Source organism: Perna viridis, chromosome 3, assembly GCF_037379345.1.
Source record: "Perna viridis isolate PV_CMFRI_1.1 ecotype Kerala chromosome 3, ASM3737934v1, whole genome shotgun sequence".
NCBI lineage: Eukaryota > Metazoa > Mollusca > Bivalvia > Mytilida > Mytilidae > Perna > Perna viridis.
In genome coordinates, this window is record NC_142447.1 from 53,185,197 (window position 1) to 53,327,544 (window position 142,348).

At 32.2% G+C, this 142,348-nt stretch overlaps 2 protein-coding genes across 2 annotated transcripts; both read right to left on the reverse strand.

Annotated features, from left to right (window-relative positions):
• Window positions 1-27,337: 27,337 nt before the first annotated feature.
• Window positions 27,338-114,712, reverse strand: LOC148622888 (hephaestin-like). Its single transcript, XM_088574148.1, has 13 exons — window positions 114,702-114,712; window positions 113,301-113,608; window positions 112,279-112,491; window positions 111,636-111,823; window positions 110,003-110,142; window positions 109,708-109,814; window positions 109,171-109,342; window positions 107,416-107,684; window positions 106,085-106,296; window positions 39,978-40,128; window positions 39,157-39,369; window positions 38,563-38,788; window positions 27,338-33,028 (listed from the first exon to the last, which is right to left on the reverse strand). The coding sequence occupies exons 1-13, from the start codon at window positions 114,710-114,712 to the stop codon at window positions 32,014-32,016; spliced, it is 3,225 nt and encodes a 1,074-aa protein (XP_088430274.1). The 3' UTR covers window positions 27,338-32,013.
• A 9,432-nt stretch (window positions 114,713-124,144) lies between these two features.
• LOC148622889 (uncharacterized) lies at window positions 124,145-124,997 on the reverse strand. Its single transcript, XM_088574065.1, has one exon. The coding sequence runs from the start codon at window positions 124,959-124,961 to the stop codon at window positions 124,257-124,259; it is 705 nt and encodes a 234-aa protein (XP_088430191.1). The 5' UTR covers window positions 124,962-124,997; the 3' UTR covers window positions 124,145-124,256.
• Window positions 124,998-142,348: the final 17,351 nt, after the last annotated feature.

Below are 142,348 nucleotides of genomic sequence, written 5' to 3' on the forward strand. Positions count from 1 at the left end.
TGATATTTTTAATATGACTTTTTGGCTGTTCTTCATTTAAAATACAACTGAGTCGGTATACTTTGTATAGTGTCAGCATGAGATGACAGAAACAGGCATAGAAAAGTACTGATGTAAAAATACTAACAATGAACAACATGGCTATAATAATTCATGTATGATTAAGGAATGTGAATTAAATACCATATGTTACTGACAAATCTATCCACAAGTATCAAAACTTCCGTTGGTTTTTTTTTTTATTTTAATATATGAACGAAAGCAACCTCAACATATTACAAGAAAACGCAATAAGTAGAAACTACTGCCTGACTGAAACAATAGTTTACCAAGTTTCACTAAGTTTTTTCCCAAAAAAAAATTTTTTAAGATATGTTGACTGCATGCTCATTCAAATTGATTTTATATAAACCGATAAAATGTACTGTTCATTGACATGATACACAAATTATATCAAATTCATATTTACATGAGTTTTGATGTTACTATTTTGTACTATTTTAATGCTTCTAGAAAATTCTTATACATTTCATTTGTACATGCATGAAGTAGAAATGAGTTCATGTGGTAAAAGGTTCTCATGAATAAGGATTTCACCTAATCAGAAATGAGACAATTATTGATACGTGTTGGCATTCCTCAATTGCCATGTACATGCGCAAAACAGTATATTAGCCAATAAATTAATACACTATTGAAAAAAATTGTCATCGGATAGAAAGTCTAATTTAGGAAGCAAATACTTGTATACCAATAAAGGTTTCGTTTCGTAAATTAACTAACATATCTTCACAACGTCAATCTATTTTAATTATAGGCAAAGGAGGCTACTTTATATTTTATACAAAGTGTCATTTAAAAAGCGGGAAAAGAAAACATTAGTAGGAGATATCATTTATTCTATTCATTTAGTATAGCTTTTCGTGTGAGAACCGAAATAGTTTTTACTTTATTTTACTTAGTTCTATTGACGTTTGAAAAAGAATCTAATTCTCTAGATACGTTCTGTCAGATCTATTTTATATCGTGTTTTGTTACACAAAGAATGTTTAAGACACGCTATTCCCTGAAGGATATATTTCTATATCGGAAATTCTCCCTTTCTTAACAGTATAAACTTGTTAGTTTTAAAAAGACATATTCGGTCCTAACTATATCACAAAATATACATAAGTACAAGTTGAAGTTACATAATACAAATAAAAAATCTGCCTTTTTTTATTTAAACGGTATAAATGCCATGTTATTGGTACATATCAAATCTCATTTACAAATGATGCAAACTTTCTTAATTAAGCCATGTGAACTGTTGTGAACCATTTTAATACTTCATTTTAATACTATTGTATTCCATAGTTTACTTTATAGATTCATATTTAAGGCACCCAGGAACATGCGACCACATGATCAAGTCTGCAAACTGAAAAGTAAAACCGAATCATAGGCACACAGAACCTTTTAAATGTTTCTCCTCTCTGACTATTAAAGTTTATACCTGAAGCTCTTGCTTATTTAAAACGGATCTGAGAACGTTAAAACAAAACCGCCCCTAAAAAATCGAACATACTATACTGCCTTTGGTTTATACTATGTGAAATCGCAGTACAACAACGTAGGCTTCAATGGCAAGAAAATTCCATGACCAATAGTTAAGTTTAAATTGTTCGCTGATGAAATTTTTAAATAAAAAGGTAAAAAATACAAAGGGGAATTAGCCTGATAATAACACTCAGTATAATTAACCTTCTTCTCTGTGATCAGTGTCTGATCAACCTTAACATATTTCTAATTAACACATTTTTAATTATTAAATTAAATGGCACTTCTTTGTCCCATTTTAGCAGAATTAATTTTTCCAATAACAGACCTAACAATAAAGCAATTGTGGCTTTCATTTATTTAACATACGTAGGATAATGTCTAAATAAATCTATCAACAATAAATCAATTGACAGCGTATTGATAAAATAACACTATCACAATATAGTTGAAAATGATAGTACTTTCCGTATCCCACTTACGCTCTTCATTTTGCTCATTTGTTTAGGAAGCGTGCATAGCTGAGGCAGAATTGCTTCCAGCAGAAAATTTGACTGTATTGAAAAACACACTATTAACAATGGACGACTCTGTACTAAACCGCGCTTTAAACACTGAAATAAAACTTGGGAGTCTCAAAGATATCTATGCTGTCATTGTAAGAATAAAATGACAATGATAAGACATTACCTCTCATGCTAGACAACCCCGTGACAATTCAAACTGCTAACAATTTCAAAGCATTGAAAGTGAAGGGGCACCAGAACAATATTATGGTTCGAATTAAATAACACTACAGCAATAAAGTTGAAAAAGATAGCAGTTTCCGTATATCCGTTACACCCTTCATGACGTTCATTATAAAGTATAACAATGTAGCTTCGAGGATATAATGTGACTGTCTTTGTGAATACAAACCACAAATCATCTTTCACAACTCAATGTTAACAAATCAAACACACGATAAGTGACGCTGACGAAAAGCTGATTGTTCCCTGTTCTCTCTCTCTCTCTCTCTCTCTCTCTCTCTCTCTCTCTCTCTCTCTCTCTCTCTCAGTCGTAAAACAGTTTTCGGAGGAGAGGTTATTTAAATGGCGAAGATTTGTTGTTTCACTGCCTTATGCGAGTGTTTCATGTCTGTACTTTTAAAAGTAAATGAAAGCTTATATAATGATCACAGCAAGAATTTCAAGTACGGATAAAATGTATGTACCCCTGCAGGACACTTACTCTATGTTGTAAAGCAATATTCGGAAGAGAGCGTATGCAAGTAAAAGGGGTATAAAAAGGTAACTGCTATATATTTTTTTTAAATGCGTGACAATACCTTAGATGAACATATTTCAATGCGAATAATTTACCTTTAAGAGCAATTGACAAATTTTCAGTGTTATACATCTGTACTATTGACATCATGTTAGTCTATTTTTTCTATTGAACGAAAAGTCGGGACCCCGCGGTTCCCATGTCCATCTCAACTGGAAGCGGTTAAAACAATTCTGCGGATGGGTTATTTAAGTTTACCCTCTGTGTGGATATCTTATAAGAAAGTTTTTTTATATTCAATTTAGTATTATATCTTCTAATATTGCGTGTGATGCAAGACATTGAAGACCTGATTCGGGTCACAAACTCGAACGACCCTTTCATCACCGTTTTGTCATGTAAATTAATGGTTTATATCAATAAAAACGATTATAATGCATTCTATTAATTGTGTATAAATCAATCTTAGGCTAGGAATGTTTCTTACACTGTGGGGTTCTATAATTTCTCAAGTTTTTGTGTGAACAAAATGTAAACATGTCACTGTTCCTAAATGTGAGGGGAGTTATCGGGCTGGGGAAAGAAACGCTAAATAATGTACTGGGATACCACAAATAGTCCTTTTTCATATTCCCGACTCTGGCTTCGTTTTTTCCTTACAATTTTAAACAAAGTGGAGTAACTTTCTACAATATTGTCATCCGACCGACTGGTTTACTGTCCATTTGGAGCAATGACAGCAGTAGATTTTAAATTCAAATATTAAAGTTATTAGAGCCCCGGTAAGTACTTTAATACTTTTAAATAACTTATTTCCAACCATCCAGGTACTTACCCAAGTGAAAATAGTTTAAGCTTTCAAGAAAAATGTTTACTATTTTCCATTCACCAATGTTGTCGGGTGTTGGTGGATTACGTCCCTTTGAAAAAAAACTTGCGAAAATGGCTTTCATTTCGTAAATATGAAAAATTACTATTTTATAAACAGGCATTCATAAAATGCATAATTTCTCCACATATTGGTGCTACATGTGTACAATTTATCATAAGCAATAGAATGACCCAGATTTGCAAGTCTTGATTAATACCAGCATTTGAAGAGTACATGTATTATTTTCCGTTATGTATATGTTTCTATAAAAAAGAGCTCTGAACAGCATACACTGGTAGACTAAAAAATCAGGTTACTATTTCATTCGTTCCAGTAGAATATATGTTTAATTTACAGTGGCCTATCCTAATACACTGGACATTTTTGTAATATCCATTATCTATATTGCCCTATCACACGATGTTCTTTTTTTCGGACCAAACATGCGGCATTATCAATCGTCCTAATTTTATCTTGAACTTTATATCACAAAGCAATAAATCATGCGATTAAAATTAACATAGGACCGACAATTTTTTTAAAAAATTTTTTACCGAAAATGAAATGTCAATTTCTGCAGGCATTTTACAAATCAATCTTGGGACCGTCATCCCGTGTTCCTCATTCCACGAAAAAAAGAGTTTAAAAAGTCATTTTAAAGATAAAAGTAAGATGCCACAGGAATATTTAGTCAATATTTCTTATTAACGTCTATAGTTGTAATTGTATTGGTGATAAAAGTGAAATTTTTTTTCGATGTTTCGATGGACGTTATAATGCTCTTTTACCGTATTGTATTTAGCTATTACAAGTATTTGAAATATAAAATAAAAAGAAGAACGCAGTCGTGTACAACTGTTATAAATGATATATGATACAGATAAAATATATATATTCTTTTAACCAAATATCAGTCCCAAACATTTCAGTTATAGTCAGGACACGAATATCTTTTTTAAAGCTTCAGTCAAAGGACGACAGTGTATATCCCGTTTCATTACTCATCCACAATGCTAATGTTCAATATCCGAGTGACTCACAGGAATACTGTAAAAATAAGTTCTTTTTTCAAAATGAGACTGACAAATCATAAACATAAAAAGTCGACTACAATTTCATTGACATCAGATAACTCCCAGCTAAAATATGAAGACCTTGCTTGTACTGATTCAGCATTTCATGAATTATATAACAATTATGTATATTAAATATTTTACGTTATATTGGGTTTAAAAAAACTTTTTGTACTCATTAAGAGAGAAACACCAAGTTAAGTCTTAGATAGTTATGTTACATTCAAATAATTCTTGGACAGCCTTATTTGAATTTTATTTCATTGTTCTAACGTTGGAACGAAATACAACTATTTATTTTTTATTCTAAAAGAATATTTTTACCATGCGTTTAAGATGACGTACCGAACAAATTAAATTTATCTCAAAACCTCATTAACTTCTAGAAAGAGTTATGCATATCTAATGTATCCAATTCTCGTAAATATCTCGTCAGGCTTTATTACAGTATAGTGTCAATAGAAAGTCACAGCATCTAATCCATTATTAATTAGAATGTGTTAGAAAACGCGCGTCTAAATCTCTTGATTTGCATTTGCTAATCAAGCAGGTTTTTTAAAGGTGTATAAAGGTACAATGAGTGTGTTTTCTCGCATTGATCTGCCAATTATACTGTTGATATTTGATTTTTATGAAGATTCCTGTGAGACAACGACTCTCGACTGAAACCTTGAATATAAAGCAGATTACACAATATTGTAGTAAGAAACATAATACACAAAACTTATTTGTCAGTGGATTTAGTTTTAAATATCAATAAGATAGGAAAATCCGAAGATAATTTTATCATAATCAGAATTAACGGTAGTCATAGTTCAGGACCTTTTCAGCTTAAAGATTGTATAAATACAACATGTTGATATCAAACCCCTGAAGATTCTCTGAAGTTTTGAAAGATGATCCAGTTATGTAACGTTGTTTGTATGGATTCTTGTGGAGTTTTTGAATCAGTACATAGACGGTAAATCATAATCATCATCTTTGGTAGAGGGACAAAAAAGGATAGCACAGATTTATGGTTATCAGTATCTCTTATTTTGAGAGTGTAGTGGCAGTATAAGCCCAATCACTGCTATTATTTTCTACGTCTACCTCAGATAATAAACATTGGATGAAATACGTTTTGCAGACAAAAACAATATTGTTTTGAGCTTTATCTGCAGGTACAACAACATATTTGTCATGTTTAGTAGACATGGTTTTTGTTACATCGGGAGCTTTGAAAACTGATGTAACATTGACACTCATTGATCTACTTAAAACTTTCGTTCGTTTCAAAAATAAACACCCCAAGTCTTTATCCACTCTGACAAAGAATCAATGTCTTCTTGTTCTCGTTTTATCCATTTTCTTTCGTAGTCCTCCACGGCATCCATAAGAACTCTAAAGTTATAATTCCAATTTATGGAGCGTGGTTCTCGATACTTGGGACCTTTAGATAGGACCTTACGCAGAGATTCGTTTTCGATTATGCTTAAATCTACTGTAACGACGTAACCGAGAGGACCATATTTGAATGGAGAGGTTTTACAAGAACAGTCAGGTGGATTAGCCTTGAAGTCCTTAATCGCGAGATTCTGCAATAACCTTTTATAATAGAAAGTTGTGGATGCAATAGGTGAAATATAGGAATATGAAATAATCGGTATTGGTGTGTCCTTGAAATATGGGAAAATTTTGTTGGACACGTTTTTGTGATGGAGGATGTTAGCCAAATTATTTGCATCTATACCTTTGTTGACAAACGGTAGTGGATGAAATGGTCGTTTTTCTTCATCTTCACTTTTTACACAAACTGGTTTAAAGAGTCTGTGGAAACCAATATCCAAAATGATGGCAACAAGTCTGTATAATGATGAGGTAGGTTCAGAAACAGGAGTGTCAAGATTTGTTTTGTAAAGGTTTTAGTGAAAAACTTTTTTTCAGTTTCGGGATGGAGTTCAAAATAAGAGACAGACTTAATTTTTTTAGTGTACTTAATTGCACCCGTGGATAAATTAGATGACGGAGAGTCCCTAAGTAGAATTAATCTAATTAATGAAAACTGAAAGACTTTGCCAAGGTGTTTAATTTGTTTTCATGACGTCTGCCACCCAATAGGATTGTGTACCGGTACAGCCTTTCACAAGACCTACGTTTCCTGTATTTTGCTAAAAAGCAGCATTGAATTAAAATTGTCAATCGTTAGTTGATTGGGATAGCAGTATAAAGGCATAGAGAAAGGTTTGATCTAGGATTATCTGCATGTTTTTTTTAGAACTTTTAAAAAATGACCCAACCGATAGAATACGATGCAGTTTATCATTAAATTAATGGTTTGACACCTCTACTCTATTACTACGTTAGTAATTGAGGGGAGTAGCAGTTATGTTGGGTTTTGATTCGAGACATTTCAAGAAGATAAACTTTAAATACAAAATACAGTTAACATATAAAGAGAGGATATTTTATAAAGGAATTATGACAGTTAATGTTAGTTATATAACATCTCAAATATAGCTCATATGTTTTTTCATTTGTGAAGTATATGCTTCACCACTCGTGAACTTACTTTTAATTAGATTTGTGAAGATCAAGAAAGCATATTAAAGCAGTTAATTATAAAACATCATGGTAATTCGATGATGAATCGGTTAATTAGAGGGTTAAATATTTTGTCAATATTCCACACACTTTTAGTAGCATTGTTGCATTATCTACAATATATTGATAAATATTTTAGAGCTTCAATGTATGTTTCTAAAAAAACAATTTCAAGAAGTTTTTTTTTATTTCAACTCAAATCATATCGAAATGAGGGAAGTTCATTCTATGACTAAAGGTACAAGGGTTGATGGACACACCATGATACCGATGGTGATTTGATTTTATGTTTAAGATATTCAAACCTTTTTGAGAAACTAAAGTGGTTAGCTGTTGAATAAACGAATTAAAATGTGAAATATTTATGAGAGGCATTTGATAAGATATATCAATTATAACAGGAAAATTATTAATAGAAAATATATGCAAATTCATTTCCTTGATTCGAACGTTTCCCTTATTGCCGTCAATATCGAAGAAAATAATCTACGCACAGTATCCTTAAATTTTGTTAAGTGGAGAAGATGCAATTACCATATTCACCAAATCAGTAGCTCTTCAAAGGCAATACTCGCGGGTCACTTCATATAGTTTCAGATAAGGGTGAGAGCATCTGCCAAATCTAGAACCCCACACTTATCATGTATATTGCTATACAAAAAGACCACCTACACCATACAAAACTTGTTTAAGCTAGTTGAAATGACCTTATCACATATTTCTACTTGAACACTTCCGAGCTTTATCACATATACCTACCAAGAAACTTCAGCCATATATTAACAGTCTGGTATTCCTATCGGTATCATATAATTTTAACCTATTCCAGCGGCTAGCCTTATCACATTGTGTACTGAAAGTGACCTCCTCCCCCACCCTTCTGTCCCACCCAACCTGTGCTAGATAAAATCCATTGTCGGGTTTAAATAAAATATACAAGAATTTGATAATGTACCCATAAGAAAACGTATCGCTTAACCAGAATCCTAAAATATGACATATTGAAGGTGAAACTGATAAAAAAAAATAACTGTGAAAATTGGAATTGTAAGAATAAAACTACACTTTAAGCGAAATATGTAGACTATAAATAATTTCTTGTACTATTTAGAAACAGGACGCTAGAACTACTGGTGTCTATCACTATGAATTAATCATGAACACCAGTGGTTTTTAATATTTCTCTCAGTGGTGTATTCTTCATCACAAGAGTGTAATTTTCGACATTGTATCAAGGGACAAGAATTCTGATAAAAATAGCGTAGTATGATTGAAACTACAAGAGATAATTATTGATGAATATAACTGAGTTTGTTTTTGTTTATTTTGTTTATTTTTCCGACGCAGTCAGTACAGTTTCGCTTTTTACCATTTGACCTTAAAGACGCTCTTCCATGGAAACGCAAGTCACCTGATCAAAATTCAGTTTCCAGATCGGCCAAATACTGATAACTTAGTGGGGTTCGAAAAAGGAAATTGAAATTGCGTGCATTGCGTTATTTCCTGATGAAGATTATAAGTAAAAAGAACAAATTTTACTGCGTCGACTATCTTTTTTTAAAGACAGTACTTGTTTCTAATAAAGACTTAATTCTATTATAAATCATGTCAGTAAGTTGAATTTTGATAGGTTTAATACGAAGGTAATATTCTGCTCTATCACATGTCTATGAGGGTAATAGTTTTTTTTTGTCTATTACCCTGTCGTGAAAAGCTACACTGGGTCCGGTAAATATGAGCTCGAATCAATATATCAACTTCCATATCAATGATTGATATATCGATAACATCGATCAATTAATGCAATTCAGCAGACTATATATTTTTTGTATCCCACTTCGAATCTGTACCCTAATTGTATTTTAAAATTAAACAAGTGCTATCTTAAAAAAAAGGATAGCCGACACTTTTGTAATGAAAATGATTAACTACTAAAGCATACTCATATTTTATTCGGTGAACTAAGTGCTATGTTTCGTTTTTCAATAAATTATTTAATTGTTTCAACAAGTAAACTATATATGAAAGTGATATTCTTGACAGAACATTCCCAATGGAGCCTCGAAATTCACGGTTGCCATCACTTTTGTCCAATGGAATGCTAAGTTGTAAGTTCAACAATTACGTTGCCATAGTTGAGCATCATTGGTGTCACGTGATGTCAAAGCGAGTTCAGTACCGACTGCGTTGGTAGATAAGCCCCTGATGGAGCGTCGAAATTTTGTGTCGCCATCACTTTTTGTCCATTTAGAGATTAGAGAAATTAGAGCTTATAAGTTCAATGATTACGTTGCCATATTAAGCATTATGTGTGTCACATGATGTCAAAGTGAACTCAATACTGACTGCGTCTGAATGATGACAGAGGTTGGAACTAAAAAATTGTTCTTATGAAAAGTTATGTCATGGTTGTTTAATTTCCATAAACTGAATTGTTGACCTCTTTTTGTTTTTTGTTAATTCTGCCTCGTAAATACAGTCAGTATCATAGCAACAGTTGGACTAAATAACTATATACAAGAAAACTTAAAACAAAACAAACAACAAAAACACCCATTGTGAGCAGGGAAAATGTCCTTCCCGAAAAGAGGTGTGATCTACAGTTGATATTTACAGTTTCAAATGAATACACAGTTGAAAGAAAATAAAACAATGATAAAGAAATTGACGAACGAAGAACATATAAAAATGATTGTTAGGGCTTACATGTAATTTGGAAAAAGTGACAATAAAACATTAATATTGCGACTTAGATATGCCGTAGTCGTGCTTCAGTGAGTAACCTCTCATCAGCAGCATTATAATCAAATATATGCGAAGATCAAAATCTAACTATCAATTGTATACAAGCAATTAATGATCAAAATCAAAAGTGTCGAAATAGGCAAATTCATCACCGAGAGGTTCTTCCATGTGGTTTTCGGGATTTAGCAATTTGTAATACTGATTTTAACATGTCATGTTCATTATATCATATATTTTAACCATATTTCAAGTATGGTCTGTGAAGGGGTGCGATATAGGGTATTTGATATAGGTGTAGGGGTGTGATATAGGGTATGCGAGAGAGTGATCAAGGGAACCAAGGTTATAGCGGTAATAAAAAAAAATGTAATCCAGGGACAAAGACCAGTCATGGAAAACAGACATACATAACAAAGAACATAAAGTAACTAAAATCATACATACAAAGTAGCAAAGGCAAATGAGCTACTCGGACTCCACTAAAAACTGGGAGCATGAACCAGGTCCACCAGTAGGGTAAGCGTCCTCTGCTTTTCTAGAAACACCCGCCGAGTTGCTCATAAAAAGTAAAGTCCGGGGTAGTCGGAAGAGGGAAGGAAAACTATGACACGTTGAACAAATCAATTTTCATACCGCAGATGGATACAATATAAGGTATATCGGATCGATATAGGGTAGATGATATAGGATATAAACAAACACTTACACTCATTGAGACGTTCATGTTTCACGTTTTAGCGTTCGTGCATCGAATATCGTGCGTTTACACATCGTTTTGCGTTCGTTTAAACGCACGATAAACGCACGATAGGAGCATTCGTTTATTTTTGTACTTTGATTATTACCTTGATTTAACTGTTATTTTTATATTTTTTTCATTTGTATAATTTCATTAATTTTATTTTCTATTTTTTTCTGTCTTCACTATATGTCAATATAGTTTTCGTCATTCATCTATCGTGTGTCCAAACGCACGATATGAGCGTTCGTCTATCGTGCGTTTTAACGCACGCTAGAAGCGTTCGTTTATCGTGCGTTTGGGTATCGTGCGTGCGGGAAACCTAAACGTCTCAAGGAGTGCACTCCTTCAAACGTTCACGTTTCCCATTTTAGCGTTCGCGTATCTTTTACCGTGCGTTTTCACATCGTTTTGCGTTCGTTTCAATTCATGATAAACTCATGATAGAAGCGTTCGTTTAATTGCAAGGTGGTAGCATTCGTTTAAACGCACGATAGAAGCGTTCTTTTATTTTTCTACTTCGATCATTTCCTTGATTCAACTGTTATTTAAAATTTTTTTGCTATAATTAATTTATATATTTTCCTTAATTCTATTTTCTTTTTCTTTCTTCATTATTTGTAAATATTATTATTTTTCACCGTTCGCCTATCGTGTGTTTAAAACGCACGATAGGAGCGTTGGTCTATCGTGCGTTTAAACTAACGCTGGGAGCGTTCGTTTATCGTGCGTTCATATGCACGATGGGAGCGTTCGTTAATTGTGCGTTTAAGGTAGTAGACCTAGGGTATCCCCAAAATTTTCCCATAATTCAATTGCCTTTAAATTTGTACATGATACTACTCTGTGGTGTATCACCTGTCAGTTGTTTAAGAAAATTCACCGTGCAGATTTTAAACAATAAAGACTAAAATATTGCTATTTTTAGAAATCTGAATATTTGGCAAAACTGAACAATATCTAGTATTTTAAGGTCATTTTGGAAATATAAATAATTGAATAGTAAGTATAATTCACTTTTGTAGAGAAGGTACTAGGCTTTTAATTTACCAAAATAACAAAAAGGGGGGTAATTTTCAGCTATTTTCTTCTATAAAAACATCTATTTTTCAAAAAATTCAAACTTCAATTTTCATACAAAATTGATATTATATGGACTATTCATATGCAAATCAATAAACACATTTTCAGTAAAGTTCACCATGTAGTTTTTTAAAAGCTTTAATGATTGTAGGGTAAGGTATTGAAATATTTTTTTAATAATTAATCATTATGGCTAAAATCATCTTAATATTCAGTAAGTACCAAATATCAAATTATGATGACTTATACTGATGAAAGAGCATGCCGAGCACAGCTTGAGTCAGCTACTGTTGCAAATTTTAATGAAACACAAATATTCATACTTCTGCATGAAGAGACAAACTTATATGCTAAATATAGTTCAATGCTGCATAGAATTATACAATTTATGCTAAACAAAGCAACAAAATGAAAACAGAAATCTTGAAGTCTTATTAGGAATTATGATAAAGAATATATTTTTAACTCTAAAAAGTTAAGGGGTTATAAACCTGGCAAGGTTATTAGTTAGCCGTACTGTCTCATGTCATGACAAGAGATTATTTTCATATTTCAATTTGAGTATTTTATCTAAAGGAATCTTGGTTTGCAATAGAAGGTATAATTTCAAACATTCTCCCGCCTTATAAAAATAAAATCCTAAATTTACCTATTTGAAACATTCAATCAATAGTTAATAGAGTAGAGTTCCTTGGGGTAGGCATCTTTGATTTTGTTCTAGGATTTGAACCCTTTCTTGGGAGTTATTTCCCCTTAACATCAGTATCACTTTGAAGCTTGCATATCAGGATTCATTCAAACGCTCTAGTGACTAAAATCCTTTTAATTTGGATTACCTCCCTTACCCCAGGTCTACTACCTTAAACGCACGATAGGAGCGTTCGTTTAAAAGCACGATAGAAGCGTTCGTTTAGCGTTCGTTTAGCGTGCGTTTGGGTATCGTGCGTGCGGGAAACCGAAACATCTCAAGGAGTGCAAAGAATCAATCCTCAAATTATAGTTAGCAGATATGATCGACCCGACGGTTACAGAGTACACTTTGCACCTCTACATATCGCAGTTATCCTTTGTTTAATACACCTTTACGTATTACAGTAAACCATTGTTTAAGGTCAATATAAAGACCATCAAAGTTTTCAGGACCTAAAACTATTTTTCATAAGCAACCTCTCGGGAACAAGGAAAAATGCAAAACATAGCAGCAAAATATATGATGCAGAAAGTTTTCGGCTAAGCCCAGAACGTCACTAAATTTGGGTAACTTCATAAAACTGCACATATGGATAGAGCACATTAACGTCTTGTACCATAACGCTTTGTCTGTTCCATACACCTATGGCATTGGTTATACGTTTGTACCTGTTTGTAACTCTTGACTTATTATCAATCTTTTGCTATGCCATTATCTTAAATGCTATGATAACTATAATTTTTTTATTTTAAATTATTTTTGTGACAAACGCCAACATTCAACATATCCATCAAATTCAACTAAGCGTAGATTCTGTATTTTTTAGGACTTCGGCAGAAAACTGAACGGATTGGGATGTCTCTAATTGATTATCAATCTCCTTTGTTTGTTTAGCATGTTTGTCAAACTAATCAATATATCTTGTATAATTAGATATACAGATGTTAGAACTGTCAAAACAATTTTCACCACAAGATTTGTTTCGTAACCATGTTATATGTCCTGATAAAAATTTTACGTTATTTTAGGCATTGGTGATAACATAACATTTTAGTTACACATCAGGAATATACTGACATCGTACATGAGATAAAATAACCATCACAACAGAATAGTGAAATATTCGGTAGAGAATGTGAATGAGTAGAAAATATGCTATACTGTTTTTAAGAGCTTAGTCCATCTTTAATGAATTTGTCTTAGATAGAAAGCTGTTTTGTAAGTTTATTTTCTATGCTGTCGTTTTTAATTCATTGTTTTGTTTATCCATACTCCATATTTGGATTTGAGTGCGATTTGAGACAGTCAAATTAAATAATAGCGATAAGTCATATTACACACTATACAACCAACGTTTCTGACTTAAAACATTAGTTAATCCATGGTCAATACGTTCCTTCATTGCCATAACAAAATTTATTTTACAGTATATATCATCTTAATATTGAATTTTTGAGCAATTACTAAAGATGGCAGAACTAAAACAATGCACAATTATAACAACGAACACTCAACATAATCGATACAGATGAACTAATGAGTAGATGTAAAACTATTTTATATCGAATTTATTGAGACGTACAGTATGTTTGTAGCAATGTTACATACACTACCACAAAATAATGAACATTATAACTAATTAGCTAAAAAAATATGATTTATTACATAGATTGTAGCATATCAACAAGGTACTTCCATTTCCAGCCCGAGAGCTCTGCTCGATTACTGATATGTGTCGAGTGTTGATGCAAGGGACGATATGGACATTGCAATGTCAAAATCTTTTTATTACATACATGTATATGTTTGTATAATTACATAATAACTCTAGACAATGTTACTTATACAATGTTACCTTCCATCATATCACTTGACAATGTTACTTATACAATGTCCTTCCGTCACATCAGATGAAGTTTTCTTTCGATTTCAAAGCGCTTTACCGTATATATGCAAATGTGTGTAGGTCACAAGCGTGATTAGAATTTTATGGACAAGAGAAGTTATACAATCCTATTATTATTGGTGGATGTCATGCTGTGCTGAATGGCTTCCTTAAATTAGCTAATGAAAATAGTTTTGATACCATACAGCATGACATAGACGAGAAACAATGGAATGGCAGAAATAATAAGAAGAACTGCATTCACTCATCAACCCTCATACACACATTAATCATCAAACTGGTCCACAAGGAATATTTTCGAGAACATAGCTTTCGTTCTGAATTATCCAACAGATCATCGTGTAAATTAAGCTATACCTTTGAGATTCTGATTTATCTAATCAAGAAGCAAGATATTTAAGCATGGAACAATTACATTAGGACAATAATGGGTAAATATTCTGCATGCATATCGTTACCTCTGTTAATATAATTGTATAAAAAAAAACTTTTTTATAAGAACAATGTAAATTATGAATGCTCTGTGCAATTAATTGGAGATCGTGTTAATAGCGATATCTGGACTACTGGAATGTCTTCCAAAACAAGGCCTGTGATAATCACTTCTTTGTTGGTGAATGACAGAACTGTGTTAATATCTTCTATTGAAAGGCGCCGATTTTACAAACTCATTTTTACTAAGTTTTGAAAAAACAACAAATCAGAGTTTAGTTCAAGCACAAGTCAAACTTAATATGAAAGGTCACTGACACAATATTGACCGGTCATTCAACTACATTCGAACTAAAAATATGATGGTCACATTTTCTGAAACTAAGGAATATATTGTTTTATTGCGAAAACTGTACATTGCGGTGAATATGATGATTTTAGAATGAGTATTTGGTACTGTAAATCTTAAACAAAATTTTATATTAAAAGACCCAATACATACATGTACAGAGTTACAACTGTAAAATCACATCTTTAATTTGTTTGTTCGAGATATTTAGTGTTAATGTTCTTGGTACTTTAGGAACATATATGTTGTAAATGTCGAACGATTAATAAAAAAAAACTTTCAAATCACTCTTAAAGTGTTTCATGGTTATTGTTTTTCAACTGTAAGTGGAACAAGGTGTCTCAAATCTGATGTTAATAGTTTATTTTTCTCCGATGAAAGGATGTCCCGTAGCAATCATAGAAGAAGGAGTAATATATATAAATTGTATTCTTGACCATTTAAAATAATAAGTTCAATCAAACATTACTAATTCAAATACTAAATGTTTCTTCATAACTACTATTTGGTAGGTTTTTCATTAAGGAAAATGGACAAAATATCGCGTGCTGGAGATAATTCAAGAATAATAGGCAAATTATTTAGTCTGGACATCACATCACTCAAGTCCGGAACTTTAACCTCAGAGTAGACTCATAAACTAACTGATTCTCAAAGGACGAGAAATTTTCCTGGAAACAATGAGGTTTGTCAACTCCATTCACAGGCTGATTAGTTAGCAGTATATTTAACTCTAACATACAAACTTTATCACCCGGCGATAACCATTTTAACAGCTGAATAACAGAATTATCGCGGGAGTGGAACACTTTATGTGACAAATATTGAAAAAACAATGGTAAATAATCTCTATGTATTTTAAAGCTCTGACATTTGCTAGACACAGAATTTAGAGATAGCATGGCCAGTGATTAACAATGTGACAGATAAACTCCAATCCAATATTTTTCATTTTAAAAAAGATTTAATGCTTGTCAATACTTAGGCCACAGAAATAGAATATTCTGTGGTTCCTATCACCAAACAAGTTTGTTAAAATATAAACGACCTCTGTATTTCACGATTGTCTCTCGATATTAAAAATCAGGAAGAGAGATACGCCATGATGACTGTGCGTTTGTCTTTCCTTCTATTTTCCTTGATATTTCATCGTAACCCTCTGGGGAAACGCTAAAGGGATGTAATGTCATAGAATATTTGTTGAAATAATTTAGAACACGGCAAAGCTTCCACATGAATTCAACGGAAGTGTGTTCGACAACTTGTTTCAACGATTTATGTTATAGAGTTATACTTGATTCATTCCACCATAGTAAGCTATTTAGCTGTCTAATTAACATTAATCTACTATAACGGTTTTGTAAATTGCAATGAAATTGTATTAATAAAGGAAACCAGATTTGTTCACCATAATTATTCTACATGCTTCATAGAACTAAAGAACGAAGTATTTCCTTACCAGTGAAATCTTGATTAAATGCTTACATTAACAGCACTTGATTGGTTAGTATAACATCTAAATCAGCATACTTCACAATAATTTATTGAACTTTATTAAGTATGTCTGGTTTTCTTAAATGACTATAAGTATCAGCTTTGTTGCATTCTCGGTAATTAAGGCGTAAACTGTATATCATATCAGTGTCATGTTCATTCACTTAGTGGTTGTTTGTCTGTACGAGTTAACGAACATGGATTTTTTATCGGTTACTTACAACGGCGCATGTTAAGATGCTTCTGTGATGTATTTTTAAAGCTCTACTAAATTAAAGTGAACTATTTAGGTTAAATAAATACAAACTACAAAAAATATTACCGCTTGTATTTGAACAGATTAACTGCTTCGCCTCTTCTTGAAATTTTGTGATATATTTGTCAACTTCATGATACATGTGTTGTGAAATACGTTTTCACATATATTAATTATCCTGAAGTATTTTGGGAATTATAACAGTTTTGGGAAGACAAAAATATACTTAGGTATAATGGTTTAGCATTGTCTTACCATTTAAGTTATTAATTATTATCATTTTAACAGAAGTCTGTCGCTGTTTTGACGTCTACATTTTCCGCCAAAGTAGAGTTATCGTTCTTTTGGCGTACATTAATTTTTATACCAGGACTGGTTAGATGCGGATTCAAATTCCGTGTTTTGAGTAAATTAGTCTTGTTATAGAATATTGTTGTATATAGTTATGTTTTATTCGTTCTGCATATTTGTCAGTCGCGTCAGGGTTGTGAACGTCTTTTATTCCGCGAAATTAATGTATTGCGGGAAATTTCATGCGTTGTCGTCAACAATCTGACGTTGGTGTTTCTACTGAAAACAAAGTTGGAAGTTCGAAATTCGATTGTCCCAGGGATCGGCTGTGTCGTTCCCTTGACCTTTTTATTTGCCACGTTTGGAATTGTAGATATTTATATAGTCAACGATAAGCTTTATAGCTCTTTTTTTTTACACATCTTCCTGTATTTCAAGTGTTTTTAGACGGTGAATTCCGTAACGCTTTTACTTGAAGGTGCTGTTTTTGTTAGCCCAACCTCGGCCTAGATTTGATATTTTATTATTATCACTGATAATTATTTACTGTTATATTTATACTTTTGTCTAAATTACTGACATTATGCAGGTTCTTTGACTTGGGTAACGGAATTTGTATTTTGTTTTTGGATTGTCAAAATTATATTCCTGCATAATAAACTATTCATTTTTATACGTATTACATGCAGCTTCTACGCCCATCAGTTTCTGATTATTTCGTAGATTTCCGCTCGGTTTCCTAGTTTTACAATACATGTTTTTAGTTTTAGACTGATTTTTATTTAAACTTGACCCATTTTCTATACTTTTCAGATAATATTTACTGTCATTAGTTCATGCATTTTACGGTAAGGAGTTAGATGAAATGTTTGAGATTTTACTAGTTATTTATTTGATTTTAATTCAGTGTAAATCTCCCAATCCCTTCTATAGAACAGACATGTATGCGATATTGTTTAAAAAGATCCTTCCTGGATTATATAGGAATACACTTTAAGTTCCCATAAGACCGCCTTCGTAGTCTTGACGTGGTAGCGTGCTTTCTTTGAATATATGCTGTATAGCATTTGATATAATAAAGAATACGGAAGACTGCGAGAGAACGTTGGTTCTTCGAATCCCCGGCTGAGTCGCACCAAAGACTGAAGTCCACACACGCTAAGCACGCGGCAGATAAAGTAACAACTGGTTGGTTTGGAGTCAGAATAATGTGTGTTAGTGAAATGATAAACCTATCTGGACTTATGTTTCTGTGGTTTCTGTTTTCTTTTTTTCTTTTTTTGAATTTATTGAACCTCCTTTTAGCGACAGGCCCTTGGGACCAAGATTTTTTTATCTTAAAATATCATTAAATCATTTTGTTTCCATATTTGAGTTATTATGTGTGTTTTCGGACATGTCCGCTTGTTATTTAATGCTGTTTATACTATGCCCAGTGTTCATCTATATACTTCTCTAGAATGTCGGAAAACACACATAATAACTCAAATATGGAAACAAAATGATTTAATGATATTTTTCGATCAAAAAAAAATAATAATAAATAAATAAAAATCCTGGTCCCAAGGGCCTGTGCTTTCAGCACTTTGAACAATACCAATAAACAAGAAGTGGTTTCCACAAAGAACAAAAGCAAACAAACAACTAGTATTGGTGACAACCATTTAGATTTGCAATCATGATAAAAAAAGAATTGAAAAATAATCTTAGTTAAACAGCGTTGCCCCACCTGTGAGCTCGAAAGGTCGTTAGAGGCTGTAAAAACTTATCTGCAATCCTATCTTCTTTAAAGCATCTTAAATTCTCAACTAGACATAACTGTAACTGTTTGCATTTATTCTTTGTGTTTGTCAACGTTTTATAGTAATTTTAGAAGTTTTAATTATTTTTACGTTTGAATTGCCGCTAAGATATTTTTTGTAAAACCCTCTGTAATACGCACATGCGCATTAATATAATAACAAACGTAAATTTTCAGCGATTCATGGATTAGTTGTTTATGTTTAGAGAAGTCAGGCGCGGATCCAGGACTAGCGTACCGGGCGTACGCCCCCCTTAAATCGGTAAGAAAAAAGATTCCACCTCAAGTTTCACCCCATAATATGTTTTGCCTTGCTTTGCATGGCATTTAATTCAATTAATGCCCCCTAAACTCAAATCCTGGATCCGCCCCTGGAAGTTAAGGTAAATAGATTTACTTCCTATTTTATGATATCATTCTTAAGGTTAAATAACGTGAACGTAAAGATATTTTTAAGCTTTTTACGTTTTACTTTCGTTTTTGCAACGTAAACACACCCTTTTTGTTGGTTTGACTGATAAGCAAACGTCAGTTACACATATTTGGAAAGTGTAATGATTATCGTAATAATTTAATAATATGATTGCATTATTTGTTTACTTAAATGCAATGGGTGCATTGCTTATTTTATAATTTTTTTTCACACATCCTTTCATTCTGGAAAAAGTTGCAAATGTTAATAGCACAATTTGTATATAGATTGTCAGAGCATGAGCATTTGAGAGAGAAAAAAGACAAAAAAGACAATCAGCGTGAGAGTCAAAAGTGTTTAAGAACCGATGGAAAGAGAAAGTTTTATTCCAGGACTAGGTCTTTGAATTTATGCCATCTTTTGTCAAAAGAAGTAATATTACCTTTTATCAAATATGAGTAACGCTCTTGCTTATAACAATTATAGATTTCAGCCTCGAGATTAGGTAGAAAAAGATGTTCATCTCGACATATATATATATATATATATTTTCAAAGTAAAAAATAAAAGGTTTTTTATATAAGTGTTATTACTATTACCAATTTTTCCGCATAAACATTCAATTTTGGAAAAGTTGAGCAAAACAGCAGTTTTGTTATATATCCACCTCTCAAAGCTGTGTACAAAATCAGAAACAACATCACATTCATAAAATAAATGAACAGTAGTTTCCTCGGCAGACTAACCGTTATTAAAACATTGCTTATACCTATCCTCACCCATTTATTTATTGCAATTCCAACACCGACAAAGCTTTTTAAAGAAATTGGAATGCATTATGTTTAACTATGCATGGCGAGGTAGGGACAGAGTTTCAAGAAATCAGATGGTTCAGAATACTTCTTCATGGGGGTGTAGTATGATTTATCTATCTACTTTTCTAAAATCACTGAAACTAACATGGATAAGAAGAATTATTAAAGAAGAGTCCACTTGGAAAACACTCTTACTTAGCCTAATTGACCTTGACTGTCAGAAATTGTCTATTCTTGGAGATGTTTACTCCACTAATTTGAATAACACGACAAAAAACATTTTCTGGAAACAAGTCTTCACAGCACTTGCCGAATAGAAACAAATTCAAGATTCATTTACTTTAAATAATATTCTAAGATGTTCTATATGGAGGAACTCGAAAATTAAAATCGATCAAAAGACCGTCTTTTTCAAACAATGGTATGAAGCAGGAATATTTTATATTAGTGACCTGTTTAATGAAAATGGGAATTTTTTACAGTACCAAACATTTTGCAATATGTATGGTATCTACCCTGCCATTACTGTTTACTATGGTTTAAGAGATTCAATACTTGGAAAATGGGAAATATTAAGAACACTTTCAAAATCGGACATCCCAAAATATACTTTAATTCCAATTGAAATGGAACAATTTATTGTGCATCCAAAAGGTGCCAACATGTTTTATCAAAGATTTATAAAAAAAAAATTTAAAGTTTCCTCAAAAATACAGAGAGAAGTGGGTTGCAAAACTGAAGATTCCAGGAGAAATAAATTGGAAATTGGTGCATAAATATAATTTTAACACAACCAAGGACACCAAATTAAGGTGATTCCAATTCAGACTTGTCCACAGAATTTTAGCAATAAATAAACTTTTACACAAAATTGGAAAACGACCGGACCCCATATGCTCCTTTTGTAAGGTTGAGGAGGAAATCGAAATGTTGTTGGTATGAATGATATATGTCCCATTTTTTAAAAGTATACTCATCATCCATAATGCAGCAACACCATTGAAAGTTTCTACATGTATATTAGATACATTAAAAACTCACCACATAAAAAACGAATTGTATACTCATGGACAATGGTAACACATCACACAGTACTAATTTGAATAAACAATATGTATACTCAAGAGCTATAAAACGCAACATAAATGACTATATTTGGTAAATAATACATATTAATTGTTACGATATGTATATGTTTACATGCTTGATTTGCTTATAATATGCAATATTTATTGAAATTTACTTATATTTTTATTGTATTTCAGTTCTTACGGTTCGAATTGGTTTGATTTGTTTGGTTATTATTGATCAACAAACGTCAACGGTATATGAATACTGTGATTAATAAAGACTTACTAAAATTGAATATTTATTCAACCCGTCTTTGAACTTTAACGCCATTTAAAACATAGACAGCTACAATAACGCACATACAACGCACTTGGTACTTATCAATTAAATCGGTTTTGGTCATAATTTATGGAAAGATCGTGACCTCTTAAACCAAAAGTATTGCAGGGTTTTGACACTGTCAAATTCTGTCATAATATTTTAATTCAACAAGAGAATATTTTATTTAAATAGATGAACAGACGACTTTTATGTTTATACTACCGATAAGTTTAAAGTATCAAATAAATCTTTTAATGGATGGTCGCAGTAATTGTATTACCTTTCTAAGTCGCTAATATTGTTAGCGACTTCTTGCACTCGTAACTTCAGTAGTACTTAATATTCGCATATGATTTGCATAAATATTTAGTTATAAGTCACTAAATGCTGGCAGATCCTCGCAGTGTTTACCGTCATAACGTCATAGTTTTAGCTTCATACAAGATAAAAATGTACCTCTTAAGTATCATACACGTGTGTTCTACGTGTCTTTCTTGCTTAAAAAAGAACGGGAAGTTTACATAAAATGATCAGTTAGATTTGAACATCACTCACTTTCCGATTCAGGCACCGGCGCTCGTTACAAGACTATATATACATTAGCACGCCCCGATATTTATGAATATTCATTGCAAGCTGCTTAATCTGGTTCCTAAATTGGTTCCTTGGTTAATATCAGAAACGACCCAAAGATCGCTACAACGTACCTCTTTTAAAACATATACACATATCACATTTTTTTAATTGTTGTATTAAAAGATAAAATGATCGGTTAGAATTGAATTTATGTAATATTACCCAGTTTCGGATACAAACAGGAATTCGTTACAATTCACTATATAAAGGTCATATATATTACCACGGTTACGAAAGAGTACAAAATCATATCTGTGGAACCAAGATTTTAGCGGAAGTCACCCGATTATAGAGCATATCGCAATTGTACCATTTCGGATGTTGAAAGTAAGTCAAAATCAGTGACAGTGACGATTAGCGTCATTGAAGACTTCAGTCTTTGATTTCTTATCATAATTGTAGACGAGAGGTTGGGCTAACATATCAATTTCTTGTGTCTTGTCTTGCCTATCAATACTATCGATGCAAATGGTTTCATTTCAATGCGATAGCACAGACATACAATTATCTTACACTTAGGGCATCAATTTACCGATAAATGCAAACAAAACTAATGAGTTAAAGAAAAGCAAAAACAAGAAACCTATAAAATATTAAAAAAAAATGTATGTGATATAGGGGCAAATATACACTAAACGACAAAGTATTTTTTATCCACCAGACGCAAGAAAATTATCCAGCGGCCACCGTGAAGCTTTCATATGCACTGAATAAGTATACACCATCGACATAACGCCCAAACTCACTTCTGCGTACCTAATTTAATTTGATTCAAGTCATTTTCTCTGTGTCTTTAATAAAAGATTCAATAAAATGTGAAATGTTATGTTGGCAAAACGGCTGCAGAAAGACGAGATCTGGCAAGACGGTACAAACCACCGAGAGGCAAATTGGCTAAGGTAGGCGTTTCGCTGGAAACGGCAATAACGGAAGTTCCTCCGTGCATTACTTTGTGAACATGGAGCCCGATCCTCACATACGTCAGGCCACATGTTAATAAGTCACCTTGGTAACAGAGGACGAGAAGTTCCGACTGGTACCAGTCGTGAATCGACCGCTCTGGTAACAGATAAAGCCTTATTTAAACCCACCTTCCCGTGGTACCATACAAAACATAACACAATATTGTCCAACGCAGAATTATAGAATCATGACCCCTCTCACCCAGATTCCGTCAAAATGGGCACGTCCAAACGTGTCCAGCCCCAAAAGCGCGGGAATAGAGAGCGATCGTTTTAATATTCATTAGCAAATGCGTTTCCTCACCTTTCGAGTTTTTTCTACTGCTAAAAATATATTTTTTGCACAGCATTAAAATCTAGGCTGCTTGTTGGAAACATACTTCTTAGCTTGTTTCTATATTTCATACTTTTTAAACTGCTTTAATGTGTAATATTCATAAACAACTAAGTTTTCTCGTTTTTACGAGTCTTCTCTACTAAATGTTTTGTGCATTGGCAGTATTACCATTTCTTCTGGATAGTGTCTCGCTGTTCGAAAACTGAAAAAAAAAGTTAAATAAAAGATATTTTATAATAGTAATTAAATGAATACCTAACCAAGAATACCATTGGTCTGTTTTAATCTGCAGATGCTAAACCAGGGATAAACTTTTTTGCAGGAGCCAGCTGGGCTACTTACTTTTTATTTCTTGGGGTTCAACAAAACAAATATACATCAAACAGTTCTTTAGTTATTGTAAATGCCTATATAACAAAACATTACAATTGTGTATCTGTAATATGAAGGAAATAACAGTTAATTTAATCTAAACGTTTAGAATAAACAGTGGATTCATTAAGCCCATCAGACTCATACTCTTCGTCATCAACATTCTTCTCTTACCCTTTCCATTATATTAAGAATGGCATTTACATGAATCTCTCTCTGTCTACTGACATCATGATCACTACCTTCCATAATATCAGCTTCACTACCTTTCACAACATCAACATGTGGTTCTACAACACCTTCACCTACACTTTCATTCTCAAAATTATTATCCTTCTCAACTACAAGCCTGAGTATGTGATCTGAATTTCCTCTATTATCCTCTAATGTTGGCCTCCTAGACCTCACACAAAAACCATACCAAAGATTTATGCTATCAACAGGATCATATAAGTCATTTCTGGAGAAAGGAGTTTAATTGCAAGACAATTGTTCAGAGCATCTTGTCCCAACTTTTTACGAAGATCCCTGAAAAAAGCAATATTTAATTAAAAGGTAAGGTTAGATTTTTTTTTTTTTTTTTTTTTTTTGTAAATCATTTAAATAAGTTAGTATCATTACATTGTTTGATTTAAACATGGAAAATTAGATGACTGCAGTACTTCTTTTCACATATTATTTAATTCAATCACCAACACTCCTGAACAAAATATCATTATTTTTATTCAAGGCATCTATTTATAAACATGATGAATTACATTATGTACTAGTTTACTCACATATCATGCACATCTCTTTTCAGTAGAGTCCACTCAAGTTCTGCCTCTTCTGCAATGACACCAGCATGGCTTAGTGTCAACAAATAATTATTCAAAATGATCCACAATGGTCTGGAGATCCTCATCACCATACAACGTAATAACATATTTTGATAATATACAATCCATGTAAAGATTATTAAAGAATCTTAGAAAGAAGAAAACCTTGTTTCTTATTCCTGCTAAACGAAGTTGACATTTGTAATAGAACAACTTAGTAAACATTTTTACCCAAAAAAATCAATTCATTTTTAATTAAATACAGTTTGACTATACAAATGATATACTGGCATCTACCTGGTAAAATTTATTGTAGACGCAATATTATAGAATAATAACTTGGCCTTATTTAATGTAAGTTCTGTGTTAAACTATTTCTGTGGAATAATTCAAATTCGCATAAATGTAAAAATTGAAGCATAGTAAACATAAAATAAAACAAGCAACAATAATTAATTAAATTGGAAACACCTGAAGAAAGAACATCAGTAAGTGTTTGTAATGGTATATTATTTTGTGTTTAGTTTACTCATCGTTTATTTAAATTTTGATTAAAATCAATGGACCTATAGTATTGATTTGTTTGGTTTAGATACATTGTCAATGTAGCAAATAAACTAGAGCAGTGACACCTAAATAGAATATACACAATTACTATGCACCGAAACAAAATATAAGAATAAAACAACAGCAAATTAACAGTCTGTTTAAAACCTTTCCATACTTCCCAGGTTTTGGACCAAATCTGCAAATCTGCAATTGGTGTTGCTTGAACAATACTTGTGGAGATTCTATTAGTACGTCTAGCAGCAGTGAACTCAACATTATTATAGAAAGTTAGTTTTACTCTTTGAAATTCTTTCTTGTCTATTATTTCACGAAGATGAGGGCCATCGCTAAAGAAAAATGCTTACCGGTAACTAAAATTTGTTCCTTTAAAAATGATCTATCATTATGGCATAATGTAACATAAAATAATCAAAGTATTCATGTACTGAATCAATTTATATCAATTGTCAACAAATTGTCAAATTGCAAAATATTGGAATAAGATAGAAGGAAAGAATAGGAATCGACTTCAAACCATCTAAACACATGCTTGTTGTTGTAAATTGTTAACAATTAACTCTGGTAACGAATGGCATTCAATATATCATTAAAATATCACACAAAAAATCACGTGGCATTGTAACATTGCGCCAGGTTGTTGGTAAACATGGAACACCAAGATGAATGAATTACAAATTAATAATTGGCCTTTACGAGTTCTGGTTTTTTTAAAAGCCGAACTGTCTGTCAAATCATTCAAACATGAGCAATCAATCCTACCCTTAGATACACGTATCTCTTAAATAGTTACAATTCTCAGTTGATAAGCCTTAGCTCAAGTACTGCAGATTGTCACATAGACACCTATGTGTCATGTAAAAGCGCTTAGTTTCTGGGCATCTAGTCAGAGACACATATATTTCATAAACGCGCAAGTCTTACAATATGATTTCAAAATAGAATTATTACAAAATTAATAGCAATAACCCCAGAATGCATACTAACATCCCTTGGAAAATTGCTATGCCACCTTCTAAACAAAGTTCTATTTTTAATGGTCATCTCCTTTCAATGTAACGAGGCAACTGTTAAGATTAAGGTCAGTACACACTTTGCTTTCAACCTAGCTGTCAGTTTTCAGTGTGCTTGATTCAGCGATTTTCTCTTTTTTTTTTTTTTTTTTTTGTCTTTTGTTTTTTGTTTTTTTTTTGTTTGGTTTTTTTTTTTGGTTCAGAGGGATATCGGATAAGAATGACTTCCGTGTCCAATAATAATGGAACGTATGCTATCGGCATAACGGTCTAATGCAAAGGAATGCTCCTTTTTTCAAAACAAATGCCGTTGTTCTAAAATGCACAAAACATTGACGAATACATCAGGATGATTTCGGTGGTTAGGTCACCCTTTTGTTTATAAGTTAGAGTAGAAATTTGCCAAAAATAATCAAGTATATATAATAGCCTGAAACCCATTCTTTAATGGAATGACCGACTCCCTTTTTGTAAATATTTGCATCCGCGCCACATGATGTGCAGACAACTCTTTCGATTGGTACATCACGTCTTTTATATTTTCTTTCCTTTCCATGATTGAAGAGTATTTATAATCTCATAGGGTTTTCCTTCATAGCTTAACATCAAATGGCTTATTATGCGTCGTCTATTCATGAATATTGAAAGTGAACGATTGGTTTATTCAGATAATTTTTTGATTTTTATGATTTTTATGATAATCATAAGACACATTTACAATAATGTACACAATCATTGATGTTATTTTTCTAGTAAAACAATACCTTTGTTGTTCATGGTTATATTAGTTAAATACCTGAAAATATTTATTGTGACAGGATTGTGTATTTGTAACTTTTAAAAATGTGTACCAAAATAAGACATTATTTTTAATAAATGATATGTTGGACCCAACGTTACTTTATTTTATATTTTGTTAGTATCTCCATAGTAGAGGAAAGAGCTGAATACTGGTATGACATTTTCGGTCCTGTGAGAGATAGATGTCTAAGAGTCTTCAATACAGCAACCAAGAATAGTAGGAAATTAACAATATTATTTGACTTCAAAACAGTTTTAGAAATGTTACTGTTCTAGCCTTCCAGTCCGCAGAAACTCTCTCAATAGGCTCTGTCAACTGAAATATAATACATCACAACTACATATCAATTGTTAAAGAATCTGATTTTAACTAGATTATTGATGCACTAGATTATTGAATCAGTGTGGTCAAATATGCCAAGACAAGTATTTTTTTGAACCGGCAATGCAATTCACTTAATGTTTTCATCCCCTGACCTACCAAATTCAATATGGTACAGTATTTTAACTGATAAATAATACAAATATACAAAGTTGAAACTATTCTTCAACTCATTCCTTATTATTATTTTTTAACATCAATTCAAGCAAATGTATGCATGCTTCTTAATAATACTCAATCATTTAAAATGTTTAAAAAAAAATACCTGACCAAGATGAGCTGCGATAAGAAATTATTAGATCGGTTACTGCCAGAAAGAGATGCCCAAGCCATCTTGTTCCATCAACTCTTGTTGGCGTCAGCAGGTTGTCTTCATCAAACTTGTCAGCCGCATCAAAGCTTAAGTAATATCGATTTTATTCCGTGGTGGAATGGGGTAACCCTGGCATGTTCCATGCTGGGGTCGTCAGGCCACAATATGGAAAACCTGACCGCACACGATAGTGGTGCAACGTGTTGGGAAAGATGCCACGTTCCTCGATATTCTCCCGGACCCGGGAGTAGAAACCATAAGGCTCCGCCACAGGAGGCTGAACTGCTCGACACTATCCACCTCTCATTATTTCCAGTGGCAATTCAAATTTGTCGATCCCATTATCCTTGTGTCCCATCCCATTTTTCATTTCATCATCTTTTCATGTTTATTTTATCATCCATTTCATGTTCATCGCTTGGATATAGCTGAGATATTGCTGCTCGGGCCTTAAACACCAACAATCAATCAATCATTTTATTAAAAGGAGTAACTCACTGACTAAGCACGTGCAAATAAAATACAACAGAAATTTAGGTATCAAGTGATAAATTCGTGCTACATACTAACGCCATCACCTACTAGTACAACATGGCCTTCTACTGTTCCGTACGCATAACTGATCCCTCTGAAAATTTGTGGGCGTAACGCTTAAAGTAGTTGATTAAATACTTAGCCTGACGTGATGCATCTGATAGTAAACAATTGTAATTCAAGGTATTCGGAATATTTCTGTCCCCTTTCGTAAAGTTATCTCTCCTAAATATAAACTGATTAAAACTGACCCAATACATAGCGCCTACTGGAAGGGAAACTGATGCGGACCCATAAGTCACATTTTAGCAGTGCAATATAGCCGTAAATGCCACATACATGTATGCACGATAAAAGAAATCCCAATTGTTAATTCCCGATATTTTATCAACATAATAATCAACAGGATCATTCAATCCTCTCTATGAAAGTTCATATTCTTGAAAACATATACCATCCAACGAACAGTTCTATCCTAAGTAAAAGCTACCGTATGGACAGAGAGGAATACTGGATACGCAAAATATGTAATAAAATACCTTACGGGTTCAATGACAACATCAAAAGTATAGGAAACCTTTTAAGTAAATATAACAAAAACAAAAATGTGATGAACTTATTTGACAAAAATCTAAGATGGAAAAGGAGTCATGGTCATCGCCACTATATATCACCTAAGATGCATGATGTCTCCATAAATGGTCTTTTTCCTTTCATAGAAAAACCTCTTGGACTTCATCACATTGAAACGTAACTCTAAAGTCTCCAGACTATACCTCTTAATCTACTACACTCCCTTTACAAAACGAGTCTTAACACTCCTGTTTCTGAACCACCTACATGTACATCACCATTATACAGACTTGTGGCCATCATTTTTGATATTTTGGTTTCCATATCGAATCTTTAAACCAGTTTGTGTAAACGGTCGAGATGAAAACAAACGTTCATTTCTTTCACTACCGTTTGGCAACAAAGGTATAGATGCAATTGATTTGGCTAACATCTTCCATCAGTAAAACGTCACGAACATAATTCCCCCATATTTCAAAGACAAATTAATTCCAATTATTTCATATTCCTATACTTCATCTATTGCATCCAAAATTTTCAATTATAAAAGGATATTATAGGATCTGAAGATTGAGGACTTCAAGGCTTAACCACCTGACTGTTCTTGCGAAAACTATCCATTCAAATATGGTCCTTCCAGTTACGTCATTACATCATTACAGGAGATTTAAAAATCAGTGAAAACGGATTTCTCAGTTAGGTCCTGTCTAAAGGTCCCAAGTACCGTGAGCCACGCTCCATAATTTGGAATTATAACTTTAAAGTTCCTACGGATGCCGTGGATGACTACGGGTGAAAACGGATAAAACGAGAACAAAAAGACATTCATTCTCTGTCAGAGTGGGTAAAGGCTGTGAGGTCTCTAATTTTGGAACGTATAAAGGTTTTAAGTACGTCGATGAGTGTCAATGCTACATCAGTTTCCAATGTAAGAAAAAAAAATATCTACTATACATGACAAATATGTTGTCGTACCAGCAGACAAAGCCCAAAACACATTGTTTTTGTCTGCAAAACGTTTTACATCCAATGTTTATTATCAAAGGTGGACGTAGAAATTAATACAACACTCGCCAAAACAGAATAGTGGAAAACCATAAATCTGTGCTATCCTCTTTTGGTCTCTCTACCAAAGACGATGATTTTGATCTGCAATTTATGTACTGGATTGCTCAACTGCACAAGAATCCATGTGGGTACTGAAAAAGGCTACTATCAGAATACAATAGCATTAAATCCTATGATTTTTTAACTCTTTATATTTCTATTCCCCATACTCAGTTAAAATCCCTACTCAAAAAACATACATCGTTGTTACGTGTTACTCCAAAATAGACGGTACACCTAGATACACATATGTAGTTCTTGGTAGAGACTTCTCATACTTTGTTAAAAATTTTATCTTCCAAATATACCGAAGATGTTTTTTTAAATGCTGGAATTTTTAATCGACAACATATTTGTCCAGTGTGGTGGAGGCGTTTTTAAACAAACGATCGACATTCTAATGGGAACAAATTGTGCTCCTCTACTTGCTGACCTATTACTTCACACTTATGCGGCAGGCTTTATAGCTGATCTGATCCAAAAGAAGTAACATCATGTAACTAGATCCTTTAATCTCAGTTTCCGCTGTAAAGATGACGCATAATCGTTAAACAATCCTTGTTTCGGGGATCTGATACATTGATCTACCCAAAAGAAATTGGGATAAATGATACTACAGACACTGTTAAGTCAACCTCATATCTTCACTTACACTTAGAGATCGTTGATAAAGGGAAACTATTGACCAAACTATAAGACAAATGCGATGGCTTTTCATTCCGTATTATCAACTTTCTTTTCATTCGTAGCAACATCCTTTCAGCACAGAACCTGCGGGTGGAGTTTTAATATCATAATTCATACGTTATGACAGAGCTTGCCGTAACTACGCAGACTTTGTATCGCGCCAAAATTCTTTGAATCAGGCTTCTGGAACAGAGTTATGTGCTACAAGACTGAAGTCATCACTTCAGAAGTTTTATGGTCGTCATCATGAACTTGTGAATCGTTACGGTGTATCCATTTGCACCATGAAAATTGATTTGTTTAACGTGTCATAGTTTTACCATCCTCTTTCGTCTACCCTGGACTCGCCTTTTTATAAGCAAATAGGCGAACGTCTCTAGAAAAGCAGAAGACAATCACCCTACAGGTGCATTTAGTCCATGCTTCCAGTGAGGGTCCGAGTTGCTCATTTACTTTTGTTTCTTTGTATGTACTTTTGTTATTTTGTTCTATGTTTCTATGTTGTGTGTGTCTGTTTTCCATATCTGGTCTTTGTCCCTGGCCTGGATTACATTCTTTTGATTTTTGCTAGAATCTTGGTTACTTTGATTACTCTACAACGCATTACAGTGTCTTAAAAATGATTAAAGTTTAGTGCTTATGTTGCCATTAAGTACAGCCTACGGGCTGATATTGGAGTAATTATATCATTTCCCGAAGAAAAACACTAAGTTGTATGCGTTGTCGTGATAAGAATACCCCCATTTGTATTACAATTCCACGAAACTAGAAGTTTAAAAACCTAAATCGTTTACAACGAATGTCACATCTAAATAAAATCCATACCAAAATAAATAAAACATTCATTGGGAGTCGAAATAATTGAAACGGAATACGACCGGACGGGTATTTAACCACCGCTGAGTGGGGTTGTGGCAAGTATGGCATGAATTATTGAAAAATTCCTAGTGCATTTTATGTGTCATATTTATCAATTTATTACTATTAATATTTTACTACATGCAAAGAGGAATAATTCAGTTTAGACACCAAAACAATATGAAAATCTGTTATTACTACCGGTGGTTTACTGTAATCACCTATCACGTCTTGAATATATTCTGTCAAGTTATCGGAATGAATGGCTAACTTAAATTTTTTTTTTTGCATTTTGATTTGTAAACCCCTGGTTTTTCAATAAGTTGTTCGTATTTGTTTTATCTTGTTATAGCGCATATCAAAACGATTATACACAACCTCATAAACTCTACGACGAATTGTTTGGTTAGGGTCTCCCCTGTTTCTTGATAAAACCTTGTAAACACCGTTCATTCCAGCAGACATATGAAGTCCTACGTGACAATGTAAAAGCCAAGTGCCCGGATTATCAGCGAACATCTCAACTGTTTCGAATGATCCAGGAACAACTCCAACAACATCATCCCTTATGACCATGTTTGTTTTTCGGACAAAGGTAAGGCCATGGAAATGGCCGGTATGCTCTCCTAATATTGACCCAAACGAAAAGATGTACCAGGCAATAGTTTCACCTTCCGTCATAACTAAACCTTGAATGTTTTGAAATAAATATCCGTTCATCGTGTATTTCAAGTTTGATTCCCTGAAGATTGAGTCCATTCTATTAATTCTAGCAGGTGCCCGTTCTCTTACATTTTCATCAAAGTAATGACTGTTTGCTTCATTGAATATGATAAATCCTAAAGCAAATTCTCTGTCAACATTATCGCGTCTGTTTCCTCGGTGATCTAAAATTCCTTTCCGACATATAATCAACGGACCAACTAGCCCTGATGCAACGTCCCTCCTAGGATAAATTGGTGAATTATAATTTGAACCGATACAATTGGGCTCTTGTGAGCCTGGTCCCGACCTCGCTGGAACTTGCCAACGATATACCTTTATGCCTCCTGGTGGAATACCTATTTTCGTTTCGGCGTATTGCATATTGTCTATAAACAAGCCTTTGAATGTAATAGAGTTGTTAAATGATGCCATATTTCTATAAACTACTTCTAATATGTCCCCGACTTCCAATCTGACGAAAGGCCCTAAAATACCTAAATGAATATCTCGTTGACCTCTTGGTTTCATTCGAGTGAATGAAGCATCAATAAACTCGCGGTATACAGCTTTTTTGTATCGTGGTCCAATGAACATATCATCGTCTCTTATATACAGGTTGCCAGGCCTACAAAAAAAGCATCAGACAAGGTATCGTTTTGGGATTTTTTCATTTGTGCATTCGAAATAACAGCAAAGAGACCATAATAAGAACAGAAAACAGGATATATATATATCCAGGGATAAACACTAGACCACGAAAACAGAAAAATAGCATTATAAATGCACTCCTTGAAACGTTCACGTTTCCAATTTTAGCGTTCGTGCATCGTTTATCGTGCGTTTACACATCGTTATGCGTTCATTTAAACGCACGATAAACCCACAATAGAAGCATTCGTTTAAGGTAGCAGACCTGGGTACCCCAAAATTTTGCAAAGTTTCTTTAAATTTGTACATGATATTACACAGAGGCTCATCATTTGTGAATTTTTAAAGAAAATTCACCGTGCAGATTTTGAACAATGAAGACAAAAACTTTGCTATTTTTGGCATCTGAATCATTGGCCAAACTGAACCATATCTGGTATTTTAGGGTCACTTTGACAATATATTTAAATAAATAACTGAATATTATGTCAAATACACTTTAAAAGGATTAAGATACCAGATTTAATATCGAATTTCATTCTTTCCATTTTGTGGAAGAGATGCTAGGCTTTTAATTTACCAAAATAACGAAAAAGGGGGTAATTTTCAGCTATTGGCTTATTTTGCAAAAAGTTCATAATTCAATTTTTGTACAAAACTGACGTTAATATATGGACTATTCATATGCAAATCAATAAACAAATATTCAGAAAAGTTCAGCGTGCAGCTTTTTTTAATATTTTAATGATAGTAGGGTAAGGCATTGAAATTTATTTTTTGGATAATTAATCATTAAGGCTAAAATCATGATAATATTCAATAAGGTTACCAAGTATCAAATTATGATGACTTATATTGATAAAAGAGCATTGCCACGCACAGCTTGAGTCAACTAATGTTGCAAATTAATGTCATAAAAATATTTATACTTCTGCACGAAGGGACAAACTTATATGCTAAACGTAGTTCAATGCTGGATAGAGTCATATGCTGAACAAAGCAACAAAATGAAAACAGAAAGCTTAAAGTCTTATAAGGAATTATAGAAAAGGTATATTTTTTTAACTCTAAAAGGTTAAGGAGTAATAAAACTGGCAATGTTATTGGTTAGCCGTACTGTCTCATGACAGATCATTTCATATTTCAATTTTAATATCATATCTAAAGAAATCTTGGTTTGCCGTAAAAGGTATCATTTCAAACGTTTTCCCACTTTATAAAATATATTCCTAAATGTACCCATTTGAAAGAGTAATCAGGGAAACCAAGGTTATAGCGGTAATCAAAAGAATGTAATCCAGGGGCAAACACCAGACATGGAAAACAGACATACACAACAAAGAACATAAAGTAACTAAAATCATACATATAAAGTAACAAAAGAAAATGAGCAACTTGGACTCCACTAAAAACTGGGAGCATGGACCAAGTGCACCGGTAGGGTAAGCGTCCGCTGCTTTTTCTAGAAACACCCGCCGAGTTGCTCATAAAAAGTCAAGTCGGGGGTAGACGAAAGAGGAAAGGAAAACTAAATTAGCATACACTATTTGGCTTTAATATATAACTTTGGTTCTTTAAGTTGCATACACCTTTATATTCTCAAAATGCTAACGCTACATATTTCCAAGTTTACAGTTCACCTTTGGCAATACAACAAACCACACCCATTCGACTCCAAAATCCATACACCTTTTGGCAAATCAAAATTTCACGCTCTCTTTCCGGGTCAGGTCGTATGTCCAGCTGTGGTCTGCTTTGTCTTCTGCCATTTCAATTTTTGTTTTTCCTCAATAATTTTTAAACCTTAATTGTAATTCACAATTTTTTCTTTCTCAAATCACCTTTATTATTACATTATTTATTATTTTTTAATTAACGTACTTATTTCATGTTTCACTGTTACATATGGAGTTTAAAAATATGAATTAATTCGTTATTATCAAATTTATATGAAAATATTTAATTCATTCTTTTTTTTCTTATTCATTTTATTTTACTAAATTATTTAACTATTTCCTATTTATTGTTTTTCTTTTTTTTAAATATTGCAAAAAATTAAAATTACTTTATAATAAAGCCCTCATAATTGGGCCGTCCGTGCGAAACTCGTAAGAGTAGTCAAGAAAGTAAAAAAAACCTTAGTAGTCATTCGTTTATAGTGCGTTTACTTACTTACTTAGTCCTTGCTATGCCTATTGGCACAAAGGGCAAGGGCGAAGTTTTTTCCACTCTTCTCGGTCGTTTGCTTTTCTTTCAATAGTACCGCAGGTGAATCCTGTCTTTAATTTTATTTTCTATTGTTCGTCGTTATATTGGTTTTGGTCTACCTCTCTTTCTCTTTCCTTCAGGTGTCCATCTAAGGCCTACCTTGATCATGTTGTCTGATGTTCTGCAAAGAATATGACCTTGCTATCTCCATCTTTTTTGCACTAGTAAGGTCTCTATGTCTTTGGCGTTTGTTATTGTGAATAGGTCTTTGTTGGTGATTTTTTCTGGCCTGAAAATTTTCTCTATCTTCCTTAGGCAGTTGTTATGGGATACAGAAAGTTTGTTGATGTCTATTTCTGTCATTCTTCAGCACTCGGAGCCATACAGCAGCACAGACAGTACACAGCTATTGAATTATTCATGTTTTGTTGATAAAGAAAATGCTGTTGATTTACAGATGTTGCCTAATCTAATAAATGCTGACTTTGCTTTTGCTATTCTGATCTTAATGTCATTTTCAGCCCAAACTTCTATTGTTACCAGAATCCCTAGGTAGTTAAATGAGTCTATCTGTTCTAGTCGTTTTCCATCTGATATTACTGGTGGTCTTTCTGTGTTTAGGCACATTAACTTTGTCTTTTTGGCATTGATCTGAAGTCCAATCATTCTAGCATTTTTTTCTGATTTTTGCGTCTTTTTTGCACGTGATCTTCTGTATGCGATAGTATAATTCATATTTTCTAGTATGGTACATAATGTCCATCTCAAGCCAGTACTGTTGTTCTCTGAAAGGTTTGTTCTCATTACCCAATCAATGGCAATAATAAATAGAACGGATGACATAACACATCCTTGTCTTACCCCTGGCTTTACCTGGAATCTTGTGTAAGCTTCAGAGTTGGTGGTACATGAGAAGTTATTGTAGAACATCTTAATGAGTTGTACAATCTTATTGGGTACACCATAATTTCTGAGAATTTCCCATAAACTATTTCTATGCAAGCTATCAAAGGCTTTGTCGAAATCTACAAAATTGACCAGCAACTTTTTTTGCCATTCATGGCATTGTTCTATGATTTTTCTAACAACAAATATGTGGTCTATACACCCTCTGCCTTTTCTAAAAACAGCCTGTTCTTTTCGTAGTGTTTTATCCACTGCCTCTGTGATTATTGATATTAGGATTCTACGGGATATCTTACTTGAGATGGAAAGTAAGGTTATGCCTCTCCGCTTGTTGCAATTTGTCAGGTCTCCTGATTTTGAGATTTTTTATGATATTACCCTCAGACCAGCTATCAGGTATTTGTTCATTTTCCCATATGATGTAGATAACTGTATGTAAAATATCTGCAGCTAGAACTGGGTCTGTCTTAAAGAGTTCAGCATTTAATTTGTCAACACCAGAAGCCTTTCTGTTTTTCAAATTTTTTTACAGCTTTCTGAATTTCCTGCTTCGAAGGTGGATCAGGGTCTACTTCTAAGTCCACAATTGCTTCAGAGATATTGGCAAGTTCATTAGGATCTTTCCTGTTCAAAACCTCTTGAAAGTGTTCTTTCCATCTGAGCTGTTGTTCTTGTTCAGTGGTTAGTATATTGTTGTTTTTTGTCCTTAATTGGCATGTTTATTTGTGACCTTTTACCACTTTTTGTTACTTGATAAATTAGATCCATTCTATGATTTGTGGCTGCACTTAATGCTTCTATTGCTAGGTTCTCCATATAGTCTCTTTGTTCTTACGAGTTGCTGTCTTAATCTTATTATTACATTCTGAATATTTATCCCTGAACCTTTATTTTAGCTTTCAGAATGTGTTTGACATATCTTATTATTTAATTCTTTTCTTTCATCAATTAGTTTCCAAGTTTCAGGTGTTATCCATTTTTTGTGCACTTGTCTCTTGAATCCTAATACTTTTTGCTTACATCAGAGTGGATGGTATGGACTTGCTGCTATTTATCATTTACTGGTATTTCAGATGCTTCATCAATGGTTAAATTTCCTAACAGTTGGAACCTGTTCTTTTAACCTCCAATTTGAACTCATGATGGATTTTTGAGTCTTGTAATTTACCAACATCAAATTTCTGATTCAAACTAATATTTGTCGATAGTTTTTTATCGTGCGTTTGGTGAGCGTTTATTGTGCGTTTGGGTATCGTGCATGCGGGAAACCTAAAGGTCTTAAGAAGTGTAAAACAAATTACACAGAGAAACAGATGGAAAATACAAGATTTCGGACAAATCTTTATTCATGGTGAAAATTCCGTGTTCGTGGTTTAAATGGAAACATAGCTTTGTTGTTGAAGTTCAACACGATAAACAAATCATTGTAGCTCCGATAGCCTCTGTAATAATGTATGGGCCAAAATGTTTTCCTATTTCGTCGATATCTAATAGAAGGTCAGACATGGCTATACTCCAGCAATGCTAGAGGTTGTTTGGCAAGCTATTTCCTGACTTGGTGCCATCCTAACCTCTAGCATCCGACACGTTGAAAGCCACCGCAAATGTGAATTAGCTAAACTTGTGTTTTAAAATATTTTAAGTCTTTAATTTATATAAAAGAAGTTTAACTTACCAGAAATAGAAAGATAAAAATCCTAAATATTTTTTAAATATCTAGAAAACATTTGTAATGAAGACAGTAATCAAAATGGCCACCAATTTTGAATTAGGTCATTCATTTTACGGAATACAATATATTTTTGACAAAACGAACTTTAAGTTGGTAAAGGCAATTCGTTGGTTATTTTGATATGTTCGCTTCGCAAAATCAGTAAAATCAGTAATTTTATCAACCGGAATTACACACTCAAAAAGTTAAAAACCAAATACGATGTTCATATTATCTGCATTTACAAAGGATTTCCAGGATCGCTGGATTTTCCCATCAGATTTGTTTTTCCTCAGTTTAGTCACCTTCTTCCGTGTTATGGTAAAGAAACTGTATAAAACGTTATAAATGGTAAGTAGTTTACTATAATTCAGCCGATTTTAAAGAACGTCGGAACGAGCGTTATGCAATATGGCGCTCGGAAGTAAGAGGTTGAGGTTTGGAGGAACAGAATTCCAACCTCTTACGTTGTAGGGGTAACATGATCTATAGCTTCAATAGTGGGTAAATAACTGATATCTAAATATTTGAATGCTAAAAGAGTTTAACATACTGATAAATTTAAGGATGTTTTTTTTCTATGAAAATCAATCTTATGTCTGTCTGTCCTTCTGTTAATTTACCTCTGCTCTGCCTATTTTGTTTTAACCGCCATTGACGAGTTCTACATAGTAGTAACTACTTACGTATCTGTTTCCCTAATATCAGTGCGTGTCATAGGGTGTATTTTATTTCTTGGTAAATAATCCCAATCTATGTCTACGGCAGCGATAAAGTATGTCCTTACAGTTCTCCTTATTGGTATTATAGATGTTGGCAGAGTTAACATTGGTCGGCAATTCCGGACATTATAGGTGGTCACCATTCCATCAGTCTGAGCATCTAATTGACCGCTATGAAGTAGCCATGTACCTACATTTTTTGGCGAAGGATTATTAATTAATAACATAGAGTACTATCATAATTCATTATCTTTAATAGTTTTCAAATGTTTGTATTGCAATTTGAAGTCTTCTTTTTGGTTTAATGTATTACTTTTGTCATACTTCCGAATAGATTTCGTATGAGACCTAACTAATAAATAAATAATATACGTTCATCATTAAAAATGCGTTTCACTCCTGAACCAATGTATATGAATCTTGTAGAAAAGTCACAACTTATTTAACATAGCTATTCAGAATATATTACTTATTACTTTCTGTTGAACCGGTCCCAATCAACTATTTCCAATATGTATATAGATTTTATATATTTATTCCGGATCTTATCATTCAAACCTTTATTATCTGGAATCATTACTGCGGTTTCTGCCGTGCCAGCACGAACTACCAGATGATCAACTCTTCTGCCTTCATAAAACAGATTATTTCCTTCAAATATCGAGGCATGAAGTTCAAAACGTTCACCAAAGCTAAAGATATGCCATGAAACTCTGTCTCCAGTACACATGTCCAAACCCTTCAAGTTTCCAAATGAAAGGCCATTAAAAGCTAAAATGAAGTAAATTAGAAAAAAAATGTAGTTACATAGTTGTTTCCTCTATTCAAATTATTTGTGTCACTTACTTGACTTTCAAATTTAAACTAGCACAATGTTAACCAAAAAGAGACAATTATTTGTATGTCGCAAAAAGACAACCAGAGGACTCTATTCATGTTAGAAATTGATGACTATAAAGTTATATTCAAGTGTACTTACAATATTGTTTCTTAACGTTTGAAATTCATGTTGTTTCCAAAAACGTTTTCTTACTAACAATTCTTCACTGATTCTAATAACTTAAGCGAGCATTATTGATCAAGGTAGAAACGAAAAGGTTTGATTGACCAATAAACAAATGGCTGTTAAATAGTAATCAAGGAAACCAAGGTTAAATCAAATGAACAATATAGAAAAGTAAGAAATTACGTTCAAAGATCAGATGGGGTAGATCATTGCTCGATGCTTGGATTAGCAACCGGGAATGTAATAGGACGCCTGATCAATTTAAACATAGAAAAAGAAGTGATTTTTTAAATTTTATTTGCATTTGTGTGTGTTTGTGTTTAGTTAGAAAGCAGCAATAATCTGATTATAAAATTAAAAAATTATGCCGTACCTCTCATTGCGTTCACATCTCTGAACTCGGGAACTGTCCTATCCACGTCTTTCCCAGTTTGCATCGCCAATGCTATACTTTCATTCAGATACCAGCTATCTAATTCGTACCAAACCATTGGCATAATATAGAACTCCCTGTCAACACCAATCTGGAATAAACATACTACTGTGCAAAATATAGAACTATATTTCAACACTTATCTGGGAACAAGCCCTCATACTGAGACCTCTTTATCAATGTACGTAGCAGGCCGTTTCTATCTTCGATTTTTATTGTTTCAACTGTTTATTAGTTAAACTCACAGCCGCAATTACTGCGTAACAGGAGCTAAATACAGATATTTATAAATACAAGGATACAAAAATGTAGCATACAAATCGAGTGCGACATTAACAACATAAATACAGTAACAAAGTCGAGGTAATTTGAATACATTTATCATAATAATGAACACGTAGGTGTAAATAAATAAAGTGTAAATATGATGCTACCGACTTATTAACTTTTCAATTTTCTGAATGAATAGAGACAATCTGTTGAGTACATTAGTATTACAATATTTCAACACTGTATACAATTTAGTAATGTGCGGATAAATATAGTAACATTCGGGAACAATTTTTTTCCGTAAATTTACAATATCATGAGTGCAAAGACAAATATAATGGAATTCGTTCCCAAGACCAGTCATACATAAATTACAATTATATCATTTCTCGGAATATTCCGCCATCTGCCGGTATCGATCGGAAATTTTATGTTGCATCTACGTAACTTACAGATAGGGGCCCACCGTGCGCGATTTAGTCAAAGTAAGTATGACTCAAGTTAACTCAGTCTTGAAATTTGAACTTGCAGCACTATTATCTTTATACAAGACCAAAATAGCCCAATAGAATGATAATTATAAAAAGCAATATCACCAGACTACAGACTGACACCATTCCCATGAAATGCATTATCGAAATTCCTATGATATCGTCTAAGCAAAATTTTATTTTTACTTGTCATCTCCGGATTTCCGATGTCATGAGGCGGTATCCGTAATAAAAATACACGATACAGTGAGTGATACATCGGGTGGTTTCGGTGGGGAGGGGTAGTTATGTTACTCTTTTGTAAAACATTTGGCAAAAAAAAATGTGGCAAATGATAGCATGGCACCCCTTTCTTTATATAAGTTTCTTGATCGGATCTACTGCCCACTTTTTGTAAATATTGGATCCGTTAGGGCCTGTATAAAATATCAGAAGACAGCTTTAGCATTCCGACTATATATAACCTCGCAGGTTTTCATTTCTATCTATATTATGCGTCGAAAAATATATAGACAACTTGAATATATCGACAGTGACGACTGATTGCATAGAAATAAATAGGTACTAAATGATTAGAATCAACTATTTTTAATTGGATTGTTGTTAATACAATTGTACAATTCTAATTAATCAGCATATTGAGTTCGCAGTAAAAGTTGTTTATTGTGTTTGTTTATTGGCGTAAATAACATAGAAGTAAATTAAATATACTAGAAATACGTACAAAATAGATCTAATTAACTGCATTGGAACCTACATGTATATGGGGCATGCCAATGGGACTATTTTACTGCGGCAGTGTAACATAATTGCAGATGCTATCAGGCTTTACAAATCTAAAGGCTCTGGTGACTGCTATATCAATTCTGTCTGATCTTCGATCAAAATTGATAAAAAATGAATTAATAAAAGATAACCATTTTGATTTACAGTTTCCATTTTCATGTAGCTGTCAAGTTAATTGATACAATTTCCCAGATAGTTTCTTATCATTTTGTACAAATTTACACCAAATATTTAGCATCTTTAATTTAATACCAAGTTCGAGTAAATATCTACCTAATTCACCATACACTATGACGTTTGGCGTGGATGATCGTAAACCTAGAATACGTTTACAAAACTGTAAATGAACCTTTTCAAGAATAGCCTTGTTTTCGAAACCCCGAATTTCTGTAATGTAAGTGAGTATAAGAACCATTAGAGAATCAAATAGTTTTAGCTAAAGATCAACTGGAATTGTTATATTCTGAATTTTAATTACATAAAACGTATAAAGCTTTTTGGGCCTGTTCTACCAATCTCTTTCGAGCTTGGAAGAAATTCCCACTGAAGTGGAATAGAAGACCCAAATAAGTGTAGCAGTCCTGAATTTCAATCTCTTGATTGAATAATTTTACAGAGATTTCCCGCTTAAACGTTCTATTCGAAAAAATAACAAGCTTTGTCTTTGAAACATTAGCGCTAAGTTTTCACTCGTTACAATATTCTTCAAAATGTTTCAGTATCACGCATTTCATCAACAGACTCAGAAAATAAAACAGTGTCATCTGCGTACAGTTAAATAAACAATTTAATATAAACATGAAGATGATTCAAATATTTGTGACTTAAAAAAGTCAAATAATTTACTGACTTAGAGATCAGAAAGTCTTCAAGATCGTTTATGTACAAGGCAAAGAGAAAGGGCGATAACTTTTCTCCCTGCCTCACACCTAACTCACATGGAAAAAATATGTTCGCAAATTACCATCTTCCACGCAAGACTTAATATTTGTGTATAGGTTTATGATAGATTTAAATATTCTTCCAACAATTTCACTTTTCGCTAATTTTTGCCATAACCCAAGTCTCCACACTGTGTCGAACACCTTCCGAAAATCGATAAATGTGCAGATTAACTTTCTTCCGGAAGATAAATATATAGAAATAAGCGAATGTAAAATGAACATATTATCTTATATAGAGTAGCCCTTTCTGAACCCGCCTTGAGCGTCAATGATCAGTCCAAATTCATCCGACAATTTATTGAGCCTTGCGTTCAAAACAGAAGTATATACTTTTCCGAAATTTGATGTCAAACTGATGGCTCTATAATTATATATAAATTATTCGGGTCACCTTTGTTTTTGTGTATAGGCTTGATAACACCCGTAAGCCATGCTAAACGAATATTTCCAGAATCAAACACAAGATTAAACAGCTTAACATGTATAGGCCAAAATTGTGTAATAGTATTTTTAATATTTTCATTAACAGCTTCATCGTCACCAGATGCCTTATTGTTTTCAAGATTTTTCACTGCTGCAATAATTTCCTCTTCAGAGATATCGCTGTTTAAAATTCTCATAAATTTTTCGTCATTTTCTATATTGTCAAATACATCATTTATATCAAAATCATCTAATTCATCTTTTCAAATTCACCATTTTCATTGAGCTTTTTAAAGTAAGCATAAAGCAGTTCGATAGTAATATTCACGTTTTGTTTTGAGCTTTATCTAGACGCTTAAGAATTTTCCATAATTCTCTCGAATCTTTTTCCGACTTTTTACGCAGATAAGATTGGATATAACGATAATTTCAGTTCCATGTTTGCCAGCTCAATTTGTTTTTGCATGTGCAGACGTTAAATTCAATCTAATCAAGATCGTCGACGACATATGTTCAAATATATAATACTGTATCTCCATTGTAGTGCATCTGTCAAATATATCTGTGAATATTTTAGTTGTCATATTCACAGACATATTTGATAGATGCACTACAATGGAGATATATTTAAAGGAGAAGACTTTGTTATTGTGCAAGTCAAAAATATATTTCGTTGGAAATTCTATCTCTATTTTTTTTATTTTTTGGTTACTTTTTTCATATTTTTTTTCAATGATGACAATACCCAGACATGATCTGTAGTGAAATTTGTTTGTTTTACATATAATTGACATATAATTGTGACTTTTTTCCTGTGACTTTTTTTCTTGTGATTTTATTTCCTGTGACTTTTTTTCCTACCAAAATTGAGACTTTTTTACCTGTGACTTTTTTTTCCGTTTACCATTTAAACATATATCGACGATCGCAAATACAATTTTTTTTATCCCCTTGTTGGTTAATTCTAGAGGCATCACAGGTAAATTTCTGTTTTTCGTGCGAAAGAGGAATGTATTGAAGTTTTAATTTTATTTTGGTGTACACGTTCTTTAGCATTACTAACAAAGCGTGCACGTGCGTTCTAGAATGTTTTTATAACATTTGAAAGATAAATTATATAACATATTCTCCTACACTTGGTCAAATCTGCTTTTATATTATTAATGACCGACTATAAATCTGCTATTTTTTTAACATTTGACAGAACGACAATATTAAAGGAGAAGACCATTTTATTGTGCAAGTCATAAATATCGAAACTATCTTTTAAATGTTCATGAAAATTAAATTGAAACAAAATCATTTTCTTCTTTTTTTTAATTAATTTAATCGCGATTTAAAATTAGGCAATTTTAATTTCCCGCGTCTATGGGCGCCACCATGATAGGTTGAGTTGTGACGTCACGAAGTCGGTTTGTACAGTGAATGTAAATAGGTAATTGATTACGATTTCCGAAGAAATCTCAAATTTGGGACTTCTCCCCTATAATTTCAACCCAAAATAAACAGAAGAAGAGACTGCGGCACAACATGTAAGCAATGTCAGACAACATTGACGAAAAACGGAATTTGCTGTCGGAAGACTAGTATGTCATAGGAAAATCTACTTCCAAAGAATGTTTGTGTTGCCGATCAAAAACTTTTAGAATATTCTCTTTTATCATTCCAGCAATTGTAAGCTTGACAAGACAACATGTTTTGGTGATTAGATAAACAGGATCGTAGAAATATTTACGGAATATTCTTTGTTTACATATTATTTGCAGTACTTGTTTCAGTACCAAACCGACTTAGTGACGTCACGAGCCAATCGGAAGCTATCGGTTAAAATCAATAAAGCCTGCTTATGCTCTTCCTTCAGAAAGGAGAGCTCTGCAAGATGACTATTTACATATATTTCAAAGATTTCGAACTTTGCGTAGCCTTAAGCACATTATAAAAGCGTATTTTGCATAATTAAAGGTTATTTCTTTTGTTTACGTGGGTATGATTTATCATAAGAGCCGAAGTTAATACAAAGGTGGCCTCTCCCTTCAAGTATAATAGTCTGATTGTAATGATGTGTCGTCCCGTGCAGGTCCGGGTGTCAAAAGAATAGGCCTGCAGCAGCGCTAAGCTTGTCGTAAAAGGCGACTAAATAGTGCTCAGAAACCTAGCCGGAGGCTAGGCGCTCTGCCCACAGAGCAACTGGGATGTGTGCCCCAGGTGGTGGAATGGGGTACCCCTGGCGTGTTACATGCTTGAGTTGTCAGGCTTTAATACGGAAAACCTGGCCGCAAACCATAGTGGTGCACCGTGTTGGGAAAGATGTCACGTTCCTCGCACGTTAAAGAACCCTGCTGTGGTATTCGATAGGAGTAGGAATCTTTGCGCTCCGCCACAGGAGGCTATATTGCCCGACTTTACCCATCCCCCCTATTTCTAGTGGCAATCAAGGTTTGTCGACCCTCCTGTCCTTGTGTCCCATCCTTTTTTTTCATTTAATCATTTCATGTTCATTTTATCATCTATATCATGTTCATCGTCTGAATATAGCTGAAATATTGCGGCTCGGACGTTAAACCCCAGCAAATAAACAAACAAGTAATGATGTGTCATTTAAGTTGTCCCACCTTGACCTACTTCCACACTTTCCAGCCACAATATGCAGTGACAAATCTAGGGGGAGGGATCAACCACTTTTTGAAAATATTGTAATTTTGTGAAATCTTTAGGCAAACTGGAGCAAAATTTAAAATAGGCAGCGAAGTGAGGTCTGCGGTTACTACCGTAACGTGTATTTAAATTTCTCTAAATGCTTCCACAATAAACCAATGAAAAAATGTCATGTCAACGCACAAAAATAATAGCTTAGTCCGCTTGCCCTGAATCTGGTTCACCCTGCCATACTTACACCATATTACTTTTTAACCGCGAGTCTGTTAATATAATTAAAATTGATTACACAAGCTTCTATATCTACACGATATCAGTTCTTTGGGCTTAAAACATAGTTGTTGTTTTCTTCTTTTTTTTTCGTTTTTTTTATTTTTTTATATTCTTATTTTTGTTTTTGTTTTAGTATTTTTTGTTTTTTTTTGTTTTTTTTTTTTTGTTTTGGTTTATATATTTTTTTTAGATTAAACATTTAAATGACCTAACAAAGATCAAGGAATAATAATATGTTTTAATTCAACCAATGGAAACAAAAAAAAACACACTTTATTACACTATTTTAAAACAATATATAGAGATATGGCGGACTCTTAAGGCCGGATGGACCTATGGCGAAAGGCCCAATATTCCTCCGATTGTATTTATAATTTATCTTATTTTCAAAGATAGGAACGGTGACTTATTTATTTTTTATTCTGTCACTTTGATCGTCACGGGTTAATTTATCCCCGTCATTCGCCATTATACATCAATTTCCTGAACCTGTACAACTAATGAATCGTAGTGGTAAGCAGGCACGTTTCAGGTCGTATTTTTCGGGTGGTGCACCCCAACGTGCATGCACATGACGTCACATCCGGTGGTCGTGGACCGAAAGTGACAGGTAGAGGGAGGGGGCCGGAAGTGGACTTTGGGTATGACCGAAAGTGACCCTCATGTGTGACCGAAAGTGGCCGGAAGAGGGAGGGGGACTGGAAGTGGACCTTGGGTATGACCGAAAGTGGACTTAGATGGGGACCAATAAAGGGAACATGGGGGCCTTTTGATGTAGGAAGGGGGGGGTCTTAAAGTTTGGGAGGGGAAACGACCTCCATATGTATCCTCATTAAGTGTGCTAAATAGTGTCATTATATACTATAAACAGGTAAGGTACCAGTATCGTATTGCATATCCCTGAGCGGGTGTACGTCAAAACATGGATGCCATAAAAATATAGTGCATTTTCTTTTTGCCTCTCTACAAACTAATGTTTTGTCAAAAGACATGAACAATGACTTAAAAAATAGAGCAAACATCACACTGTAAGATGAAGAACTTTTTTAAAAGAAAATCTAACATAATATCATAAAAATGTTCCACTGAAAAGGTTGGTTTGGTGAGTGCAAAACGAAAGTGAAAGTAGGGAAAATGGCTATTTATAGTTCGAGACTACTTTTCTGTCCGATCTTCGTGGACTCACCCTATTTTCTTTGCGGGAAATTATTTTTTCACATGTCCTTAGAAATGCTACATAAGTGAAAGTTTTATTGAATCAATTTACATATTTTTTAAAAAATCCTAAAAATATGCACTTCACTATAGAAGTCTATGGAAAAATTAATACGATACTGAGACCTAGTAAGCCAGTTTTTCAAGTAAAGTTGGATATTCAGCAAGTGGTCTTTACCAGCTGAAAAAGTAGTACCCCAATGCAGGTAACACTTTTAAGATGAATTAGCCAACTTTTGAACCTGATTTTTTATGGTAGCTCTGGTTTTTTGCATTTATGGTTAATCTTTACCAAATTTGGAAATGCATTTTGTTTTCATGAATTTGTATAATATCAGTTCAATAAAATTATTATCTTGACTGTTTATGATGAGCATATCTATATTCATGTAACCTAAAGCAAGTAATACTCCTGCATAAAGGATAGTTTTCAAGTTACAACACATTTTAAGTATGTGGTTAGGACTTGAAAATAGTCATTTTCCATACATTGCCTCTTATATATGAAAAAATGAATATTTTTTTTATTTTTTGTTTTTCTTTCAAATAAATAGCTAAAATGAGTTGCCATATAACTGTGTGGTTGATTTAAACACAGAAATGTCACAAAAGTCAACAGCCAATTTTTTAGTGGACTTTTTTTAGTGGTTCAAATGGACAGATTCTAATGCGGCAAGAAAAATATAGGTGTTTTTTCATATAAAAACTGAATTTTTTAAAAAAATATCTAAAGCAGACAGTTGTTATTATAATATTTATACCAATAAACTATTTTTCTTGCATCATAGCTATCTGTTTTAAAGAAAAAGTCCTTTTCCTGTCATATTGAGGTCCTTTTGTATCTGCCTGGGGTACCAAAATGGCTTAAAATCTGTATTTTCTGCATATGAAAAGCTATATTTTTTTAAAACTATGATATTGGTATAATTTTTTTTGGATTTATTATTATTGAAATGACCATATCTATAGTTTAAAACAGTTGGTTGTACCAGTCATTATACTTTACTTTAAACAAGAGGCTCCCTTGAGTTAAAGACAAAAAAGGAGGTTCGGATATTAATATTTCCATATATGGAACTCACAAGTGGGGATTAAATAATGATTTGGAACTCATAGTACAGCTTATGTATCTACCATGTCAGAATAAACCACAAAGTTGCTTAGTTTGATTAATGCAGCAGCTTTTTATCAAAAGTAATATTTTCTGGCTAACATTGAGATATTAGTCTTATGCCTGGAATAGGGTACCTATATAAGAATTTTAATAGAAAACTCATGTTTGTAGCAGGGCAATGATATTCTGAATTTTCAGTATGGAAATGAATACTCTAGCAGAAAAACAACAACTTTTAGGATTATATTGAAATGTTTATTAGTAATAGGTACCAGTATTGTATTGCATATCCCTGAGCGGGTGTACGTCAAAACATGGATGCCATAAAAATATAGTGCATTTTCTTTTTGCCTCTCTACAAACTAATGTTTTGTCAAAAGACATGAACAATGACTTAAAAAATAGAGCAAACATCACACTGTAAGATGAAGAACTTTTTTAAAAGAAAATCTAACATAATATCATAAAAATGTTCCACTGAAAAGGTTGGTTTGGTGAGTGCAAAACGAAAGTGAAAGTAGGGAAAATGGCTATTTATAGTTCGAGACTACTTTTCTGTCCGATCTTCGTGGACTCACCCTATTTTCTTTGCGGGAAATTATTTTTTCACATGTCCTTAGAAATGCTACATAAGTGAAAGTTTTATTGAATCAATTTACATATTTTTTAAAAAATCCTAAAAATATGCACTTCACTATAGAAGTCTATGGAAAAATTAATACGATACTGAGACCTAGTAAGCCAGTTTTTCAAGTAAAGTTGGATATTCAGCAAGTGGTCTTTACCAGCTGAAAAAGTAGTACCCCAATGCAGGTAACACTTTTAAGATGAATTAGCCAACTTTTGAACCTGATTTTTTATGGTAGCTCTGGTTTTTTGCATTTATGGTTAATCTTTACCAAATTTGGAAATGCATTTTGTTTTCATGAATTTGTATAATATCAGTTCAATAAAATTATTATCTTGACTGTTTATGATGAGCATATCTATATTCATGTAACCTAAAGCAAGTAATACTCCTGCATAAAGGATAGTTTTCAAGTTACAACACATTTTAAGTATGTGGTTAGGACTTGAAAATAGTCATTTTCCATACATTGCCTCTTATATATGAAAAAATGAATATTTTTTTTATTTTTTGTTTTTCTTTCAAATAAATAGCTAAAATGAGTTGCCATATAACTGTGTGGTTGATTTAAACACAGAAATGTCACAAAAGTCAACAGCCAATTTTTTAGTGGACTTTTTTTAGTGGTTCAAATGGACAGATTCTAATGCGGCAAGAAAAATATAGGTGTTTTTTCATATAAAAACTGAATTTTTTAAAAAAATATCTAAAGCAGACAGTTGTTATTATAATATTTATACCAATAAACTATTTTTCTTGCATCATAGCTATCTGTTTTAAAGAAAAAGTCCTTTTCCTGTCATATTGAGGTCCTTTTGTATCTGCCTGGGGTACCAAAATGGCTTAAAATCTGTATTTTCTGCATATGAAAAGCTATATTTTTTTAAAACTATGATATTGGTATAATTTTTTTTGGATTTATTATTATTGAAATGACCATATCTATAGTTTAAAACAGTTGGTTGTACCAGTCATTATACTTTACTTTAAACAAGAGGCTCCCTTGAGTTAAAGACAAAAAAGGAGGTTCGGATATTAATATTTCCATATATGGAACTCACAAGTGGGGATTAAATAATGATTTGGAACTCATAGTACAGCTTATGTATCTACCATGTCAGAATAAACCACAAAGTTGCTTAGTTTGATTAATGCAGCAGCTTTTTATCAAAAGTAATATTTTCTGGCTAACATTGAGATATTAGTCTTATGCCTGGAATAGGGTACCTATATAAGAATTTTAATAGAAAACTCATGTTTGTAGCAGGGCAATGATATTCTGAATTTTCAGTATGGAAATGAATACTCTAGCAGAAAAACAACAACTTTTAGGATTATATTGAAATGTTTATTAGTAATAGGTACCAGTATCGTATTGCATATCCCTGAGCGGGTGTACGTCAAAACATGGATGCCATAAAAATATAGTGCATTTTCTTTTTGCCTCTCTACAAACTAATGTTTTGTCAAAAGACATGAACAATGACTTAAAAAATAGAGCAAACATCACACTGTAAGATGAAGAACTTTTTTAAAAGAAAATCTAACATAATATCATAAAAATGTTCCACTGAAAAGGTTGGTTTGGTGAGTGCAAAACGAAAGTGAAAGTAGGGAAAATGGCTATTTATAGTTCGAGACTACTTTTCTGTCCGATCTTCGTGGACTCACCCTATTTTCTTTGCGGGAAATTATTTTTTCACATGTCCTTAGAAATGCTACATAAGTGAAAGTTTTATTGAATCAATTTACATATTTTTTAAAAAATCCTAAAAATATGCACTTCACTATAGAAGTCTATGGAAAAATTAATACGATACTGAGACCTAGTAAGCCAGTTTTTCAAGTAAAGTTGGATATTCAGCAAGTGGTCTTTACCAGCTGAAAAAGTAGTACCCCAATGCAGGTAACACTTTTAAGATGAATTAGCCAACTTTTGAACCTGATTTTTTATGGTAGCTCTGGTTTTTTGCATTTATGGTTAATCTTTACCAAATTTGGAAATGCATTTTGTTTTCATGAATTTGTATAATATCAGTTCAATAAAATTATTATCTTGACTGTTTATGATGAGCATATCTATATTCATGTAACCTAAAGCAAGTAATACTCCTGCATAAAGGATAGTTTTCAAGTTACAACACATTTTAAGTATGTGGTTAGGACTTGAAAATAGTCATTTTCCATACATTGCCTCTTATATATGAAAAAATGAATATTTTTTTTATTTTTTGTTTTTCTTTCAAATAAATAGCTAAAATGAGTTGCCATATAACTGTGTGGTTGATTTAAACACAGAAATGTCACAAAAGTCAACAGCCAATTTTTTAGTGGACTTTTTTTAGTGGTTCAAATGGACAGATTCTAATGCGGCAAGAAAAATATAGGTGTTTTTTCATATAAAAACTGAATTTTTTAAAAAAATATCTAAAGCAGACAGTTGTTATTATAATATTTATACCAATAAACTATTTTTCTTGCATCATAGCTATCTGTTTTAAAGAAAAAGTCCTTTTCCTGTCATATTGAGGTCCTTTTGTATCTGCCTGGGGTACCAAAATGGCTTAAAATCTGTATTTTCTGCATATGAAAAGCTATATTTTTTTAAAACTATGATATTGGTATAATTTTTTTTGGATTTATTATTATTGAAATGACCATATCTATAGTTTAAAACAGTTGGTTGTACCAGTCATTATACTTTACTTTAAACAAGAGGCTCCCTTGAGTTAAAGACAAAAAAGGAGGTTCGGATATTAATATTTCCATATATGGAACTCACAAGTGGGGATTAAATAATGATTTGGAACTCATAGTACAGCTTATGTATCTACCATGTCAGAATAAACCACAAAGTTGCTTAGTTTGATTAATGCAGCAGCTTTTTATCAAAAGTAATATTTTCTGGCTAACATTGAGATATTAGTCTTATGCCTGGAATAGGGTACCTATATAAGAATTTTAATAGAAAACTCATGTTTGTAGCAGGGCAATGATATTCTGAATTTTCAGTATGGAAATGAATACTCTAGCAGAAAAACAACAACTTTTAGGATTATATTGAAATGTTTATTAGTAATAGGTACCAGTATCGTATTGCATATCCCTGAGCGGGTGTACGTCAAAACATGGATGCCATAAAAATATAGTGCATTTTCTTTTTGCCTCTCTACAAACTAATGTTTTGTCAAAAGACATGAACAATGACTTAAAAAATAGAGCAAACATCACACTGTAAGATGAAGAACTTTTTTAAAAGAAAATCTAACATAATATCATAAAAATGTTCCACTGAAAAGGTTGGTTTGGTGAGTGCAAAACGAAAGTGAAAGTAGGGAAAATGGCTATTTATAGTTCGAGACTACTTTTCTGTCCGATCTTCGTGGACTCACCCTATTTTCTTTGCGGGAAATTATTTTTTCACATGTCCTTAGAAATGCTACATAAGTGAAAGTTTTATTGAATCAATTTACATATTTTTTAAAAAATCCTAAAAATATGCACTTCACTATAGAAGTCTATGGAAAAATTAATACGATACTGAGACCTAGTAAGCCAGTTTTTCAAGTAAAGTTGGATATTCAGCAAGTGGTCTTTACCAGCTGAAAAAGTAGTACCCCAATGCAGGTAACACTTTTAAGATGAATTAGCCAACTTTTGAACCTGATTTTTTATGGTAGCTCTGGTTTTTTGCATTTATGGTTAATCTTTACCAAATTTGGAAATGCATTTTGTTTTCATGAATTTGTATAATATCAGTTCAATAAAATTATTATCTTGACTGTTTATGATGAGCATATCTATATTCATGTAACCTAAAGCAAGTAATACTCCTGCATAAAGGATAGTTTTCAAGTTACAACACATTTTAAGTATGTGGTTAGGACTTGAAAATAGTCATTTTCCATACATTGCCTCTTATATATGAAAAAATGAATATTTTTTTTATTTTTTGTTTTTCTTTCAAATAAATAGCTAAAATGAGTTGCCATATAACTGTGTGGTTGATTTAAACACAGAAATGTCACAAAAGTCAACAGCCAATTTTTTAGTGGACTTTTTTTAGTGGTTCAAATGGACAGATTCTAATGCGGCAAGAAAAATATAGGTGTTTTTTCATATAAAAACTGAATTTTTTAAAAAAATATCTAAAGCAGACAGTTGTTATTATAATATTTATACCAATAAACTATTTTTCTTGCATCATAGCTATCTGTTTTAAAGAAAAAGTCCTTTTCCTGTCATATTGAGGTCCTTTTGTATCTGCCTGGGGTACCAAAATGGCTTAAAATCTGTATTTTCTGCATATGAAAAGCTATATTTTTTTAAAACTATGATATTGGTATAATTTTTTTTGGATTTATTATTATTGAAATGACCATATCTATAGTTTAAAACAGTTGGTTGTACCAGTCATTATACTTTACTTTAAACAAGAGGCTCCCTTGAGTTAAAGACAAAAAAGGAGGTTCGGATATTAATATTTCCATATATGGAACTCACAAGTGGGGATTAAATAATGATTTGGAACTCATAGTACAGCTTATGTATCTACCATGTCAGAATAAACCACAAAGTTGCTTAGTTTGATTAATGCAGCAGCTTTTTATCAAAAGTAATATTTTCTGGCTAACATTGAGATATTAGTCTTATGCCTGGAATAGGGTACCTATATAAGAATTTTAATAGAAAACTCATGTTTGTAGCAGGGCAATGATATTCTGAATTTTCAGTATGGAAATGAATACTCTAGCAGAAAAACAACAACTTTTAGGATTATATTGAAATGTTTATTAGTAATAGGTACCAGTATCGTATTGCATATCCCTGAGCGGGTGTACGTCAAAACATGGATGCCATAAAAATATAGTGCATTTTCTTTTTGCCTCTCTACAAACTAATGTTTTGTCAAAAGACATGAACAATGACTTAAAAAATAGAGCAAACATCACACTGTAAGATGAAGAACTTTTTTAAAAGAAAATCTAACATAATATCATAAAAATGTTCCACTGAAAAGGTTGGTTTGGTGAGTGCAAAACGAAAGTGAAAGTAGGGAAAATGGCTATTTATAGTTCGAGACTACTTTTCTGTCCGATCTTCGTGGACTCACCCTATTTTCTTTGCGGGAAATTATTTTTTCACATGTCCTTAGAAATGCTACATAAGTGAAAGTTTTATTGAATCAATTTACATATTTTTTAAAAAATCCTAAAAATATGCACTTCACTATAGAAGTCTATGGAAAAATTAATACGATACTGAGACCTAGTAAGCCAGTTTTTCAAGTAAAGTTGGATATTCAGCAAGTGGTCTTTACCAGCTGAAAAAGTAGTACCCCAATGCAGGTAACACTTTTAAGATGAATTAGCCAACTTTTGAACCTGATTTTTTATGGTAGCTCTGGTTTTTTGCATTTATGGTTAATCTTTACCAAATTTGGAAATGCATTTTGTTTTCATGAATTTGTATAATATCAGTTCAATAAAATTATTATCTTGACTGTTTATGATGAGCATATCTATATTCATGTAACCTAAAGCAAGTAATACTCCTGCATAAAGGATAGTTTTCAAGTTACAACACATTTTAAGTATGTGGTTAGGACTTGAAAATAGTCATTTTCCATACATTGCCTCTTATATATGAAAAAATGAATATTTTTTTTATTTTTTGTTTTTCTTTCAAATAAATAGCTAAAATGAGTTGCCATATAACTGTGTGGTTGATTTAAACACAGAAATGTCACAAAAGTCAACAGCCAATTTTTTAGTGGACTTTTTTTAGTGGTTCAAATGGACAGATTCTAATGCGGCAAGAAAAATATAGGTGTTTTTTCATATAAAAACTGAATTTTTTAAAAAAATATCTAAAGCAGACAGTTGTTATTATAATATTTATACCAATAAACTATTTTTCTTGCATCATAGCTATCTGTTTTAAAGAAAAAGTCCTTTTCCTGTCATATTGAGGTCCTTTTGTATCTGCCTGGGGTACCAAAATGGCTTAAAATCTGTATTTTCTGCATATGAAAAGCTATATTTTTTTAAAACTATGATATTGGTATAATTTTTTTTGGATTTATTATTATTGAAATGACCATATCTATAGTTTAAAACAGTTGGTTGTACCAGTCATTATACTTTACTTTAAACAAGAGGCTCCCTTGAGTTAAAGACAAAAAAGGAGGTTCGGATATTAATATTTCCATATATGGAACTCACAAGTGGGGATTAAATAATGATTTGGAACTCATAGTACAGCTTATGTATCTACCATGTCAGAATAAACCACAAAGTTGCTTAGTTTGATTAATGCAGCAGCTTTTTATCAAAAGTAATATTTTCTGGCTAACATTGAGATATTAGTCTTATGCCTGGAATAGGGTACCTATATAAGAATTTTAATAGAAAACTCATGTTTGTAGCAGGGCAATGATATTCTGAATTTTCAGTATGGAAATGAATACTCTAGCAGAAAAACAACAACTTTTAGGATTATATTGAAATGTTTATTAGTAATAGGTACCAGTATCGTATTGCATATCCCTGAGCGGGTGTACGTCAAAACATGGATGCCATAAAAATATAGTGCATTTTCTTTTTGCCTCTCTACAAACTAATGTTTTGTCAAAAGACATGAACAATGACTTAAAAAATAGAGCAAACATCACACTGTAAGATGAAGAACTTTTTTAAAAGAAAATCTAACATAATATCATAAAAATGTTCCACTGAAAAGGTTGGTTTGGTGAGTGCAAAACGAAAGTGAAAGTAGGGAAAATGGCTATTTATAGTTCGAGACTACTTTTCTGTCCGATCTTCGTGGACTCACCCTATTTTCTTTGCGGGAAATTATTTTTTCACATGTCCTTAGAAATGCTACATAAGTGAAAGTTTTATTGAATCAATTTACATATTTTTTAAAAAATCCTAAAAATATGCACTTCACTATAGAAGTCTATGGAAAAATTAATACGATACTGAGACCTAGTAAGCCAGTTTTTCAAGTAAAGTTGGATATTCAGCAAGTGGTCTTTACCAGCTGAAAAAGTAGTACCCCAATGCAGGTAACACTTTTAAGATGAATTAGCCAACTTTTGAACCTGATTTTTTATGGTAGCTCTGGTTTTTTGCATTTATGGTTAATCTTTACCAAATTTGGAAATGCATTTTGTTTTCATGAATTTGTATAATATCAGTTCAATAAAATTATTATCTTGACTGTTTATGATGAGCATATCTATATTCATGTAACCTAAAGCAAGTAATACTCCTGCATAAAGGATAGTTTTCAAGTTACAACACATTTTAAGTATGTGGTTAGGACTTGAAAATAGTCATTTTCCATACATTGCCTCTTATATATGAAAAAATGAATATTTTTTTTATTTTTTGTTTTTCTTTCAAATAAATAGCTAAAATGAGTTGCCATATAACTGTGTGGTTGATTTAAACACAGAAATGTCACAAAAGTCAACAGCCAATTTTTTAGTGGACTTTTTTTAGTGGTTCAAATGGACAGATTCTAATGCGGCAAGAAAAATATAGGTGTTTTTTCATATAAAAACTGAATTTTTTAAAAAAATATCTAAAGCAGACAGTTGTTATTATAATATTTATACCAATAAACTATTTTTCTTGCATCATAGCTATCTGTTTTAAAGAAAAAGTCCTTTTCCTGTCATATTGAGGTCCTTTTGTATCTGCCTGGGGTACCAAAATGGCTTAAAATCTGTATTTTCTGCATATGAAAAGCTATATTTTTTTAAAACTATGATATTGGTATAATTTTTTTTGGATTTATTATTATTGAAATGACCATATCTATAGTTTAAAACAGTTGGTTGTACCAGTCATTATACTTTACTTTAAACAAGAGGCTCCCTTGAGTTAAAGACAAAAAAGGAGGTTCGGATATTAATATTTCCATATATGGAACTCACAAGTGGGGATTAAATAATGATTTGGAACTCATAGTACAGCTTATGTATCTACCATGTCAGAATAAACCACAAAGTTGCTTAGTTTGATTAATGCAGCAGCTTTTTATCAAAAGTAATATTTTCTGGCTAACATTGAGATATTAGTCTTATGCCTGGAATAGGGTACCTATATAAGAATTTTAATAGAAAACTCATGTTTGTAGCAGGGCAATGATATTCTGAATTTTCAGTATGGAAATGAATACTCTAGCAGAAAAACAACAACTTTTAGGATTATATTGAAATGTTTATTAGTAATAGGTACCAGTATCGTATTGCATATCCCTGAGCGGGTGTACGTCAAAACATGGATGCCATAAAAATATAGTGCATTTTCTTTTTGCCTCTCTACAAACTAATGTTTTGTCAAAAGACATGAACAATGACTTAAAAAATAGAGCAAACATCACACTGTAAGATGAAGAACTTTTTTAAAAGAAAATCTAACATAATATCATAAAAATGTTCCACTGAAAAGGTTGGTTTGGTGAGTGCAAAACGAAAGTGAAAGTAGGGAAAATGGCTATTTATAGTTCGAGACTACTTTTCTGTCCGATCTTCGTGGACTCACCCTATTTTCTTTGCGGGAAATTATTTTTTCACATGTCCTTAGAAATGCTACATAAGTGAAAGTTTTATTGAATCAATTTACATATTTTTTAAAAAATCCTAAAAATATGCACTTCACTATAGAAGTCTATGGAAAAATTAATACGATACTGAGACCTAGTAAGCCAGTTTTTCAAGTAAAGTTGGATATTCAGCAAGTGGTCTTTACCAGCTGAAAAAGTAGTACCCCAATGCAGGTAACACTTTTAAGATGAATTAGCCAACTTTTGAACCTGATTTTTTATGGTAGCTCTGGTTTTTTGCATTTATGGTTAATCTTTACCAAATTTGGAAATGCATTTTGTTTTCATGAATTTGTATAATATCAGTTCAATAAAATTATTATCTTGACTGTTTATGATGAGCATATCTATATTCATGTAACCTAAAGCAAGTAATACTCCTGCATAAAGGATAGTTTTCAAGTTACAACACATTTTAAGTATGTGGTTAGGACTTGAAAATAGTCATTTTCCATACATTGCCTCTTATATATGAAAAAATGAATATTTTTTTTATTTTTTGTTTTTCTTTCAAATAAATAGCTAAAATGAGTTGCCATATAACTGTGTGGTTGATTTAAACACAGAAATGTCACAAAAGTCAACAGCCAATTTTTTAGTGGACTTTTTTTAGTGGTTCAAATGGACAGATTCTAATGCGGCAAGAAAAATATAGGTGTTTTTTCATATAAAAACTGAATTTTTTAAAAAAATATCTAAAGCAGACAGTTGTTATTATAATATTTATACCAATAAACTATTTTTCTTGCATCATAGCTATCTGTTTTAAAGAAAAAGTCCTTTTCCTGTCATATTGAGGTCCTTTTGTATCTGCCTGGGGTACCAAAATGGCTTAAAATCTGTATTTTCTGCATATGAAAAGCTATATTTTTTTAAAACTATGATATTGGTATAATTTTTTTTGGATTTATTATTATTGAAATGACCATATCTATAGTTTAAAACAGTTGGTTGTACCAGTCATTATACTTTACTTTAAACAAGAGGCTCCCTTGAGTTAAAGACAAAAAAGGAGGTTCGGATATTAATATTTCCATATATGGAACTCACAAGTGGGGATTAAATAATGATTTGGAACTCATAGTACAGCTTATGTATCTACCATGTCAGAATAAACCACAAAGTTGCTTAGTTTGATTAATGCAGCAGCTTTTTATCAAAAGTAATATTTTCTGGCTAACATTGAGATATTAGTCTTATGCCTGGAATAGGGTACCTATATAAGAATTTTAATAGAAAACTCATGTTTGTAGCAGGGCAATGATATTCTGAATTTTCAGTATGGAAATGAATACTCTAGCAGAAAAACAACAACTTTTAGGATTATATTGAAATGTTTATTAGTAATAGGTACCAGTATCGTATTGCATATCCCTGAGCGGGTGTACGTCAAAACATGGATGCCATAAAAATATAGTGCATTTTCTTTTTGCCTCTCTACAAACTAATGTTTTGTCAAAAGACATGAACAATGACTTAAAAAATAGAGCAAACATCACACTGTAAGATGAAGAACTTTTTTAAAAGAAAATCTAACATAATATCATAAAAATGTTCCACTGAAAAGGTTGGTTTGGTGAGTGCAAAACGAAAGTGAAAGTAGGGAAAATGGCTATTTATAGTTCGAGACTACTTTTCTGTCCGATCTTCGTGGACTCACCCTATTTTCTTTGCGGGAAATTATTTTTTCACATGTCCTTAGAAATGCTACATAAGTGAAAGTTTTATTGAATCAATTTACATATTTTTTAAAAAATCCTAAAAATATGCACTTCACTATAGAAGTCTATGGAAAAATTAATACGATACTGAGACCTAGTAAGCCAGTTTTTCAAGTAAAGTTGGATATTCAGCAAGTGGTCTTTACCAGCTGAAAAAGTAGTACCCCAATGCAGGTAACACTTTTAAGATGAATTAGCCAACTTTTGAACCTGATTTTTTATGGTAGCTCTGGTTTTTTGCATTTATGGTTAATCTTTACCAAATTTGGAAATGCATTTTGTTTTCATGAATTTGTATAATATCAGTTCAATAAAATTATTATCTTGACTGTTTATGATGAGCATATCTATATTCATGTAACCTAAAGCAAGTAATACTCCTGCATAAAGGATAGTTTTCAAGTTACAACACATTTTAAGTATGTGGTTAGGACTTGAAAATAGTCATTTTCCATACATTGCCTCTTATATATGAAAAAATGAATATTTTTTTTATTTTTTGTTTTTCTTTCAAATAAATAGCTAAAATGAGTTGCCATATAACTGTGTGGTTGATTTAAACACAGAAATGTCACAAAAGTCAACAGCCAATTTTTTAGTGGACTTTTTTTAGTGGTTCAAATGGACAGATTCTAATGCGGCAAGAAAAATATAGGTGTTTTTTCATATAAAAACTGAATTTTTTAAAAAAATATCTAAAGCAGACAGTTGTTATTATAATATTTATACCAATAAACTATTTTTCTTGCATCATAGCTATCTGTTTTAAAGAAAAAGTCCTTTTCCTGTCATATTGAGGTCCTTTTGTATCTGCCTGGGGTACCAAAATGGCTTAAAATCTGTATTTTCTGCATATGAAAAGCTATATTTTTTTAAAACTATGATATTGGTATAATTTTTTTTGGATTTATTATTATTGAAATGACCATATCTATAGTTTAAAACAGTTGGTTGTACCAGTCATTATACTTTACTTTAAACAAGAGGCTCCCTTGAGTTAAAGACAAAAAAGGAGGTTCGGATATTAATATTTCCATATATGGAACTCACAAGTGGGGATTAAATAATGATTTGGAACTCATAGTACAGCTTATGTATCTACCATGTCAGAATAAACCACAAAGTTGCTTAGTTTGATTAATGCAGCAGCTTTTTATCAAAAGTAATATTTTCTGGCTAACATTGAGATATTAGTCTTATGCCTGGAATAGGGTACCTATATAAGAATTTTAATAGAAAACTCATGTTTGTAGCAGGGCAATGATATTCTGAATTTTCAGTATGGAAATGAATACTCTAGCAGAAAAACAACAACTTTTAGGATTATATTGAAATGTTTATTAGTAATAGGTACCAGTATCGTATTGCATATCCCTGAGCGGGTGTACGTCAAAACATGGATGCCATAAAAATATAGTGCATTTTCTTTTTGCCTCTCTACAAACTAATGTTTTGTCAAAAGACATGAACAATGACTTAAAAAATAGAGCAAACATCACACTGTAAGATGAAGAACTTTTTTAAAAGAAAATCTAACATAATATCATAAAAATGTTCCACTGAAAAGGTTGGTTTGGTGAGTGCAAAACGAAAGTGAAAGTAGGGAAAATGGCTATTTATAGTTCGAGACTACTTTTCTGTCCGATCTTCGTGGACTCACCCTATTTTCTTTGCGGGAAATTATTTTTTCACATGTCCTTAGAAATGCTACATAAGTGAAAGTTTTATTGAATCAATTTACATATTTTTTAAAAAATCCTAAAAATATGCACTTCACTATAGAAGTCTATGGAAAAATTAATACGATACTGAGACCTAGTAAGCCAGTTTTTCAAGTAAAGTTGGATATTCAGCAAGTGGTCTTTACCAGCTGAAAAAGTAGTACCCCAATGCAGGTAACACTTTTAAGATGAATTAGCCAACTTTTGAACCTGATTTTTTATGGTAGCTCTGGTTTTTTGCATTTATGGTTAATCTTTACCAAATTTGGAAATGCATTTTGTTTTCATGAATTTGTATAATATCAGTTCAATAAAATTATTATCTTGACTGTTTATGATGAGCATATCTATATTCATGTAACCTAAAGCAAGTAATACTCCTGCATAAAGGATAGTTTTCAAGTTACAACACATTTTAAGTATGTGGTTAGGACTTGAAAATAGTCATTTTCCATACATTGCCTCTTATATATGAAAAAATGAATATTTTTTTTATTTTTTGTTTTTCTTTCAAATAAATAGCTAAAATGAGTTGCCATATAACTGTGTGGTTGATTTAAACACAGAAATGTCACAAAAGTCAACAGCCAATTTTTTAGTGGACTTTTTTTAGTGGTTCAAATGGACAGATTCTAATGCGGCAAGAAAAATATAGGTGTTTTTTCATATAAAAACTGAATTTTTTAAAAAAATATCTAAAGCAGACAGTTGTTATTATAATATTTATACCAATAAACTATTTTTCTTGCATCATAGCTATCTGTTTTAAAGAAAAAGTCCTTTTCCTGTCATATTGAGGTCCTTTTGTATCTGCCTGGGGTACCAAAATGGCTTAAAATCTGTATTTTCTGCATATGAAAAGCTATATTTTTTTAAAACTATGATATTGGTATAATTTTTTTTGGATTTATTATTATTGAAATGACCATATCTATAGTTTAAAACAGTTGGTTGTACCAGTCATTATACTTTACTTTAAACAAGAGGCTCCCTTGAGTTAAAGACAAAAAAGGAGGTTCGGATATTAATATTTCCATATATGGAACTCACAAGTGGGGATTAAATAATGATTTGGAACTCATAGTACAGCTTATGTATCTACCATGTCAGAATAAACCACAAAGTTGCTTAGTTTGATTAATGCAGCAGCTTTTTATCAAAAGTAATATTTTCTGGCTAACATTGAGATATTAGTCTTATGCCTGGAATAGGGTACCTATATAAGAATTTTAATAGAAAACTCATGTTTGTAGCAGGGCAATGATATTCTGAATTTTCAGTATGGAAATGAATACTCTAGCAGAAAAACAACAACTTTTAGGATTATATTGAAATGTTTATTAGTAATAGGTACCAGTATCGTATTGCATATCCCTGAGCGGGTGTACGTCAAAACATGGATGCCATAAAAATATAGTGCATTTTCTTTTTGCCTCTCTACAAACTAATGTTTTGTCAAAAGACATGAACAATGACTTAAAAAATAGAGCAAACATCACACTGTAAGATGAAGAACTTTTTTAAAAGAAAATCTAACATAATATCATAAAAATGTTCCACTGAAAAGGTTGGTTTGGTGAGTGCAAAACGAAAGTGAAAGTAGGGAAAATGGCTATTTATAGTTCGAGACTACTTTTCTGTCCGATCTTCGTGGACTCACCCTATTTTCTTTGCGGGAAATTATTTTTTCACATGTCCTTAGAAATGCTACATAAGTGAAAGTTTTATTGAATCAATTTACATATTTTTTAAAAAATCCTAAAAATATGCACTTCACTATAGAAGTCTATGGAAAAATTAATACGATACTGAGACCTAGTAAGCCAGTTTTTCAAGTAAAGTTGGATATTCAGCAAGTGGTCTTTACCAGCTGAAAAAGTAGTACCCCAATGCAGGTAACACTTTTAAGATGAATTAGCCAACTTTTGAACCTGATTTTTTATGGTAGCTCTGGTTTTTTGCATTTATGGTTAATCTTTACCAAATTTGGAAATGCATTTTGTTTTCATGAATTTGTATAATATCAGTTCAATAAAATTATTATCTTGACTGTTTATGATGAGCATATCTATATTCATGTAACCTAAAGCAAGTAATACTCCTGCATAAAGGATAGTTTTCAAGTTACAACACATTTTAAGTATGTGGTTAGGACTTGAAAATAGTCATTTTCCATACATTGCCTCTTATATATGAAAAAATGAATATTTTTTTTATTTTTTGTTTTTCTTTCAAATAAATAGCTAAAATGAGTTGCCATATAACTGTGTGGTTGATTTAAACACAGAAATGTCACAAAAGTCAACAGCCAATTTTTTAGTGGACTTTTTTTAGTGGTTCAAATGGACAGATTCTAATGCGGCAAGAAAAATATAGGTGTTTTTTCATATAAAAACTGAATTTTTTAAAAAAATATCTAAAGCAGACAGTTGTTATTATAATATTTATACCAATAAACTATTTTTCTTGCATCATAGCTATCTGTTTTAAAGAAAAAGTCCTTTTCCTGTCATATTGAGGTCCTTTTGTATCTGCCTGGGGTACCAAAATGGCTTAAAATCTGTATTTTCTGCATATGAAAAGCTATATTTTTTTAAAACTATGATATTGGTATAATTTTTTTTGGATTTATTATTATTGAAATGACCATATCTATAGTTTAAAACAGTTGGTTGTACCAGTCATTATACTTTACTTTAAACAAGAGGCTCCCTTGAGTTAAAGACAAAAAAGGAGGTTCGGATATTAATATTTCCATATATGGAACTCACAAGTGGGGATTAAATAATGATTTGGAACTCATAGTACAGCTTATGTATCTACCATGTCAGAATAAACCACAAAGTTGCTTAGTTTGATTAATGCAGCAGCTTTTTATCAAAAGTAATATTTTCTGGCTAACATTGAGATATTAGTCTTATGCCTGGAATAGGGTACCTATATAAGAATTTTAATAGAAAACTCATGTTTGTAGCAGGGCAATGATATTCTGAATTTTCAGTATGGAAATGAATACTCTAGCAGAAAAACAACAACTTTTAGGATTATATTGAAATGTTTATTAGTAATAGGTACCAGTATCGTATTGCATATCCCTGAGCGGGTGTACGTCAAAACATGGATGCCATAAAAATATAGTGCATTTTCTTTTTGCCTCTCTACAAACTAATGTTTTGTCAAAAGACATGAACAATGACTTAAAAAATAGAGCAAACATCACACTGTAAGATGAAGAACTTTTTTAAAAGAAAATCTAACATAATATCATAAAAATGTTCCACTGAAAAGGTTGGTTTGGTGAGTGCAAAACGAAAGTGAAAGTAGGGAAAATGGCTATTTATAGTTCGAGACTACTTTTCTGTCCGATCTTCGTGGACTCACCCTATTTTCTTTGCGGGAAATTATTTTTTCACATGTCCTTAGAAATGCTACATAAGTGAAAGTTTTATTGAATCAATTTACATATTTTTTAAAAAATCCTAAAAATATGCACTTCACTATAGAAGTCTATGGAAAAATTAATACGATACTGAGACCTAGTAAGCCAGTTTTTCAAGTAAAGTTGGATATTCAGCAAGTGGTCTTTACCAGCTGAAAAAGTAGTACCCCAATGCAGGTAACACTTTTAAGATGAATTAGCCAACTTTTGAACCTGATTTTTTATGGTAGCTCTGGTTTTTTGCATTTATGGTTAATCTTTACCAAATTTGGAAATGCATTTTGTTTTCATGAATTTGTATAATATCAGTTCAATAAAATTATTATCTTGACTGTTTATGATGAGCATATCTATATTCATGTAACCTAAAGCAAGTAATACTCCTGCATAAAGGATAGTTTTCAAGTTACAACACATTTTAAGTATGTGGTTAGGACTTGAAAATAGTCATTTTCCATACATTGCCTCTTATATATGAAAAAATGAATATTTTTTTTATTTTTTGTTTTTCTTTCAAATAAATAGCTAAAATGAGTTGCCATATAACTGTGTGGTTGATTTAAACACAGAAATGTCACAAAAGTCAACAGCCAATTTTTTAGTGGACTTTTTTTAGTGGTTCAAATGGACAGATTCTAATGCGGCAAGAAAAATATAGGTGTTTTTTCATATAAAAACTGAATTTTTTAAAAAAATATCTAAAGCAGACAGTTGTTATTATAATATTTATACCAATAAACTATTTTTCTTGCATCATAGCTATCTGTTTTAAAGAAAAAGTCCTTTTCCTGTCATATTGAGGTCCTTTTGTATCTGCCTGGGGTACCAAAATGGCTTAAAATCTGTATTTTCTGCATATGAAAAGCTATATTTTTTTAAAACTATGATATTGGTATAATTTTTTTTGGATTTATTATTATTGAAATGACCATATCTATAGTTTAAAACAGTTGGTTGTACCAGTCATTATACTTTACTTTAAACAAGAGGCTCCCTTGAGTTAAAGACAAAAAAGGAGGTTCGGATATTAATATTTCCATATATGGAACTCACAAGTGGGGATTAAATAATGATTTGGAACTCATAGTACAGCTTATGTATCTACCATGTCAGAATAAACCACAAAGTTGCTTAGTTTGATTAATGCAGCAGCTTTTTATCAAAAGTAATATTTTCTGGCTAACATTGAGATATTAGTCTTATGCCTGGAATAGGGTACCTATATAAGAATTTTAATAGAAAACTCATGTTTGTAGCAGGGCAATGATATTCTGAATTTTCAGTATGGAAATGAATACTCTAGCAGAAAAACAACAACTTTTAGGATTATATTGAAATGTTTATTAGTAATAGGTACCAGTATCGTATTGCATATCCCTGAGCGGGTGTACGTCAAAACATGGATGCCATAAAAATATAGTGCATTTTCTTTTTGCCTCTCTACAAACTAATGTTTTGTCAAAAGACATGAACAATGACTTAAAAAATAGAGCAAACATCACACTGTAAGATGAAGAACTTTTTTAAAAGAAAATCTAACATAATATCATAAAAATGTTCCACTGAAAAGGTTGGTTTGGTGAGTGCAAAACGAAAGTGAAAGTAGGGAAAATGGCTATTTATAGTTCGAGACTACTTTTCTGTCCGATCTTCGTGGACTCACCCTATTTTCTTTGCGGGAAATTATTTTTTCACATGTCCTTAGAAATGCTACATAAGTGAAAGTTTTATTGAATCAATTTACATATTTTTTAAAAAATCCTAAAAATATGCACTTCACTATAGAAGTCTATGGAAAAATTAATACGATACTGAGACCTAGTAAGCCAGTTTTTCAAGTAAAGTTGGATATTCAGCAAGTGGTCTTTACCAGCTGAAAAAGTAGTACCCCAATGCAGGTAACACTTTTAAGATGAATTAGCCAACTTTTGAACCTGATTTTTTATGGTAGCTCTGGTTTTTTGCATTTATGGTTAATCTTTACCAAATTTGGAAATGCATTTTGTTTTCATGAATTTGTATAATATCAGTTCAATAAAATTATTATCTTGACTGTTTATGATGAGCATATCTATATTCATGTAACCTAAAGCAAGTAATACTCCTGCATAAAGGATAGTTTTCAAGTTACAACACATTTTAAGTATGTGGTTAGGACTTGAAAATAGTCATTTTCCATACATTGCCTCTTATATATGAAAAAATGAATATTTTTTTTATTTTTTGTTTTTCTTTCAAATAAATAGCTAAAATGAGTTGCCATATAACTGTGTGGTTGATTTAAACACAGAAATGTCACAAAAGTCAACAGCCAATTTTTTAGTGGACTTTTTTTAGTGGTTCAAATGGACAGATTCTAATGCGGCAAGAAAAATATAGGTGTTTTTTCATATAAAAACTGAATTTTTTAAAAAAATATCTAAAGCAGACAGTTGTTATTATAATATTTATACCAATAAACTATTTTTCTTGCATCATAGCTATCTGTTTTAAAGAAAAAGTCCTTTTCCTGTCATATTGAGGTCCTTTTGTATCTGCCTGGGGTACCAAAATGGCTTAAAATCTGTATTTTCTGCATATGAAAAGCTATATTTTTTTAAAACTATGATATTGGTATAATTTTTTTTGGATTTATTATTATTGAAATGACCATATCTATAGTTTAAAACAGTTGGTTGTACCAGTCATTATACTTTACTTTAAACAAGAGGCTCCCTTGAGTTAAAGACAAAAAAGGAGGTTCGGATATTAATATTTCCATATATGGAACTCACAAGTGGGGATTAAATAATGATTTGGAACTCATAGTACAGCTTATGTATCTACCATGTCAGAATAAACCACAAAGTTGCTTAGTTTGATTAATGCAGCAGCTTTTTATCAAAAGTAATATTTTCTGGCTAACATTGAGATATTAGTCTTATGCCTGGAATAGGGTACCTATATAAGAATTTTAATAGAAAACTCATGTTTGTAGCAGGGCAATGATATTCTGAATTTTCAGTATGGAAATGAATACTCTAGCAGAAAAACAACAACTTTTAGGATTATATTGAAATGTTTATTAGTAGTAAGCCAGTTTTTCAAGTAAAGTTGGATATTCAGCAAGTGGTCTTTACCAGCTGAAAAAGTAGTACCCCAATGCAGGTAACACTTTTAAGATGAATTAGCCAACTTTTGAACCTGATTTTTTATGGTAGCTCTGGTTTTTTGCATTTATGGTTAATCTTTACCAAATTTGGAAATGCATTTTGTTTTCATGAATTTGTATAATATCAGTTCAATAAAATTATTATCTTGACTGTTTATGATGAGCATATCTATATTCATGTAACCTAAAGCAAGTAATACTCCTGCATAAAGGATAGTTTTCAAGTTACAACACATTTTAAGTATGTGGTTAGGACTTGAAAATAGTCATTTTCCATACATTGCCTCTTATATATGAAAAAATGAATATTTTTTTTATTTTTTGTTTTTCTTTCAAATAAATAGCTAAAATGAGTTGCCATATAACTGTGTGGTTGATTTAAACACAGAAATGTCACAAAAGTCAACAGCCAATTTTTTAGTGGACTTTTTTTAGTGGTTCAAATGGACAGATTCTAATGCGGCAAGAAAAATATAGGTGTTTTTTCATATAAAAACTGAATTTTTTAAAAAAATATCTAAAGCAGACAGTTGTTATTATAATATTTATACCAATAAACTATTTTTCTTGCATCATAGCTATCTGTTTTAAAGAAAAAGTCCTTTTCCTGTCATATTGAGGTCCTTTTGTATCTGCCTGGGGTACCAAAATGGCTTAAAATCTGTATTTTCTGCATATGAAAAGCTATATTTTTTTAAAACTATGATATTGGTATAATTTTTTTTGGATTTATTATTATTGAAATGACCATATCTATAGTTTAAAACAGTTGGTTGTACCAGTCATTATACTTTACTTTAAACAAGAGGCTCCCTTGAGTTAAAGACAAAAAAGGAGGTTCGGATATTAATATTTCCATATATGGAACTCACAAGTGGGGATTAAATAATGATTTGGAACTCATAGTACAGCTTATGTATCTACCATGTCAGAATAAACCACAAAGTTGCTTAGTTTGATTAATGCAGCAGCTTTTTATCAAAAGTAATATTTTCTGGCTAACATTGAGATATTAGTCTTATGCCTGGAATAGGGTACCTATATAAGAATTTTAATAGAAAACTCATGTTTGTAGCAGGGCAATGATATTCTGAATTTTCAGTATGGAAATGAATACTCTAGCAGAAAAACAACAACTTTTAGGATTATATTGAAATGTTTATTAGTAATAGGTACCAGTATCGTATTGCATATCCCTGAGCGGGTGTACGTCAAAACATGGATGCCATAAAAATATAGTGCATTTTCTTTTTGCCTCTCTACAAACTAATGTTTTGTCAAAAGACATGAACAATGACTTAAAAAATAGAGCAAACATCACACTGTAAGATGAAGAACTTTTTTAAAAGAAAATCTAACATAATATCATAAAAATGTTCCACTGAAAAGGTTGGTTTGGTGAGTGCAAAACGAAAGTGAAAGTAGGGAAAATGGCTATTTATAGTTCGAGACTACTTTTCTGTCCGATCTTCGTGGACTCACCCTATTTTCTTTGCGGGAAATTATTTTTTCACATGTCCTTAGAAATGCTACATAAGTGAAAGTTTTATTGAATCAATTTACATATTTTTTAAAAAATCCTAAAAATATGCACTTCACTATAGAAGTCTATGGAAAAATTAATACGATACTGAGACCTAGTAAGCCAGTTTTTCAAGTAAAGTTGGATATTCAGCAAGTGGTCTTTACCAGCTGAAAAAGTAGTACCCCAATGCAGGTAACACTTTTAAGATGAATTAGCCAACTTTTGAACCTGATTTTTTATGGTAGCTCTGGTTTTTTGCATTTATGGTTAATCTTTACCAAATTTGGAAATGCATTTTGTTTTCATGAATTTGTATAATATCAGTTCAATAAAATTATTATCTTGACTGTTTATGATGAGCATATCTATATTCATGTAACCTAAAGCAAGTAATACTCCTGCATAAAGGATAGTTTTCAAGTTACAACACATTTTAAGTATGTGGTTAGGACTTGAAAATAGTCATTTTCCATACATTGCCTCTTATATATGAAAAAATGAATATTTTTTTTATTTTTTGTTTTTCTTTCAAATAAATAGCTAAAATGAGTTGCCATATAACTGTGTGGTTGATTTAAACACAGAAATGTCACAAAAGTCAACAGCCAATTTTTTAGTGGACTTTTTTTAGTGGTTCAAATGGACAGATTCTAATGCGGCAAGAAAAATATAGGTGTTTTTTCATATAAAAACTGAATTTTTTAAAAAAATATCTAAAGCAGACAGTTGTTATTATAATATTTATACCAATAAACTATTTTTCTTGCATCATAGCTATCTGTTTTAAAGAAAAAGTCCTTTTCCTGTCATATTGAGGTCCTTTTGTATCTGCCTGGGGTACCAAAATGGCTTAAAATCTGTATTTTCTGCATATGAAAAGCTATATTTTTTTAAAACTATGATATTGGTATAATTTTTTTTGGATTTATTATTATTGAAATGACCATATCTATAGTTTAAAACAGTTGGTTGTACCAGTCATTATACTTTACTTTAAACAAGAGGCTCCCTTGAGTTAAAGACAAAAAAGGAGGTTCGGATATTAATATTTCCATATATGGAACTCACAAGTGGGGATTAAATAATGATTTGGAACTCATAGTACAGCTTATGTATCTACCATGTCAGAATAAACCACAAAGTTGCTTAGTTTGATTAATGCAGCAGCTTTTTATCAAAAGTAATATTTTCTGGCTAACATTGAGATATTAGTCTTATGCCTGGAATAGGGTACCTATATAAGAATTTTAATAGAAAACTCATGTTTGTAGCAGGGCAATGATATTCTGAATTTTCAGTATGGAAATGAATACTCTAGCAGAAAAACAACAACTTTTAGGATTATATTGAAATGTTTATTAGTAGTAAGCCAGTTTTTCAAGTAAAGTTGGATATTCAGCAAGTGGTCTTTACCAGCTGAAAAAGTAGTACCCCAATGCAGGTAACACTTTTAAGATGAATTAGCCAACTTTTGAACCTGATTTTTTATGGTAGCTCTGGTTTTTTGCATTTATGGTTAATCTTTACCAAATTTGGAAATGCATTTTGTTTTCATGAATTTGTATAATATCAGTTCAATAAAATTATTATCTTGACTGTTTATGATGAGCATATCTATATTCATGTAACCTAAAGCAAGTAATACTCCTGCATAAAGGATAGTTTTCAAGTTACAACACATTTTAAGTATGTGGTTAGGACTTGAAAATAGTCATTTTCCATACATTGCCTCTTATATATGAAAAAATGAATATTTTTTTTATTTTTTGTTTTTCTTTCAAATAAATAGCTAAAATGAGTTGCCATATAACTGTGTGGTTGATTTAAACACAGAAATGTCACAAAAGTCAACAGCCAATTTTTTAGTGGACTTTTTTTAGTGGTTCAAATGGACAGATTCTAATGCGGCAAGAAAAATATAGGTGTTTTTTCATATAAAAACTGAATTTTTTAAAAAAATATCTAAAGCAGACAGTTGTTATTATAATATTTATACCAATAAACTATTTTTCTTGCATCATAGCTATCTGTTTTAAAGAAAAAGTCCTTTTCCTGTCATATTGAGGTCCTTTTGTATCTGCCTGGGGTACCAAAATGGCTTAAAATCTGTATTTTCTGCATATGAAAAGCTATATTTTTTTAAAACTATGATATTGGTATAATTTTTTTTGGATTTATTATTATTGAAATGACCATATCTATAGTTTAAAACAGTTGGTTGTACCAGTCATTATACTTTACTTTAAACAAGAGGCTCCCTTGAGTTAAAGACAAAAAAGGAGGTTCGGATATTAATATTTCCATATATGGAACTCACAAGTGGGGATTAAATAATGATTTGGAACTCATAGTACAGCTTATGTATCTACCATGTCAGAATAAACCACAAAGTTGCTTAGTTTGATTAATGCAGCAGCTTTTTATCAAAAGTAATATTTTCTGGCTAACATTGAGATATTAGTCTTATGCCTGGAATAGGGTACCTATATAAGAATTTTAATAGAAAACTCATGTTTGTAGCAGGGCAATGATATTCTGAATTTTCAGTATGGAAATGAATACTCTAGCAGAAAAACAACAACTTTTAGGATTATATTGAAATGTTTATTAGTAATAGGTACCAGTATCGTATTGCATATCCCTGAGCGGGTGTACGTCAAAACATGGATGCCATAAAAATATAGTGCATTTTCTTTTTGCCTCTCTACAAACTAATGTTTTGTCAAAAGACATGAACAATGACTTAAAAAATAGAGCAAACATCACACTGTAAGATGAAGAACTTTTTTAAAAGAAAATCTAACATAATATCATAAAAATGTTCCACTGAAAAGGTTGGTTTGGTGAGTGCAAAACGAAAGTGAAAGTAGGGAAAATGGCTATTTATAGTTCGAGACTACTTTTCTGTCCGATCTTCGTGGACTCACCCTATTTTCTTTGCGGGAAATTATTTTTTCACATGTCCTTAGAAATGCTACATAAGTGAAAGTTTTATTGAATCAATTTACATATTTTTTAAAAAATCCTAAAAATATGCACTTCACTATAGAAGTCTATGGAAAAATTAATACGATACTGAGACCTAGTAAGCCAGTTTTTCAAGTAAAGTTGGATATTCAGCAAGTGGTCTTTACCAGCTGAAAAAGTAGTACCCCAATGCAGGTAACACTTTTAAGATGAATTAGCCAACTTTTGAACCTGATTTTTTATGGTAGCTCTGGTTTTTTGCATTTATGGTTAATCTTTACCAAATTTGGAAATGCATTTTGTTTTCATGAATTTGTATAATATCAGTTCAATAAAATTATTATCTTGACTGTTTATGATGAGCATATCTATATTCATGTAACCTAAAGCAAGTAATACTCCTGCATAAAGGATAGTTTTCAAGTTACAACACATTTTAAGTATGTGGTTAGGACTTGAAAATAGTCATTTTCCATACATTGCCTCTTATATATGAAAAAATGAATATTTTTTTTATTTTTTGTTTTTCTTTCAAATAAATAGCTAAAATGAGTTGCCATATAACTGTGTGGTTGATTTAAACACAGAAATGTCACAAAAGTCAACAGCCAATTTTTTAGTGGACTTTTTTTAGTGGTTCAAATGGACAGATTCTAATGCGGCAAGAAAAATATAGGTGTTTTTTCATATAAAAACTGAATTTTTTAAAAAAATATCTAAAGCAGACAGTTGTTATTATAATATTTATACCAATAAACTATTTTTCTTGCATCATAGCTATCTGTTTTAAAGAAAAAGTCCTTTTCCTGTCATATTGAGGTCCTTTTGTATCTGCCTGGGGTACCAAAATGGCTTAAAATCTGTATTTTCTGCATATGAAAAGCTATATTTTTTTAAAACTATGATATTGGTATAATTTTTTTTGGATTTATTATTATTGAAATGACCATATCTATAGTTTAAAACAGTTGGTTGTACCAGTCATTATACTTTACTTTAAACAAGAGGCTCCCTTGAGTTAAAGACAAAAAAGGAGGTTCGGATATTAATATTTCCATATATGGAACTCACAAGTGGGGATTAAATAATGATTTGGAACTCATAGTACAGCTTATGTATCTACCATGTCAGAATAAACCACAAAGTTGCTTAGTTTGATTAATGCAGCAGCTTTTTATCAAAAGTAATATTTTCTGGCTAACATTGAGATATTAGTCTTATGCCTGGAATAGGGTACCTATATAAGAATTTTAATAGAAAACTCATGTTTGTAGCAGGGCAATGATATTCTGAATTTTCAGTATGGAAATGAATACTCTAGCAGAAAAACAACAACTTTTAGGATTATATTGAAATGTTTATTAGTAATAGGTACCAGTATCGTATTGCATATCCCTGAGCGGGTGTACGTCAAAACATGGATGCCATAAAAATATAGTGCATTTTCTTTTTGCCTCTCTACAAACTAATGTTTTGTCAAAAGACATGAACAATGACTTAAAAAATAGAGCAAACATCACACTGTAAGATGAAGAACTTTTTTAAAAGAAAATCTAACATAATATCATAAAAATGTTCCACTGAAAAGGTTGGTTTGGTGAGTGCAAAACGAAAGTGAAAGTAGGGAAAATGGCTATTTATAGTTCGAGACTACTTTTCTGTCCGATCTTCGTGGACTCACCCTATTTTCTTTGCGGGAAATTATTTTTTCACATGTCCTTAGAAATGCTACATAAGTGAAAGTTTTATTGAATCAATTTACATATTTTTTAAAAAATCCTAAAAATATGCACTTCACTATAGAAGTCTATGGAAAAATTAATACGATACTGAGACCTAGTAAGCCAGTTTTTCAAGTAAAGTTGGATATTCAGCAAGTGGTCTTTACCAGCTGAAAAAGTAGTACCCCAATGCAGGTAACACTTTTAAGATGAATTAGCCAACTTTTGAACCTGATTTTTTATGGTAGCTCTGGTTTTTTGCATTTATGGTTAATCTTTACCAAATTTGGAAATGCATTTTGTTTTCATGAATTTGTATAATATCAGTTCAATAAAATTATTATCTTGACTGTTTATGATGAGCATATCTATATTCATGTAACCTAAAGCAAGTAATACTCCTGCATAAAGGATAGTTTTCAAGTTACAACACATTTTAAGTATGTGGTTAGGACTTGAAAATAGTCATTTTCCATACATTGCCTCTTATATATGAAAAAATGAATATTTTTTTTATTTTTTGTTTTTCTTTCAAATAAATAGCTAAAATGAGTTGCCATATAACTGTGTGGTTGATTTAAACACAGAAATGTCACAAAAGTCAACAGCCAATTTTTTAGTGGACTTTTTTTAGTGGTTCAAATGGACAGATTCTAATGCGGCAAGAAAAATATAGGTGTTTTTTCATATAAAAACTGAATTTTTTAAAAAAATATCTAAAGCAGACAGTTGTTATTATAATATTTATACCAATAAACTATTTTTCTTGCATCATAGCTATCTGTTTTAAAGAAAAAGTCCTTTTCCTGTCATATTGAGGTCCTTTTGTATCTGCCTGGGGTACCAAAATGGCTTAAAATCTGTATTTTCTGCATATGAAAAGCTATATTTTTTTAAAACTATGATATTGGTATAATTTTTTTTGGATTTATTATTATTGAAATGACCATATCTATAGTTTAAAACAGTTGGTTGTACCAGTCATTATACTTTACTTTAAACAAGAGGCTCCCTTGAGTTAAAGACAAAAAAGGAGGTTCGGATATTAATATTTCCATATATGGAACTCACAAGTGGGGATTAAATAATGATTTGGAACTCATAGTACAGCTTATGTATCTACCATGTCAGAATAAACCACAAAGTTGCTTAGTTTGATTAATGCAGCAGCTTTTTATCAAAAGTAATATTTTCTGGCTAACATTGAGATATTAGTCTTATGCCTGGAATAGGGTACCTATATAAGAATTTTAATAGAAAACTCATGTTTGTAGCAGGGCAATGATATTCTGAATTTTCAGTATGGAAATGAATACTCTAGCAGAAAAACAACAACTTTTAGGATTATATTGAAATGTTTATTAGTAATAGGTACCAGTATCGTATTGCATATCCCTGAGCGGGTGTACGTCAAAACATGGATGCCATAAAAATATAGTGCATTTTCTTTTTGCCTCTCTACAAACTAATGTTTTGTCAAAAGACATGAACAATGACTTAAAAAATAGAGCAAACATCACACTGTAAGATGAAGAACTTTTTTAAAAGAAAATCTAACATAATATCATAAAAATGTTCCACTGAAAAGGTTGGTTTGGTGAGTGCAAAACGAAAGTGAAAGTAGGGAAAATGGCTATTTATAGTTCGAGACTACTTTTCTGTCCGATCTTCGTGGACTCACCCTATTTTCTTTGCGGGAAATTATTTTTTCACATGTCCTTAGAAATGCTACATAAGTGAAAGTTTTATTGAATCAATTTACATATTTTTTAAAAAATCCTAAAAATATGCACTTCACTATAGAAGTCTATGGAAAAATTAATACGATACTGAGACCTAGTAAGCCAGTTTTTCAAGTAAAGTTGGATATTCAGCAAGTGGTCTTTACCAGCTGAAAAAGTAGTACCCCAATGCAGGTAACACTTTTAAGATGAATTAGCCAACTTTTGAACCTGATTTTTTATGGTAGCTCTGGTTTTTTGCATTTATGGTTAATCTTTACCAAATTTGGAAATGCATTTTGTTTTCATGAATTTGTATAATATCAGTTCAATAAAATTATTATCTTGACTGTTTATGATGAGCATATCTATATTCATGTAACCTAAAGCAAGTAATACTCCTGCATAAAGGATAGTTTTCAAGTTACAACACATTTTAAGTATGTGGTTAGGACTTGAAAATAGTCATTTTCCATACATTGCCTCTTATATATGAAAAAATGAATATTTTTTTTATTTTTTGTTTTTCTTTCAAATAAATAGCTAAAATGAGTTGCCATATAACTGTGTGGTTGATTTAAACACAGAAATGTCACAAAAGTCAACAGCCAATTTTTTAGTGGACTTTTTTTAGTGGTTCAAATGGACAGATTCTAATGCGGCAAGAAAAATATAGGTGTTTTTTCATATAAAAACTGAATTTTTTAAAAAAATATCTAAAGCAGACAGTTGTTATTATAATATTTATACCAATAAACTATTTTTCTTGCATCATAGCTATCTGTTTTAAAGAAAAAGTCCTTTTCCTGTCATATTGAGGTCCTTTTGTATCTGCCTGGGGTACCAAAATGGCTTAAAATCTGTATTTTCTGCATATGAAAAGCTATATTTTTTTAAAACTATGATATTGGTATAATTTTTTTTGGATTTATTATTATTGAAATGACCATATCTATAGTTTAAAACAGTTGGTTGTACCAGTCATTATACTTTACTTTAAACAAGAGGCTCCCTTGAGTTAAAGACAAAAAAGGAGGTTCGGATATTAATATTTCCATATATGGAACTCACAAGTGGGGATTAAATAATGATTTGGAACTCATAGTACAGCTTATGTATCTACCATGTCAGAATAAACCACAAAGTTGCTTAGTTTGATTAATGCAGCAGCTTTTTATCAAAAGTAATATTTTCTGGCTAACATTGAGATATTAGTCTTATGCCTGGAATAGGGTACCTATATAAGAATTTTAATAGAAAACTCATGTTTGTAGCAGGGCAATGATATTCTGAATTTTCAGTATGGAAATGAATACTCTAGCAGAAAAACAACAACTTTTAGGATTATATTGAAATGTTTATTAGTAATAGGTACCAGTATCGTATTGCATATCCCTGAGCGGGTGTACGTCAAAACATGGATGCCATAAAAATATAGTGCATTTTCTTTTTGCCTCTCTACAAACTAATGTTTTGTCAAAAGACATGAACAATGACTTAAAAAATAGAGCAAACATCACACTGTAAGATGAAGAACTTTTTTAAAAGAAAATCTAACATAATATCATAAAAATGTTCCACTGAAAAGGTTGGTTTGGTGAGTGCAAAACGAAAGTGAAAGTAGGGAAAATGGCTATTTATAGTTCGAGACTACTTTTCTGTCCGATCTTCGTGGACTCACCCTATTTTCTTTGCGGGAAATTATTTTTTCACATGTCCTTAGAAATGCTACATAAGTGAAAGTTTTATTGAATCAATTTACATATTTTTTAAAAAATCCTAAAAATATGCACTTCACTATAGAAGTCTATGGAAAAATTAATACGATACTGAGACCTAGTAAGCCAGTTTTTCAAGTAAAGTTGGATATTCAGCAAGTGGTCTTTACCAGCTGAAAAAGTAGTACCCCAATGCAGGTAACACTTTTAAGATGAATTAGCCAACTTTTGAACCTGATTTTTTATGGTAGCTCTGGTTTTTTGCATTTATGGTTAATCTTTACCAAATTTGGAAATGCATTTTGTTTTCATGAATTTGTATAATATCAGTTCAATAAAATTATTATCTTGACTGTTTATGATGAGCATATCTATATTCATGTAACCTAAAGCAAGTAATACTCCTGCATAAAGGATAGTTTTCAAGTTACAACACATTTTAAGTATGTGGTTAGGACTTGAAAATAGTCATTTTCCATACATTGCCTCTTATATATGAAAAAATGAATATTTTTTTTATTTTTTGTTTTTCTTTCAAATAAATAGCTAAAATGAGTTGCCATATAACTGTGTGGTTGATTTAAACACAGAAATGTCACAAAAGTCAACAGCCAATTTTTTAGTGGACTTTTTTTAGTGGTTCAAATGGACAGATTCTAATGCGGCAAGAAAAATATAGGTGTTTTTTCATATAAAAACTGAATTTTTTAAAAAAATATCTAAAGGAGACAGTTGTTATTATAATATTTATACCAATAAACTATTTTTCTTGCATCATAGCTATCTGTTTTAAAGAAAAAGTCCTTTTCCTGTCATATTGAGGTCCTTTTGTATCTGCCTGGGGTACCAAAATGGCTTAAAATCTGTATTTTCTGCATATGAAAAGCTATATTTTTTTAAAACTATGATATTGGTATAATTTTTTTTGGATTTATTATTATTGAAATGACCATATCTATAGTTTAAAACAGTTGGTTGTACCAGTCATTATACTTTACTTTAAACAAGAGGCTCCCTTGAGTTAAAGACAAAAAAGGAGGTTCGGATATTAATATTTCCATATATGGAACTCACAAGTGGGGATTAAATAATGATTTGGAACTCATAGTACAGCTTATGTATCTACCATGTCAGAATAAACCACAAAGTTGCTTAGTTTGATTAATGCAGCAGCTTTTTATCAAAAGTAATATTTTCTGGCTAACATTGAGATATTAGTCTTATGCCTGGAATAGGGTACCTATATAAGAATTTTAATAGAAAACTCATGTTTGTAGCAGGGCAATGATATTCTGAATTTTCAGTATGGAAATGAATACTCTAGCAGAAAAACAACAACTTTTAGGATTATATTGAAATGTTTATTAGTAATAGGTACCAGTATCGTATTGCATATCCCTGAGCGGGTGTACGTCAAAACATGGATGCCATAAAAATATAGTGCATTTTCTTTTTGCCTCTCTACAAACTAATGTTTTGTCAAAAGACATGAACAATGACTTAAAAAATAGAGCAAACATCACACTGTAAGATGAAGAACTTTTTTAAAAGAAAATCTAACATAATATCATAAAAATGTTCCACTGAAAAGGTTGGTTTGGTGAGTGCAAAACGAAAGTGAAAGTAGGGAAAATGGCTATTTATAGTTCGAGACTACTTTTCTGTCCGATCTTCGTGGACTCACCCTATTTTCTTTGCGGGAAATTATTTTTTCACATGTCCTTAGAAATGCTACATAAGTGAAAGTTTTATTGAATCAATTTACATATTTTTTAAAAAATCCTAAAAATATGCACTTCACTATAGAAGTCTATGGAAAAATTAATACGATACTGAGACCTAGTAAGCCAGTTTTTCAAGTAAAGTTGGATATTCAGCAAGTGGTCTTTACCAGCTGAAAAAGTAGTACCCCAATGCAGGTAACACTTTTAAGATGAATTAGCCAACTTTTGAACCTGATTTTTTATGGTAGCTCTGGTTTTTTGCATTTATGGTTAATCTTTACCAAATTTGGAAATGCATTTTGTTTTCATGAATTTGTATAATATCAGTTCAATAAAATTATTATCTTGACTGTTTATGATGAGCATATCTATATTCATGTAACCTAAAGCAAGTAATACTCCTGCATAAAGGATAGTTTTCAAGTTACAACACATTTTAAGTATGTGGTTAGGACTTGAAAATAGTCATTTTCCATACATTGCCTCTTATATATGAAAAAATGAATATTTTTTTTATTTTTTGTTTTTCTTTCAAATAAATAGCTAAAATGAGTTGCCATATAACTGTGTGGTTGATTTAAACACAGAAATGTCACAAAAGTCAACAGCCAATTTTTTAGTGGACTTTTTTTAGTGGTTCAAATGGACAGATTCTAATGCGGCAAGAAAAATATAGGTGTTTTTTCATATAAAAACTGAATTTTTTAAAAAAATATCTAAAGCAGACAGTTGTTATTATAATATTTATACCAATAAACTATTTTTCTTGCATCATAGCTATCTGTTTTAAAGAAAAAGTCCTTTTCCTGTCATATTGAGGTCCTTTTGTATCTGCCTGGGGTACCAAAATGGCTTAAAATCTGTATTTTCTGCATATGAAAAGCTATATTTTTTTAAAACTATGATATTGGTATAATTTTTTTTGGATTTATTATTATTGAAATGACCATATCTATAGTTTAAAACAGTTGGTTGTACCAGTCATTATACTTTACTTTAAACAAGAGGCTCCCTTGAGTTAAAGACAAAAAAGGAGGTTCGGATATTAATATTTCCATATATGGAACTCACAAGTGGGGATTAAATAATGATTTGGAACTCATAGTACAGCTTATGTATCTACCATGTCAGAATAAACCACAAAGTTGCTTAGTTTGATTAATGCAGCAGCTTTTTATCAAAAGTAATATTTTCTGGCTAACATTGAGATATTAGTCTTATGCCTGGAATAGGGTACCTATATAAGAATTTTAATAGAAAACTCATGTTTGTAGCAGGGCAATGATATTCTGAATTTTCAGTATGGAAATGAATACTCTAGCAGAAAAACAACAACTTTTAGGATTATATTGAAATGTTTATTAGTAATAGGTACCAGTATCGTATTGCATATCCCTGAGCGGGTGTACGTCAAAACATGGATGCCATAAAAATATAGTGCATTTTCTTTTTGCCTCTCTACAAACTAATGTTTTGTCAAAAGACATGAACAATGACTTAAAAAATAGAGCAAACATCACACTGTAAGATGAAGAACTTTTTTAAAAGAAAATCTAACATAATATCATAAAAATGTTCCACTGAAAAGGTTGGTTTGGTGAGTGCAAAACGAAAGTGAAAGTAGGGAAAATGGCTATTTATAGTTCGAGACTACTTTTCTGTCCGATCTTCGTGGACTCACCCTATTTTCTTTGCGGGAAATTATTTTTTCACATGTCCTTAGAAATGCTACATAAGTGAAAGTTTTATTGAATCAATTTACATATTTTTTAAAAAATCCTAAAAATATGCACTTCACTATAGAAGTCTATGGAAAAATTAATACGATACTGAGACCTAGTAAGCCAGTTTTTCAAGTAAAGTTGGATATTCAGCAAGTGGTCTTTACCAGCTGAAAAAGTAGTACCCCAATGCAGGTAACACTTTTAAGATGAATTAGCCAACTTTTGAACCTGATTTTTTATGGTAGCTCTGGTTTTTTGCATTTATGGTTAATCTTTACCAAATTTGGAAATGCATTTTGTTTTCATGAATTTGTATAATATCAGTTCAATAAAATTATTATCTTGACTGTTTATGATGAGCATATCTATATTCATGTAACCTAAAGCAAGTAATACTCCTGCATAAAGGATAGTTTTCAAGTTACAACACATTTTAAGTATGTGGTTAGGACTTGAAAATAGTCATTTTCCATACATTGCCTCTTATATATGAAAAAATGAATATTTTTTTTATTTTTTGTTTTTCTTTCAAATAAATAGCTAAAATGAGTTGCCATATAACTGTGTGGTTGATTTAAACACAGAAATGTCACAAAAGTCAACAGCCAATTTTTTAGTGGACTTTTTTTAGTGGTTCAAATGGACAGATTCTAATGCGGCAAGAAAAATATAGGTGTTTTTTCATATAAAAACTGAATTTTTTAAAAAAATATCTAAAGCAGACAGTTGTTATTATAATATTTATACCAATAAACTATTTTTCTTGCATCATAGCTATCTGTTTTAAAGAAAAAGTCCTTTTCCTGTCATATTGAGGTCCTTTTGTATCTGCCTGGGGTACCAAAATGGCTTAAAATCTGTATTTTCTGCATATGAAAAGCTATATTTTTTTAAAACTATGATATTGGTATAATTTTTTTTGGATTTATTATTATTGAAATGACCATATCTATAGTTTAAAACAGTTGGTTGTACCAGTCATTATACTTTACTTTAAACAAGAGGCTCCCTTGAGTTAAAGACAAAAAAGGAGGTTCGGATATTAATATTTCCATATATGGAACTCACAAGTGGGGATTAAATAATGATTTGGAACTCATAGTACAGCTTATGTATCTACCATGTCAGAATAAACCACAAAGTTGCTTAGTTTGATTAATGCAGCAGCTTTTTATCAAAAGTAATATTTTCTGGCTAACATTGAGATATTAGTCTTATGCCTGGAATAGGGTACCTATATAAGAATTTTAATAGAAAACTCATGTTTGTAGCAGGGCAATGATATTCTGAATTTTCAGTATGGAAATGAATACTCTAGCAGAAAAACAACAACTTTTAGGATTATATTGAAATGTTTATTAGTAATAGGTACCAGTATCGTATTGCATATCCCTGAGCGGGTGTACGTCAAAACATGGATGCCATAAAAATATAGTGCATTTTCTTTTTGCCTCTCTACAAACTAATGTTTTGTCAAAAGACATGAACAATGACTTAAAAAATAGAGCAAACATCACACTGTAAGATGAAGAACTTTTTTAAAAGAAAATCTAACATAATATCATAAAAATGTTCCACTGAAAAGGTTGGTTTGGTGAGTGCAAAACGAAAGTGAAAGTAGGGAAAATGGCTATTTATAGTTCGAGACTACTTTTCTGTCCGATCTTCGTGGACTCACCCTATTTTCTTTGCGGGAAATTATTTTTTCACATGTCCTTAGAAATGCTACATAAGTGAAAGTTTTATTGAATCAATTTACATATTTTTTAAAAAATCCTAAAAATATGCACTTCACTATAGAAGTCTATGGAAAAATTAATACGATACTGAGACCTAGTAAGCCAGTTTTTCAAGTAAAGTTGGATATTCAGCAAGTGGTCTTTACCAGCTGAAAAAGTAGTACCCCAATGCAGGTAACACTTTTAAGATGAATTAGCCAACTTTTGAACCTGATTTTTTATGGTAGCTCTGGTTTTTTGCATTTATGGTTAATCTTTACCAAATTTGGAAATGCATTTTGTTTTCATGAATTTGTATAATATCAGTTCAATAAAATTATTATCTTGACTGTTTATGATGAGCATATCTATATTCATGTAACCTAAAGCAAGTAATACTCCTGCATAAAGGATAGTTTTCAAGTTACAACACATTTTAAGTATGTGGTTAGGACTTGAAAATAGTCATTTTCCATACATTGCCTCTTATATATGAAAAAATGAATATTTTTTTTATTTTTTGTTTTTCTTTCAAATAAATAGCTAAAATGAGTTGCCATATAACTGTGTGGTTGATTTAAACACAGAAATGTCACAAAAGTCAACAGCCAATTTTTTAGTGGACTTTTTTTAGTGGTTCAAATGGACAGATTCTAATGCGGCAAGAAAAATATAGGTGTTTTTTCATATAAAAACTGAATTTTTTAAAAAAATATCTAAAGCAGACAGTTGTTATTATAATATTTATACCAATAAACTATTTTTCTTGCATCATAGCTATCTGTTTTAAAGAAAAAGTCCTTTTCCTGTCATATTGAGGTCCTTTTGTATCTGCCTGGGGTACCAAAATGGCTTAAAATCTGTATTTTCTGCATATGAAAAGCTATATTTTTTTAAAACTATGATATTGGTATAATTTTTTTTGGATTTATTATTATTGAAATGACCATATCTATAGTTTAAAACAGTTGGTTGTACCAGTCATTATACTTTACTTTAAACAAGAGGCTCCCTTGAGTTAAAGACAAAAAAGGAGGTTCGGATATTAATATTTCCATATATGGAACTCACAAGTGGGGATTAAATAATGATTTGGAACTCATAGTACAGCTTATGTATCTACCATGTCAGAATAAACCACAAAGTTGCTTAGTTTGATTAATGCAGCAGCTTTTTATCAAAAGTAATATTTTCTGGCTAACATTGAGATATTAGTCTTATGCCTGGAATAGGGTACCTATATAAGAATTTTAATAGAAAACTCATGTTTGTAGCAGGGCAATGATATTCTGAATTTTCAGTATGGAAATGAATACTCTAGCAGAAAAACAACAACTTTTAGGATTATATTGAAATGTTTATTAGTAATAGGTACCAGTATCGTATTGCATATCCCTGAGCGGGTGTACGTCAAAACATGGATGCCATAAAAATATAGTGCATTTTCTTTTTGCCTCTCTACAAACTAATGTTTTGTCAAAAGACATGAACAATGACTTAAAAAATAGAGCAAACATCACACTGTAAGATGAAGAACTTTTTTAAAAGAAAATCTAACATAATATCATAAAAATGTTCCACTGAAAAGGTTGGTTTGGTGAGTGCAAAACGAAAGTGAAAGTAGGGAAAATGGCTATTTATAGTTCGAGACTACTTTTCTGTCCGATCTTCGTGGACTCACCCTATTTTCTTTGCGGGAAATTATTTTTTCACATGTCCTTAGAAATGCTACATAAGTGAAAGTTTTATTGAATCAATTTACATATTTTTTAAAAAATCCTAAAAATATGCACTTCACTATAGAAGTCTATGGAAAAATTAATACGATACTGAGACCTAGTAAGCCAGTTTTTCAAGTAAAGTTGGATATTCAGCAAGTGGTCTTTACCAGCTGAAAAAGTAGTACCCCAATGCAGGTAACACTTTTAAGATGAATTAGCCAACTTTTGAACCTGATTTTTTATGGTAGCTCTGGTTTTTTGCATTTATGGTTAATCTTTACCAAATTTGGAAATGCATTTTGTTTTCATGAATTTGTATAATATCAGTTCAATAAAATTATTATCTTGACTGTTTATGATGAGCATATCTATATTCATGTAACCTAAAGCAAGTAATACTCCTGCATAAAGGATAGTTTTCAAGTTACAACACATTTTAAGTATGTGGTTAGGACTTGAAAATAGTCATTTTCCATACATTGCCTCTTATATATGAAAAAATGAATATTTTTTTTATTTTTTGTTTTTCTTTCAAATAAATAGCTAAAATGAGTTGCCATATAACTGTGTGGTTGATTTAAACACAGAAATGTCACAAAAGTCAACAGCCAATTTTTTAGTGGACTTTTTTTAGTGGTTCAAATGGACAGATTCTAATGCGGCAAGAAAAATATAGGTGTTTTTTCATATAAAAACTGAATTTTTTAAAAAAATATCTAAAGCAGACAGTTGTTATTATAATATTTATACCAATAAACTATTTTTCTTGCATCATAGCTATCTGTTTTAAAGAAAAAGTCCTTTTCCTGTCATATTGAGGTCCTTTTGTATCTGCCTGGGGTACCAAAATGGCTTAAAATCTGTATTTTCTGCATATGAAAAGCTATATTTTTTTAAAACTATGATATTGGTATAATTTTTTTTGGATTTATTATTATTGAAATGACCATATCTATAGTTTAAAACAGTTGGTTGTACCAGTCATTATACTTTACTTTAAACAAGAGGCTCCCTTGAGTTAAAGACAAAAAAGGAGGTTCGGATATTAATATTTCCATATATGGAACTCACAAGTGGGGATTAAATAATGATTTGGAACTCATAGTACAGCTTATGTATCTACCATGTCAGAATAAACCACAAAGTTGCTTAGTTTGATTAATGCAGCAGCTTTTTATCAAAAGTAATATTTTCTGGCTAACATTGAGATATTAGTCTTATGCCTGGAATAGGGTACCTATATAAGAATTTTAATAGAAAACTCATGTTTGTAGCAGGGCAATGATATTCTGAATTTTCAGTATGGAAATGAATACTCTAGCAGAAAAACAACAACTTTTAGGATTATATTGAAATGTTTATTAGTAATAGGTACCAGTATCGTATTGCATATCCCTGAGCGGGTGTACGTCAAAACATGGATGCCATAAAAATATAGTGCATTTTCTTTTTGCCTCTCTACAAACTAATGTTTTGTCAAAAGACATGAACAATGACTTAAAAAATAGAGCAAACATCACACTGTAAGATGAAGAACTTTTTTAAAAGAAAATCTAACATAATATCATAAAAATGTTCCACTGAAAAGGTTGGTTTGGTGAGTGCAAAACGAACGTGAAAGTAGGGAAAATGGCTATTTATAGTTCGAGACTACTTTTCTGTCCGATCTTCGTGGACTCACCCTATTTTCTTTGCGGGAAATTATTTTTTCACATGTCCTTAGAAATGCTACATAAGTGAAAGTTTTATTGAATCAATTTACATATTTTTTAAAAAATCCTAAAAATATGCACTTCACTATAGAAGTCTATGGAAAAATTAATACGATACTGAGACCTAGTAAGCCAGTTTTTCAAGTAAAGTTGGATATTCAGCAAGTGGTCTTTACCAGCTGAAAAAGTAGTACCCCAATGCAGGTAACACTTTTAAGATGAATTAGCCAACTTTTGAACCTGATTTTTTATGGTAGCTCTGGTTTTTTGCATTTATGGTTAATCTTTACCAAATTTGGAAATGCATTTTGTTTTCATGAATTTGTATAATATCAGTTCAATAAAATTATTATCTTGACTGTTTATGATGAGCATATCTATATTCATGTAACCTAAAGCAAGTAATACTCCTGCATAAAGGATAGTTTTCAAGTTACAACACATTTTAAGTATGTGGTTAGGACTTGAAAATAGTCATTTTCCATACATTGCCTCTTATATATGAAAAAATGAATATTTTTTTTATTTTTTGTTTTTCTTTCAAATAAATAGCTAAAATGAGTTGCCATATAACTGTGTGGTTGATTTAAACACAGAAATGTCACAAAAGTCAACAGCCAATTTTTTAGTGGACTTTTTTTAGTGGTTCAAATGGACAGATTCTAATGCGGCAAGAAAAATATAGGTGTTTTTTCATATAAAAACTGAATTTTTTAAAAAAATATCTAAAGCAGACAGTTGTTATTATAATATTTATACCAATAAACTATTTTTCTTGCATCATAGCTATCTGTTTTAAAGAAAAAGTCCTTTTCCTGTCATATTGAGGTCCTTTTGTATCTGCCTGGGGTACCAAAATGGCTTAAAATCTGTATTTTCTGCATATGAAAAGCTATATTTTTTTAAAACTATGATATTGGTATAATTTTTTTTGGATTTATTATTATTGAAATGACCATATCTATAGTTTAAAACAGTTGGTTGTACCAGTCATTATACTTTACTTTAAACAAGAGGCTCCCTTGAGTTAAAGACAAAAAAGGAGGTTCGGATATTAATATTTCCATATATGGAACTCACAAGTGGGGATTAAATAATGATTTGGAACTCATAGTACAGCTTATGTATCTACCATGTCAGAATAAACCACAAAGTTGCTTAGTTTGATTAATGCAGCAGCTTTTTATCAAAAGTAATATTTTCTGGCTAACATTGAGATATTAGTCTTATGCCTGGAATAGGGTACCTATATAAGAATTTTAATAGAAAACTCATGTTTGTAGCAGGGCAATGATATTCTGAATTTTCAGTATGGAAATGAATACTCTAGCAGAAAAACAACAACTTTTAGGATTATATTGAAATGTTTATTAGTAATAGGTACCAGTATCGTATTGCATATCCCTGAGCGGGTGTACGTCAAAACATGGATGCCATAAAAATATAGTGCATTTTCTTTTTGCCTCTCTACAAACTAATGTTTTGTCAAAAGACATGAACAATGACTTAAAAAATAGAGCAAACATCACACTGTAAGATGAAGAACTTTTTTAAAAGAAAATCTAACATAATATCATAAAAATGTTCCACTGAAAAGGTTGGTTTGGTGAGTGCAAAACGAACGTGAAAGTAGGGAAAATGGCTATTTATAGTTCGAGACTACTTTTCTGTCCGATCTTCGTGGACTCACCCTATTTTCTTTGCGGGAAATTATTTTTTCACATGTCCTTAGAAATGCTACATAAGTGAAAGTTTTATTGAATCAATTTACATATTTTTTAAAAAATCCTAAAAATATGCACTTCACTATAGAAGTCTATGGAAAAATTAATACGATACTGAGACCTAGTAAGCCAGTTTTTCAAGTAAAGTTGGATATTCAGCAAGTGGTCTTTACCAGCTGAAAAAGTAGTACCCCAATGCAGGTAACACTTTTAAGATGAATTAGCCAACTTTTGAACCTGATTTTTTATGGTAGCTCTGGTTTTTTGCATTTATGGTTAATCTTTACCAAATTTGGAAATGCATTTTGTTTTCATGAATTTGTATAATATCAGTTCAATAAAATTATTATCTTGACTGTTTATGATGAGCATATCTATATTCATGTAACCTAAAGCAAGTAATACTCCTGCATAAAGGATAGTTTTCAAGTTACAACACATTTTAAGTATGTGGTTAGGACTTGAAAATAGTCATTTTCCATACATTGCCTCTTATATATGAAAAAATGAATATTTTTTTTATTTTTTGTTTTTCTTTCAAATAAATAGCTAAAATGAGTTGCCATATAACTGTGTGGTTGATTTAAACACAGAAATGTCACAAAAGTCAACAGCCAATTTTTTAGTGGACTTTTTTTAGTGGTTCAAATGGACAGATTCTAATGCGGCAAGAAAAATATAGGTGTTTTTTCATATAAAAACTGAATTTTTTAAAAAAATATCTAAAGCAGACAGTTGTTATTATAATATTTATACCAATAAACTATTTTTCTTGCATCATAGCTATCTGTTTTAAAGAAAAAGTCCTTTTCCTGTCATATTGAGGTCCTTTTGTATCTGCCTGGGGTACCAAAATGGCTTAAAATCTGTATTTTCTGCATATGAAAAGCTATATTTTTTTAAAACTATGATATTGGTATAATTTTTTTTGGATTTATTATTATTGAAATGACCATATCTATAGTTTAAAACAGTTGGTTGTACCAGTCATTATACTTTACTTTAAACAAGAGGCTCCCTTGAGTTAAAGACAAAAAAGGAGGTTCGGATATTAATATTTCCATATATGGAACTCACAAGTGGGGATTAAATAATGATTTGGAACTCATAGTACAGCTTATGTATCTACCATGTCAGAATAAACCACAAAGTTGCTTAGTTTGATTAATGCAGCAGCTTTTTATCAAAAGTAATATTTTCTGGCTAACATTGAGATATTAGTCTTATGCCTGGAATAGGGTACCTATATAAGAATTTTAATAGAAAACTCATGTTTGTAGCAGGGCAATGATATTCTGAATTTTCAGTATGGAAATGAATACTCTAGCAGAAAAACAACAACTTTTAGGATTATATTGAAATGTTTATTAGTAATAGGTACCAGTATCGTATTGCATATCCCTGAGCGGGTGTACGTCAAAACATGGATGCCATAAAAATATAGTGCATTTTCTTTTTGCCTCTCTACAAACTAATGTTTTGTCAAAAGACATGAACAATGACTTAAAAAATAGAGCAAACATCACACTGTAAGATGAAGAACTTTTTTAAAAGAAAATCTAACATAATATCATAAAAATGTTCCACTGAAAAGGTTGGTTTGGTGAGTGCAAAACGAAAGTGAAAGTAGGGAAAATGGCTATTTATAGTTCGAGACTACTTTTCTGTCCGATCTTCGTGGACTCACCCTATTTTCTTTGCGGGAAATTATTTTTTCACATGTCCTTAGAAATGCTACATAAGTGAAAGTTTTATTGAATCAATTTACATATTTTTTAAAAAATCCTAAAAATATGCACTTCACTATAGAAGTCTATGGAAAAATTAATACGATACTGAGACCTAGTAAGCCAGTTTTTCAAGTAAAGTTGGATATTCAGCAAGTGGTCTTTACCAGCTGAAAAAGTAGTACCCCAATGCAGGTAACACTTTTAAGATGAATTAGCCAACTTTTGAACCTGATTTTTTATGGTAGCTCTGGTTTTCTGCATTTATGGTTAATCTTTACCAAATTTGGAAATGCATTTTGTTTTCATGAATTTGTATAATATCAGTTCAATAAAATTATTATCTTGACTGTTTATGATGAGCATATCTATATTCATGTAACCTAAAGCAAGTAATACTCCTGCATAAAGGATAGTTTTCAAGTTACAACACATTTTAAGTATGTGGTTAGGACTTGAAAATAGTCATTTTCCATACATTGCCTCTTATATATGAAAAAATGAATATTTTTTTTATTTTTTGTTTTTCTTTCAAATAAATAGCTAAAATGAGTTGCCATATAACTGTGTGGTTGATTTAAACACAGAAATGTCACAAAAGTCAACAGCCAATTTTTTAGTGGACTTTTTTTAGTGGTTCAAATGGACAGATTCTAATGCGGCAAGAAAAATATAGGTGTTTTTTCATATAAAAACTGAATTTTTTAAAAAAATATCTAAAGCAGACAGTTGTTATTATAATATTTATACCAATAAACTATTTTTCTTGCATCATAGCTATCTGTTTTAAAGAAAAAGTCCTTTTCCTGTCATATTGAGGTCCTTTTGTATCTGCCTGGGGTACCAAAATGGCTTAAAATCTGTATTTTCTGCATATGAAAAGCTATATTTTTTTAAAACTATGATATTGGTATAATTTTTTTTGGATTTATTATTATTGAAATGACCATATCTATAGTTTAAAACAGTTGGTTGTACCAGTCATTATACTTTACTTTAAACAAGAGGCTCCCTTGAGTTAAAGACAAAAAAGGAGGTTCGGATATTAATATTTCCATATATGGAACTCACAAGTGGGGATTAAATAATGATTTGGAACTCATAGTACAGCTTATGTATCTACCATGTCAGAATAAACCACAAAGTTGCTTAGTTTGATTAATGCAGCAGCTTTTTATCAAAAGTAATATTTTCTGGCTAACATTGAGATATTAGTCTTATGCCTGGAATAGGGTACCTATATAAGAATTTTAATAGAAAACTCATGTTTGTAGCAGGGCAATGATATTCTGAATTTTCAGTATGGAAATGAATACTCTAGCAGAAAAACAACAACTTTTAGGATTATATTGAAATGTTTATTAGTAATAGGTACCAGTATCGTATTGCATATCCCTGAGCGGGTGTACGTCAAAACATGGATGCCATAAAAATATAGTGCATTTTCTTTTTGCCTCTCTACAAACTAATGTTTTGTCAAAAGACATGAACAATGACTTAAAAAATAGAGCAAACATCACACTGTAAGATGAAGAACTTTTTTAAAAGAAAATCTAACATAATATCATAAAAATGTTCCACTGAAAAGGTTGGTTTGGTGAGTGCAAAACGAACGTGAAAGTAGGGAAAATGGCTATTTATAGTTCGAGACTACTTTTCTGTCCGATCTTCGTGGACTCACCCTATTTTCTTTGCGGGAAATTATTTTTTCACATGTCCTTAGAAATGCTACATAAGTGAAAGTTTTATTGAATCAATTTACATATTTTTTAAAAAATCCTAAAAATATGCACTTCACTATAGAAGTCTATGGAAAAATTAATACGATACTGAGACCTAGTAAGCCAGTTTTTCAAGTAAAGTTGGATATTCAGCAAGTGGTCTTTACCAGCTGAAAAAGTAGTACCCCAATGCAGGTAACACTTTTAAGATGAATTAGCCAACTTTTGAACCTGATTTTTTATGGTAGCTCTGGTTTTTTGCATTTATGGTTAATCTTTACCAAATTTGGAAATGCATTTTGTTTTCATGAATTTGTATAATATCAGTTCAATAAAATTATTATCTTGACTGTTTATGATGAGCATATCTATATTCATGTAACCTAAAGCAAGTAATACTCCTGCATAAAGGATAGTTTTCAAGTTACAACACATTTTAAGTATGTGGTTAGGACTTGAAAATAGTCATTTTCCATACATTGCCTCTTATATATGAAAAAATGAATATTTTTTTTATTTTTTGTTTTTCTTTCAAATAAATAGCTAAAATGAGTTGCCATATAACTGTGTGGTTGATTTAAACACAGAAATGTCACAAAAGTCAACAGCCAATTTTTTAGTGGACTTTTTTTAGTGGTTCAAATGGACAGATTCTAATGCGGCAAGAAAAATATAGGTGTTTTTTCATATAAAAACTGAATTTTTTAAAAAAATATCTAAAGCAGACAGTTGTTATTATAATATTTATACCAATAAACTATTTTTCTTGCATCATAGCTATCTGTTTTAAAGAAAAAGTCCTTTTCCTGTCATATTGAGGTCCTTTTGTATCTGCCTGGGGTACCAAAATGGCTTAAAATCTGTATTTTCTGCATATGAAAAGCTATATTTTTTTAAAACTATGATATTGGTATAATTTTTTTTGGATTTATTATTATTGAAATGACCATATCTATAGTTTAAAACAGTTGGTTGTACCAGTCATTATACTTTACTTTAAACAAGAGGCTCCCTTGAGTTAAAGACAAAAAAGGAGGTTCGGATATTAATATTTCCATATATGGAACTCACAAGTGGGGATTAAATAATGATTTGGAACTCATAGTACAGCTTATGTATCTACCATGTCAGAATAAACCACAAAGTTGCTTAGTTTGATTAATGCAGCAGCTTTTTATCAAAAGTAATATTTTCTGGCTAACATTGAGATATTAGTCTTATGCCTGGAATAGGGTACCTATATAAGAATTTTAATAGAAAACTCATGTTTGTAGCAGGGCAATGATATTCTGAATTTTCAGTATGGAAATGAATACTCTAGCAGAAAAACAACAACTTTTAGGATTATATTGAAATGTTTATTAGTAATAGGTACCAGTATCGTATTGCATATCCCTGAGCGGGTGTACGTCAAAACATGGATGCCATAAAAATATAGTGCATTTTCTTTTTGCCTCTCTACAAACTAATGTTTTGTCAAAAGACATGAACAATGACTTAAAAAATAGAGCAAACATCACACTGTAAGATGAAGAACTTTTTTAAAAGAAAATCTAACATAATATCATAAAAATGTTCCACTGAAAAGGTTGGTTTGGTGAGTGCAAAACGAAAGTGAAAGTAGGGAAAATGGCTATTTATAGTTCGAGACTACTTTTCTGTCCGATCTTCGTGGACTCACCCTATTTTCTTTGCGGGAAATTATTTTTTCACATGTCCTTAGAAATGCTACATAAGTGAAAGTTTTATTGAATCAATTTACATATTTTTTAAAAAATCCTAAAAATATGCACTTCACTATAGAAGTCTATGGAAAAATTAATACGATACTGAGACCTAGTAAGCCAGTTTTTCAAGTAAAGTTGGATATTCAGCAAGTGGTCTTTACCAGCTGAAAAAGTAGTACCCCAATGCAGGTAACACTTTTAAGATGAATTAGCCAACTTTTGAACCTGATTTTTTATGGTAGCTCTGGTTTTTTGCATTTATGGTTAATCTTTACCAAATTTGGAAATGCATTTTGTTTTCATGAATTTGTATAATATCAGTTCAATAAAATTATTATCTTGACTGTTTATGATGAGCATATCTATATTCATGTAACCTAAAGCAAGTAATACTCCTGCATAAAGGATAGTTTTCAAGTTACAACACATTTTAAGTATGTGGTTAGGACTTGAAAATAGTCATTTTCCATACATTGCCTCTTATATATGAAAAAATGAATATTTTTTTTATTTTTTGTTTTTCTTTCAAATAAATAGCTAAAATGAGTTGCCATATAACTGTGTGGTTGATTTAAACACAGAAATGTCACAAAAGTCAACAGCCAATTTTTTAGTGGACTTTTTTTAGTGGTTCAAATGGACAGATTCTAATGCGGCAAGAAAAATATAGGTGTTTTTTCATATAAAAACTGAATTTTTTAAAAAAATATCTAAAGCAGACAGTTGTTATTATAATATTTATACCAATAAACTATTTTTCTTGCATCATAGCTATCTGTTTTAAAGAAAAAGTCCTTTTCCTGTCATATTGAGGTCCTTTTGTATCTGCCTGGGGTACCAAAATGGCTTAAAATCTGTATTTTCTGCATATGAAAAGCTATATTTTTTTAAAACTATGATATTGGTATAATTTTTTTTGGATTTATTATTATTGAAATGACCATATCTATAGTTTAAAACAGTTGGTTGTACCAGTCATTATACTTTACTTTAAACAAGAGGCTCCCTTGAGTTAAAGACAAAAAAGGAGGTTCGGATATTAATATTTCCATATATGGAACTCACAAGTGGGGATTAAATAATGATTTGGAACTCATAGTACAGCTTATGTATCTACCATGTCAGAATAAACCACAAAGTTGCTTAGTTTGATTAATGCAGCAGCTTTTTATCAAAAGTAATATTTTCTGGCTAACATTGAGATATTAGTCTTATGCCTGGAATAGGGTACCTATATAAGAATTTTAATAGAAAACTCATGTTTGTAGCAGGGCAATGATATTCTGAATTTTCAGTATGGAAATGAATACTCTAGCAGAAAAACAACAACTTTTAGGATTATATTGAAATGTTTATTAGTAGTAAGCCAGTTTTTCAAGTAAAGTTGGATATTCAGCAAGTGGTCTTTACCAGCTGAAAAAGTAGTACCCCAATGCAGGTAACACTTTTAAGATGAATTAGCCAACTTTTGAACCTGATTTTTTATGGTAGCTCTGGTTTTTTGCATTTATGGTTAATCTTTACCAAATTTGGAAATGCATTTTGTTTTCATGAATTTGTATAATATCAGTTCAATAAAATTATTATCTTGACTGTTTATGATGAGCATATCTATATTCATGTAACCTAAAGCAAGTAGTACTCCTGCATAAAGGATAGTTTTCAAGTTACAACACATTTTAAGTATGTGGTTAGGACTTGAAAATAGTCATTTTCCATACATTGCCTCTTATATATGAAAAAATGAATATTTTTTTTATTTTTTGTTTTTCTTTCAAATAAATAGCTAAAATGAGTTGCCATATAACTGTGTGGTTGATTTAAACACAGAAATGTCACAAAAGTCAACAGCCAATTTTTTAGTGGACTTTTTTTAGTGGTTCAAATGGACAGATTCTAATGCGGCAAGAAAAATATAGGTGTTTTTTCATATAAAAACTGAATTTTTTAAAAAAATATCTAAAGCAGACAGTTGTTATTATAATATTTATACCAATAAACTATTTTTCTTGCATCATAGCTATCTGTTTTAAAGAAAAAGTCCTTTTCCTGTCATATTGAGGTCCTTTTGTATCTGCCTGGGGTACCAAAATGGCTTAAAATCTGTATTTTCTGCATATGAAAAGCTATATTTTTTTAAAACTATGATATTGGTATAATTTTTTTTGGATTTATTATTATTGAAATGACCATATCTATAGTTTAAAACAGTTGGTTGTACCAGTCATTATACTTTACTTTAAACAAGAGGCTCCCTTGAGTTAAAGACAAAAAAGGAGGTTCGGATATTAATATTTCCATATATGGAACTCACAAGTGGGGATTAAATAATGATTTGGAACTCATAGTACAGCTTATGTATCTACCATGTCAGAATAAACCACAAAGTTGCTTAGTTTGATTAATGCAGCAGCTTTTTATCAAAAGTAATATTTTCTGGCTAACATTGAGATATTAGTCTTATGCCTGGAATAGGGTACCTATATAAGAATTTTAATAGAAAACTCATGTTTGTAGCAGGGCAATGATATTCTGAATTTTCAGTATGGAAATGAATACTCTAGCAGAAAAACAACAACTTTTAGGATTATATTGAAATGTTTATTAGTAATAGGTACCAGTATCGTATTGCATATCCCTGAGCGGGTGTACGTCAAAACATGGATGCCATAAAAATATAGTGCATTTTCTTTTTGCCTCTCTACAAACTAATGTTTTGTCAAAAGACATGAACAATGACTTAAAAAATAGAGCAAACATCACACTGTAAGATGAAGAACTTTTTTAAAAGAAAATCTAACATAATATCATAAAAATGTTCCACTGAAAAGGTTGGTTTGGTGAGTGCAAAACGAAAGTGAAAGTAGGGAAAATGGCTATTTATAGTTCGAGACTACTTTTCTGTCCGATCTTCGTGGACTCACCCTATTTTCTTTGCGGGAAATTATTTTTTCACATGTCCTTAGAAATGCTACATAAGTGAAAGTTTTATTGAATCAATTTACATATTTTTTAAAAAATCCTAAAAATATGCACTTCACTATAGAAGTCTATGGAAAAATTAATACGATACTGAGACCTAGTAAGCCAGTTTTTCAAGTAAAGTTGGATATTCAGCAAGTGGTCTTTACCAGCTGAAAAAGTAGTACCCCAATGCAGGTAACACTTTTAAGATGAATTAGCCAACTTTTGAACCTGATTTTTTATGGTAGCTCTGGTTTTTTGCATTTATGGTTAATCTTTACCAAATTTGGAAATGCATTTTGTTTTCATGAATTTGTATAATATCAGTTCAATAAAATTATTATCTTGACTGTTTATGATGAGCATATCTATATTCATGTAACCTAAAGCAAGTAATACTCCTGCATAAAGGATAGTTTTCAAGTTACAACACATTTTAAGTATGTGGTTAGGACTTGAAAATAGTCATTTTCCATACATTGCCTCTTATATATGAAAAAATGAATATTTTTTTTATTTTTTGTTTTTCTTTCAAATAAATAGCTAAAATGAGTTGCCATATAACTGTGTGGTTGATTTAAACACAGAAATGTCACAAAAGTCAACAGCCAATTTTTTAGTGGACTTTTTTTAGTGGTTCAAATGGACAGATTCTAATGCGGCAAGAAAAATATAGGTGTTTTTTCATATAAAAACTGAATTTTTTAAAAAAATATCTAAAGCAGACAGTTGTTATTATAATATTTATACCAATAAACTATTTTTCTTGCATCATAGCTATCTGTTTTAAAGAAAAAGTCCTTTTCCTGTCATATTGAGGTCCTTTTGTATCTGCCTGGGGTACCAAAATGGCTTAAAATCTGTATTTTCTGCATATGAAAAGCTATATTTTTTTAAAACTATGATATTGGTATAATTTTTTTTGGATTTATTATTATTGAAATGACCATATCTATAGTTTAAAACAGTTGGTTGTACCAGTCATTATACTTTACTTTAAACAAGAGGCTCCCTTGAGTTAAAGACAAAAAAGGAGGTTCGGATATTAATATTTCCATATATGGAACTCACAAGTGGGGATTAAATAATGATTTGGAACTCATAGTACAGCTTATGTATCTACCATGTCAGAATAAACCACAAAGTTGCTTAGTTTGATTAATGCAGCAGCTTTTTATCAAAAGTAATATTTTCTGGCTAACATTGAGATATTAGTCTTATGCCTGGAATAGGGTACCTATATAAGAATTTTAATAGAAAACTCATGTTTGTAGCAGGGCAATGATATTCTGAATTTTCAGTATGGAAATGAATACTCTAGCAGAAAAACAACAACTTTTAGGATTATATTGAAATGTTTATTAGTAGTAAGCCAGTTTTTCAAGTAAAGTTGGATATTCAGCAAGTGGTCTTTACCAGCTGAAAAAGTAGTACCCCAATGCAGGTAACACTTTTAAGATGAATTAGCCAACTTTTGAACCTGATTTTTTATGGTAGCTCTGGTTTTTTGCATTTATGGTTAATCTTTACCAAATTTGGAAATGCATTTTGTTTTCATGAATTTGTATAATATCAGTTCAATAAAATTATTATCTTGACTGTTTATGATGAGCATATCTATATTCATGTAACCTAAAGCAAGTAATACTCCTGCATAAAGGATAGTTTTCAAGTTACAACACATTTTAAGTATGTGGTTAGGACTTGAAAATAGTCATTTTCCATACATTGCCTCTTATATATGAAAAAATGAATATTTTTTTTATTTTTTGTTTTTCTTTCAAATAAATAGCTAAAATGAGTTGCCATATAACTGTGTGGTTGATTTAAACACAGAAATGTCACAAAAGTCAACAGCCAATTTTTTAGTGGACTTTTTTTAGTGGTTCAAATGGACAGATTCTAATGCGGCAAGAAAAATATAGGTGTTTTTTCATATAAAAACTGAATTTTTTAAAAAAATATCTAAAGCAGACAGTTGTTATTATAATATTTATACCAATAAACTATTTTTCTTGCATCATAGCTATCTGTTTTAAAGAAAAAGTCCTTTTCCTGTCATATTGAGGTCCTTTTGTATCTGCCTGGGGTACCAAAATGGCTTAAAATCTGTATTTTCTGCATATGAAAAGCTATATTTTTTTAAAACTATGATATTGGTATAATTTTTTTTGGATTTATTATTATTGAAATGACCATATCTATAGTTTAAAACAGTTGGTTGTACCAGTCATTATACTTTACTTTAAACAAGAGGCTCCCTTGAGTTAAAGACAAAAAAGGAGGTTCGGATATTAATATTTCCATATATGGAACTCACAAGTGGGGATTAAATAATGATTTGGAACTCATAGTACAGCTTATGTATCTACCATGTCAGAATAAACCACAAAGTTGCTTAGTTTGATTAATGCAGCAGCTTTTTATCAAAAGTAATATTTTCTGGCTAACATTGAGATATTAGTCTTATGCCTGGAATAGGGTACCTATATAAGAATTTTAATAGAAAACTCATGTTTGTAGCAGGGCAATGATATTCTGAATTTTCAGTATGGAAATGAATACTCTAGCAGAAAAACAACAACTTTTAGGATTATATTGAAATGTTTATTAGTAATAGGTACCAGTATCGTATTGCATATCCCTGAGCGGGTGTACGTCAAAACATGGATGCCATAAAAATATAGTGCATTTTCTTTTTGCCTCTCTACAAACTAATGTTTTGTCAAAAGACATGAACAATGACTTAAAAAATAGAGCAAACATCACACTGTAAGATGAAGAACTTTTTTAAAAGAAAATCTAACATAATATCATAAAAATGTTCCACTGAAAAGGTTGGTTTGGTGAGTGCAAAACGAACGTGAAAGTAGGGAAAATGGCTATTTATAGTTCGAGACTACTTTTCTGTCCGATCTTCGTGGACTCACCCTATTTTCTTTGCGGGAAATTATTTTTTCACATGTCCTTAGAAATGCTACATAAGTGAAAGTTTTATTGAATCAATTTACATATTTTTTAAAAAATCCTAAAAATATGCACTTCACTATAGAAGTCTATGGAAAAATTAATACGATACTGAGACCGTAAGTATAAAAAAGGGGGGGTGTATTATGACAAGAGTTATCTATCTTTGTTTATATTGCTTTTTTTTTTTATTTTTTCATTTTAGTTAATTGTTTTTTAAATTATTTTTGCTATTTATTTGTAATTTCATTGTCTTTGTGTAATAATTGAATGGGCATTTTGAATAGATTGTAAATTTTGAGTTGATTTTCTTTGTGTTCAATGGATTGTATAATTTGAATAGATGTCTCACGGATTAGACAGATGTTCGAAACTTTCCATTTTACTGGTGATTTCAATAGCCCGTGTATTGATTTTTAACCGCTTTTTATTGTGTTTTATGAATACATTACAGGTGTAAGGACGTGTTGTGCAATGTTTACCATTAAGAAATCAATTTTTATCATTGTTTTGATTATTTTTGTTTTTATTTTTTTGTATTCAGTTTGAAGTTTGGACTAACCACTAATGATTATCCTGACACTTGTAAGATTTACATTTGGAACGTTAAGAGCTTTTGAATGGTGTATTGCCTTTCATTTTTATTGTCGACCATTTCATCACCTATTACATACCCACTCAACCTTTTCATCGATTTTATCCGTGTTATTGGGCTCTAGTGGGTAAATTCCTTTTTTCCTACTTTTAATGTTTACATGTCGCGTGTACTTGATTTGACCCGTTATGGGGGTAAACCATTGACTCTCCATAATTTCATTCATGGTTTGTTTCTTAAGCCCTTTTTTGTTTGAGACTTGCGTGCTCGTTTAATGTTTTTAGTTTGTTATTATTTTAACTTTTTACTGCTACAATATTTTCGATATTTGCATGTCGCGTACACCCTTTGAACGTGTTATGAGGCTCTATCGGGTAAATTCCTTATTTTCATACTTTCAATGTTTACATGTCGCGTGTACTAAATTTGACCCGTTATGGGGCTAAATCACTAAACTATGGAATATATTTTTCTCTCCATATTTTCATTCGTGGTTTGTTTCATTCGCCCCCTTTTTTTCTTTAAGTATTGTACGATGGTTTTTTTATAAGGAACTTTTTATTGCTATAGTATGTTACTTATACTTTGACCCGTGTTCTGAGACTCTAACAGTAAATATGTTTGTTATGCTATTGCTAAAAGGTGTTATCGGTTTTGAGCTACCGTTTTTGTAAGGAGATCTTTCTTTAGTTTTATTACACAACAAGATTGTATTTTTTCTTTTATATTTTATTTACAATTCATATTCATATATTCGTCGGGGTGTCGTCAAATCCAGGTCGTGCTCAATGGTCTGTTCCATCAAATGTTCTTCTTCCCCTTTAAGTAATTTCACGATCCGATCTTCTTATGATTCCGCTTTACGTCTTGCCGTCCGAGTATCGTTGACGTCAAAGCTGTTTTTTTCCACTCTATTTAATCTTCACTTCCATTTGTTTACATGACTTTTGGTGGTGTTCATTGTATATCCCGTATAGCTCCTGCTATTTTCGATGAAACATCCTCTCATTTTTGTAATTTTCTTGATTTTTTAAGGTCATCGATTCTTATGCAAGGATTCCGCTCTGGTTTCCACTTGTATTTGATATTCTGATGTTGTACGTTTTACGTTCTTAATACATCCGCACTATCTTTGTTCCGAACTCCTCTCTATACAGTTCCATTTATAAGTATCACATCTGTTTTATTGGCTTTTTTCTTGTCTCCAGCAGGTCTACCACGAGGTCTTTTTGGGGCCTCACTTTCTTTTGTCAGTTCATTCTTTGGTGTACAGTTGGCACATTCTTTTGTCCATTGCACATGTACGGCATCACGACTGATGACTTCTTCTAAGTGAATTCCTCTACAGGGAACTACCTTGTAAATCTTTATTGCTCCGGGTGCATCCATCTCCTTTGCGACTCGGGTAAGAAGTGACCCCAATCCTTTTTCATCTCTATACTTTTCTTGATCCAAGAACACATTCTGAATTTCCCATGGGAAAATCTTGCTTCTCAGGGAGTAGTCTGTTTCATGTCGATCAATAAATATCCATGGGGTTTGGCGGTGGCATACTCGTACTATTTCATGAAGTAGTTTGTCTTTTTAACCAGTTTGCATCGATTCTGTATTTCTAAGGTTGTCTGTTGCTGGATAGGATGCGTATGTGGACTGCATTGGTCTGTTTGTATGGTTCTCGTAGCGTGATAGACGCAGTGATCCGTGCGATGGTCTAGAATAAGGAGATCACCTGGTTTCACTCCGATGGGGTACATCAATTAAAGCCTGGTATCCATGAGTTTTCCTAAAATGACGTTTCATATTATACCTTCTTGTAAAGATCCCTTACCCCTGATACCTCCTCAACCCTAACCCTAAGTCATGTGACTCTTACTCTAACCCTAATCTTTCCTGTGGTCGTTTTTTCTATTGTTTTAACACTTACTACATTGCCTTATTTATCTTACTTCTGATAAACATTTGATAAATATAAAGTATTTATTACACATCGATAAAATATCGAAGAAATGAAGTCACACAAGAAAGAGTTAGGGTTAGGGTTAGGGTTAGGGTTAGGGTTGGAGTTAGCGTGAGGGTTAGAATCGGGGTTAGGATTAGAGTGAGAAAAATAGAAAATTAATCAGATCAATACGAAAACAGAACACTAGAGACTTGGGATTATAGTTAGTGTTAACACAATAGAAAAAAATTACCAGAACAGAGTAAGAGTCAGGCTTAGGATAAGTGTTAAAACAATAGATAAAACGACCACAGCAAAGATTATGGTTAGAGTAAGGGTCAAGGGTTAGGATTATACGATAGAAAAAAAACAAACAGAAAAAAATGATTAGAGATAGAGTTAAGGTAAACAATAGAAAAAACAAACAGAATAATGATACCGAATAGACACATTATACATAGTCACATGACTTAGAGTTAGGGTTGAGGAGGTGTAAGGGTTAACATAGAACAGACAGGACTGTTGAAGATTAGGGTTTGTAATAAAAAATTTGTCAGAACAAAATTGAAGACTAAACCTAAAGAACCAACTACAAATGGTCACAGTTTTAAGCTAGATAATGTGTTAGGATAGGGTTGTAGTAAAGTTGGTGTTGAGTAAACATAGAAAAGACCGGGCTAAAGAGAGTTGAGGTTATGTTTAGCCTAGTGTCTGGAATATAGTTAAGAGTTTATATTAAGTGAAAGATACTGTCATGATAAAGTTAGAGCTAGAGTTAGGGTCTGAATTTCAGATAAGGTTTAGTATCAAGAAAGTTGCTAGAGTCAACCGTTAGATCAAGGATCAGGTCTATGATTAAGGGTTAGGTTTATAGTTATATGTAGATTTAGGCCTAGGGTTATGGTTAAGGTTGGGGTCAGATGTTGCTGCTTGTCTAGGGTTGTGGTTAAGTCTAGAGTTAGGTCTATGTCAGGTCTTAGACTTTATGAAAGTCACACATAAAGTTTGTTAAGGGGATTGGGTCAGGTCTCGATCGTTACTTGTTCGGGTTCGGGGTTATTACTTGAGTCAGTGTTATATTTAGATAGTTTGCGTGCGGGTCAAAGAACTAGGGTTAGAGTTTCTGATAAAGTCCAGTGTCAAGAAAATTGTTAGAGTTAAACGTTAAATATAGGTTTGGGATAGGATTAGCCGTATGGTTAAGTAAAGGGTTAGGCTTAGGGTCATGTTTAAGGTTTGGGTCAGAGGTTGATGTTTGTCCAGAGTTATGGTTAAGTTCGGGTTAGAATTAGGTTAGTGTATGGGTTAGGATTAAGATTGTGGTTAAGGGTATGGTTAAGTATAGTGTTAGGGTTGAATCACCAGAATTGCGCAGGGTTACTTGTGTCAATCGCAGGTTTTTTATTGGTTAAGGCTTGGTGTTAGACCTTTGTATTATGAATTTTATTGTTAAAGAAATAACCATCTAGTGTCAAACGTCATGTCAGGTTAAAGGTTTAGAGTTAAAGATAGACATAGTTAAGGTTAGGATGAGTGAAGGGGAAAATTGTTGGTGATTAGAATCAGTAGACTAGAGACAAGAGTCCTTAGAGTCAGGAGTACGAGTCAAAAGCCGGAGTCAAGAGTCGTTAGAGTCGGGGTAGGAGTCAAGAGCCGGAATAATGAGTTGGAGTCAAGAGTCGTAAGAGTGGGGGGTAGGAGTCAAGAGTCGGAGTCAAGTTGGAGTCAAGGGTCGTTAGAGTCTGGTGTACGAGTGAAAAACCGGAGTAAAGAGTCGGAGTCAAGAGTCATTAGAGTCGGGGTAGGAGTCAAGAGCCGGAATAAAGAGTCGGAGTCAAGTTTGAGGTAAGAGTCGGGGATGGGAGTCAAGAGTCGGAGCCAAGAGTCGTTAGAGTCGGACGTAAGAGTCAAGGGTGGGAATAAACAGTCAATATTAAGGGTCAAGAGAAAGAAAGTAAAGAACCAAACATAGCCTCAAAAGGGGGTAAAGTAAGGAAGGAATATCAGCGAGAAGACTTGCAAAAAATAGTCTTAAAAGTAAAATAGAATTGTTATCATTTTGTTCTCAGTTGTCGAAGAAGAAGGTCGTCGTTTACAAGATATCCACGACCTGTCCAGAATGCAAGATGATCTTTACAAGAAGGTATAATATGAAACGTCATTTTAGGAAAACTCATGGATACCAAGCTTCAATTGATCTACCCCTTCGGAGTGAAACCAGGTATTCTCCTTATTCTAGACCATCGCACAAATCACTGCGTCTATCACGCTACGAGAACCATGCGCATCCTGTCCAGCAACAGACAGCCTTAGAAAGACAGAATCAATTCAAACTGGTTTACCGGACTATGATACTTTGATGACAGAACTACACCAATATGATTTGGGAAAAGAAAAAACCAAGATACTTTGATAAATGGACTATGCCAAGACCCTTATACGAAAGGGCTACCCCAATCCATCCAGGATGGAACTCAAGAAAACTTACCCAAGGGCCCAACTGACGAAAACTTTTTCATACACCCGACAGACGACATGCTCATTATCTGGTATTTTTTTTTAAAACCCAGAGACGTATCGCAGGCCATGACCATGGCCCAACAAATGTTCCCTAAAAAGACAAACTACTTCATGAAATCGTACGAGTATGCCACCGCCAAACCCCATGGATATTTATTGATCGACATGAAACAGGGCACTCCCGACAACTTGAGAATGAGAAGCAACATTTTCCCATGGAAAATTCAGGATGTGTTCTTGGATCAAGAAAAGTATAAATAGAGATGAAAAAGGATGTGTGGTCACTTCTTGCCCGACTCGCAAAGGAGATGGACGAGCAATAAAGGTTTACAAGGTAATTCCCTGTAGAGGAATTCACTTAGAAGAAGTCATCAGTCGTGATGCCGTACATGTGCAATGGACAAAAGAATGTGCCAACTGTACACCAAAGAATGAACTGACAAAAGAAAGTGAACCCCCAAAAAGACCTCGTGGTAGAACTGCTGGAGGAAAGAAAAAAGCCAATAAAACAGATGTGACACTTATAAATGGAACTATATAGAGAGGAGTTCGGAACAAAGATAGTGCGGATGTATTAAGAACGTAAAACGTACAACGTCAGAATATCAAATACAAGTGGAAACCAGAGCGGAATCCTTGCATAAGAATCGATGACCTTAATAAATCAAGAAAGTTGAAAAAAATGAGAGGATGTTTCATCGAAAATAGCAGGAGCTATACGGGATATACAATAAACACCACCAGAAGTCATGTAAACAAATGGAAGTGAAGATTAAATATAGTGGAAAAAACAGCTTTGACGTCAACGATACTCGGACGGCAAGGAGTAAAGCGGAATCATAAGAAGATCGGATCGTGAAATTACTTAAAGGGGAAGAAGAACATTTGATGGAACAGACCATTGAGCACGACCTGAATTTGACGACACCCCGACGAATATATGAATATGAATTGTAAATAAAATATAAAAGAAAAAATAAAATCTTGTTGTGTAATAAAACTAAAGAAAGACCTCCTTACAAAAACGGTAGCTCAAAACCGATAACACCTTTTAGCAATAGCATAACAAACATATTTACTGTTAGAGTCTCAGAACACGGGTCAAAGTATAAGTAACATACTACAGCAATAAAAAGTTCCTTATAAAAAAACCATCATACAATACTTAAAGAAAAAAAGGGGGCGAATGAAACAAACCACGAATGAAAATATGGAGAGAAAAAATATATTCCATAGTTGAATGGTTTATCCCCATAATGGGTCAGATTTAGTACACGCGACATGTAAACATTGAAAGTATGAAAATAAGGAATTTACCCGATAGAGCCTCATAACACGTACAAAGGGTGTACGCGACATGCAAATATCGAAAATATTATAGCAGTAAAAAGTTCAATTTCCTTATAATAACAAACTAAAAAACATTAAGTCTCAAACAAAAAAGGGCGTAAGAAACAAACCATGAATGAAATTATGGAGAGTCAATGGTTTACCCCCATAACGGGTCAAATCAAGTACACGCGACATGTAAACATTAAAAGTAGGAAAAAAGGAATTTACCCACTAGAGCCCCATAACACGGTTAAAATCGATGAAAAGGTTGAGTGGGTATGTAATAGGTGATGAAATGGTCGACAATAAAAATGAAAGGCAATACACCATTCAAAAGCTATTAACGTTCCAAATGTAAATCTTACAAGCGTCAGGATAATCATTAGTGGTTAGTCCAAACTTCAAACTGAATACAAAAAAATAAAAACAAAAATAATCAAAACAATGATAAAAATTGATTTCTTAATGGTAAACATTGCACAACACGTCCTTACACCTGTAATGTATTCATAAAACACAATAAAAAGCGGTTAAAAATCAATACACGGGCTATTGAAATCACCAGTAAAATGGAAAGTTTCGAACATCTGTCTAATCCGTGAGACATCTATTCAATTTACACAATCCATTGAACACAAAGAAAATCAACTCATTCAATTATTACACAAAGACAATGAAATTACAAATAATTAGCAAAAATAATTTAAAAACAATAAACGATCTAAGTCCACTTCCGGTCACCCAAGGTCCACTTCCGGTCATACCCAAGGTCCACTTCCGGCCCCCTTCCTCTTCCGGTCATACGCAAGGGTCATTCCGGTCATACCCAAGGTCCACTTCCGGTCCCCTCCTTATACCGGTCACTTCCGATCAATGGCCACCGGATGTGACGTCATGCGCATGCGCATTGGGGTGCACCATCCGAAAAATACGACCTGAAACGTGCTTGCTTACTACTAATCGTGGAAAAGAATAATACTAACCAAAAGATCAAACCCAACCAAGATATAAAAGGTAATGATTGGAAGTGCTTGTAAGGGCAAATATTAAATTCAAAAATGGAATTACACTGGCCAATTTCATAAAATGAACCTGATGTCTTTTAGTAAAAATACACTACTGAAGGTTTATACCTGGTTTCCTTTGACATCTAGTACTCCTGGTTTACATATCAACAAAGGTCCGCCCAGTCCAGAGTACATGTCTCGTGTAAAATCCACAAATGACTGATAGGATTCTGTTATACACTGGGGATCGTGTTTGGTTGGTCCAAACTCAGGTGGAACTGTAAAAACGTATCGGCGTATTTCACCAGGATTTACAATGGCACCGGATTGATCTTGGTCTACAAAATAAGTACTTCCATGTTATTAAATAGGTATCAAAACTTAATTGGATTTACACTGTTTTTGGTTATCACATCGATAACAATAATAATCTAAAATGAATATGAATTAAAGAGGTAGACCAAGGATAAGGGAAATTACTCTTACAAATCATTGGAACGTTTGTATAAAGCATTTTACATCAATTTTATCTAAGCATCAAAGTAACTTGGATTGATTTCATTCTATTTCAAATGAAAGCTGGATAGGCTTTGATGAAATTGAGTATGATGCAAACATCTCCTTGATATCAAGAGTTATGTCCCATGATCCAGGTCTACATGTACTTCCTTAAATAACGATTGCATCTAGTAACTAAGATCAGACAATTACCATTAAGTAGGGGAGGAATGTTGAATTATCTATTATGTTATATCAGACCAAACCAAGTTTCTAAAGATGCTCGTAGTTTTGTATTTGTTTATTTCTCATCATTGTAGTTCTATAAGTTAAAGACAGGTTCCTATTTGGAGGGATTTATACAATGCATCTACCCCAGAGAATTTGAGATAAAGGGTATAGTCACTGTGAAGACAATTTGTCATGATTGATAGAAAAGGAAAACTCGTGACTAAACTGTACTTCAACGACGTTAAATTCTTGTTTCATATCGTCAATCTTTCAAGTGGTAAGTAAATCCTTCAGCACATTCGTATGGAATTTTCATTTCATAATTCATACGTTATGCTTAAGCTATCCAAAACAACGCGGACTTCTCTGTATTGTACAAAAAGGTCTAAAAATAATTAAGCTTCTAGACAAGTGGTACATTTGTATCTTAACGTCATCACTACTAAAGTTTTGGTGTATCCATCTTTACTGTAAAAGCGATTCGGTCACTGCGTCATAGTTTTCCTTTCCTCATTAGTTTACATCGGACGTGGGCTTTCTAGAAAAGCAAATGACACTTGCCCTACCGGTGCTCCTTGTCTGTACGGTTTTGGTTATTTCATTATCTTTTCTCTGTGTGTCTATTTTATTTGTCAAGTCGAAGTCTCTAGGTTGTGTTATTTTTCTATTAACGTTCTAATCTTCTAAACCTGGTTCCCTGTTGTGTGTTTAACCCAATGGACACTCACCAGTTGGGCTGTTCTTGTAATATGCTCCTTCGTTGTCCTTGGTGAAAGCAAGTCCGAAAGGATTGAAAGAATAAGATCGTCGTGCTTTATTGAAAATAAAAATCTCCAGCGTCTCACCAACTGCGACTTTAACTGGTGGTCCTAAGATTCCCAAATGTTTCAACTTAGGTTTCAGAAAGTTAAATAATAAGTCCGCATATTCCCTGAATATAGCTTTAACATACCTTCCACCAACTGCCCCAGGGTGGTCATAAAACCGTCCTTCTATCCTATAAATGAATCACGAAATTCAGTTTAAATACAAAATGTTTAATGGTTATTAGTATCGTAAAAACTACTTGAATTTTTGGTAACTCACAAGTTCTGAGTTCAAAATAAATCGAAAAATGACTCTTCCAAAAAATCAACATCAAAAATATAGTGTAAAATTGACCGTCAGTTCATAGTTTCATTCAAGTGCATTAAGGTATTCGTTGTATTTCGTTCAACTAATTTAATACAATATATAAAATATATGGTACAAACCATTGATGTTTCAATGGTTCATCGGGGTCTCCATCTTTAAAGTGTCATTTACAAATTAATGCATCACAAGTATCATGGCGGTGACGATTTTTTATGCGAGTGTCATATACATGTATTTTAACAATGAGCATCGGACCACTTCGCTTAATCAAATTTTTTACAGATTACTTAACAATAGTTGTTTTTTTTTTTTTTTTTTTTTTTTTTTTTTTTTTTTTTTTTTTTTTTTTGTTTTGGTAATAACAATCGAGAAATTTGATATTTGAAAGTAGAACCATTTCATTCCGATAAAAGTACGTTTTTCCTGAATGTATACATGTCGAAGTATACTTATCCCCTCCCCCTAAAAAATTGTGTGTGGGTATATCAATTTTGTCTCCGTTACAAAACTTCTTACACATAGCAAAAGCATTTTTGGACTCCTATTATTTTATTTCAGAACAAGTGTGGAACTATTATACCGTAAATATTTATGCATGACGTCAGAACATCAGAATATAATAATAGGTTTGTTCTCTTAGCTACAGAAGACAAGACCGGAAAGCAACGACTGTACGTTTCTGTTTGTTTTATTTTATTTTTTTATATTTATTCTTTTTCATGTGATTAAAATGCTGTCACTAGTACTGGTTTCTTTTTACGTTTAATGTCGGCATACTCATACATTAAAAAAATACCTATTCACTTTTCGCTTTACATGACTATTGAATAAAATCCACTTACAAGATAAAATTGTATGTGGGTTTTTATATCTGATGTTATAAATGTTTGTATATATCGGTATTAATATGATACCTGGTTTGTTTTACCTTACCTAGAGGTATTTGTAAAATATGAACCATAACTATACAATACCTTTGATATTTGGTAGGTATATGTCATTTTCAATCATTGAAATTATGTATCACATCTCTAAATTGTTTATAAAATTTGCGTATAACTATAAAAATGTAACTTTAACTCTTCAACTGTCATCTTTGAAGTGAGAATGGTCCTTAGGCTATAGTTTGACACTGTTCTATAATTCAGTACAGAATTTACTGTGCCAGTTTTGTCTTAAATGGGACTCCGAGTGTTAACTTCAGTGTTTTATTTGAAAGACTTGAAAGATTCATGTGTACGTCATCATCCTTTGATGGTTGATACTCTGTTCATAAGTTGGAAATTTCTTAATGATTTTTTTTTCTGAAATTGCTTGTACATGCTACAAATAATTAATTGTTTTCATACATTGATCTATCTTCTGATCCTTGTCCTACCCTGGCCAAGATTTTACCAGAAGGTAAATAATTCCACACAACTTCCTCTACAGCAATAAAATGTCGTCTAACTATTGGAGAAAGAACTGCCGGGGGTAAAGGGAATTTTGCTGGCAATACATTCACGAAAGCACCCATTCCTTCTGAAATTTGAGAAAAAAAAAGATCGTTTAAAAGTTACTTCATCCATAACATTTGTGTATTTGTTACTTGAACTGCCGTTATCAAATTGAATAAAACGAATCGCAAGAAACTAGTGATATAATTCAATCTATAGTTTGGATTCGATTCCCTTCTGCTGAGACTTGAGTGACAGCATAATCTGTCCAAAATTAGAGCTTCAGGTCAATTATTACTAAAAGGCAATTATTTTCTGTCAATATAATAGAATGCATCATCATTAAGTCATGTTTTATGGTACTAATATATGGATATGTGAATATGATAAGAACAAAGTAAGACAGTTTAAAGCTGTGAGATAATATTCTTCCGTACTGAAAACACTTACGTTGAAAATGGAAAGTTCGTTTACAGAAGAGCAGCCATCGTCCCGGGTTTCGTGGAACCATATATAGTCCTTCAAACAACGCCGCCCCAAAGGCATACGCATGTGATCTGTAAACATCAAGTTTTGACATTGTTATTTTGTCATTTACATGTTTGAAACATATCATACTGTAAATTTTTTTAAATCAATACCTGTTCTGATGCTTTTTTGTCTTAGAACTTAAAAAAAAACACTCGTGTAAAAAAAGTGTTTTATTTTGTTTCATAAAGTTTATACGTAGTTTAAAAATTGATACCTCATATCTTTAACGACTAGTGATTGTCCTTGGATCCCGACAGGATGAGAGCCAAGGTTAAGACCAAATGCATAAAACACAGCCCTTTCTCCCTCATGAACAGGAAAACTTGGTAGATTTCCAAAGATATAACCATTAATCTGAAATATTAATTGACATAATTATAATATTTTCCCGCGTTTCGAGGTTTTGTTGTATCTACGATGTGCGGTTAGGGTCACGTGATGCGTTAGAACCAAAGGATATTGATTTCCGTATGGGTACTAGCCACCCTCTCCAGTAATAAGTCCATTTTTTTTCTTCTTATTTTTTATTAAAGCTGCAAATCAATTTTGTGGTGTTTTGCTAAAGTTCAAAGCCAGTAAAGGTTCTCGTACTGCACCCCTAGAGGGTCTGTCAAAAGATAAATGTAATAATTGTCCGGGAACACAGGTTTTCAGAGCTTTTGTCAGCCCAAAAGATTTTATCTCTGGATACTCCTTGGCGCGTCTTGGTCGTTGAAATGAGGTTTACGAACTTTTTACTATGTGTTTGACAATACTATAAGTTAGTATATTATAGAATATTATAGAATAAAATCAGGCGTCTATCTACCTCGATGGGCTGATTGGCAAATTAATATTGAATAAATTTGTTATTCCTACATTAGGTTTTCAATACTTATTGAAGTCGTAATTTAGAATTATTGTATCTGTCGATCCTAAATACTGTAGATATAACAAGTTTATGGTATCTGTATGTCGTCACATTTTATAAAAAGTTTTATTGATTGATTGATTGATTGTTGGGGTTTAACGCCCGAGCAGCAATATTTCAGCTATTGTCAGGCGATGAACATGAAATGGATGATAAAATGAACATGAAATGAAAATGGGATGGGACACATGGATAATGAGGTCGACAAATTTTGACTGCCACTGGAAATTGGGAGAAGTAGGTAGGGTCGAGCAATTAAGTCTCCTGTGGCGGAGCCCTATGGTTTATACTCCGGGAGAATACCACAGAAGGGATCTTTAACGTGCGAGTAACGTGGCATCTTTCCCAAACACATTGCACCACTATGGTTTGCGGTCAAGTTTTCCGTTATTATGACCTGACGACCCCAGCATGAAACATTTCAGTGTTACCCCATTCCACCACCTGGGGCACACAACCCAATTGCTCTGTGGGCAGAGCGCCCTAGCCCCCGGCCAGGGTTCTGATTGATTGATTCATTGTTGTGGTTTACCGTCCGAGCAGCAATATTTCAGCTATATTCAGACGATGAACATGAAATGGACAAAATGAACATGAAATGATAAAATGAAAAATGGGATGGGACACGAGGATAATAGAGTCGACAAATTTTGATTGCCACAAGAAAAAGAGGAGGGATGGGTAAGGTCGGGCAATTTAGCCTCCTGTGGCGGCCAGGGTTCTGAGCACTATTTAGTCGCCTTTTACGTCAAGCTTAGTGCTGCTGCGAGCCTATTCTTTAGACACCCGGGCCCGCACGGGGCTAAAATGTTTTAATGAAGATAACTATTAGTATAGGGAATACTACAGAGTACTCCAGTAAAAAATGATCCCAACTTATTTTTTTAAAACGCTTTTACAGTTTTGTTAGATTGCTGTCTATGAATACATATTTTACCTGATACAGAATGGAATCCCCAATGAATGCTGCGTTCTTCTCCATAAAAAGTTGTCTACAACGTCGAGGATTACCACATCGCTCCATATTGTCTTCTATCAACCAGCTGTTTGTTTCATTGACCAAATCGACATACAAAACAAACTCTTTGTCGACATCTTTCCGGTTACCATAAGCATCTAATGTCCCTTTTGTGAAACAGTAACATATCTTTTTTGAAAAGATGAATCTGCTAGATATGTGTCGATGTAAGAACGTTTATGGGTTTATTGCTATACGAAATGGCAATTTGATTTCCAATTTTTGGTATTGTATATTAACACAAGTACAAGTACACATAGGCATGTTTCAGCGTTTCTAAGGTTAAATAATTATGATGTCTATATAAGAGGTAACACGAAGAAGAAAAGAATTACTTGTACGTGTATATATGTAGTAGTGTACGTTTTACTTTAAGTGCAATGATATTTGATATTATCAAAATAATTGCTACACTTTAGTACATTATATTTTTTTTATGAATTATGTATTTATTGTTATGTTAGTAATGACACTATTCTTCTCCAATAATACAACATATTTGTAAGACATGAGATGTTATCTGTGTCGGCAAATGATCTACAAATATTATGGACATGAATACCTGGTTTACAAACTGTCATCATGCCAACAAGTCCTGAGTCTATGTCTTTTGGGGATCTGACATGGGGATGGTATCCTAGGGGCAAACAGTTATCATCATCCTTTGTTGGGGCAAACGACTTTGTAAGGTACCACTTATATGTGTAAGTTTGTCCGGGCTGAACCCAGTCGTCCAATTTATCTGTTCCTGTAGTTCCATCAGCGTATAGTGCACCTCAGAACGGAACATTCATTATTTTACATTTACGTGTAATAAATTGGTAGAATTTAGTTTCTTATTTAATACGGAGAATAGTTGCTTCAAAATGTTCTTTTTTTTTTTTTTTTTTTTTTTTTTTTTTTTTTTTTGTGATCATCTTATAACTACCTGTACAAAACGAACGTCAATTTAAATTCATTTTGTCGTTGATATAGAACATTTTTCTTTCCACTTTTTATTTACTTTATAGTTATCTAGCGAGATTAAATTAAAATGACATGCTAATCAGGTATTGGTTATATTCATGCAGTATTCAGTCTTAAAACATATTTGCTTAATTGCTTTATACTAAATGCTAACGCTTATTTCAAAATAGTTCAGAAAACAACACCAGTGATTACCTATACAGTCGTAAATAGGCTTCATTTGGATAAATCCACACTAGAAAATCAACTAATCTACACTTTTTTCAAACTCACCAGGAAAAAAATAATACTTATTAAGTAATTTTATTTCATTTCACACAAATGGCACGTAAGTATTTCTATGAAAATGGAAACTAATTGTCATTACATGTACATGTAAGTACTCACTTTTTTCTCGGTCTTTACAAATACCTTATGTTGTAAAACTCAATCTTAATGAAAGAACCTCTTTAGAGATGAACGATCAGCTTGTATTTGTAGGACATGCTGACAAGCCATCTTTTAAAATGATTTTATTTTTTTTTCTTCGAAAATCCAAATAGGGGCTTGTATGTGAGAAACAATAATCACTTGACACTATCTATCTACATTGTATTTCATAAGTTATGTATTCGTTACCTTCTCCGTCTTTGAAGTATCGTACACCGTGAGGATGTAATGAATATGGTCTTTTTGCTAAATTATTGAAATGCACGTAGAGTACGTCCCCGGTCTCGCCTTTTATTAATGGTCCAATATATCCCATCCACGGAGGCATCGGTATCTCCTCGGTAAATGTTCCGTCCGTAAATTCTTTGAGCATAATCTTTTTATATACACTCCCTATGCGATCATCTCGTGTACTGATCTTTCTGTCTGAAATACTGTGATTCCATATTTTAACAGGGATTTTATCATCATTTTCCAATATACTATCTAAGTTAAACCTTATGATACAAAAAAAAACTTATTTTAACTGATGTCAGTGACGGATCAAGAAATTTTGACTAGCCTCAGAAGTGGCCCGATCCGGAGATTTTCGATAATGTTCTATGTACAAGTAATCCAGGAATAAGCAGAAAAAGATACAGACGTTTGGGATATGGTATGGCTTATTTATTTTTACATTTAGAGATAGTGCCGAAAGATTGATAGCCTTCCACTGCGTCCTTCATAGCTTAACAAAATGTGTCATCTTTGGGTCATTACAAAGGTTTTCTTCTAGGATACTGTACATGTACATGTGCAACATTTCTGACAAAATACATTTGCAGTTATAAGTACGAGTTAAACACTTATTTGTCCTAAAAAAATATTCGCATTTTAAAAGGTGTATATCGCATTCATTTTTGTAAAATCTCAAACATTTATATATCAAATGTCAGCCTAGCATTCTAGATTTACTTTAATGTAATAGTATTTTATTTGATTAGAGTCGGTAGTTTCAGGACAGATCAAGTAGAGGTAAATTTTCAACTTTTCTTTTAAAATCATGAACACTATGTATCAAAGATGTTTTAGAAATATAACATTTTATGTTCATGTCATTTACACAGAACTTCAACCGTAACGTATGACATTGTCATTACATGTACATGTAACCGTAATGTATGACATTGATTTTTCCGGAAACGAATCTCGATGTTATATAGAGGAAAAGTGAACCAGACAATAATGTCAACTAATAACCGCAATAAGACATGTACAGAAACTAGAGTAAATGAGCAATCTGTTCTCTTTTTTCCAATAAGCAAAATTTCAAATTCAATAAAAAAAATTAAACCGACCACAGTCGTCATGACATTTTACAAACCAATACTTCTGGATCAAAATAGGTGCCTGTAAACGAATCCGTTCCAGGCCTGATAATGTACGATAAGAATAAAAACAACAATTGTAAGAGACAAATATACATTAGCGATTGCTCAAGTCAAACTTAACAAAGACTCATACTTTATATTATGTGCATCCAATAATTTTGTTATTCTTATATGTATTTATTGGAACAGAAAGAAACTCTCCATAGGAATTTACTGCTACCAATTGGGCATAGTTCTGAATCAAAACTCCAGAAAATTCACGAAAACGAAATATAAAAACTTTACCATTGATGAAATCAGAATTTATTTGGACAAACACTTAAACAACTGATGTAGCCACTAGTGAATCAGATGAGGATTTTTGCCACTAGTGAATCAGATGAGGATTTTTTAAAATCTTGAATCAACTGAAAGTTCTCAAAAAAAAAGTACAAATCCTAGAGAGATCCAGGATAATGGAATAGTAGACACACATTTATCTTAACAGTTAGGCACACATTTATTTGATATTGAACAAAGTGCTTTCAATTAGAGGAAATATTGAATAAAATTGTGAATTAAGAGAAATCATTTCATAAGACAAATGAATCATTAAATTCTAAATTATCTCCAGTATGTCCGCCTAGACAACCCCGTCGTACTAGGGAACAACCTAAATGGCTCACGTTCGGTGATTTCATACATTTAAGAGCGATTCAGAGTAATTGGAAGAGTAATCAAGAGAACAAAAGTTATAGCGGTAATCAAAAGAATGTAATCCAGGGACGAAGTCCAGACATGGAAAACAGACATACACAACAAAGAACATAAAGTAATTAAAATCATACATACAAAGTAACAAAGCAAATGAGTAACTCGGATTCCACTAATAACTGGGAGCATCGACCAGGTGTACCGGTAGGGTAAGCGTCCTCTGCTTTTCTAGAAACACCCGCCGAGTTGCTCATAAAAAGTCAAGTCCGGGGTAGACGAAAGAGGACAGGAAAACTATGATCCGTTGAACAAATAAGTTTTCATAGTACAGATGTATACACCGTAACGATCCAAGAGTTCATGATGGCGACCACAAAACTTCAGTAGTGACGACTTCAATCTTGCAGCAACATAACCCTGTTTCAGAAGCCTATTTGTTAGAATTGTTAGAAGGAAAAAGCATTTTTAGTATATATTTTGCAATTAGGTATTCTTTCAACTGTTCAAAAGGAAGCTGGATTAGCATTGATAGACATTATCAAAAATTCACAAAGCAAACATTCTGTGATTTTATTGAGCACATTTAGTAAATTGGAATTCTGCATTTGTATATTTGTAATATGAGATACCGTGATCTTGAAACATTTTATTTTTTATTTTATTTTTTATGTACTCAGTGTTATACTTTAAACTTAGTTGCAATGGCCGGAACGCCATTCCCAAATGCAGGAGAGTTTGTATATTCATATGATATTTGTTCGATATTTATATAAATAAATATAATAAATGTTTATATTTGATAATAGATGCACCACAGACTTTGAGTGTGACTTTTAGTACTTTGATTTTCATTAACATTAACTGTATATCCTGAGACCATTAATTTCTCTGTTCTGGTTGGTTATTCTGTGAACTCCTTTGTGACTTACACTTTATAATTATAATTCAAAGAGACATATTGAATTTTTAGTCTCATATTCAGTAATATTTATACTAATACTATCGAACTTTTACTTATTCTAGTCATAGAGATCCAGTATGAATTGTGTTTAGTCCATGTAGACTAACATAGGGGAAGCCAGCTATGACCTTGTAGTCAGTCACATGAATATTTATCTATAAAACCAAGAAATCTATAGACCCTAGACAGATTTTTGGTTTATATGGCATATCCTGACGATTTAACAAAAAAGCACTTGTTAAGTTTGGACAGTGTGAACCCCGAATCAAACACAGACACGTGGTAATCCGTGTATGAAGTCAAATTGAATTATTTTTCATGCCTTAAATCGTATATCTTTTTAACTTATTCATTTTGATTGAAGCAAATGTGAACTGGATCATGGTTCTCGTTTTTATCATTTATTAGGGATAATCCATTATAAATGAATTTCCATTTTATTATCTTGATCTGATTTGGCTGTTTTCATCTAAGTCGAAAGTTATATGATTGATTGATTACGAAATGATAATGAAATGAAAATAAGATGGGACACAAGGACTATGGAGCCGGCAAGTTTTGATTTCCACTGGAAATAGGGAGGGTGGACAGGGTCGGGCAGGTTAGTCTCCGGAGGCGGAGCCCAATAGTTCCTACTCCGATAGAATACCGCGGAAGGGTTCTTCACCGTGCGAAGAACGTGGAATCTTTCCCAACACGTTGCACAACTGTGGTTTGCGGTCAGGTTTTCCGTATTATGACCTGACAAATCTAGCAATCCACCACCAGGGGCACACAACCCAATTGCTCCGGGCAGAGCGCTCTAGCCCCCAGGCCAGGATTCTGAGCACTATTTAGTCAGCTTTTCCGACAAGCTTAGTGCTGCTGCTGTTAAAAGTCACATAATTTGACTCTACTAATACGTCTCAAATTTGATATCCTTCGATAGATAGTTTAATCTTCTACATAAACAGACCACATTAAATTAATTTTCAAGAAAGAGTTTAAAAAATGTTTAACATATAACTCCTATTCCTAGAGACCCGTGCAGGTCCGGGTGTCAAAAGAATAGGCCTGCAGCAGCGCTAAGCTTGTCGTAAAAGGCGACTAAATAGTGCTCAGAACCTTAGCCGGGGGCTAGGGCGCTCTGTCCACAGAGCAATTGGGTTGTGTGCCCCAGGTGGTGGAATGGGGTACCCCTGGTGTGTTACATGCTGGGGTTGTCAGGCTATAATACGGAAATCCTGACCGCAAACCATAGTGGTGCACCGTGTTGGGAAAGATGCCACGTTCCTCGCACGTTAAAAAACCCTACTGTGGTATTCTCCCGGAGTATGAACCATAGCCACGACCCTAGCCACCTCTCCCTATATCCAGTGGCAATCAAAATTTGTCGACCCCATTATCCTTGTGTCCCATTCCATTTTTCATTTCATCATCATTTCATGTTCATTTTATCATCCACTTCATGTTCATCGCCTGAATATAGCTGAAATATTGGTGCTCGGGCGTTAAACCCCAACAAACAAACAAACCTATCCCTAGAAAACTGGTCTCAGCATCAAACAGAATTCTCATTCAGCATACTGACACCGTAGAACTAATATTGTAAGCATTCATAATGAAGCTAATGATGTACCCAACATATCTGATCAATTCAGGAGCTCAGATTTTGCTTTTGGGGTTACAATTACTGTAAAATCGTGAAAAGAGGAATTTTCAGAATTTCAGAGTTTCTTCTTTATCACCCGTTATTGTCATTTTTTTCAGTAGTTTAAACAAGCTTTTGTGCGATACCTTTTTATAAGTCAAGATAGATGAAAATTTTCTGCAACTTTCTTTGTACCACTGTAAAGCTTAGACACTGATGATACATATATATGTCAGTTTACTTGTTTTGTAGAAGAATCAAAAAACGTAAATAAAATTATTTTTGCTTCAACGAGGTATAAAACGTAGCAAAAATACAAAAACGCTTCATTAATTTTTTGCGACAAAAAGATTCGAAAATGGAAACTATAAGGGTACCTGAAAATGATTTTGGTTGATGAGTGCACGGGGTAATCAAAGCCAACGTACTATTGGTCCAAAAGCCTGTCTCTTAGATGGTGTCTTAAGAAGTCAGAATATTCGCCACTACATTTGTAGTTCTGACATATATAAACAACTGAGAAATATAAATACCCTATGTAAGGGAAGCTGGTATATTACTGCACAAAAAAAGGAAATTTCGGTGCTACATAAATTTAAAAAACCAGTTGCTGTGTACTGATTAACCCTTTTGTTTTATAAACTCGAACACACAATTCACTGTTGCAAGAATTAATCGATGGTACTCACTGAAAACAAATCTTCTGGGCATGTGACCATTATACATTATTGATGACATAGGCATGAAAACTCGAATAAGACAAGAAACAGATGTATGTCATACTATTAACCCAAATTGGAAAGCTACAATTCTTATAAAAGCCCTCTACCCTACTAAGGTCAAAATCTTCAACATTACTTTTAATAATAATATCATGAATGCAATATATGTGTTCCTGAAACTTTGCTTAATGCTTCTTTATATAGTATTCTGCACATAAGCATGTTATTACAACTGTATTTTGCAAAAAAGAAATAAAAAGTATAAACATCTACATTGAATTCTAAAACAAATATATAACTTTTATACAGATTTTTTTTATACAAATGCAAATATATCTGTAATAGTGCAAGTTACTACTTTTTTGCAACAAATTACACGATTTAAATGCAAATTTTTGATATTTTATTAATATTGATGTTGGTATTTAGCTGCACTATAGCATTTTGCAAATTTTGATTTAATCAAATTTTAGATAAAAAAGCCATTTGTTCAATTATATAAATGCTATAATTGCATAGCATAACACATTTAGAAACATGATTCTTTGAATTCAGTCATTAAATCTTGTTTTTGACAGCTGTTCGATTTATTTTAAAATACATTATGTTTACCTTTGCTGTTAATGAAATATATAGAAATTATCACATTTTTCCCCCAAACTTTGATTTGCATTTTTGTGTTAACTACGAATGAAAATGTATAAGCAAAGTTTTTTTAGAGTACAGTCAAGGCATTGTTAAATCTAGTAACGAAAATTTATCATTATATTGATTGATTGATTTTTGGAATTTAACGCCCGAGCAGCAATATTTCAGCTACATTCAGGCGACGAATAGTGTCCAAACTTTTGCTTCAACATGTGCGCTCTTGAGACAAAAACAGGACCAAATACGGCGTAAGTATTCCATTTTGATCGATTTATGTGAAATCCAAGCTTTTATTGCTACTTACCATTCACCAATGTTTGAATAATATCAGTCTAAAAATGGAGGAACTATCCAAGCATCAAGCCAAAATAATTACTTTTAATCAAAGTATTTGTCTAAAAAAGTGACCCCTTTGACCATGTTGTATGAAAATAAATTCCATAATCCCATATATAACTTCGAACCATTCACCAAAACTAGGTTTAAATTTGTTAAAAAAAGAAGCGCTAAGCCGGCGAAAAGCCTAAAGCATGATATTTTTGTTAATGAAAAAATATCCCTCCAAAGATTTCCCTGAAAATCAACATAGTCAAAGCTATAATGGCTACTAACTATTCACCAAAAACCGAATTTTTAGGGAAATCGGTCGAAAACTTAAAGTTAAGCGCAATACAGGGGACAACACGGACAGACTGGTCAGCAGCAATATACATGTATATCTACAACACGTGATTTAAGATAGGTAGTGGACACTTTAATATATAAATATAACGATTTCGAGAAAGTAACTTTGAGTTTCATTCAGTTGCATCTTTTTTCAACACAATTATATTCTGTATAGGTTTTTAAAAAATTCCATTTAGAAGATAAGGAGGGTATCATGTAAACAAAGTCAACGTTGTACGACGTGTAACATACACATTGAGTTAGATCAAAATTTAAAAAAAGATCCTATGAAAGTTTCATTAAATATAAGTCGGTGGTGTACATATAAAATATCTTGAATATTTGATAAATATTCCGTGAAATTTTGTTCAAAGGCTATTTACTGTTGCATGATACCTGTTTACCCATGTTACTGAAAAAAAACCATTTCTGAGATTAAATCATTACAATTAATTTTACAGTCCAATTTAATAGGTTTCAAATACTGCCCTAAGAGATATGTATCATTAATTTATCTTTAATTATGATATGATGCAGGTGTAACCTTTTAGAGGACACATCTATATTATGACAATTTGGAAGAATATTCAGGCCTTTTAAAGTTTTACATTAAGTAAACTAAGTATTTATTTTCCCATACCTTTATAAAACTGTTGAAGATACAAAACTAGTACTTGTGTAAGATCCTCACTCCGTATTCATGGTTGCCGACAACACATTCGTATGTTATCCATTTAGGGTTACCAGTATAGCTCCCTTAAGTTCCTGTCAGACTGAAAATCAGACTCTCGGTGCTTCTTAGGTCAAAGGTTAAATTCGTATCTATGACCAGTATGTGGACTTACTCCTCATATTATTGATTTTACAATGACACTCAAGAAAAGACAAAATTGTTGATGAGAGAAGGGAAATTATAGTTGAACGGTAATCAAAAGATTATAAAACAACGACTAGAAAGGGAAAATAGAAACACACAATCAAAAACCACGAAAGAACCGATATAACATGTACTAAGCAAAAAACTAAATGAGCATCCCAGACTGTATTTAGGTATCGGCAAAATAACGAAGAGTCAGCAGTTAGATTAGTCAAATACGTAAAATTCCAAAAACGTGAACACCTGAAAGAAAGACCATCTACACAATGTTGCGAACCGAATAAAATAGGCTACACACAATTAAACTGAAGATAAGGGAAATAAGACTTCATACAAAAAAAAACAACAACAAAGAAAAAAAGCAACAAAACAAAACAAAAACAAAACAAAATAAAATAAAAAAAAAACAACTAAAGGACTAGCAATAAGAACTCCCCCAAAAAAATAAATCCGGGTCTGACATCAGGTGTTCCGCGAGCAGCACCCGTCATATTGCAAGTGAGTATAATCCGTTAATAATGTAGCAAAGACGCAGCACCGCGACACGTGTCAAACACTATTTATACTAGGACTAATTATTTATTTCACAATAAGTATCGAGGTGTAAACGAAGTAAATACTTTTGAAATTGTCGGAAAATGTCCGAAATGGGCAAAATTAGATTATGGTAACAAAAATCAACATAAACCATACGCCATAATCAAGTATTTTTGAAACTGTCAGAATTTGATCTTGAACTTGTTATTACATTTCGCAATAAATTATCATCGTGCCAAAAATTTACTTGAATATTTCAAAAGTAATGACAGTGTATCTCTATCTTCTGACGCATTAACACCGTAGCACGACGTTTCCAAATAATAGATCCACTGAATTTAATCGAAAATATTATTTTTTAGCGTTTACTTGTGTAACTAGACTATAGGACATATTTCAGATTGTGTGTAGATTACAAGAAAGAATAAAAACGATAATAACAAAATAATTTTTTTTTCAACCAAAGTTAATATCTTGGTAAACTTCTTGTTGTTTAGTTTCTCTCATACCTTCGATCGTTCGTAATTAGATTATCTTTACTGGGGGCGTAGTCCCACCATTGTTCCGTCGCTTGTATATAATAATCCCGTCTTATAGAAAAACTAGTAGGAAATAGTGCCAAAGCAGCTAGAAAAAGAAAGCATTGTCCCACGAAAGGCATCTTTACCCATTTACTTCACCGAACTAGTTGTCGCATGTTTCTTGTGATTGATCACTTGTCTTTGATAAAAAAAAATTTGAGGAATTGACATGTTTTATCACCTTTTTCTAAACACTATGAATAGGTAATTTGTACGTAAATATAATAATTTCATATCAGTCATGGTGTAGTTTATTTCTATAATGATTTATATAGTTTTATAAATATTATTGATTACACAAATATTATCTACTAACACGTAACATATTTAATTTTGATAGATTTCATTCATGACCGTATAAAATAATTTCCACATTAAAATATTGATACCAGTAAGATTGTATTATCATTATTGTGAAGTACCATACTATTATAACCCCAACTGAAAGGTAGAGAATTGTAGTGTCCATACTTTGGTAGAGGGGTACCTCTCTCTGATCAGTTACACATAAAAAAAAACAACTAAAACGCAAAATGGAATTTTATGAAATTTTAACTGAATATTTATTAAATATTGAAGATGATCAACAATGTCAGATTTAGATAAATATCTTTTGGGGGGGTTTTCCATAGCACACAATAGACTTCTTATAAAGATAGAGTACCCATCTCTTATCCGCAACTTCTCCCACACCACTGAGTGAATTCATCGAAACTTTTGAAGATTCCCCTTGTGCACTTTGTATCTTATAGACCTTTTATCCAAATCAATTGGGAGGTTCCTATACCCAAACCTTGTCCTCCTATATCAGCAAATGGAACCCCTTTATCCGGGCTATGAATAGGCAGTATATAAAATAGTGGAGTGGGTAATTTTTATTATTTGTTTGGATTATATCTTTAAACAAGTACTATCTTAAAAAATAACGACGCAGTTAAAAAAAGTCGTTCTTTTTACTTATTATTTTTCTACATTTCATTCAAGAAAATTACAAATGGCACACAATTTCAATTTCCGATACAGTTTTTGCGAACGCAACTAAGTTATCAGTATTTGGCCAATTTGAAAACAGAATTGTGATCAGGTGACTTGCATTTCCATGAAAGAGCGTCTTTAAGATCAAAGGGTAAAAAGCGAAAATATACCGACCCCCTTAATCCACGATACAGGTCCTAACCCCCAAAAGTTGAACACTACTCTACTTTTGTGATATAAAGTTTGTTGATCAATATCATAGAGATCCATATACAATTATTCCAAACCAGTTGGGACCATAACCCCAAAATCAATACCAGCCATCCTTTTGTGGTTTGGAGACCTATTTTAAAACTTTATTAAGATCAATTAACTCAAATATCAAAATTATTCCACAACAACCAAGTGTCTAAGGACAAAAATGACAGCACCATACATCAAAAGACAGCAAAATCTGAAGACTTAGTACACCACTATCAAGGTCTTTGGAAAAACACTTACAAAGCTTAACCTTGTGTTTCATATCAATCATATGGGTGTTACTGAATCTACATTTTCAATTTCTGAATGGAAGTCGGTGCTGTAGCTACACTTTATGTGTAATGAAGAGCAGCATTAAATAAAAGTAACTTCAGGGTTTGACAATAACAGTGACCGGTAGTCCTATACCTACCTTACAATGGAGGGAGAACAACTTTGAAATTTTAAATTGGTAGTCCTCCCGGCACCCTTAATCATTTTTTAATTTCTTTAGTTCTAAGGAGAGGATCCCAAAACAGTTTTAAGGACCACTTACTTTATCTATCAAACAGTCCTAGCCAGAAAAGTTAAGTGTCAAACCCCAAAATTATAAAGCTTGTACTGATATCCACAGTACTTAAAACGGTTCATTCCACCTATTCCAGCATTTTGAAATTTAAGTTAAAAAAACAAAAATTTCATGTTGGAATAGGTGGAATTATTGTGTAAACATTGGACAAACAATCGGATTAGCTTGTAAAAACATTATTTAATTGGTGATGTTAATTACAGGTAAAAAGGTGATTTTTTGTAAGAATGTTGGAATTAGTATGTTTTGTAAATGTATCCTTTGCTTACTTCAGTACAGTTACTTTTGATTTTTTTAATGTTTATTGGGAAACTGTGCTATAAAAACTGATTTTGTCTGATATTGTATTGTTGTATTCTGTTATATTTGTGATGACTTTGTCTGAATCATGCCTCCTGGTATCTTCATGGAATAAATGATTTGAACATGAGAAAAAGAAATTAAAACTAAATAAATTCATTTTTTTATTTTGTACATTTGATTATATATAAACAACATATTGAACAACTAAATTATTTAGCACTAACAAAATTCATTGATCAGAAAGAAGCACAAATATAAACAAATTACTAAAATCATACTGCAATATTGCAAAAGTTAATTCAAGACAAAAAGCACAAATATACTGTTGAAACACAAATAAAACATAGTAAATTTCAGTCAATGTGTAACAAGTAAGATGCGGCATCAGCATACTGGACTGGTGTGAGTTCCTGGTTTTGAAGTCTGGTTTTCAGGTTGGCGAGTCTGTTGCCTATCTCTCTGTATTTTCTTTTCTTTGGTACTCGTTTACCACCAGCTGAATACTGTATTAGAGTCAATGCGTGTATTGCTTCTTCTTTTTTGAGTAGTCGAATCATGTTGAAAATGTTCGGGTGTGGTGATTTTACAAGTTTCTTCAACTTCCCATGCCAACCTTCAAGGTGATTTGTAGTTCTGGGTCCCTCTGTGGCGTAGTGGTTCCAGAGGTTGCGATGGCCTTCAACCCAGTAGCTGGTGATGTAGTCGGTGAAACCTAAAGTGTCAGTGTTGGTGTCAGCATCGTTGATGTCCTCAAGTGCATTAAACCATACGTCTTCAACAGTGTTTGGTGGTAGTAGTGGTAGTACAGCTGCTTTACGAACTAGTTGGTGGACATACTCATCATCTTTGTATGCAGTTTGAAGGCCATGTTTCTGTGCATTTCTCCATATACACGGGGTGTAGTGGAGGAAACAACCTTTGATGTTGATGCCAGGGAATACTGCGTAGGCGGCATTGTGTACTGCTGTTTCGTAGTCTACAAACATGGTTGTCGGGTGAAGAGGAGTGTTGTTGGTGTTACATAGATCTTTGAGTATACTGAGTAGTCGAATATACATTGGTTGTTCTTTACCGGGTAGTAAACTGTACACCAGTGGAAACAGTTCCATCAACCATAGCGTGAAGAGTATATAACTGGTAAAAGTAGGTAGGGCATGAGTAAAATGTACCATCAGCATAAATAGTAGTAGCTGCTGCTAAGTGAGTAAGGTTGGTTGGTGTACTAAATATCAACATGCGGCCATGTGTGTTGTCATCTGCTAGAAGAAATTAATATCAGCTACTGAGTTTGGTAGTGTGGGTAGTAGTTTGTGTCTCTCGTTGTATAGGCTGCCTTTACAGGACTGGAAAGTTGGTATGACTTTGTGTGAAACGAGATTATGTGTGTCATCATTCCACTCATTTTCACTCAAAATTTATTTTGTAGGAAAATTTATAAACAGTAATTTTTCATATTTAATTCTCAGGTAAATTTTACCGGTAAAACTAATTAATTACTAATTATTGTAACAACATATTAGGCTATAATAACATCTATTGTTCTCTGCATGTTGGAATAGGTAGAATATGTAATTTCAAAATGATGGAATAGCTAGAAGACACCCTTAAAACATGTAACTTCGAAGTTACAGTAAATTTTCTAATTTTCAAGATTACTAGTCTAGATTACTTGATGATGAATACTTTATTTCTCATACATAAAGTACAGAGAAAATTCACATATTTTACATAAACATTTACAATGCATGTGTATACAGAGTATAAATAATCTAACCAGGAGGTACGACCTTGGACATAATTATTTTTACAAATTTTGCCAAGTTTGTTAATACAATAACATCTTTAGAATTAAACAACTGGTTATATTTTAATACATTAACCCTTGTATGAAAGTGATTTGAAAGAAATTTTCTTCTTTCTTCATTGAAGAAGTTGCACTCAAAAATGTAATGAAATTCATCTCCAATGTCATGACTTTCACATAAAGTACACAAACGTTCATTTCTAGGTGTATTTCTCCACCTACCCGTTTCGACAGGCAAACGATGTGACCCACATCTAAATCTACATAATAAATGCATAAAATAAGGAGGTAAAATTGAAAAATAATTTTCAAAACATAATTCAGTCTTGAATATCTTATAACAATAACACTTTGATGAATTTGAAATTTCTGAAAACCAATCTTGTTTAAATTGATCTTTCAATCTCAATTCAACACTTTTTGCAATCCATTCTGGATTGAATTGATTTGGTGATGTCCAAACATTTGACATACCACAACTATCAGTAATTGTCTGTGCATAATTATAAAAACTGTATGAAAACTGTTCTTTAATTGGCCATAAATTACTTAATTTTTACTCAGTATAAAATTAAATAAGATATAATTTGAAAAGTATTATGAAGATAAATTTGAAATCTAGGAGTGAGATATATGTACACAGTGTTAATCCACAAGGTGACATGTATATTGATTACCTTATACCATGTACATGGCTGATAGTTACCTGTAGTAGCCAAGTGGACAAATAACCTTAAACCATATCTGCGGCTGCGTGGTTTAAGATGCCATACATTACCTTTTGGAATGCCCATTATATTTTGAAGCACGAGAACAATTGAAAAATAATACTGCCTTTTTACCAGAATTTACAATGGAAACTTTGTTTTTTGGAAATTAAACCTTATCTGATGATTTAAACAAAGATATTTTTAAATAAGTTCAATTATTCATCAAACAATCAAAGCGTTTTGACATAGGATGATTACAGCAAACCATTTTAACTTCATCCTGTTAATATTTCCCATATTTTCTCTCTTTTATACTCTTTTTTTAGTTCAGATAACTATTGCCAAATATATTGAAATGACAAGTTCATCACATATGATAACATATATACTGTTCTTGATTCAGTTTTGTCACAACAAATTGTTTACATTGTATAGTATGTTTTGTTGCTGACGTATGTTCAAATATTTGTAATTAATTACGTGGAAAGGACCTTTGTAAGTTGGTATAACTTATGTCCAATCCAATTGCCTGTAAATTTTAGCAATAAAATATGTTTAAACTAAACTAACTAAGATAAATAAATTCAGATACCCCCCCCCCAAAAAAAAAACACAAAAAAACAAAAAAAAAACCGCGCATTGCATTCACATTAAACGACCCTTTAAACACCACATTCTTCTTTACAGTAAAAAACAAGCAATAAAAATCTAAATCATAAAGTTTTGGGTTTGTTGATGGAAATAGTTACGTGAGGCCCATGTTGGCTGGAAGTCATTCAGGGATATGGTAAAACGGGGAGTGAAACATATATGCCGACGTTGGTCCGATGCGTTATTTTGTCACTAATCCATTGTATCACCTATCCTGAGTTACTGGCTCTTTACATGTAAATTCCCGGAAGAACCCTTTTTTCTATATACATTTAATTAACCAAGCAAGACTAGGGGTAATTAAAATAATTTACATAAAAAAAATACTTCTCCCGTTTGCACGTCCGTTGTGCATTAAAATAGCTTGGCGAGACCCGTAACTTCATTAAGTTTCAGATAGGGGTGAGCAGCGGCCAAATCACACCTTTATAGTATACTAGTATTAAGTACCATCAAAACGTATACCTTTTCATATGCATTATAAAACCAAGGAGTTAAATATCGATATGCTATATGTAAATCCTTGATAAAACGAAAGAAAGAAAAACGCACCTATAACCTTACATGCTTGCTGATACTTAGTTTTCCACAGTTAGTTCATGGATTCGTAGTATCGATATTGACAAGTTAGGTTCACATCTTTTTGTGTGTCCATCTCAAATGTATTACTTTATCTTTTTTTTTTTATTCGAAAAGTCTTTTGACAGTCTTGATATGCACTTCAATAGCAGGAGTTTCCTTCAACTCGAACATGAATAAATTCTAATGTGCAGACAGACAGACACATATTTGTGTTTCTTTCTTATTCATGAATCAAATATTTACAACAATTACGGACACAGTAATAAGAACTCGAATTAAGAATAAATGAAGTTAAGCTGACAAAATATACCCAGCACATGACACTTAAATGAGTAACTCGGCGGATGAGCATATACAGGACTTTATACCGTTCGAATCCTGGTTATATCTTGATCTCCCTTACAAATAAATTGCAGATAAATGTTTAATAAGAATTTTCAGTATAAAATTACGTAATATTATACACATATATACAAATGTATAGTTTTTCTTGGCAAGTTAGATTCTTAAAACCTATCAGGTTATGTTTTATAAACAAATAATTATAGTCTAAAAATTGGGATTGATTGTATAGGGGTGAGTATATAACTGTATGAAATTATGACTTACCTAATTTATGAAGTAATACTTTCAAAATTTAAAAAACATAGAATGGTAAAAACAAAGGCTTGTTCCCATTTCGCCTTAGTAAGATTCGGTACGTCTAAATACCGCTTAGCCCCGACTAAGTGCACTTAGCCCTTAAAAGTGCACTTAGCCCCAAATATTGATTAATATCTATATTTTTGAAGGTTGGGATGCAAAAGATATGTCAGATATGGTTATATATTTGAACTTTGTTTAGAGATATTGTTATTATATTTTAGGAAAAAACGGATTTTAAAACGGCACGCGCTGTCTGTGTGTCGGCAATTTCGTGTGCTATCATGCGTATACAAATTAACAAGTTAATCAAGCAATATACGGCTTGTCAATTAATTTATGATTAATTGTTTGTCTTCAATTATATGCAATAATGACCTATTCAATAGAATTGGCGAAAAATAAATGTGCACTAGCTTGGACAAATGGTCTTTGATGTTCATCTCATAAAAACATTTTAAGTTTAGACAAAGAACGATAGAGAATAAAATATAAAAACAGTCTTTTTTGTCGCAATATTAAAAAGATTTCTTGTTTTGGTAAGATTTTTTGAGTAAAATTAAATATCATTTAAATATGGAACATCGGTATTCTGGACATTCATAGCGAGCGCATTTACAATATACAATATAAATTTCACAAAATATACGAGATGTGGCGTCCTTGGGGATCACCAACTACGTCCGTTGAAAAAAGAGACCTGAAAAAAATGGCGGATGAGTGAGTTGACAGAAGTATACGCTGTACATAAAAAGACTATTCTTGTGTGTTTTATGAAGAGTTATAAGTGCTTAGAGTGATATTGATGTATTTTAAACATTTGAACATCAACTGAACATTTAAATGAGTACGAAAACTAACCAGAAGCGAAAGAAAAACGATCTTAGCCACTCAGGGGAGACACCACCATTCAAGTCAAATATGGCGGCCTCCATACAACAACAACAACAACAAAATGAGACCTCAAATGTTACAGCCCAAGCTCATGAGACCTTATATAAAGCTCCTAATTTGAACATAACAGGATCCCCTGTCCAGCCACAGCAACTTGTGTTTCAATCTACACCAGTCCAACCACATATTCAACATAGTACACCTGTACCAAATCAAAACAGTATACAACCACCACAGTATAATTATACTCAACAGCCAGTGCCACCTCCTCCTCTAAACACTGTGAACAAAGAATACAGGTTACAGACCACCAATTCAACCAATGAGCATTTGGAACGTACGCAAAAATAGTCCTACGCAGAAATTACCCCTGTTCCTCATAGTGCTGTGAAAAAAGTTCTCATCTTATTTAAAAAATTTAAACAGTTTCTGAAAGGAAAAACATTTCTGTACATTTTATAGGTGCATTTTGCTTCTTGTGATGTGAAGTCTAATCTCCATAATGATTTTTAAATATACCCCTATCTTGTGAGAACACTGGGATTTCCCATGCTATTTATAGACCCTTCACTTCCGGTGACCAGTACTGCACTGCAAGTCTGCTAACCCCACATGCCATTCTGAGGATTGTGAGCTGACATATGTAGAATCATGCTGATATATAGTCCTCTGCAGGTTAAGGTAAAGTCCGGAGAAGCCATTGAATATTGTGAAATTAGCATAGAAGCCTATGGGAAGTGGAATTAGTGGTTTTTAGCCTACATGCAGATCCCTCAAATGACATCATTGAATCCAAACAAAACATACTCTGTATGTGCACCACCAACTTTAGATAATATGCAATCTGTAAACATTGTTAAAGATATTCATATAATCTCACAAAAGATGCAACATCTTGAATCTATCCTACATGAAAAATTACAGAAGCTTGATGTTCTAGACTCAATCTCCAGGAGATTTGATGCACTGGAAGAAAATATCATCAACATGAGAGGTGAGATTGACAATATAAAGCAGGCTTAGAAAAATCAAGGTGAAGTTACTACAAGACAGGAAAAGCATCATCATGAAATAGAAGACAGAACCCAAGAGCTGGAACGACAAAACCAATATCTTGAGGCTGAAAACTATAACTTGAGAGAAGACTTTTTGAAATTTCAAAGTCACTCTATGAAGTATAACCTGATATTTGGTGGAATTAGACAAACCAATGAAGATGAAAATACTGAGGTGGTAATTCGTAAGTTTCTAGAAAGACAACTTCATATTGAAAACGTGGAAGGCATACAATTCCAAAATGTTCATAGATTGGGTCAGCGAAACGATGACAAACCAAGGAACATCATAGCTAGATTTACAAAATATAGTGATCATGAACGAGTTTTAAGAGCTGTACCAAGGGCCCTTAAAGGAAAAAGAGGCTACACCGTAAATCAGCAGTACCCAACAGAAATTGCAAATAGACGCAGAGCGTTATTACCAGAACTCAAACAACTTAAAAGGCAAGGCGTAAACGCTAAAATGGTGTATGACAAAATCTTGATAAATGGCAAACCATATGAAAGCGCAACCCCTGAGGGACCCCACGTCGACTTGAGTAAATAGGACAGTCACTCGGACACAATCAATACCAACGAAACATCTGTAAACAATAACACTGGACATTTAAATCCCAATGAATTAAACTGTTACGATAAAAAACTAAATGTTACATATCTTAATGTATGTGGATTAAAATCGAAATTGTTAAATCCTGACTTTTCAGAACTCATATTAAAATATGATGTACTTATTTTTGTTGAAACAAAACTAGACGAACTTGATACTATAGATTTACCAAACGATTATCTTTTTTATTGTAAAAATCGGAAAGGGTGTAAACGTAAATCTGGGGGTATTATTATTATTTACAAAAAGTGTTTATCTAACTTTATTAAGTTTATTGATTCAGAATCAGATGTTGTTCAATGGGTAGAATTAAATCTAAACCTTGAGAGTAAAGTTTATCTTGGTTGTGTTTATATACCTCCAGAAAATTCGGTCTATTCGTCTGAAAATTCTTTTATTGAACTAGACAATGACATCATTTATTTTTCACAAAAATCGAAGTATGTGTCACTAGTTGGCGACTTTAATGCAAGAACCGCCCGACTTCCAGATTATGTTACACCTGATGAAAATTTGTTAGAAGAAATACTCCATATTGTAGATGATGATTTAACTGAAAACATGTATACTTACAAAATTTTAGAAAATATAGGTATTCCTCTTGAAAGATCTAACAAGGATGAAGGTAGAATTAATCCATATGGACACAAATTATTAGATCTTTGTAAACGGTGTTCTTTATTTATAGTTAATGGTAGATTACATGCTGATAAACTTTGTGGTAAAACAACTAGCAAAAACATTAGCACTGTTGATTATCTAATTATGTTCCCATTGTTAATCCAATATATTAAAGAGTTTGAAATATGTGATTTTAATCCCATGTTCTCTGACATACACAATAGAATACACTTTACTATCTTGTCCAAAAATGACAAGCATGATAATCGTGCTAAAGTTAGTGAAGGGGAAAAAATTATTAAATGGAATCAGGTGAAGAGTCAAGAGTTTGTGAATAATCTTAATTCAGATGAAAATGATTGCATTAAAGAATTAGATGAAAAGGTCAACTCCGTTTGTATAGAAACCATTACCAAAGGTGTTATAGATGATTTGTTTTTAGATCTTCAAAATATTTTTGTTGATAATGCAAAAAATACATTTGGGACACACACTCCTAAAAAGAGATTAAATGATCATAATAAGTCAAAACCATGGTTTAATAAAACTTGTGCTGAAAAACGCAAAGAATTTAATAAACTCAGAGATAAATATAAACATGATAAATCAGATCAAGTCAAAATTGAATTAAATCTTAAAGCAAAAGAGTTTCGAAATGCTATGAACAAAAGTTTTGAACTTTTTCAAGAGCAGAATGCAACAAAACTTATACAAACCTCTAAATCTGATCCCAAAGAAATGTGGAAAATACTTAATAATATGAACTTTTCAAATAAGAACAATAGTTTTTTATTGGTAGCAATTAAAACATCTTGAATATTTCTTACAAAATCGAAAAGATTAATTAATTTGATTATCAGTACTACCGGTAAATTTGAATTTGCACTTGCATGTGCACCGCAGCGTGGAATGCAACCGCCACATACATGCACACACTGTCTAGAGAGTCCTTTTCTAGAGAAGGACCATAGCAATTTTCTCCTGCGATAAGTTAAAATGTGCATTTTGATATACATGTATGATTTTATGTAACATGTACCAATGGCAGAATTTGTACCTTTCACAACTTAGTATTTCGATTGAAAGCGCTTTCATCAACACCATTAGATAGCCGCTAATTGATTTTCATTTCATTTGCTCATTTGCGTTTTCCAAAATAAAAAAATGTTTATGACTTTTAGTCTTTTTATATCGCTTTGATTTCGAGTTTTTCGTCTCTTCAGTTGCGTGTTCTATACTTGTAATTGCAGACACGAGTATAAGTGTCTGGTTCTTGTCATCTAAAGCGGAAATTATTTTCCGTTTTATTTCACAATTTCCAGATCGACGGAAAACGTTCCAAATGTTCTGAAAGTGAAAGTTCGACAACTCGCTAGACATTTGTTTTGTTCGAATTTTATCCGTTTTAAATGGTTTAAACCATAAAAAATTAAAAATGTATATTAAGTGTATGTGCAATTACAAAGTATCATTATTTCATAGAAGAAATTCTCAGCTGATTGTAGAATTGCGTTGGAGCATCTTATTTCCATAACTGTATGAAATTATGACTTACCTAATTTATGAAGTAATACTACTATGGAAGTTATTTTATTTTCAAGATGTATTTAGTTTTACTAGAAAGAAAAGTTTTGGGAGGTCTTATATGGTTCCATAAGGCAAGAGGTTAGTTAAGTCATTACAAGAATTTAATTTTATCTAATGTAAACATGCACTATCAGTATCAAGCAGACATTTTTATAAATAAGCGTTCATAAAATGCCAAAAATTCTCTTCATATTGGTGCTACATGTATACAATTTATTTGAAGCATTTGAGTGACTCAGATTCACAAGGCTTAATTAATACCAGGATTTGAAGAGTATATGTATTATTTTCCTTTATGTACATGTATCTACACAAAAGCTCTGAACAGCATTAAGTGATCAACTGGTAATGTTAGAAATCCGGTTACTATTCTGCTCCAGCAGAACATTTTTTTTATATTTACAGAGGCCTATCCTAATACACTGGACATTTTTGTAATATCCATATCTATTATTGCCCTATCATATGAATCATATTATCAAATGAAAGGGTTTTCTATCTATATATTCAGCTACATCACTGACTACAAGTATTTTGCATGTTTTTTCAAGATAAGAGTTGATGAACCCTGTCTTTGCTCACACTACACACAATTACTTGAAAACTCTTCCACCAATTTCAATAAAAAAAATGATAAATTGTGTTTTTATTCGACTTGGAAATATTTGCTTCATATAATGATTTGACACTGTTCTCAGTTCCCAATGCATGTCCATAGACACTTAGTTTTGTGTGATATTACAGTATATGTAAATAAGATGGTATTGATTTTGCGATACGATACATGACCTCAACCATTAGGGCCAAAAGCAAGCATTTCATAGAATTGAACAATATACATGTAACTCGAGTAAAAGCAAATGAATGTCTCTGATATTGCTCTACAATTTTCCATACCACTAAGGTTAGACTGGTTTTGGGGTTGTGGCTTGATCTGATTAAGAACTAGGGGTAAAAAAACAAACATTTTCCTGATGTCTGGATTATAATTTGAGTAAAACTGAATTGATCTCTTTAAAATCGTACCACAAAGCATTTTCTCCAAACGAAAGTTCAGACTGGTTTGAACCAAATAAGGTAAAAAAGCCACATTGATTTTGATGAAATTCTCATGCCGTGTCAATGCCATATAATTCAAAGCTGTATCAACCTTGAATATTGTGTCCATAATTGCCCCCACTTTTTCAAGGTTCTACCCTGTAGTCATATGAAGCTGTCATAGAGGACGTATTTTACTGGCATATTTGATAATTCATTTTTTTTTATTTTTTAAATTACAAAGATTTAAGTGTATGCCATACACTGTGTAGATGTGTTATTTTTTACAGGGAATTACTGTGTAGTTTTCATTGTGATACCAGATCATATAAGTATAAGTTAAGTCATACAGAGTTGTTTCTACCAGGGCAGTTTCATATTTTCAATTAATTAAACTGAGGTACATTTTGAACTAAATTGAACATACAATCCAAATAATATTTTCAATTACATACGTATCATGTATTACTTAAAAATATTTGTGGTGCACCGTGTTGGGAAAAATGCCACGTTCCTCGCACGTTAAAGAACCCTGCTGTGCTTTTCGATAGGAGTAGGAACCTTTGCGCTCCGCCACAGGAGGCTAAATTGCCCGACCCTACCCACCTCTCCCTATTTCAAGTGGCAATCAAAAATTTGTCGACCCCATTATCCTTGTGTCCCATCCCATTTTTCATTTCATCATCATTTCATGTTCATTTTATCATCCACTTCATGTTGATCGCCAGAATATAGCTGAAATATTGCTGCTCGGGCGTTAAACCCCAACAAACAAACAAAACAAAATTAAAAAAATATTGTAGTAATATTACTAGTCCGATTGGCACCAAGTGTATGGGGAATTTATAACATAAAACTGTCTATAAATCTCAACACAAAACTACAACATACTGACACTGATTGTGTAGACCCATTAATGGTCCAATCGTTCACACATTCATTTGTGATTGAACACTATATGATCTTACACTGATGTATTATATATTTTACAGTCTCTGAAGAATTGCACAGGAAATTGTTGCTATAAATAAAGGCTAAAAACCACTAATTCCACTTTCCATAGGCTTCTATGCTAATTTCATAATATTCAATGGCTTCTCTGGACTTTACCTTAACTTTAACTTGCAGAGGACTATATATCAGCATGATTCTACATATGTCAACTCACAATCCTCAGAATGGCATGTGGGGTTAGCAGACTTGCAGTGCAGTACTGGTCACCGGAAGTGAAGGGTCTATAAATAGCATGGGAAATCCCAGTGTTTTCACAAGATAGGGGTATATTTAAAAATCATTATGGAGATTAGGCTTCACATCACAAGACTCTAGCAGTGCTAAATGTTGTTTGGCAAGCTATTTTCTTACTTTGTGCCATCCTTACCTTTCGCACCTGACATGTTGAAAGCCATCGTAAATGTGAATTAGTTAAACATGTGTTTTAAAATATTTTAAGTCTCTTATTCACACAAGTTTAACTCACTGGAAATCAAGCGAAAAAAATCATATTTTTTGGTTTAATACCTAGAAAACATTTGTAATGAAAACAGGTATCAAAGTGATCAGCCATTTTGAATTAGATCACTAATTTTAGGGAATACAATATATTTTTGTCAAAACGACCTTAAAGTTGGTAATGGCAATTCGTTGGTTAATTTAATATTTTCGTTTCGCAAATTAAAATCCGTAATTTTATTTAATAGGATGTACCCATTCAAAATGCTAAAAAGCCAAATGTGAAGTTCATTTAAAGTGCGCTTACAAAAGATTTCCAGTATTGCTGGATTTTCTCATCAAGTAACTCATTTGTTCTTCTTCAATTTAGGTTACAGACCACCAATTCAACCAATGAGCATTTGGAACGTACGCAAAAATAGTCCTTCGCAGAAATTACCCCTGTTCCTCATAGTGCTCTGAAAAAAGTTCTCATCTTATTAAAAAAATTAAACAGTTTTTGAAAGGAAAAACATTTCTGTACAATTTTTAGGTGCATTTTGCTTCTTGTGATGTGAAGCCTAATCTCCATAATGATTTCTATATATACCCCTATCTTGTGAAAACACTGGGATTTCCCATGCTATTTATAGACCCTTCACTTCCGGTGACCAGTACTGCACTGCAAGTCTGCTAACCCCACATGCCATTCTGAGGATTGTGATCTGACACATGTAGAGTCATGCTGATATATAGTCCTCTGCAGGTTAAAGTTAAGGTAAAGTCCAGAGAAGTCATTTAATATTGTGAAATTAGCATAGAAGCCTATGGGAAGTGGAATTAGTGGTTTCTAGCCTTAAGTCAACTTTACCGGTGTAAGGGTAAAGAAACTATAAAATGTTTTAAGGTAAATATTTTATTACTTTATTTCTGAAACGAGCGGAAGTAAGATATTGGGATATGGAGATACTGCTTACATTGTAGGACTAGTAATCTAAAACAACTGTGCATCTTCCTTTCAGAACTTAAAAACTTCAGTACAGAAATATCCTTACTCAATGTAATTGATAGATACTACACTGTTAGTTTTTTTTTGTGTTTTTTTTTTGTTTTGTTTAAACTAATATAAATATAAACCTTTGTTTCTAAGAAATAGGACTTCAATTATGAAAAACAAGTACCCTCAATTTCATCTATGTATAATATAGGAAATATCCTCATCATTTTGACCACCTAAATTTAGTGGGGGTTTATAGTGACAGGAGTCAATCCTTCTTTCCTTCCATACTTCCATATCTGATTTCTACTCCTCCTGCTCCACTATATGGAATTTAATGAAACTTTCATAAAATATTTGAATTGCAAATATTGCGAAGTCATCTCAATAAGTTAATGATTAAGTTTACCAAAACAATATGACAAATTTAACATCTATACCTAAATTTGTCATAATGATTTTTCTTGTTTTTTCTGATTCCTTCACGGTTTGGCCACAGGATGAAAACGTAGTCAAGAACAAACAAAAAAATATACATACGTCTTATAAAAAAGCACAGTAAATGACTACAAGATCGCCTTTTGAGCAGTCTATGGATGATTGAGGATTATGTTAAACACACTAGTCGTGATGCATTCTAATTACTTTTTATAGCTATATGATAATTAATATTACATTAAACAATTGCCTGTTGCAGTTTTTGTTTTGTTTTGTTTTGTTTTTTTTGTTTGGTGTGTGTTTAGTTTATTTAATAAATCATATCCATGTGTTTGTCATATTTGTTATCATGAATGCGTGTATTTTAAACAATGAATTTTATCTCAGTTGTCATTATCGAAATACAAGACCTCATCATATAAAGAAGGAGATACTGACTTATTTGGATATTAAATGGTCAGTGCAGCTTTCAACATGCTGGTATGATATCTTTAAGGAATGAAATAACATTTTTAAAGAACGACAAAAAAATATTATAAAAACGACAGCACCGTGCGGTTTCAAAAGAATAGGCCAGTAGCTGTACTAAACTTGTCGTAAAAGGCGACTGAATAGTGCTTAAAACCCTGGCCGGGGGTTAGGGAGCTCTGCCACCGACCAACTGTGTTGTGTGCCCCAGTTGATGGAATGGGGTAATCGAGGCATTTAACATGCTGGAGTTGTCAGGCCCAGATGCGGACAACCTAACCGCAAACCATAGTGGTGCAATATGTTGGGTAAGATGCCACGTTCCTTGTACGCTGAAGAACCCTGCTGTGGTATTCTATCCTAGTAGGAACCTTTTTACTCCGCCACAGGAGGCTAAACTGGCCGACCATTCCAGCCTCTCCCTATTTTCAATGGCAATCAAAATTTGTCGACCCCATTATCCTTGTGTCCAATCCAATTTTTCATTTCATTATCCTACTCCTATCGAATACCACAACAGGGTTCTTTAACGTGCGAGGAACGTGACATCTTTCACGACACGGTGCACCACTATGGTTTGCGGTCTGGTTTTTCGTATTATAGCCGGACAACCCCAGCATGTAGCATGCCAGGGGTATCCCATTCCACCACCCGGGGCACACATCCCAGTTGCTCTGTCGGCAGAGCGCCTAGCCCCCGGCTAGGTTTCTGAGCACTATTTAGTCGCCTTTAACGACATGCTTAGTGCTGCTCCAGGCCTACTCTTTTGACACCCGGACTTGCACGGGGCATATGGGAGTGGCGGATAAGGTAAATACTGTAAAGAAAATCTATGGTAGTATGATAATCTAAACATAACTGGTTACTGTTTGGTTGCAGTCGAAAAAAAAACTCTTAAAAGATAAATAAAATTTGGGTCAGAATAACGTGCACAAAAAGAAATACTCAATAACGAAATACATGATCTAAGTCAGTCAAAATGATGCATGTTAAAAGCAATAACGGAAGATTGATACCTCGAAGTTGGTCAATTTATTTTAAAAGGTGAAGATGACAAGTTGGTCTTTTTATTTTAAAAGGTGAAGATGACAAAGTCTTATAATAAAACTCGAATGATATATCTTAACAATGCAACATTAACCTCCAATCATCTTGACCTAAAGACCTCTAGCTATCATATCTATCTTCTTAAAACGCGACAAAAAGTAAACCTTTGAAGAATTTATTCAAGAAGTCATTCTGTTTTCCTCCTTCTCTCTTGCATATTTTTTTTCCGTTTACGTGTTAAGTGAGGTGTATCTTGTATTTGTTTGAAATATGTACTTTATTAGCTAATTGTGCTTATACATCAAACTCAAAACTAACCATGCAATAATGAATGATAAAAAAAGCTCAATCAACAAAAAATGTATGTATTATATAACTTGATATGTTCCGGATAGATCTGGTTTAATACTTCATATTGTCTCTTCACATAAAAATTTGTTTGTCTGGTTGTAAGGTCTTTTGTGAACTTCTTCGATGTTATACATTTTTTCATAAAAAGAATGTATACTTGGAACTCTAGTAAATACTCAAATACTTACATCTGTAATTCAGTATCAATAGCAAACTTAAATCTGTAAATTACCGTCGCTTTGTTTTTTTTATATATTGAATAAGCAGTCATAATTTAATTGATGTTTCACTTTTTTACTATTTTGTTTGTTTTTCAAATATTGCCTTCGATTTATATTAGTAATTGCACTGAATATAATCTTGTGTATGTTCTGAATTGTCTTTTATGTTGCACTGATTTTACTCAGTTTACTTAACGCTTTGTCTTTGATAATTTTGCATGGATATTCGTCTAACAATAATCAAGTTATAGATTAGGTGAACATTTTTAATTATTTCAAAGGAATTTCCAGTTATGACGCGATCTTATTATTAATTTATGACACCGAAAACTTTGATAAACTCAAAAAAAGAAACAACCCTATAAAATTGAGTACACTATTTTAAAAAAGTTTCCATATACGCATGCTTTTGTTACATTCATCAATGAGTCCTTTCGGTACAAATTCAATTCCATAAATATTGAGATGCATTATGGGGTCAATTCAAGTTTTTCTCTCATTTTCACCCGTAGATGTCCTCTTTGATACTTTGATGACGTCTCATTCCGATTCGTTTCGTTTTTACGTTTGTTCCGCAGTTTACAGGTACCACATGATATGTTATATTATTCATCTGTAAACCAGATATCATTTTCAGTACTTGTGTAAAATGTGACCATACTTATAATACAGTACAGGTCAAGCCCATTTCTTGTATTACCGCATATTTTTACTCCTCTGAATATAGCTGAAATATTGCTGCTCGGACGTTAAACCCCAACAAACAAACAAACAAAGCATATTTTTACAAATTGAGTTGCATTATTTCAATTAAAATCAGTCATTTCTAATCTATATTAGAATTATACGTTTTCTCGAATAATCCTAATAATTCAAGAAAGAGATAAAGAATTTGTTAAAAAATTAAATGTTAAAACATTCTTACCGTTATAAACCACTGCATAACGAACAAAACTGCGACATGTATAGGTTTTATGTATCAAGAAACAAAGGAAAATTAGGGGTAAACTTGATATTTCTGGTAAAAAACAAGTGACAAGGAAATATAAGGGTAAACTTGACATGTCAGGTATAATCAGAAAAGGTAAAATAGGGGTAAACTTTGTATGTCAGGTAAAAAACAAGTGACAAGGAAAATAAAGATTGTTTGATTGTTTGTAGGGGTTTAACGCCCGAGCAGCAATATTTCTGCTATACTGACCAGGCGATGAACATGAGAAAGGTATAGCATAGATTGGCTGGTTCGATTATAGAATTTTTAAGAGTTTTGCACTTTTCTAGAAATATTCTTTACATGCTGGTCTTATATTATCTAGGTTTCTGACATATAATATTAATAAGAAAATTCTTTGATAATAATACTATTTAGTGAAAAAATTTGAGGGGATAAAAAGTTTATAAAGTCTATTGTATTTTGAAATAAGATTTCTTACAAAAATGCCTTTTTAGCTCACCTGGCCGAAGGTCATGTGAGCTATTGCTATCACTTGGCGTCCGTCGTCCGTTAACAATTTTTCAAAAATCTCCTTTGAAACTAATGAGTGGAATTAAATAAGATGATTAATTAATTGTTGGGGTTTAACGCCCGAGCAGCAATATTTCAGCTATATTCAGGCGATGAGCATGAAATGATGATGATGATAAAATGAAAAGGGGATGGGACACAAGGGCAATACGGTCGACAAATTTAGATTGCCACTAGAAAACGGGAGGGATGGGTAGGGTCGGGCAATTTAGCCCCCTGTGGCGGAGCGCAAAGGTTCCCACTCCTATCGAATCCGACAGCAGGGTTCTTTAACGTGCGAGGAACGTGACATCTTTTCCAACACGGTGCACTACTATGGTTTGCGGTCAGGTTTTCCGTATTATAGCCTGACAACCCCATCATGTAACACGCCAGGGGTACCCCATTCCACAACCTGGGCACACACCCCAGTTGCTCTGTGGGCAGAGCGCCTAGCCTCCGGCTAGGTCTCTGAGCACTATTTAGTCGCCTTTTACGACAAGTTTAGACAATCTCGTTAAATGTATTGTCATTGAAAGACAATTTAACCAGTTGAGCGATTCAGGCTTCAAGGAGCCGCTTTGTTTACATTTGTTGAAGAAAATAGAAAAACATGTAAACAGGTGTACTTCCCTATAGCCTATAATTATTAAAAAGAAATAAAACAAAAAGACAATTAAGAAAATATTATCAAGAATTGGATTTAAAAAATGCAAAAAAGTTTATTGTAAAATTAAATCCTTCTTAGTGGTTGACCGTGCATTGTTAGGGGTTTAGGTTAGTTGAAAGTAGAACCAATGCCCTAAGATGTCTTATGACATGTTTTGAGATATCGTCAGTACATGTAAATCCGTCCGTGCAAGACCCGACAGCGTTATCAAATGCACTATACAGTTACATTAAGGCGCACTGTGTCGCACACGAAGTTACCCGGGTCAAATTTTGTAAAACTTAAAAATGAAAGTTGAAATTTGGTGGATATATTGTTTAAATGTAGTTAAGCATTTATACATAGACAGATGTAATATATGTAATGGTAAACAGGTGTAATTTAAAGAAAGAATGGTATCCGGAACGTTTCAGTCCCCTGCCGTATTAGGTTCTCTCCTCAGCATCAGATGGCCGATTTTCAAAATACCACATTTCGCACGAAAAACTTTTGGAACTAAAATTGTGAGAGAATGAATCGAAAAGGGTCTTATTATTTTTACCTTTTTTCCAACTACTCCATGCATGCTTTCATCCTGTGGTAGTGTCTAAGTGCCTGGTATTTTACAAAACATAGTAATTGGCTGTTAGTTTTGGAAAGGCACCCTGATTCGTAATTAAACTCAGTAATATTTTTTTCAGAATGTTACCATGGCTACTGGATTTTATAACAATAATCACTTAATTACTCATAAATGACTTGAACCTCCACACACCAAGGATTTCAAAAATATGCAATTTTTTTATGACAAAACACTGGAAATTTCTGTGTGGACTGCCTCAAAACAGCTTTATTTCAACAAAATCAGACCAAATATTCAGAAATGACCTAACTGTATTGTACTACCTAAAACCTTAGTAGTAGTCTTCATTAAGCATGCCTCTGCATTTTGCCATGATGATAATATCTGTATTTTAAAATATGTTATTTATTGTACACTTCACCTATGAAACATATTTAAAGATACAAATACTATCAGTAACTCAGTGTGGAGATTTGGTATGTTTTCTGGTTTGTTAGTAGTGGTACTGTTTTCTGGTTTGTTAGTAGTGGTACTGTTATTCTGTAGTGGTACTGTTATT

Bases quoted from the DNA above. Each gene is read 5' to 3' on its own strand.
- LOC148622888 (XM_088574148.1), bottom strand. The intron at 106,297-107,415 runs GTGAGTGTCCAT...CTTATTTTGTAG, and splicing joins TTACAAGAACAGCCCAACTG to ACCAAGATCAATCCGGTGCC. The intron at 40,129-106,084 runs GTATAAACCTTC...TGTTTATTCCAG, and splicing joins TAGATGTCAAAGGAAACCAG to ATTGGTGTTGACAGGGAGTT.
- LOC148622889 (XM_088574065.1), bottom strand. From the start codon at position 124,961: ATGTATATTCGACTACTCAGTATACTCAAAGATCTATGTAACACCAAC.